This window comes from Camelus bactrianus, chromosome 6 (assembly GCF_048773025.1).
Source record: "Camelus bactrianus isolate YW-2024 breed Bactrian camel chromosome 6, ASM4877302v1, whole genome shotgun sequence".
Classification (NCBI taxonomy): domain Eukaryota; kingdom Metazoa; phylum Chordata; class Mammalia; order Artiodactyla; family Camelidae; genus Camelus; species Camelus bactrianus.
This window is the reverse complement of record NC_133544.1, coordinates 111,753,128-111,897,306: the sequence shown is the minus strand read 5'-3', so window position 1 is coordinate 111,897,306 and position 144,179 is coordinate 111,753,128. Positions and strand designations below refer to the sequence as shown.

At 41.2% G+C, this 144,179-nt stretch overlaps 1 long non-coding RNA gene across 6 annotated transcripts; it reads right to left on the bottom strand.

Moving 5' to 3' along the window:
* Positions 1-75,188: 75,188 nt before the first annotated feature.
* On the bottom strand, positions 75,189-143,184 carry LOC141578017 (uncharacterized). Of its 6 annotated transcripts, none has more exons than XR_012507912.1 (7): positions 142,809-142,934; positions 120,749-120,821; positions 118,731-119,376; positions 115,460-115,531; positions 102,893-103,539; positions 87,105-87,672; positions 75,189-78,351 (listed from the first exon to the last, which is right to left on the bottom strand). It is a non-coding gene; the product is annotated as an uncharacterized LOC141578017 (long non-coding RNA). The 6 variants fall into 6 exon arrangements; XR_012507911.1 differs by lacking the exon at positions 75,189-78,351 and adding an exon at positions 141,952-142,059 and having other exon boundaries at positions 87,009-87,672; positions 142,809-143,184; XR_012507914.1 differs by lacking the exons at positions 75,189-78,351; positions 87,105-87,672 and adding exons at positions 97,358-97,899; positions 97,973-98,031 and having other exon boundaries at positions 142,809-142,939.
* Between the last annotated feature and the right edge of the window lie 995 nt (positions 143,185-144,179).

The window sequence follows — 144,179 nt, the reverse complement described above, 5'->3', positions numbered from 1 at the left end:
GGAGACTGGCATTTGACTGGCCAATGAGACATCCCCTGCTGTGGTATAGTTTACAGGCAATTGAAGGGATTTTGACAGGTAATTTTAATCCAATAATTGTCACTTTCTCTGTGGGAGATCAGGTCCAAAGTCATGGGGAATCTGGCAGTGATCCTGCCTGAACTCCAGCCTGGGACAGTGGAGGACCCACCCAGGAATCATCATGTTAGCTCTCACCAAAAGTCACTGTAATAGAGAAGAACAAATCTGACTCCATATTGGATCTGTTCATTTTCCTTTAACCCTCTGCCGTGTTCTCTAGGCTTAGTCTAGCTAGCTCTGCTCCTTTTGTAAAACAATGTTGCCTTTAGCCTAAAATAAAGAGAAGAGCCTATTCTCAGGGCTCTGAACTTTAAGGATATTAACACTTTTGCACTCCTATAAAGATAACAATTTGCAGAATAGAAAAAGTTTGTTTTGTTGCAGGTTTTACAGGAACACCATGATCTGACCCACGTGGACAGCTGCAAAGGATTCCAAAAACAAAGAAATCCTACACCAACAAGTTTGCAACAACCAACCACAGCCCCTCCCCTTTTTAGTAGAAAAGGAGCCTGAAGTCTGACTTGGGGAAGATGGTTCTCCAAGTCTGCCATTATCTTGGTCTGCAGCTGTCTACATAGACCAGGTCATAGTGCCTCTGTAAATCCTCTAACAAAACAAAAGTTATTTTCTTTTCTGCAACTTGTTGTCTTCATATAAGTGCAAAAGTGTTAATATCATTAAAGATCAGAGCCTTGAAAATAAGCTCTCCTGTATATTTCCGGCTAAAGGCAACATTGTTTTACAAAATGTGCAGAGCTAGTAAGATTAAGCCTAGAAAAGAGGGCACAGGGTTAAAGCCAAAAGAAAAGATCGTCTATGGAGTCAGATTTTTTTCTTTTCTATTATACTATATTCTATATTTGTTTTAAGTTTATAAGAATAATGTTTAGCCTTTTCCCATTTTAAATTGTGCAGTTTTCAGGAGCATGAAGTGCATTCACAATGCTGTGAGACCAACACCACTGGTTTCAGACTATTTCCTTCCTCAAAGTGAAAGCTTGTATACAAAGTGAACCCCACATCCTACCTCCCCCAGCCCTTGACAAGCCCTAATCCCCTTTCTCTCTCTATGTCTTTACCTATCCTGGAGGTTCCCTATCAATGAAATCATATAAAAGGTGGCTTTTTTAATATTTTTTGTGTGCCCACATATCTTAATTAGGGAAGGGTGAATTTTTGTTTGTTTGTTTTCACGTGAATTAGCATTTTTGTATTTGGAGAGGAAAACCAGCTGGATTAAAGATGAGACGTACCAAATGAATCCTTTTTTGTAACTGGCATAATCTCGGGGTAGGCACTGCTGTTCTAACTGTGAAACCAGAGCCAGAAGGGAGATGCTTAGCTCTTCTTGTGGCAAAATAAAAGCATACAAAAACAGAAAACAAAGGCCAAGAAAGACAGATTGAAAGGCAAACCACAACCTGGAAAAACCTTTCCTCATGACCCAAGGTCGGAGAAAAGCTTCACATCCCTGTGGTCCAAAAACCTCTTGAAGCCCAGTGTTCTGAAAAGAAACAAAACACACACAGGCATTTCCAACGAGAGGCAGTGCAGGTGGCCAGTGTCTGCTAGAGATGTTCGACCTCTCAGGTGAGGACACAGGCAGACGGACAGACTGCAGAGACAGCTTTGGCCACCATCATACTGGTAGGACTTTAGCCCGGTGACAACCAACCCTGGTGACAACGTGAGCAGGCAGAGGCCCCAGGAGGTCCCCTGGAGGGAAAAGCAAATGGACGCTCCCCTCTGGCAAAACAAGGTGCAGGATACATCAAGGCGCCAAAGGTGCATCCCTTCCCCAGCAGTGCTGGTCCTTAGAGGAGAACCCACCAAAGTTCTTGCACAATTTTCAAAGATAATTTTTCTTCAGTAACATGAATTCAAAATAATCAATATGTCATCAAAGGATTTTCAGAAGTGACCTGCCGTGGGCCAGAAAAATACATACATAAATACACACATATGCACATAAATATATGTACACATACATACAGGAAAAGAGACAGACTGAAACACAGAAATGCAGGGGGAGACAGAGAAACAGAGAGCGAGACAAGACAGAGAGAGAGGCACTGAGAGGCAGAGACAGAGAGAAGGAACACTGGAGCTGGTAATGAGTGGAACTCACGCACATTTTCACAAGTCAGTCTACATGTCAGAACCTGGTCCCAAAGTCCATCCACCTTCCAGGGGAGGGTGTGGGGATCACACAATGGCGTGGGAACAGAAGGCAAAAAATAGGAAACCATTGTGGGGCAGCCCACCACAGAGGCCGAGATGAGACACTGGACCTGTATGTCAACATGACAGAATGACCTAGGTGGCTGTATGCCAGAGCGGACGATGCCAGAGTTGTATTTAATTTCAGTCTCACGACTGGGAGCTGGGAAGCATGTAGCAAGGAAAGTGACTTTCTCCAGACCCCAGGGCAGACCCCGGCCGGTGTGGCATATTCTCTGCGCTCCGCCAGCCCTCTGTGGGGTCCTTCCTTTGCTGAGTCTGTGCAAGAGCTCCCTGTGATGCCAGCCCATGGGGGTGACAGATGCAGTAGGTGTTTCTAGGTCTAGAGACAGGATGGCTTCACTAGGAATCAGGGGCCAGAATGATCCCCACTGTGCCGATGGGGGTTTGGGGAGACCCTGAGAGGCACATGGCTTGTCCAGGGTGACAGCACTGCTGAGTGGGGGGAGCCAGGTCTGACCCCACGTGTCTTCAGAGCTGCGGCACTGGCTGCATCCAGGCCTCCCCAGGGCTATGGGGGAGGCTGAATTGGTATCACTGTGTGTGAACATGGCAAAAAGTGAGAAATGAGAGATCGGCAGCCCAGAAAGGCCCTTGGGGAGCTTTGTGTCAGGAGGAAGCTTGGATAAGTGGACCCCAGTAAGTGACCTCAATTCCCTGGCAATAGAGCCCAACAGAACTTGGAACTGAAGTCACCAGGCACCCACTCTGTACAGAAGTCCCTACTCAGCTCACCTGGTTGGAGACAGAGGCATGTTCTGCTGCATCCCATTATCCCGAGGCCGCAGCTCCCGGAAAACCCGCAGCGAGGGGCTGTACCAACGCTACTGGCGCTGGGTCAGGTCTCACTCAAGGTTCCTCTGGCCTTTTGGCGAGAGACACCCAAAGGTAAAACAGGGAGGCCCAGGGCAGACCTGCCCAGGCCGGTCCACCACTCAGATCCCACCCAGGTAGAACCATGGCCCTTTCCTGGCTGGTGGAGGTGGAGCAGTCATGTTGGGGATGGGTTTCTGCCTCAAGCAAGAGCAGGTCAGAGGCCTAGGGGGCCGGTCACATCCCCAGCCCAGGTCAAAGCTGGCTGGCTGGGATGTGGAGAGCCGGGGAACGGTCCTGCTGCCCGAGGTGGAGCCCACGCTCTCTGGGTATGTCTTTTCCCTCCTGGGTGTCTGAGCTGAACAAGGTCCCAGTCTGACCTGGCAGCAGAGGGTCGAGTGGACAGAATCAGGAGTGTTCCTGGCCGGGCAGGGCTCTGAGACTTCCAGGCCGAGTCAGCCGCTGGTCACTGTCATTGCAGAGCCAGATACCACATACTGAACAGAAGCTGATGAATAAGAACACCAACGCTCCCTCCCCAAGTGAAGGGCTGGTGTGCCACTATTCTGAGGGCCAGCACAGGCACCATGTGGGTCTGGATATTGAGGGGTACCCACCACCATGGCCCAGAAATCAGTGGGGCAGGCCTCCGACCCATACATCACCCAGGGCTCTCCCCAGGGACCTGTCCAGGGCTGACGGGTAGCTCAGCACACCCGGCTCTGACCTGGAGCACCGTGCCCACCTCGCTGCAAGTCAGGTGGAGGACCAGGGGCCGCCGAAGCAGAGCCCAAAGGTCAGAAAGGCAGGTGTGTTGCATGTGTGTAGGTGAGGGAGGGGCAAGGGCTGGGCCACACAGGGAGGTGTCCCCAGAGGCTACTGTTGGGACCAGAGCAAAGAATGGCCTCAGACCACCTGTCTGGAAAAATTCTGTCACAGAACACATCCTGTGGGCACTTTCTGGGTGGGAGCTGTCTGGAAAGCTCTGGGAAGGTTTCTGTCCTTGAAGAGGCACATGGAAAGGGAGGCAGGTGGGTCAATTTTTCCTCTCTCACAGCATGAGCACTTCCACAAGACTTAAAACTCTCTCCACATCCAATAGTTACACAGGAGGCAGGGGCAGAGGAAGATGTCAGAGACCAAAAAAGGATGATCTGGATCCAGCAGTAGACCCCGAGCTCCCTCCTGCATCTCCTGCAGCTCCTCCTGAACCTGCATCTGCAGCTGGACTGCTGGGCAATGGAGAACCAGTTCAGGCATCACCACCCCCTGGGGCAGAGCCCCCTCTGCACCCACCCACAACTTCTTCTCCAAAATGTTCTCCAAATTCCCACCGTCAGTCCCCTCCCCCTCCCAAACTTGACTTCCCTTCCGCTGGAGATGTTTTTGTTTGGTTTTCTTTAGTTTCCTTTGTTTCTTTCTCATCATTTATGGCATCCTTTATTTTTCTTTTTAGAGTTTCATGTAATAAAATATAGACATTTCCTCTTTTAAATTGTGCAATTCAGGAGCATTAGGGGCATTCAAAATGTTGTGCGACCATCACTACCATCTAGTTTCACACTATTTCTTTCCTCAAAGTGAAACCATGGATCCAGAGCGTGCACTCCCCTCCCTCCTCACCCAGCCCCTGACAACCCCAAGTCCTCTTTCTCTCTGTGTGTCTTTACCTCTCCTGGGTGTTCCCTGTCAATGAAACTTTAAAAAAAAAAAAGGTGTTTTTTTTTGTCCCTGCCCACATGTTTTAAGCTGGGGCTGGTGATTTTTTTTTGTTTTCACTTGAAACAGCATTTTTATTATTTTAAGGGGATATCCAGAGTTATCACATTAAAGATGTGATGTACAAAATGAAGCCGTTTTAGTAACTCTGTGCATAATCTCAGGGTAGACACTGCTGTTCCCCCTGAGACACAACAGCCAGAAGACATAAGGGAGATGCTTAGCTCTTCCTGTGGCAAAAACAAAACCAAACAAATAAAAAAAATTAGCAAAAGCCCAGAAAAACAGCTGGAAAGACAAACCACAACCTGGAAAAAGCATTCTTCATAACCCAAGGTTGGCGAAGGGTTTCCCACCCCTGTAGTCCAAAAATCTTTCCAAACCCAGTGTTCTAAACAGAAATAGAACAGAAATGGGCAGTTCCAATGAGAGGCAATGCAGGTGGCCAGTGTGTGTTAGAGAGGCTTGACCACTCAGGTGAGAACTCAGGCAGACGGAAACACTGCAGAGACAGCACCGGTCACCATCACACTGGTGGGTCTTTAGTCAGGTGACAACCAGCCCTGGCGACAATGTAAGCAGGCAGAGGTTCCAGCTGATCCCCTGGAGGGAAGAGTGAAGGGACGCTCCTCTTCAGGAGAACAGGGTGCAGGACGCATCAAAGGGCCACAGATGCATCTCTTCCCCAGAACTTCTGATCCTTACATTTCATCCCACTAAAATCCTTACACACCTATTCAAAGATGCCTTTTCAAGGGTGTTCATCACAGCACTGGCTGAAACAGTCGGAATTAAGGCAACACTAATGTTGATGGAGAGGGGATGGGGTCCATTCGTTCTGGTTGATGTGAATTAATGAATGCTGTGCAGTTGGAAAAGTGGGTGCCTGGTCTCAATCCAATGTCAAGGGAGGCCTCAGGGTGGAAGTATGCAGACCCACTGTCTGCATCCAGGGTCCCATCTGCACTACCACATATGTGTGAAATCAATATAGTTGTAAATTGATCTGATTGTGAGTGTGTGAGAGGCAGAGATGGAAATAGACATACTGAGAGACACAGAGACTGAGACCTAAGCAACAAATCATTCATGACAGTCACCTCTGTGGGTGGGAATTACAAATCTCTTCTCTTTTAGGCAATATTTCAATTTTTTGTAATGTGTCTGTATTACTCTACTAATTCTAAAAGGATTAAAATCCTATGTTAATGTGACCCATTCATTATTCATCTATGGAGTAATTAAAGTACACTAATCCTGTTTTTGAAAGAATTTAAAGCCTTTTCAGGACTCAGCTCCATGTCAGCTCCGTGGCAGCAGAGGTTCTCCAGGAGGTCGTGTCTTTTCTGAATCAGCGTCCAATAGAGGTGAGGAAGAAGTATCAAACTTGGGCACTGAAGACTACAATAGATGAGAGATTCTGTTGAGAGAAATTAAGACCTACATTCACAGAAAATAATCCCATATTCATGGAGCAGAAGGCTTCATTCTACTAAGATGACAATAGTCCACAAATAGATCTAAGGATTCAAAGAATGCCTACCCAAATCCCAGGTTCTGTTTTGCAGGAACTGACAATCAATCTAAAATTCAAGTGGAAAATCCAGGGGCTCAGAATACATGAGTGAATCTTGAAAAAGAACAAAGTTCGAGGAATGGAAAGTCAGATGGAACCCACGGTTAATACAAAAGCACTTTAAGCTGAAGATACCTGAGATTCAATAGATGTAGAAGAAAACCTGTCATGGAAGCCAATTCTCTCCTCTCCCTTTGCCCTATTAAGTTAGGTTGATAAAAAGCCTTTAACTTTCACCATTTAACATGGTAGTTACTTTTCTGGTTGGCTCCTGCATGTGTATAAATAAACCTTTTCTCTCGTTCGTCTCCTCTTTACTTCTGTGGGCCCTTTGGAAGGGATTCTGAATGATGGGGACCTGCTCTTTTCACACCTTCTTTAGTGACATCTTTTGTCCATGGTGAAGTGCTTAAAAAAAGAAAAGACTCATTGGTTTTGGGTCAGATTTGGAACATATATAAATTTGGAGACCCCCTGAAGGAACAAGGGGGTTCAATACTGCTGGCAGAATTTACTGGTTGTCTTGCCCAAATGCCTAACAAGATGCTATTTGCAAGGATTTTTTTTTTTTTTTAAAGATACTTACCCTAAAACAAAAACCCTATCTCAACCTCTTGGATGATCAAATAGAAGAAATTAGAATCATGTCTGGCCTAAGAAAACTTCCTTAACAAAACAGAAGGACAGAATCAGATTCAGAGCAAAAATTAAAATCCATTTATACCATCAACCCTTCCATTCTTTGGACACTTTCCTTATGTAATCTGCCAGATGGCGTCCTGAAGAAGGCCCTTTGCCCGGAACTCGTGCTCATTTTCAGAGCTCGGCCAAGCGGGAAGTTGGTCCCCAGGGCCTGAGAGGGTCTATTTTTGAAATCTCTGCTGAGACCCACCGGACTGAAGGGAACTGTGTGCTCTGAGGGAGAGAGAGCACACTGAGCATCTGTGGAGGCATCTCTGAAATCATCCCAAAGGCACACAGCTCTAACTCTGGACACGGGGATTTTTGATTGGCATCTTATTTTGAAATCTCCTCCTGGATAGAAAGAGGCAGATTGAAGATGTTGCAATTGGATGGGCACGTCGGCCTCTCGAAATTGTCCATGAGGAAGACACGCAATTCTCTGCAGAAATAGGAACACCCATCCCTGCTCTGCTGACTTCATCTACCGAGAAACAGAGATGCGGCTCTAGGGGGAATTCAACACCCACCAACTCTTCTTACCAACGTTAACGTCCCCACTTTATTCTCCTGTCAGGTCTCTGCAGAAAAACTGTGAATCAGCCCCAAATATCACATACCCATCACCCTGAACCACTCTGTGTCTGTGTGCAACTTGAGCATTAATGCCTGTGACTGTTACTGTCAAATCGTATCCCCCTTTCAGCCTGTCTCCCGCCATCATCCCAGCCCAACCTCGGTGTCTCTCTCCAGGTCAGCAGCACTCTTCCCATTGGCTTCCCATCAGCTTACCTTGCCCTGCTTCCATTGTTTATTCCCTATATGTTACCCACAATGGTCTTATTAAAGTATGAATCAGATCAAGTTGTTCCGCTTTGCAAAATACTCTCGTGATCTTCCATTGTATTCAGAGGGATATCCAGAGTCCCTACCAAGGCCCTGTGTGATCTGGTCCCTCACCCGTCTCTGAAGCCTCTGTTCTCACCGTTCTGCTCCAGCCCATCTTCACTGCCCAGATGATCCCCACCAGGACAGCTGTGTTTGTAACTCCAAGTCTTGTACTTACACTTCTGCTGGCCTGGGAGGATTTTCTTGTCTGTTACCTACGTGGCTTATTCTTTTGCTTCATTCAGGACATTGTTCAAATTATTTTACCCTCAGAGAGGACTTATCTGACCACATTATTTAAAATAGCACGCACATATTTCCTATTCAATCATTTTCTCTCCTAATATGCTTTATCTTTCTTTGTGGCAATTATTAGTACCTGGCAGTACATCATATATTTATTTGCTTACTTGTTTATTGTCTATTTTTCTTACTATACCTATATTCATGGAACCACAAATAACTGTTTAACCAGTAACTTTCAAACTGCCTTTAAATGAATTCTTTCATAAAATGAGAATTTCAGTGGCTTCCACGGGTTGCTTAGGGGAAAAAAGAGAAAGGATTCAGGTTGAACTAGGTAATTAAGGACCTGGGAGTTGGTTATTTATTTAATACATAGTAGTTTGTATCTGTTAATCCCAAACTCCTAATCTAGCAAAAGACCGAGCTGATTACTATTATTAAAAGACTTTAATTTTTTCTTTTTAAACTTGGGTTGTTTGAGATCTCTTTTCTTCTTTGTTCTTTTTCTTTTTTTTGAAGATTTTTTCTTATTTTTTTTTTACATTGAGGTACTGAGAATTGAACTCAGCATGTACTCTACCCCTTGAACTATACCATCCCCTCCAAAGACAGTTATTTTTATACTTTGACAATACCATATTGAATTAAGATTTTTTGTTCCATTTTCCCTTCATAGAGTTTATAACTGAGGGAGAGAGTCAGAGGAAGCCCTGGGCCATCCCTTCCTTCTCAGCAGGTTACTGCACAGCAGAGGAGCTTGGCTGTCACCAGGTCCAGCTCACCTTTCTGCTCTGAGGGCCGACTCAGGCCACTTCTCTAAACAGAGGCGTGTTAGAAGCAGCAGAAAGCCAACTAGCGAGCAGCAATGACAAAACTGACCCACCTGCAGTTGGACATAATCTGCTCTGAAATGAACATCTTAAAACTCTTTTTCCTATTAGTGGATGGTTTTCAAAAATATTCCCAAGGAGATGAATCTCAATCTATTTTTCTGGATTTTTTGGGCCTTCTATGACTTTAACTGCAGGCTTGATTGTCTGCAGAACGTCTTCAGGGAAGCCAGGCAGAACACGTGAACAGATCCTGCAGGCCACGGCTGAGGCCTCTGGTCAAAGCATCCTTGTGCAGAGCCTACATTCATGGGACCATTTTCATGACTGCTGTAATTAGTTCTCATCCAACTGTCCCACTGAAAATGTTTCTAGATGGAAGGTGGTCTGACACAGTTGAGCAGTGGGGATGTGGGGTGCAGATGGCAGACAGACTGGAAGGAGAGAAGGGAAATGTTTCCTCAGGCTTCAGTTTGGAAGACTTATGATATTTATATGAACATTAAACTAGGTCAGGCTGAAGAGCCTTTTGCTCTAAGATGGGGTGATGTACGCGTATCCCTACAACTTCTAAAAAATATGTTGAAGCTGGACGTGACAGCCTTGGGGACACACAGCTTAGAGTGACACCTTCGTTCCAAGATGCCTATGATCTCAGGCTCACAAAGAGGAAAGGAATACACATATTTTGCCTGTGTAGTTCTATGTGAAATTATTTTGACCCTTGCCGGATGGTGTAAGATCAGAAATCATGTAGTCTTTCTTGCATCGCAAAGACAACAATCCTTGATGAGTCAGCAGACTGTTTCCGATGGCCCAAGGTCTGCGCCAGACATTAGCTGTCTAGAAAATACCACACAGCCCCCTATCCCTCAAGGAGATCACAGTGTATCGTGGAAGAGACAAATTTAAATAGATTTTCAAAACAATGTGGTAAGAGTCACTTGGCATCATGTATATTGTATGTTCAGAGGGGCTCTTGCACTGCCTGGGGAAGGGTTCTAGAAGGTAGGGAAGGTGTCAGAGAGGAAATGCTTTCTGCACTGACATCTGAAGGATTCCAGCAAATCTCTAGACCAGGAGAGTGCGTGCTGGGCACGGGATTCTCGCCAGCTTGCGTGTCTAGTGCAGAGGTCTGGTCGTGTCTAAGAGCACTTTGCACTTAGGGAAGGAAGGTCAGTGAGGTTAAAGGCTGTGAGGAACTAATGGAAGCTGAGGCTGAAAAAAAGCAGCAACTAGCTGATGAGAAGGTGTAACTTTAAATCAGGGAGCGTGGACTTCCTCACATATGCAGCGGGGAATTCTTTGGGGTTTTAAGGAGGAGAGTGACACAAATTTGTCATTAAAAGTGAGCAAAGTGGATTGTTCACTCTAAAGAACAGCACTGGGGATACTAGCAAGGGGTGTGAGTTAATGCAGTGGGGAGCGAGGGGCAGGGACTTAGCTGGGGGACATTAAGGAATAGAATTGTAATACTGACGGGAGTGAGGGAGTGGAAAAGTAAAGGAAAACTCCCAGATATATAGCACGGAAAACAGATGGGATAGTGATGCCATTGTTTGAAGATGTAAACCTAGTTCTGAGCAAGTGTAAATTCAAACATACAGAGCTTGAGATTTTTATGGGCTAATCAAGTGGGAATGTCTACTTTTCAATTACAAGTATATTTCTGGGACTGAAAACATTTGACGGTTAATCAGTGGACAGAGAGCAGTTGAAGCCACAGGAATAAATGCCACCCACTGACAGTTTATCAAAGAGAAGGGAAGGAGGGCACTTCTGGTTCAGAAAATATGGCAGACCAGAAACTTGAAGACCCACTCACTGAAGACACATAAAAACGTAGGACACAATGCCGAGAATCTTTTCTTTTCTTTTTTTTACAGGCACATTTATTGTGGTATGATTCCTTTAAAGTAAATTACACATATTTCACATGTACTATTTGATGAATTTGATAGATGTCTACACCCAGAAAACCATCACCACAATCAAGATATCTATCATTCCCATCACTCCCCAAGAGGGACACTTTTTGAATTCCCGTATTTATCCCTTCCCATCCCCTTCTCTCCCTGGTAACCGTAAGATTTTTTCTCTATGTCTGTGGGTCTGTTTCTCTTTTGTAGTTAAGTTCATTTATGTCTTTTTTTAGATTCCACGTATAAGTGATATTATATGGCATTTTTCACTTTTTCTGGCTTACTTCACTTAGAATGACTATCTTTACGTCCATCCATGTTGCTACAAATGGCATTATTTTGTTCTTTTTAATAGCTGAGTAGTATTCCTTTGTATAAATATACTACTAATTCTTTATCCAGTCAGCTGTCGATGGACACTTGGGTTGTTGCCATGTCCTATCTATTATAAATAGTGCTGCTGTGAGCATTGAGGTGCATGTGACTTTTTGAATTAGAGTTTTCTCTTGATATATGCCTGGGAGTGGGAGGGCTGGATCATGAGTTAAGTCCATTTTCAGTTTTTAAAGCAACGTCCACACTGTCCTCTCTAGTGACAATGCAGCCCGTTTTATTAAAGCAGAGCCATGCTCAGAAAGTAACGTGTATTTCTAGGGGCCAGACATGAAGTGCAGTGAGTGTGGCCTGTTGAAGAATCAGAGGGCAGTCTGGCAGGGCTGGAGGAGAGTGACAGGGAGAGTGTGGTACAGGCAGCATTCAGACCATGTGGGGACCTGATAGGCTGGGACAAGGAGCCTGGACTTCCAGTCATCCCTTGGTAACCATGGGGCACTGGTTCCAGGACTCCCCCAGACGTCAACATCCATGGATGCTGACACCTCTTGTATAAAATGGCATAGGACTTGCATGGAACTTATGTGCTCCCTCCCATGTACATTTTCTATATATATATACAAACTTTTGTTTTATGGAGTTATAGTCACTTTACAATGTTGCATCAAATTCCAGTGTAGAGCACAGTTTTTCAGTTATACATGAATATTCACGTACATTCGTTGTCATATTCTCTTTTGCTGTGTCCTCCTGTGTACTTTAAGTCATCTCTAGATTATTCATTGTATCTAATACAACATGAATGCTATGTAAGTAGTTGCCAGTGTATGGCAAATTGAAGTGTTGCTTTTTGAAACTTTCTGTTTTTTCCCGAACATTTTCAATCCACAGTTAGTTGAATCTGCTGGATAGGGAGCCTCTAGATATGGAGAACCCCCAAGCTCTTCCTTTCCACCTAAATTTCCACTGCAAGCACTGAAGGGTTCCAAATATAGAAGAGCGCCATCTACCTGCTATAAACGCTGAAGAACTCCTTCAGCGTATGTAGAGCAGGAGAGAAGGTTTAGGGCCAACTAGTGGGAAAGGAGGGCCTGCCTGGAGAGGAAGGAGGAAGGACCGCAGTGGAAGCCAGCTTGTACCCTGACTGGAGCTAGTTGATAGCAGTGAGGGACGCCGAGGAACTGGGGACAAGCCACTTGGGGGGCGATCCTGGCCGCCTGGTGCAGGGTTCACATAGCTGGGACCCAGTTTGCAAGATCAAAATAACAAGGGAGGAGAGGACCTGCCTCAGCCCCGGGATCCTGACAATGGCCACAGCGCCGTGACCCCAGCTAATGCGGCTCCCCTAGTAAGCCAGAAAAAGGAAACTCTGAGCCAAGATATTGCAAATTCCACCACAGCCACACGGATAACTAGATCTCTAAGCTGACAAAATGTAACCACCAGAAACAGGAATCTTTCCTTTTCTCTTCCTTTGGACCTTTGGACAAAGAGCCACATATCTCTGACGGGAACCACCTTTAATCCGATAGAGACCTCACTTATTCAGGAATAAGCATAGATAAAAAGAGTGGGGTGATGGTTTAAAGTGGAAGTCAAAGCGGAAGCCCAACTGAGAAATGGTGAAAACATGCATGTCATTGAATCCGAGTTATGGCGAAAAGATGGAGGAAGTTTAAGGAAATCTTTATTCACCAGACATGACTAGGCAGTCATAAAAAGACAGCACTTTAAATCAATAAAACATTTTTTGTTGATGAAAAACAATGCCATATTTTAAAACATGGCTTGGGCCATCAATAACACGCTGAGAGTTGTTGATGAGGAGAACATAAAGCTGCATATAGACATGTAAGTGTTCCAAGCCCACTGCTCAAAAAAACTTAGCTAATCATGTGTCCAGTGATTTGAAAATCCCTATAAGTAAATTACTCAAAAGTGGGAAAGACATGGGATTAAATAGTGGTAGTGAGCAATGAAATCCAAGAAGTTTATACCTATAATTTCATTGTTAATGTAACAAACTGAAAGTAACTGTCTAAGAAATAGTAACTGGAGGACAAACACACACACACACACACACACACACACACACACACACACACACACACACACACAATCTGGAACAGCAGAGAGGTAAAATATGCTAAATTTATCATTATTGAGGAAGGATCTAATAGATTATTTCATTTTTGAGACTGTTATAGAAATACTGGTCCAATTACATATAAAGTTATGAAATTAGAGATGATTTATAAAAATTTAGAGAGAATTTTCATTAAAAGGCAATATAGCTTCCAAATCATTGAAGAGAAAATTAACAATAAAAAAGTAATCAATCCAGCTAATATGGAGTAACAGATACAACATATACCATCCTAAAATAAACCACAAATTGGATGCAATATATGAAGCAATGATTTTTAAACCACGTGAAAAATATCCTCCACAAGGACCCTGTCCTGACACCTCCATAATAAGGCTGCTAGGCCTCCTACTGACATCACCAAGAATGTCCACCAGGAGGCGACATTTCCTTCCTCTGCTCCTACTGCAGAGCCAGTCCTGCGTAGTCCTTTTCCAGGTTTTGGCAGGCAGCTCCCAGAAGTGCTCTTCTGGGCCTTGGTCCCTTTTAGCCACCAGCAAAGGGATAAAGGATGAGTAGTAAGCCTCCTTACTCATTGAAGACCTAGGAAACTATCTGATTTCTGAGCAGCCCTTCACTCATGTCTGCTGTCTGTTACTCCCCGCCCGGCTTCCCGAGTCCCCGGCTTGGGCAGTCTGCACGCTGGCCACAGCCCATCATAATCTGTTCCCCCGCCAAGAGGCCATGCGTGATCGTGAGCAGGGCTCCAGGACTCTGGAACAGCATGGCTTGGACTGCGTATTGGCCCTGGGCTTGTGAGCTCCATGCCCTTGGTTGAGTCATTTAACATCTCTAAGCTACAGTTTCCTCATCAGTAAAATGAAGACATAATCAATATGGAAAAAAAAAATCAGAATCTGTTGGGGAATAAATTTCTGGTGATTGAATATTATTTTAATTTTGAATTATACAGCAAAGGACATCACACAATTTTTACTACTTCAGAATTCTAAAGGACAGCTTCTACAAAACTAATGCATGCACGTACACACAAACACATGTGCAGACACACTGGCTCTGCTTCACATACATCCCCACGCGCACACACACATGGACTCATGTACCACACACGCACATACCATACAAAAAACCACACACGTCCTCAGGCTCAAACACACACATAACATACACACAACCACATACATCCCCAGGCGCGAGCGCACACACACACACACAGTCACAGTCATGTACCACACACATCCCCAGGTGCGCGCGTGCACACACACACATCATACACACCTTTGGCGTTATTCTAAATCAATTTACAATTGAGGGTCTCAGTGTCCATTGTTTTATCCGCTCAGAAGATCCTGACTTCGGAGCGTGAAGCAGGAGCCCCTCCTCTCTGGAGATGGTCTTTGCCACTTACAGTCTCAGCAGAGCCAACATAACTGCCCTGGACCTTTGGAAGTGCAGGGCCAGAACATACCTGGGAGCTCACATCCTATATATCTAAACATTTTAAGTGCAGTAGGTTCTAAAGTCCTGCCTTTACAAATATACATTCATTATAAGGGGGAAGGCCAGGTTCAAATTTAGAATTCCCAGATTCAGGAGAGTCCTGCAAAGAAAGTGAGTGTGTGGGGAGAGCTGATTCCAAGTCTCTGATCACTAGCCTGACCCTTTTCTTCCAAATGCTGGGTCCATCCCTTGTCACAAGGGGCCTTGGATGTGCAAAGGGGGACACTCAGAATTCACGTCTGTGCTCGGCCTATACCCTCCATGCAAACAGCTGCCCTTTGGCCTCTCTATGAGTCCTGGGAATCTGAAATCTGGGGAGAGCCGGTGCATGACCTAGAAATGGGTCAGGGTCTGCAGAGGCAAGGCATTCGGGGTCCTGGGTTTCCAGATCACGGGATGGAGCCAATGACCGTGTCCCCTTGGCCCTGCTGACTCCACCCCATGGAGGGCGTGGCCAGAGGAAGTGTCAGGGCCAGGGGGACCTTCTGTAGTGCAGGACCCAGGGCAGCGGGCCCCCTTGCCGGGGACTAAGGGCAGAATCCCTAAGGCAAGGCCTGAGGAGACTGTAAGGTATCTTCATTCCCATTAATTAAAAAAACAAAAGCTCACCACAGATGTGAGTGGGAAGGGTTTTGTTATAACAAGGGAGGGCACTTGCCAATTTCTGGCCATAGAGGGCTGGTGGGTTTGCCAGGATGATGAGGAACTGAGAGGCCGTTAGCCTCCCCTGGGTCTAAACACCGCCTGAATTCCTCCAGGTGACACTGAATTGCAGTGAGACATGGAACCCTCTCAAGTTGTTAAAATATTCATGGTGAGCCATGCAACTCTCTCCTCATTCTTGGCTATGAAAACAGGATAAACACAGGCGGGAAACTCATCTGCCTGTTGGTTGGTTCACTGTCCATCTGGTGCCCCTTCTTGTAGGAGCCTTTATCATATCACCCAGGGATGACCCGGCTCAGGATTACAGCTGATTTTCAGCAGGTGGCATCACTTGCTGGTGACACGAAGGAGGCATGTGAACCACCTCCCAAACACTGAGGCTCCTCCTGGGAGGAGCCTGCAGGCCCCCAGTCCAGCCTCTGCACCATGATGCTCCTTAGTGCCACTCCCTGCTTGCTGTCCTGGCCTCTAGCTCTGGACAGAACATCACTGGGTTGTCGATAAATGTCACCCATGCACCACGTCTAAGCTTGGTGTCCAGATGTGACCATGGTTCTTATTTTCTTCCCATCGATTGATTGTTTGATCTTCGTGTAATCGTGTTGGCAGGAAGGCCAGTACCGCCCTCTTGAGGCCTCTCCAAGCTGCCTCTGCCTATAACTGCCCTAGCACCCCAGGGGATAGGTTCTGAATCCTGGCAATCAGACACGAGGATGAGAGCTGGAGAGACAGGAGTCCACTCCTGCTGTGGTTTCTGCTGAGGCTCGATGTGGCCATAAAAATGGATCCCACAGGCCCTGACATCAATTGACTCGCTGCAGAGATGCTCCCTCACTGCCCCATTCACCTCACAGACCGAGGGCTTTTTGCTTGTTCCAGAAGGCCCCACCCCGGAGGGGGCACTGGGTCCAGTGGAGTGCCCAGCCTGGTTCCCCGCCAGCCCTTAGGGCCTTGGTGGGGACAGGAACATCAAGTACCCTCCCCTTAGGGGCCCGTTTGTCCATTCCAGCCAACAGACCGGGGTCATAAGCACTTTAACTCACCTGAGGGTGTTTGCCTCACTTCAGGGGTAGTGAGGAACGGGCTTCTTCACACCCCAAGTGCCCCAGGTCTGGATTCAGACAGCCTGGCTCTCCCCTCAGTCCTGCAGGTCCCCGCCACACCTGCTGCTGGTCACTGAGTCTGTGCTGTGTTCTCTTCCAGGACAAGAGGTGCACTCTGCCCCCACCCCACCCCCACCAGCGGTGGCAGTGGTGGCCGACAGGCAGGTGAGCTGGGGCCCGAGACCATGCCTGGAAATCAGTGCCCCAGAGGCCGCTGGTGACTAGAGGGACCACGGGGCACAAGGCAGCATGGGATGGGAGGAGGAGGAGGAAGCTTCAGGATAAGGAGATGAAAGGGGGAACGGATAGCACTGTGAGGACCTCGACCATGAAAGGAAAGAGAAAAGACAGTGACAGCTAGAGTGGTGTTGGCGTTAAAAGCTGTGGGCGTTTTTATTTAATTTTATTAATTACCATTATATATAGTGACAGATTTCTTATTTTATTAAAGATTATGTGCCATGTCATATAACAGGATATAGTATGTTATTATTTATTAAATAATACAGAATAGTAGATATACTAGCATATTTTGTTCTGTTTATTTATTAGCAGATATTATATAATATATATGTAGGTGTTTATATACATAGTATATAATTCATGCATCTATATAATATATAACACATAACACATAATGTAAGATTATGATTAATATATTTTATAACAAGATTACATAACAATAATGATGTAATATTACCCATTGTATGTCTTGGTTCATGACACATTCTCACCTTAGGTGCCTGTCAGAGGTATTTATGTATTAAAATTAATATTATAAGAAACAGTTGTGAACGTATCACCCAGCATCAGAACAGGACTATTGACAGTGACATACTGTGTCCTCTTTCCCTATCCTGCTCTTGGCCTCTTCTCACAGGAAGTAACCAGCATCCTGAATCCTGGTTTACCCTTGTCTTGTGTTACTTTCACACACACAACATTTAAGATCAGTTAAAACAAATGAGCTGCAGGTACATGCAGCGAAGTGGATGAATCATACACTCAATTTTAAATGAATAAAGTAAGCCCTAGAAGGTAGCCTATAGTGTGCTATGCTTTTAAATGTGTATATATATGTCAACTAAACTCACCAAATTATGAACAACTACAGCTAGAGTCCAGGTGGGTGAGGGACAGAGAAAAGGTGAGGTGAGCAGATCTGCTGCAGGTGAGCGAGTTCCTTTCCAGTAACATGCCATTCTCTCTGAAGCAGGAGGCAAGGCCATCCGCTGGGAGTCAGGGAAGAGACAGAGGGAAGGATAGAGGTGTGCAGAGAGCAGAGAATGTTGACACCACTGAGTGATAAGTGGGGAAATGTGCTCACTAGAGAAACCCTGGAGGATTACCTGGCAGTGGCAACATGGTGGGCATTGATTTGTAGTCTTAGAAATCTGTGCTGGGAGAGCCTTCTGCTTGCAGGCTCAGAACAAATAGAGCTGGGTGAACCGAGATGGAAGTCGGCCTGGTGAGGAACTGAAAAGATCAAGGGTCAAGGGAGTTTTGTTTGTCATAAAGAGAGTGCTGACTGTGGATGCAGAGCTAGAAGGTGGGGAAATGGAAGTAAGAGGAACGTGGACAGGCAGGAAAGCAGAGGAGTCAGCCCATGATGCCCCAGTGAGGGTGAAGGAGGGCCAGGGAGGCCAGTGGTGAAGTAGCTGGATGGCTAGATGTGGGCACTTAAAGGAGAGAGCATGGACCTGGGGTGGAGTCAGGCCCGGGTATGAGCCCATGGGTAGGGTGAATGGGGGGTGGCTGGCTCAGGCTGATGGAGAAGACCCTAAAATGACCATACTGGGTGGTGGAGGGAGAATCAGCTTTGACGTCTTGATGGTAGGAGGCGAGGCAATACAGAGGTGGTGGTCCAGGTGCTCCTGACTGAGGCAGATGAGCACGGAGGACAGGGTGGCAGGCACTGCTAGGAAAGGATCTGGGTTTTCCAGGTGCTCCCAAGAGAGGAGGAGCAATGATCTGAAGGTGGAAAGTGAGCACAAGGAGGTCAACCCAGGCTCCTGATCAAACAGGGGTTGTGAGGGGGCAAAGCTTCAACTCCAGAGATGGTTGCCCAGGAAGCAGGGACCAAGGGTGAAATGATGGGACACTCAGAGAAGAGAGGGAGGAGAGTCTTCTGGGTATAGGGGGAAGAGAGGCCCCAGGACAAAGGTGCACAGGGGCACAGTGATGAGGATGTACTGGCTCCACGGTGACACTGGCGGGATGGCTGGATCTTTGTCCTGAGGGCTTAGGTTGGGGGACTACTGGCCTCATGAGGATCCCCCTTTCTGAAGTCTGGACAGAGGCTCCCGCTCCTGAGAGCTGTGTGGCCACCACTGTTCCCGGAGGAACTCTGCCTCCATCATCTCCTATCAGGCTTTCCTGCCCAGACCCCAACTGCCAGTGAGGGAGCCTGGGCCTCGCAGCTGTTTCCCATGGAGGGACACAGGCTCCTGGGAGAAGCAGGCTGATCTTAGTTTGCTCCGTAACCCAGGGCCTAGCAAAGCGCCAGCCCATGAGTGGGCCATAAAGGGGCTTGAATACTTACTAAATTAACCCAAAGCAGTAGAATATCAGAGCTGGAGGAAATGACAACTGAGCTCACAGAGTTCACTGCCCACACCCCCATTCTACAGATTAGGAAATAGAGACCAAGCGGTGAAGCAAACTTGGCCAAGGACACACAACTCTTAAATGCTGCCCTGTGTCGGGCATGCCAAGTGATGAGCTGCAGTGAAGGGGCTGAAAGGGGGCTCTGGGGCCAGACAGCTTGGGTTCAAGTCCCAGCTCTGCCATTTATTAGCCGTGTGATTAGTGAATATCCTTACCTTTAAAGTGGAACTCACAGTGGTGCCAACTCATTGGATTGTCGTGAACACAGCGTTCCTGGAACAGCAGGACAGAGTTCTGTAAGTGTTTGCTATTACTTTGGTTACTATTATTATCACCAAGTGAACCCTGAAGTGAAGAACAAAGGCAGCAAGAATTTTTATTTTAAAGGATTTTAAAATCCTCTGATGAATGTTTCATTTCATCTATTCAAGTCTGCATTTGACCCTTATTAACAACTACACAATGGATGACTTTTGAGGCAATCTTGCTTCATGTCTTTAATTCTCACTAACGACAGAGGCTATTAAACAGGCAGCAGTTTCTTTTCCAGGAAGAGGGACAAAAAGTTAAAAATAACTCAGTGCCTCTTGGTCCCCAGTGAGTTGGTTGTGACCTGTCAACCCAGCTTTGGGGAAGTGCCCGCTCCCTCAGGGCTCACTGCGCTGCCCCGCTGCCTCCAGGGGGCGCTGTACCCCCACACGATTCCAGTCTCTTTGTTCCTATCTTTGCTTCAGATCCCTCAAGGACTGCCCATGCCCCATGGCCCCATCTGCCCCGCCAGCCTCGCCTGCTGGACTCCAAGACACCATCCTGGGTCTCAACCATCCTCTATTCCTACGCCCGCCCCACTACTCTTCACTTTGTCCTTCAAGTGAGGGCTCCTGTGGCTCGCCACCCAGCAGGGGTCTCCCGTCCTCCACCTCGGGTAACTGCATCGTCCTGCACGGTGCCTCAGGAACCCGTGTGGAGGCAGGAAGAATACAGAACAGGTGCTCAGAGGGGCTGCCTTTCCCACTACAGGGGCCCTGGAGAGCTTTCTCCCAGCTGGTTATTCACAGGTGCTGAAGCTGTGGAATCTCGATCTCACCAATATAAAGGGCATTATCATTAATTACAAAATCAATCATTTCTTCAGGAGCAAAAGGAGAAAAGACTTTGTGTTCCCCGCCTCCAACTTTTTTTCTCCACCTTCAGAAGTTTCTCATCTATGGGCAAGGGTAGAAAACAACACACAGAATATTATTTTTCAATTTTTTTCCCAATCTGAAGATTGCTTTCCCAGAACTGATGAAGGCTAAAATGGTTTGGCTTTCCTGAACTGAGGATTCAGAGGCGTGGGGGTGGGAGGGGAGATAACTCAGCAATATTGAACCTAACAGAGACATTAAAAGGTTCTATTCTAAACAGAAAGGAAGTAGGATGCTATAGAAACAGGAAAACCATAGCTGGAAATGCAATAACGTGTTACAAGAGAATAAACATGAAGATGTGAAAAAGAAAAAGGACATCAAAATAAAAAAAGGTGGGAATGGTAGAGGGGAGCAAGAAAATATAATTTTTTTTCTTTCTTTTTTTTCTAAATTATTCTTAGGATGTGTTGGAGCCTACGTGATTATCAGTCTAAAGGAAATAGATATAGTAATGGGTTGATAGAGTTGAAAAATAAGGTAACCAGTAATCAAAAGCGTACAATAGAGTCACAAAAAAAAAAAAAAAACCCAAAAGAAACAAACTCAAAATGGCTTAAAGACTTAAGCATTAGACAGGACACTATAAACTTCTTACAAGAAAACATAGGCAAAACATTATTTGACATATATCACAGCAATGTTTTCCTAGGGTAATCTACCCTAGCGACAGAATTGAAAGCCAAAATAAACAAATGAGACCTAATTAAACGTATAAGCTTTTGCACAGCAATAGAAACCATAAGCAAAACTAAAAGACAACCTATGGAATGGGAGGAAATATTCGCAAAAATGAGAATGACCATGGCTTAATTTCTAGACTATATAAATATTTCATACAACTTAATAAGAAAAAAATAAACAACCAAATCCAAAAATGGGCAGAACAACTAAACAAGCAATTCTCCAATGAAGACACACAAATGGCCAATAGGCATATTAAAAAAATGCTCAATGTTGCTCTATTATGAGAGAAATGCAAAGCAAAACTAGAGTAAGTTATCATCTAACACCAGTCAGAATGGCCAGTATTCAAAAATCCACAAACCATAAATGCCGGAGAGGCTGTGGAAAAAAGGGAACCCTCCTACATTGTTGATGGGAATGTAGTTTGGTGCAGCCACTGTGGAAAACAGTATGGAGATTCCTCAAAAGACAAAAAAATAAATAAATAAATAAAAAAGACTTATCACTTGATCCAGCAATTCCACTCCTGGTCATATATCCAGAGGGAACCTTAATTCCAAAAGATACCTGCACCACAATGTTCAATGCAGCACTGTTTGCAATGGCCAAGACATAGAAGCAACATAAACATCCACTGACAGATGACTGGATAAAGATGTGGTATTTAGATATAACAGAATATTTCTCAGTCGTAACAAGAAGGAAATAATGCCACTTACAGCAACATAGATGGACCTGGAGATTATCACACTAAGTGAAATAAGTCAGACAAAGACAAGTATCTTGTGATATCACTTATATGTGGAATTTTCAAAAATGATACAAATGAAATTATTTTTCAAACAAAAACAGACTCACAGACTTAGAAAACAAACAGGAGTTTGGGATTAACAGATACAAATTACTATATGTAAAACAGACAAACAACAAGGATTCACTGTAGAACACAGGGAACAATATTCAGTATCTTGAAACCTATAATGGAAAAGAACCTGAAAAAGAATAGACTATGTATATGTACAACTGAATCACTATGCTTTATACCTGAAACTAACAAAACAGCTGTATATCTGAAACTCACAAAACATTGTAAATCAACCACATTTCAATTAAAAATTAAAAAAGAATGATAAGTTCTAAATACCTTTATTCAAAGAAAATCTTCAACCCTTACCTCTTACAAAAATTAAAATGGGAATCTTGAGCAGGACCAAATTATACTGGATGGGCAGTTACATGTCTTCTGCAGCATGTGGCCCATGCTACACACACATCGTGTTTTCCTACAGGAAAGAATGGCCCTGGCTGCACAGGGAGCGAGTCCTGCTGGGACAAGGCCTCTGTGGCAGTGGCCTCTTTGTCACGCTCCATCTCACCAGGAGGCCAGGATTTTCAGAGGGGAGGGGACATAGAGCTCATAAAATTCAAATCGATATCCCGAGAAAAACTATGGGAACAGCAAATTTACCTGCAGTGTGGGAAACATGAGCAGGGCCCCTAAGCAGACCAACAAGCCCAAAGCAAGATGGCCGGATGTTCAGATCGGAACCAGAACAATGACCACCTGTCTCCAGTTAAATGACCACCACCTCACCTGCAATGAACTACTCATACTCAATGTCAGGGATGTTTCTCTTGAGACTTGGGAGATCAAAGAAGTCGGACCAGAGAATCTGGACCTGGTTGATGTTGGGGCTCTTCCATTGGTAGAGGTGGCCCCAAGGGGGGAGCACCAGTACCGACTCCTCCATCTTCAGCAGGGTTTTCAGAAGGAAGGCAATGTGGATGCAGACATTCCTATGGTGGCTAAAGCCCTCTGGAGGGTTGATATCACACAGAAGTTACCTGGCAGGGAGCAAAGGAGATTGGGTCTTCAGGGCCAGGCCTCTGCACAGGAATCCCAGCTTCGATATAACAGATAGAACAGGAATCCCTGCACAGCACATGGCCTAGACTCCAGACACGTTCAGCAGCTTCTGGTTTTTAAAGTGGAGGCACTGCCCACCCATCTCCATGTGGCCAATTACTTCGAGTCCAGGAGCAGCTGCGGAAGATATCTTGGCATCCGTCTAACACTGCTAAGCACCTGACTAGCACCTGAGCACCCGTTCTCCAGGGGCTTTCAAACTTCTTGGTCTACAGAACCATATACACTCTTAACAATTACTGAGAACTCCAAAAGGCTGCTATTTATGTGAGCTAAATCTATCAAAATATTGTGTGTTAGAAGTTAAATAAGAACTTAAAAAAGTGTATGAATTCACTTAAAAATATTAACAACCTACTACATGTTACGATTAATACTCCTAAACAAAAAATAAGTCTATTTTTCAAAACAAAAATCATTAGTGGGAAGAATAGCAGTGATTTTAATTTCTGCAAATCTCTTTTGGACTGTTGAGAGCTGAATTCTCCTATCTGCCTCTGCATTCCTGTTTTGTGATATCACAGGCCAGGTTTTCCCTGGAAAACTCCACAAGAACTCAGAAGAGCAAGAGTGTGCAAAAGACATTTGACATCCCGGGGTTTCTACGAAAATAGTCTTGCACCTCAGGGGCCTCGGACACACTTTGATAACTGCTGCCTTACCCTAGGCGAAACTCTTCTACACAAGAGCCAGGCAAGGGTCCTAGCTTCTGTAATGAGTTACAGCCACCACATCCCTCCCTTCTCAGTGTGTTTCCCACAACCTCCATTACTGCAGATGAGGATGTAATCCTCATCTGAGGCCTCTAGTCCTAGAAGACTGCTAACTTCGAGAGGGAGGGTCCCATCTACCAACCCTACACCGCGCACAGTCTATTTTGAGTCAAGCCCTAGATAACTGCTAATCAGCACTGACCCTTGTGACTTATTCCTGAGTTTTACTGAAGGAATCAACATCTGGATGGAGCTCAAATTTCCCTGCAGATAAACAAGGCTGATAAACCACCCCATTCCAACATCTGATTCTGGGGCTCTTCAAAACCTGGGTAAGGCCCCTCTTCATCTAAGAGGGGTCCTCTGCCTGCCCTTCCCGGGGGGTTCGGGAGGCCGTGGCCACCCAGTGTGATCCAGACTCGCGGCCCCAGACCCAGGGCCTGAGGGGGAGGAAAGCCTGAGGCTGTGCCCCAGCCCTGTCCCCCCCACACCAACCCGCTCCCCGGCACCACAGCCCCTCACCGGCCACCACCACAACCCCGATCCCACCGTGGTTCATGTCCACCCGCCCCGCCGACGGCACAGCCATAAGTTTACCATCTGTGGGATGCCGCCCCAGACAGGATGTCGGCGGCCGACTGACCAGGCCAAAACTAGTCTCCCGGCCAAGCAAGCCGCCATCCCCAGCAGCAAGCACCGCCATGGTCCCTGGCAGCTACACACTTCCAGAGCCCGCTCCCTGCCCCAGAAGCTCATGCCGGCCCCCCGCGGAGCATGGCGCCTGTAGCCATGGCAACGCCGCTGGGCCCTCCCTTAGCTCTTGAGTCGTGCATCCTCCCGAGGCTAGATGTGCGAGGGCAGAACTTGAGGAGCCAATGGGAGCCGGGGCACGGCCAGGACTGGGGTCGGTGGGAGGCTTATGGGGCAGCTGAGCGAGACTGTGATGGGTGGGGCCGCACGGAAGTTCTCACTTGCACGTGGCGCCGGCCGAAGTCTGGGGCATTGCTGCCAACAGTGGTCGTGTCAGCGGGGCAGGTGCACCCTCACCCGTCCGTATGCGGGGCTCAGCCTGGGCTCCGTGGCCTCCACTTGCACTGGACGTGGACCCGGGCTGCGGGTGGGCAAGATAGAGGACTGAGCCCAGGCACGCAGGGCTGGCCAGGTTAGGGCACCTGAAGTGCAGATCTGCCAGGCCCGCTGCCGGCCTTGAATTCGCGCTGCTGGGCAGTTTCGAAGAAGACAGGGTCTGTCCCAACAGGGGAGGTAGGGCAGGGGTGCCAGATGCCGGGTTGGGTGCGGTCTCTCAGGAGAGCCATGGTGAGAGGGCGCAGAGTGGCCCCTGTGTTGGCGGGGCTAGGAGTTTGGGGTATAGGGTGGGGATGGTGTGTACCATGCTCTGTGGTCTCCCCAAGAACCCTCACTCCAGAGCAAGGGGCTCTGCTCCCAGCACCCTTCACTGCACTCCCTGCCTTCCCCAGCACCACTGCCCCTGCCCCCAGAGTGTCCCATGACCTTTCCCCACACCGGGTATGTCTCTGTTAGAGGTACTGAGCTCCTGGTGGCTCCAGCCCGAGGGTGAGGGGCTGTATCTGACCAGTTAGGACGCCTGAATCCTTTACATGAAACCTCAGACCATGATTCAGGCATGCATAGAGGGCCCTCTAACAGGATTCCCTGCATGGCCCTCACCACCACGCACCCACAGCGCAGCTGCCACACCGGGCCAAGCCTGCCAGAGAACCGCTGGTCCCTCTCCTCCTGTCCCTGATCAAGAGTGCACCGCCCACACTGCTGGGTATTTAGGGGGCCTTAGAAGAGCAGCTGGCATTTTCACGGGCAAATACTTGCTCTTTGGGGAAGATTTGAGTGCAAAGGGATGTAGGGTATGCTTTTTCTGTTGCCCTGGAACTGGTGACTGGGATACAAATGTAAGTCAAAGCAGTTTTTAGAGAGAGCCGCAAAACATCTCACAACCAAAGATCACTGTTCCCCAGCAAAGGCAACACCACCTGGCAGGTGGGGGGCCTGGCCTCTCTTTCTGGAGGTTGCGGATTGCACCCTCCAGCTGGGACAGAGCCAAAAACAGCTCTGAACACACTGGGAGTCGCTTCTCACAAGACCTGTGGTCTCCATTGCAGGTCCGGCTCCAGAGCCCAGAGCCAGTATGGTGACTCTGCTCCCGCTGTCCATTCTGGGAGGTCTAGGTGTCCTCCACGGCCCTTCCACCATTGTTTCTTTTGGAAACAGCCTCCGGGTGAAATGGGTCTGAGAACAGGAGTGCTGGATGCCAGCAGCCACTGCCCAGTTTGTGGCCCCAGGGAGGGGCATCTCCTATCCTTGGGCTCTGATCTCTCCTCTTCTCTCCCCATATCCTCACCCCTCTTCTCCTTCATTTCTTGATTGATCCCTGGATAATGGTCCTTACCAGGAATGACCTGGGAGAAGTTTTATGAGTCCTTAAGGAAAAAAAACAAGAAATCTATAGACGTATTACTGAAAGCAACTTCCGTCTTTCCCAGGAAAGTCTTCTTTCCAATGTTTAAGGCTAGTTGACAGGGTGTCAAGTGGCCTGACCAGTCACATCTGAGCAATTGTTAACTCTCCCTCCAGCCACCAGCAGCATCCGTCTGTGGCAACTTAGCCACAAGAACGCAATAAAGCTCTTTCCCCATGCCAGTGACAGCGTGGCTTTGGAGGCAGTGGAGGCCGAGAGAAAGGGCCCCGCCCTGAGGCTTGGGGGATCTCCAGCCACAGCCAGAGGAACTGGAGGTTTTCAGAGCTGGCCCAGCAGGGAAACCAGGCAAGGCCGCCTGACCCAAGTCTTTCCTGCCCAGAGAGCCCCATGAACTGCCCTGGGCCCCACTCCCCAGTCGGCCTCCCTGCAAAAAGTTACCACGGGATCCACACCTGAGAAGGGAGGAGGACGGCCCTTTGGCCTGGGGTCCCAGCAGATTTGTCCTGTGAGATCCATGGCCACATATCTTCCTTGTCTCCCCAGGTCTCTGATGGGTCCATGCTGGACATTCTGGTGGTCAGGGACACTGGAACAACTCTAAACTCTGAAGAAGGACAGAGAGACCCTTCTGGAAACAAGGATTCCAGGGAGATGCCTTGCCCAGAACGGGGGACTGTGTGCTGAGTAGACCCCTGGGAGGCACTGTGGAGCTGTGGGGTCCTCTTCAGAGAAGGGAGCAGTTGTGATTCCCAGTGAGGGGCCCTGCTTTGTTCAGTCATGTCCTCGTGTGAGACTCACTTACAAACACCTCCCAGTCCATCTAGGGGTGGACCCATGGGTGGGGGCAGAGGAGGAGAATGAAGGGGGCAGCCTTAGGACCCCTGACCCACACAGGGAGCCAAGGGTCAGTGGGAACATCTTGGGAATCAGACGCAGGAGAGGAAGACGGGCACTAAGAACATGCCAAGTCATGCAATAAAGTGACCCGTGACCACAAGACACAGGCGGCCTTCCACCAAAGCAGGGAGATAGAAATTTAGACCCAGGCTCTGAGAAACTTGAGTGGGGCTGGAGGGCCACAGGAGCCCTGAGGAGCAGCTCTCCTAGGGGCAAAGACATTCCAATACACACATTTCTCATGGATGCTTTTTGGGGTGCAGAGTGAGTTACCAGAATCCTGAACTTAGTATGGAATCCCATCCCCTTGTTCATCAAGGTTCCTGGCAATAAATTGCTGTCATTTTTCCCTGGACATGCACAGGGGAGCTGACTGTTGTGGGGGTCACTGCAGGACTGGAAGCTTCTGGTGTGGGCTCTGTGACCACAGAAACCCAGGGGGATTTCTTAACGGGAGCAGCTGGAGACCATGCCTGCCAGGACCACCCTCATGGGATGGTCAAGGAGCCCATGGTACCAGGCCACCAAGTGACCAATTTGTAAGGCTGCCTGGGGTTTCCTGGGAGCGTGTAGATTCCTCTGGTCAGCACGTGGGCCCAGGACAGCAAGACGGTCTGCCCAAAGAGGGGCCTGCCCTTCTGATGATGGCTCCTAACACCTGCAGGGAAACTGCTCCCAGGTCTCCTGGAGGTCCATAGTGAGAGTGGCCTGCCTGCCACGTGGGGTCACCTTCCCCTGATGCAGAGGCACACGTCTCCCCCTTGAGGCCCAGGGGACACCTGGCTCAGGTCCCACCTGTGTGCCCTGGACAAGCAGAGCCCCAGAGCTCTGGCACAGCCTGGGGTGTGGTCGTGTTGGGGCAGGGAAGGCCCAGGGAAGGGGCTCATTCAGGGTCAGGGTCCACTCTGCAGGGATGCTGTACCTGGCAGCGATGTGGTGCTTCAGAACTCCCCTGGGTTGGGTTTCCAAGCTGTGGGATGGAAGGGTCTCTCCTTCCTGCGGTGCAGTGGGGGGAACTAGATCCATCATGAATGTCAGCCCTGAAAATGGAGGCTGCGCTACATCCATTCCTGGAAAGAAAAATCAGGCCCCTCCATCCCAGGTGACTCAGAAAGTCATTCAGTCCCCAGTTTAGGCTTTGAATTAGAGCTGAGTGGCTCAGGAGGCCAGATCCCCGTCCGTGGCTCCAGGAGTAGGCTTTCTTCTGGGAGACAGGATCCTCACAAACACCTGTGTCTTTGTGGGACACTCCCCTCTGACCAGCTGGGAGGCAGGGTGCAGTTGTGGGAAATCTTGTTTCCATGAGCAGAGGGCCACCAAGTGGTGGGGGCACAGGAGACAGTGAGAATGAGTCCCGTAGCCTTTCTGGAATAAAAAAACTGGCAAAGGTGAAAAACTGCATAATTTGTTTTATTGAACAGGCTGCTTATGTACGTTTGGAGGGCCAGGATCAAGGACTGCATCCCTCCAGGACAATAGCCTCAAGAGAAGAACAGACAGACCAGGAGGAGATCTGGGGTTTCTCCCAGGAATGAGGCAGAACTGGGATTTCTGCACATTTGCAAGGAGTCCCTGCCCACTGAGCACAGGGTTACCATCCACGTGACCCCTGTCGTGTTTGGCTTGGGCTCTGGGTCTGGCCTGACCTTGTATTCTTCCAGCTGAGTTCCAGAAGCTCAGAGGGTGGGCTTAGAGGGGCTGCGTTTGGAACCCGGTGAGGAGTTGGAGGGTCCTTTATCCTGAGTCCCCTCAGCCTAATCACTGTAGCTGAGGCCCAACACCCCTCAGGCCCCCAGGGTGGCCGTGGAGGGAGAGCAAGCCTGGAAGGAGACCTGGGGGTCCCACTGCTGTGTCCCTCCCTTGTCTGTGTTCCCTTTCACCCCGGAAGGTGTGATTGTCTCATGTCACGGCAATATATTCTCTGTCAGGTGGGGTCCCCACCCCCGCTCAGCCTTCTCTCTGCATGGATGCTGAAGGACCAGGCCCACCTAAGTTCTGAGCTTGAGCAGTAAGGTGGAAACAAAGAAACCAATGGAAACAAAGAAACAAGTGATTGTGGCAAAGCTCCCCACCACAGAGAAGCTGCCCTGAGTGGAAGGGAGGGTGTGGGCATGCCCATTTGCTTCCTGTCTCCCAGTGCTCTTAGCTTTCTTATTGCAGACCTGCATGGTTATAACAAAATGATCTGCCAAACTGAAAATATTTACTCTCTGGCTTTTACGGAAATGGCTGGCCAGTCTCTGGTTCCCATACCGGGCAAGTGACTGGAGTACCTTTCCAGTATGGAAACATCTGGGCAGGCCCAGGTTTGCACATGTCTTTAAGAGTAGTTACGGGGTTTTGCTTCTAAAATTTTTTTGACGGCTGTATACTTCTGAGCTGAGGTTTTGCTGTGTAAATCTGAGCTGGGATTTTCTCACACTGTTTCTCACTTCTTATACCGGACATCCCTAAATTCCAAGGGGAACTGGATATTAAGGAAGCCATGGAGTTTAGGAAAAGGATACAGATCTCATTTCCTTTTAAGCATCGGTGTACCTCCATCCTAGGCCGTATCGGTTATGTGTTATTGCTATGGGAAATAAATAGTAACCAAATTTATAGAAAACAGTGGGTCTTTAGGTATACAAGTTCATCTTTTCAACATTTTTTGTAATGTTTTCAGTTTAAGATGACCATTCCTGAGAAACCATTCTAACAGGCATCCTGTTAGAATGAAGTAGCATTTTCCCTGAGCCATACTTAATTTTTATTTCGTAGACAGCAGGAAGGGCAATCACACATCACACATTTGTGGACCTCAAAGATAAAATGTGACTTTCTGGGAGCACACTCACCCCATCTCCCCCTGCTCTTTTCACTGTCCCATTCTCCCTGAAGGCTCTTTCGTATCATCTGCTCATGACTCCAGTAACTCTTTCTTCCTCCTCGTTCCTCAGCTGGTGAGTTTACTTTTTTACTTCTCTTCTGAAGCCAACAGAAGAGAACTTTCACCAGCAACTCCCAGCACATCTGCTCGCTTTCAGATGTCTGTGACCTCACTCTCACTGCCCCACCTCTTATTACAGGTGACATCAAAAGCCAGTTTCTCCAAAAGTCCCCGGGGCCCTGTTCCTCCTATCTTCTCCAGGCTATCACTCCCAAAACTATCCTCTCTCTCACTACCTCATCTATTTTGTTCTTCTGCTTGTTGGCTCCTATCAGTATATAAACGTCCATCCTCTTAAAATAAACAAACAGCACTCCTTGACCCTAATTCACCCCCACTAATTGCCACCCCATGTCTTTGCAGAAAATCTTTAAGGAGTTGTTTAAATTCACTGTCTGCATCTTCTCTTGAGCCATCCCTTTTTACACCCACTCTGGCTTTTCCCCTGATCCCTCGCTCTATGGAAACTGCTCTGTCAAGGCCATCAGTGACCCCACGTTGCTAAATATAGTGGTCAGTTTTCAGTCCTCATCATGCGTGGCCCCTCGGCAGCATTTGTCCCAGCTCTTCCATCACTCCTCCCCCATGTTTCTGCTTTACTTGGCCTCCAGCCCATCGCTCTGTCTGCTTTCTGCTTTTGGTCCACTGGCTGGTCCTTTGCCAATGTCTCCTCTTTCTTCCAAACATTTACTGTGGGTGTACCCCAGAGTTGGGTCCTGGGTCTCTCCTCTCTCTCTCTGCTATATCTTAGGTGGAAGAAACCAGCCTTGAAAATTGACATGCCATCAATTTGTCGATTTGTCAAAAACTCCCTGATTTGTCCTTTCCATTTGGACCCCTCTCCCTAAGACACATACTCTTTTTCTTTCATTCATCTTGCTTTCACATTCATACATATGTTCTACTATGTAAGTTACTTTTCCAAATTTTGAACCAGTCCATATATATCATGTAAAATGCTCAAATCTCTATTATTTCCACTAAGATGCTTATTCTACCTTAAAATATTTCTGCATTTCTGTATTTATGTGAATAAAGCAAATAGTATTTCTACAAGCCTCATAGTTAAACAGTGTGTTTGTTTGGGGCTCTTATGTAACATGAAATAATGATACATCAAGATAGTCTTTTTTCATTTATTTTTATGTAACACCAAGATGAGGTTTTTGCACTGAGGACTGGTTTTATTGAAATTTTACCCACGTTATGGACAGTCAGTTTATGTGAAAGCCCTCATTTCTCCCCTTTTCTGATATATTTTCCATTTGGCTATGTATAACATATACCTTGGCATGATATAAAATTCCAAAATCATTCACATAATACAATTAATATATATAAATTATAGTTTTTAAATGTTAAAAAGAAAAAAAAAACCAGACTCCTCTACCTATTAGGCATTTCTGTGGCAATATCTAATAGACCCCTTAACCATGACATTGAAGAACTGAGCTGATTCCAGCCTCTTTCCACCTGCTCAGACTCACCTTGTCCCATCCCCTGTGGATGGAGAGGACATCCCTCCCATTGTCCAGGTCCAGATGTTCAAACCATGTTCTTTCTCTCTCTTTCTCTTACACACACACACAGCAAATCCAGCTTGTTAGAAAATTCTGGCTACTCTGTCTTAATTAACCATCTGCTCCCTGCTCCCTGCCCTCATAAGAGCCACCTTCAGCCCCTTCTTGGACACCAAATAGCCTCTTTCTTCCATCTTTGCTTTTATACAATCTCTCATCCAGAGTCAGAGGGAGCCTTTAAAAGCATACATTGAGGAGGTGAGTGTAGCTCAGTGGTATAGCGCATGCTTAGCATGCATGAGATCCAGGGTTCAATCCCCAGCACCTTCATTAAAATAAATAAATTACCATCCCCCCAAAAAAAAACAAAACCAAAGCATAAATTGGACATGACCCATCCCATCAAAACTCACTAAAAGGTTCACCATTTCATTAAGAGCCAAAGTTGTCACAAAGGCTTCCAGGACCTGGAGTGCTGTGCCCCTCTGCCCACACTCTCTCCCTCAATTTGGGGGCCTCTGGCCCCTGCTCTTCCTTCTTCTTCTGGAACTATTCTGCTTCAAGTTCATTACTCCGTGAGATCTGCCAGGACTGCCTTATTCCCTCCAGCCTGCCTCCCACCCCACCACCATCACCTGAGTTTGCACATATCACTCTTTTTTTCCCAAGCTCTTGTTACCTCCAACATGCTGCCTGTTTCCTCTACTAAAACTCTGAGCCCCCAGTGATGGGGAGTCTTGTCTATTTTGTTGACTAATAAAGCCCAAGAGCCTTGGGAACGGGTTTAGTTACTAGATTCCCATACATAGTAGGAGCTTATACAGATTTGCTGAATGAATGCAGAGGCCCGGGTCCAATCGGATGGAGCACTTCTGTGTCCTGCTCAAAGAATAACTCTCCTTTCCTCCTGAGATGGGGTGACCACTTCCTTGCTGATCAAAGGCAAGATCTTTTAGCTTTATGCTGTTAACCTTAGGCGGGGGACTGGGGAATCTTCATATATATTTTAAAATTTGATTCACTTTGCAGTTTGTCTTCGGTCTATGTATCCTTTTGAGAAACGGTTTATGAGTGATCATTCTTCCATCAGATTGAATAGGGTCCAGGGGGGAGGACCAAGCCTGTTCCATCGGCCATCCTGTGTGTCATGTCCTGTGACCCAGTGGATGCTCAGCACGTAAATGAACAGAGAGGAGTGAGTGAAGAGATGGGAGCATCTCCTTATTGTGGTGGTTGCTCTCTGCCCGATGCCTTGATATTTGGTGAAGGGCTTACAAGTGCAGAGGGGTGAAGACAGGGCCTCTGTGATCTTCCTAACTGCCCTGGCCTTACCCATTCCCCCAGCCCCCTCTGGGCAGCCAAGCCGAGGAGCTGGGCCACCGGGGGTTGTGCTGATCACTTCACCCAAAGTCCGGGGGTAGGAGCGTCTAGCACACATGGTTGTAGACACTGGAGTCAGGTCCTTGGAGGAATTCCTCACTGAATGATGTTTTGGACCTTTTATTTTTCTCTATAGCCTCCAGCTGAAGAAGCAGATTGCCTTAGATACATGAAAGTTGAGGACGCCTACTATCCCCATGAAGCCCAGTTGGGGCTGTGAGTCTGCTGTTTGTACAGCCGGTGGGCTCGTGTTGCTTCGGGCATTCCTGTGCCTGAATTCCTGCAGTACACTCGGTGGTAAGGATGGGGGTGCCTGGCAGGGAGGGAAGCGGGTCGGGAGTCTGCACAGCTGGGGATACGTTAACCTGGGGTGAGCGGGAGCCAGCTGATGCATGGCATCTCGGTGCAGGGAACTCTCCACACTCAGAGGGGTTCCCACTCCCACAGAGGCCCTTTGATCAGGGTGCTGGGCTGTCAGCACAGCAGGGTCCCTTTGAGGATCATGGTGCCTTCAGGCAATGGGAATTGAGGGGTCCAGTGGCACTTAAATTAACTGCATCTGAAGCCAACCCCCATCTCTTTCAGCCTGTTTCCTAGTCTGCAAAACTGGAATGATGTTAACCATCCCGCAGGGTCGTTGATGGGCTGGGACACACTAGACAGTCAGGAGCTGGAATTCCTCTATCCCCTGATTGTTTTCCTTCCTTCTCACTATTTGCTCTCAGTCTCTCTGCCTCTCTCTCTCTCATTCACTTGTAACTTCCTCTCCTACTCTGTTTCATTTGATTTCCACCCTCCTCCCAATTCCCAGATGAGTGAACTTGATTTCTGTGTGTCAGTTCCAAATTCCCAGGAAACATGCTCTGTCTCCCTCTGGATCTGTTGTCCAACCCATCAGTTACAGCTAGAGGAGCGATTCCCTCTGGGACCAGCGGAAGGGCTCTGCCCAGCACCCAGCCACCACTGTGGGAGCACATAGGTCTCCGAGGAGGAGGTACTGGCTGTGACTTGGTGTCACTAAGTGTGAATTTATGTCTCCTCTTGCCTCACCTTCATCCTCCTAAACAAAGATGAAAAACACTCCCAGGATTTGTGTCACGGAACACTCAGGATGGGGGCTCAGGAGGCTGGATTCCCTGCTGCATTTTAGGGGCTACAGTGACTCCCAAACGAGAGCCTGCAAAGGGAACAGCACTGGCCCCACCCGGCACTTAGGGTGCTGAGTCTGCGTGACATTGAGCCAGGCTTCTGACCACAGCTCAGTGGTCTGGTCCGACCGGTTAGCCTTTGAAACCAACCAGCTTTGGATTCCTCAATCCCTCCCTGAGATTTTACCTGAACCACCAGCTTCTGTATCTCTGAAGACAGATGATGTGGACCCTTCACGTAAGCCGTTCACACAGCCCTGTGCGGGAATTTTTGCTGCTCGGTCTGCCCCACGAGCTGACCGAGGTTGGTATTTTACTGATCTTAGAAATAGTCTGGTTTCCCGATGCACTGTTTCACTGAACAAGCAACAGAAGCCACCTCTGGCTGATAAAAGCAAAACAGGGACTTAATGAAAAGATACTGGGAGAGTACATGGAGTGGCCTGGACCAAAGCTGACCCGGGGGCCGTGGGAGGTTTTGGGGAGCCCCAGGCACCAGGCCGGGCAGGGTACTGCTGGGTCCCCTGCTGCCCGAGCAGGGACTCCCCTCCTCCTGACCCTCCACCTCACTCACTGCAGGTTCATGTCCCAGCAGGGCCAGGTCACACTGAATCCACCAGCACACACCTCAATGGGGGAGTTGGCCCCGTCTCAGCTGAGGGCGTGCCTGGTGTGGAGAGATGCCCAGTTAAAGGAAGGCGGTTCTCCTACTGTTCCGAGTTAATGTGCAAGTCAGTGCCCGTCACTCAGGAGAGCCAGGCTGGTTGGAACTCATTGTGGTGACTAGGCCGTCTGAGTTCACTTATTGCTTTTTATGTTCGAAGGCCCTGGAGGGAGCAAAACTGGAGGTTCTAGTACTTATTTTATATTTCCCATGTACCAGGTATGGTAAGCGAGCCACTTCAGACAAGGCCCAGAACAACCACGTAAATAAGCCATGGAGCAAATCATGCAGTCAGGCCTCTGCAGCCCCGAAACCCATGTCCCCATCAGCTCCGTAGTTACCAGTGGAAATTGTAGGGATTTATGGGACTGTGTGCTCCTGTGGGGGCTGGGATGTGTGTGTTTAAATCCACAGCTTCAGAAACTCGGCTAAAACCACAGCCACTGATTGTCTGCATGGAGGGAGAGGAGGGGAGGCTTCCAGCTTCTGGTCCAGCTTGTGAGGAGCTCAGAAATTGCTCCTTCTTTCCTGAAAACAACACCAGAGCTGAGGGAGCTGCAAACCCACAGCTCTTCTTAGATCCACCAGAAAACTGAGGGGAAAAGCTACTCCTAACCCAGAAAGGCAGCCAGGCAGGCTTGGAGAGTCACATCTCCCAGGGCAGAACACACTGCTGTAAGACCCGCTGGGGCAGGCAGATTTCAAAGCTCCCTGTGACCATCAGGAGGCTCAGCGTGGGGAAGTCTGAGTGTGACAACTCCAGGAGGCCAGTCAGAGGGGCCCTCTGCTCTTTTACATGCATTTTACCTCCAGGACCATGCACTGTTCTCAGAGTGAAGATCAGAGAAGAACCCCTCATGCTTCCTGCCAGTAAAGGAGAAAATATCTCTATTGAAATACACCCAGAACATTCTGTTCCATTGTGGGGGGTTGTGTTTGTTTTTTAATGAGAAATTATTTTACCAGAGCCTAACCAACCTAGGGGAAGGGAAATATCTTCTGTGTCACCCAAATTGGGGTGGGGGGAAAGAGACACACTTGTGGAGGTCACAGCTCAGGGCACAGGCTCAATGAGAACTAATCACAGGAGTATAGATGCTCTGCTCTGTCCTGCTACCCCAACACCTTACCTCCATGTCATTAGGGCCCCTGTGTGATAACAGGAATAAAACTAAAAGAAGTAAATGTCTCAGTAGTGCTAGGGAAAACCCAAAGACTGTGGGGAGATGAAAACAAGGACACAGGTGGCTTTAGCCTCTCACACCAATAGCTGCAGCAAACTACACACAGCCCAGCCCCAGTAGATTAACAGAAAACCTCACAGAAGAAACTATAAATTTTGGTTCTCTTACCCAGTGCATTCCATGGTGCATCCCCGCCTAGAATTGAGTGGAAGCAAATCCATCTCAGAAGAGACCTAACTGAAAAGGGATGGCTTTCCAGACTCTGACTGGCAGAGAAAGCACCAGCCTGGGTGAGAGCAAGGTGAGGGCTGGGGTAGGGGGTAGGCTGCCCCCTTCCCCAAATAAACTTCCTGAGGCCAGCACCATGGGAGGGAGGGCCATGGGGTGGAAGCAGCCAGACTTCTTCCTGAGAACTGATGGGATGCCTCCAAGGGACCATTCAGGTGCCCAAACTTGGCCTTGAGGCTGGGAGCCAGTCTGTCTGCCTCAGAGACAGGACTGAGGTGGGTGAACAGCAGGTCTTACTTGGCCGGGGCCATTTCACTTCCCCAAAGCCCTGTGTAAAACATGAAGCATGGAAGGCCAGGGGAGCACAGCTCTGCCCTCAAGACCATTTTCAAGTTCTCTCTTCCCAGAGTGTTATGGAAACGACCGGCCAGTCAAGAAACAAGCACCACTCGAAGGGTTGGAGCACTCAGATGTATTACGCCAGCGGGCTCAGAGGGGTTTCTGCTCCGAAGCTCTGAGCACCTCCAAGACGTGCGCATGAGGTCTTATAGGGTAAAGTGCAAGCTTGGGGTATTCGGCCAATAGGCATGGAATAGCTTTAGCAGCATTATCATCACAAAAGTGGAGGCGGGGAGGCAGCAAACCACCATTCCAAAGCCAGATATGTATCTTCGAAAACCCAGCTGGCTAGCAAAACAAAAAACATGAACAACAAACCAACACTAATTAACTTAGATTTACAAGTTAGTCCAGCAGAACTCAGATCAGTATACTGATACATAGATTTGTGACTTATCTTTTTAGACCAGCCCGGCTTTTCCTTCACACTAGTAGATCTTTTGCATTCTGATTGGATCACCAAACTTGCATCAAAATGCTTGATCTTAGTTTAGACTTCAAACAATTTATGGTTGAAAATGCAGATTCACAGGACTAAGTTTGCCAAAGAAACATACTTTTCAATATCTGAATTAAGTGCCAAAGTTTTTTCTTTTAGTGTTTTTATCTAATTTGATAAAACTCTTTCATTTTTTTAGAATTTAAAGCAAAAGTTTAACAGTTTCAAATCTGTGCTACTTAAATTAAGCAAATTCACTAATTCTTGTGTCAACTTAGCGTTATTAACATCATTTCCTAAGGATATTGCATAAATTGAACACCAACTTTAAATTCGGTCAAAACAACAAACTGTTCAACTATTTCTGATTATTTTTGCAGCCAATTTTTACAACACTCTGCATTGTAAATAAAATATTCTGTATATTGTTTCATGTTAGAGAAAAATGTAAAATCTTTATTATCAATTCATATTATTGTGGGTTCGTCACCAGTCGTGGGTTCTGGCCAGCAGAAGCCCAACCGAGACGGAATTAATTACTCAAGACTGTGGGAAAGTCAAGTGAGCAAGAGGGAGTTGGGAACCTGGAGCCTCTCAAATCTCCCATATTTGTTGAGTACAGTCAAAGGAGGAATGCAGGAATTTAGGAAAGGATAGGTTCGGATCACAATGAACACAAAGGCTTTGTTTATAGTTGGTGTTTGGCTCAAGGTCAGAAGAGTCTTTTTGGTGAATCATGTTTGTGTTGAGCCTTTCAGCTTATCTGGGCGGAACGTATGAGAATCAGCTGTTTAACAATTTGGACTCAGGCGGCCGTGCCTGTCTTAGGTTGCCCCCCTCAGGGTACCTTTCCGGTCATTGGCTAACCAGCCTTCTCACCTCTGAGTCTACAGCTTTTTACCATTCCAGCCCAAGGCTGTTTTGGGGATAGAAGACTAACAGCAGGCACGCCCAGCGTTTATAGCCAGGGGCCTTTCTCATTGCTAAAACCTCAAGGCAGTTACTAAGCACATCTCCTTTAAGGAGATAAGCGGCTGGGATCTGTTACAATTTGTTAACCCATCATGGGCTCCCACAATTATGAGAACTTTCAATTTCAACATAAATGTCTGTACCTGTGTAACTAGGTCGTAGGTACAATTTTTCTTTCTTTGGTACTTCAAGCCATGCTTGTTTACCTGTACTGAGATACCAGTGAAAAAACATAAGCACTACCATTTTTGTCTTTGATTATTGAATATTGAAAAAAATACTTTCTTGATCAGTGTTAATAATACAGTAAATCTTTGTGAACTTCTTCCTCTTCTCAACTGAGCAAGATACACAAGATTCTTAAATGTATTGTTTTCTATTTTTCCAATAGTTTTGCAAGCTGGTTAGGATTCTTATTATTTTCATGTACATACTTATCAGTTTTAACAACTTAATACATGCTACTTTTCATAGCTTTAGAATGCTGAGCACAAACATTTTTTCATTCTATTTTTTTAGGGGGAAGTAATTAGGTTTATTTGTATGTTTGTTTGTTTTTGATGATGGCACTGGGGATTGAATCCAGGACCTTGTGCATGCTAGACACACACTTTATCGCTGAGTTATACTCGCCGCCTCACAAATCTACGCTATGTATATCATATATTGGAGCAGAGCCATAAGAGGAATATCAGTTTCTTTTTTAAAAAATCCAATAAGTGTAGCTTTTTAACCTAACATGGCTGGAGCTCTCTATTGAGACAGAGACTAATATTTTAATATATAGCTGAAATTCTTTGGCCGTGTAAAAGATGAAAAATTATCCATGCTACAATTTTGATTTTTTTTAAGGTATATATTGACATTTATTCTTAAGTTTGGAAGTTCTTTCAAACAAAATGTGTCTAAAGTTGTACTTTGGTAGTGTCTCTTGTATCACATGGCTTATCTAAAGCTAAAAGAAAAGTAATTTCTCATATTTTGAATCTACTGATTTTTGATAATGTTAGACATGTCTTCCATATGATGGAGAGTTGTTTCGTGGCTTAATTGAAGGCCTTCTACTTTTTCTATAATATCTGTTTTAGTATTCCTCATAATTTTCTAATAAAATATCTATAATTGAAATAATTTATTTACCATCTCTCTACTTAAATGTTGTTTCTTCCCTCTTCCCTTCCTTCCATCCTTCCTTTCTTTCTTTCATATCTCTCTCCCTCCCTCTCTTTCTTTTTGCAAGAATCCACACCATTTTATAGCTCACTAGATTAAAAAGCCCAGATCCTTTATAAATCTTTTAAAAATGTTTGTTGGACATTTAATTCTGATCTCAGGTGAATAAGTTTGTTGCTTCTCTTTTGAATTAGGAAACTTCTTATGAAAATTTACTATGTATTTCCTGAAAATGTCTCTTAATACTGTCTACTTTTTTTGTTTAAAATATTTTTATATAAGTAATAGTTTCTAAATTTTGCTTTACCAGAGATAATTGTGATTATTATTCATGTTAACATTGGTTCATTGTTTTCTTCTAGTCTCACTTCACTGTGCCGGTGGCAGCGCTATCACAGCATCTGCTCACTTTATGTCTTTGTGTTACATTTTAGCAATTCTTGCAATATTTCAAAATTTTTCATTATTATTATACTTGTTGTGGTAATCTGTGATCAGTAATCCTTGATGTTACTATGGCAATTGTTTTGGGGTGCCAAAAACCACACCCATTTAAGATGGCAAGCATAATTGGTAAATGCTGTGTGTTCTGGCTGCTCCACAAATTGTTCATTCTCCCATCTGTCTCCCTCTCTTCAGACCTCCCTATTCCTTAATACACAACAATATTCTAATCAGGGTAATTAATAACCCTACAGTGGTCCCAGTGTTCGAGTGAAAGTAAGAGTTGCATATTTCTCACTTTAAATCAAAAGCTAGAAACAATTAAGTGCAGTGAGGAAGATATGCTGAAGCTGAGATAGACTGAAAACTAGGCCTCTTGTGCAAATGAGCCAAATTGTGAGCAAAGGAAATTTCTTGAAGGAAATTTACAGTGCTACTCCAGTGAATACACAAATAAGAAGAAAGTGAAACAGGCTAATTGTTGATACGGAGAAGGCTTTATTGTTCTAGATAAAAAATCTAAGCCACAGCATTCCCTTAATCCAAAACCTAATCTAGAGCAAGGCCCTAATTCTCTTTAATTCTTTGAAAGCTGAGAGAGGTGAGGAAGCTGCAGAAGAAAAGTCTGAAGCTAGCAGAGGTTCGCTGATGAGGTTTAAGGAAAGACACAATCTCCTTAACAAAAAAGTACAAGGAGAAACAATAAAGGCTGATGGAGAAAGTGCAGCAAGTCAGCCTCAAGACCTCAATAAGAGAATTCATTTTGGGGTTCACACTAAATGACAGATTTTCAGTGTTGATGGAACAGCCTTATATTGGAAGATGCCATCTAGGACATTCATTCGGGTCTAACATTGCTGGTGACTTTAAGTTGAAGCCAGTACTTATCCAGCATTCTGAAAACCATCAGGCCCTGAAGAATTATGTTCAGTCTGCTCTCCTGTGTTCTATGAATGGAACAACAAAGCCTAGATGAGAACACATCTATTGACAACATGGCTTATTGAATATTTTAAGCTCACAGTTGAGACCTCAGAAAAAAACAAAAAGATTCCTTTCAAAATATTTTTGCTCATTGGCAATGCAAATGATTACCCAAAAGCTCTGATGGAGATTAATGTTATGTGCCTACTAAAAAAAACTTATGTTCTGCAGCCCATGGATAGAGTGACTACAACTCTCAAGTCTTATTATTTAAGATATGTTTTGCAAGGCTACAGCTGCCATAGGTAGAATTTCCTCTGATAAATCTGTGCCAAGTAAAGTGAAAACCTTCTGGAAATTATTCCCCATTCTAGATGACATTAAGAACATTTGTGACTTGCGGGAAGAAGTCAAAGTATCAACATTAACAGGAGTTTGAAAGACATTGATTCCAATCCTCCTGGATGACTTTTTGAGGAGTTCAAACCTTCAGTGGAGGAATGAACTACAGATGTGGTGGAAATAGCAAGAGAATGAGAATCAGAATTGGAGCATGGAGATGTGACTGAATTAGCTGCAATCTCAGGATAAAATGTGAATGAGTGAAGAGATGCTCCTTATGGATGAACAAAGACAGTTATTCTTGAGATGAAATCTACTCTTGGTGAAGATGTTATGAAGATTGTTGAAATGACCAAAAAGGATTTAGAATATTACATAAACTTGATAAAGTGGCAGTAGGGTTTGAGAGAATTGAGTCCAGAATTGAAAGAAGTTTTACTGTGGATAGAGTGCTATCAAACAGCATTACACATTAGAGGGAAAACACTTGTAAAAGGAAGAACCAATTGATGCAGCAAGCTTCACTGCTTAATTTTTAGAAATTACCACTGCCACCCCAGCTTCCAGCAAACACAGCCCTGGTCAGTCAGCCGCCACCAACATGGAGGCAAGATCCTCCACCAGCAGAAAGATTACAGCTCACTGTCAGCTCAGTGGGTGATTAGCAATTTTTAACAATAAAGTATTTTTTGATCAAGGTATGTATAATTTTTGACATAAAGTTATTGTGCACTTAATAGGCTATATTATATTGTAACTATAACTTTATATGTACTAGGAAACCCCAAAACTCCTGTGACTTGCATTGTTGCAACATTGACTTCATTGTAGTAGACTGGAATTGAGCCTGCAGTGTTTCCAAGGTATGCCTGTACTTGCATTGTCTTTGTGGCATGCCTCATAGTCATGCCAAATTAAAAAGAAAAAAAATTCAAACACTGTTTATGGATAAAGGCTATTTAGGAATCAAATATTTGGACACATGTATTATATTTGAAATCATGGCTCATCCCCCATTATTCTCCAAGTATTCTGCAGGAGTACTTGGGGAGTGGGGGGCATGTCTATATTCTAAAGCTGATTTCATCATTTCAGTGAAAGACCAAATGACAACAAAAGAGGGGAGTAATTTTGTTTAAGCACTCTCTCACAAGTTAAAATTTAAGAACATCTCATCTATAGAGATCTATAGATATCTCATCAGGCATACAACAGATGTTTAAATTAGGAAGTTTAATTTCAGCTGACATGGACTGTGGAAAGAGGTTAATGGAGTTCAAGTATTTAATATTCTGAGTTTGGGTAAGAATGAAAATGTTTTTTTATGCACACCTCAACTGCTTTGTGATTTTTAAAGCTAGGGCTCTCTCAACTAGTTATAGTACCAGCCTTTCTCTCACTCTTTCTTTCTTTCTTGCTTTTCCTTTTGCCTTCTTTTCTTTCTTTCACTGTTCTCCTTTGAGCAAGCCAAGCGTAAGTTCTCCATGTTTCTGATTTCCACAAAATAAATGAGTGTAAATACATATTGAATTCTCAGCCATGATCTGTGAATAGAGGGGGATGTGTAAAGACCTATTTTAAAAATCAGAGGAGCAACTCTATGAATAAAAAAAGGAATTGAAACTTGTCAATTAGAGAATTTGTCTACTAGATTGTTTCCAAATGCATTCTGTAGTAGTCACTAGAGATGGCCCTTGAAGAAAGGTTTCTGTGATTAAGTTTGAAGAAACACTGTGTACCATAATAGTGGCCTATTGATGATTTGTAAAGCACAATGGTATGTTAAAGATTCTGAGACATCTTACAAGAAAGAAACTTGTAAAAGCTTATTTATCTTTTGTCTCTTAAAATTCTTGGACAGTGGAATTCTTTTATATTTTTCATACTTGTATGAGAAATGCTGCCCTCTAGAGGCATAATTTTTTTGTTCTTTTGGTTGGGGGAGAAAATTTTCTTATATCTTATATGTCTAACATGAGAAAAATGACAAATCTCATGGACTAAATTCCATAAATTTAATGTAATTGTATGTTTTTCATTTTTTAAAGTTGTATTTTAAAAAATCTGAGACAAGAAAAACATATAAAACAACGGTGAGAAGAGAAAACAGTAAGACCTACTGGTAATGTCTAAGTAAGAGCTGGTTAATATTTTCAAATCAGAAGTTCTTAGAAAAAATAAATAGAGCTCTATCTCTCATGTCCAAATGCCTTTAGATGATTCTCCCAATTTTCGAGAAATACATTATTTTTCTACACATATTTTCCTTTTCTGCAATTTTACCTAAATGGTTTTTTATAAGGCTAATACTACACAGATGACAAAATTGGAGAGACGGTACTCACACAAACTTCACACTTTTATTTTATTTTACAAACACATAGAGGTTACATACCACAGTGTTATAATAGCACAGAATAGAGGTAGAAATTGACAAAACAGAACATTGTCTAGGAAAGGATCCATATAAAATGCAGTTTTGCATGTAACACATTTGGCAATTGAAATGGTGAGGAATGGCAGATTATGCAATATATTTTGGGATAAATGATTAGGAAAAGCCCATAAAAATGAAAATATTAATTTAAAACAAGTACAATTTCTAAAATAAAAGAATTACAAGACAAAAGAGAGCAAGATGATGAACACATGACTGTAAAGAAATGGAAATAGTGTAAGCATAAAAATATGCTCAGTTGCAGTCACCAGAGACACTGCAAATTAACCCAACCAGATACCAGCATCCTATCAAATTAGCAAAGAAAAAAATTTAAAGTGATAATCAACGCTCAGAAAGTTGAAAATAAACAGGTAATTTAATCTCTGCTGCAGGGACTACAGGTACAGCTTTACAGGAGGACAATCTATTAATATACAAATAAACATATACTACAAACTGGTGATTCCATTTCTCAGTGTCTACCCTAGAGAAATAGGTTTTATCTTTTACAAATTGCACTGCAGCAATTTGTAAGGGAAAAATTGAAAAATCTAAATATATATCACCAAGAAATACATATATATATATATATATATATATATATATATATATATATATATATATATATATACACATATATAAACTTGGATATATATCCCTACACTGTGGAATATTTTGCAATGATTCAAAGGAGACATACATGCATAATATATATAGAGAGAGACAAGGAAACACAATCAAGACATTAAGTGGGAAAAAATAAGTTCAAGAACATATATTCTTCCAATAACTCATGTAAAAGTGGAAAAGAAAATTATTCCTACATATTCCACATAGACCCATATATACACACACACATACAGACATATACAGACAGACGTACATAATCGTGTTGGAAAAGCACTGGTAGAAAAACTGACAAGCAATCATTATCTGCAGGAAAGAATCCGTGACTGGTAGAAGGCAGTCAAGGAAAAAATCAATATATACATTTATTATTTTTTCTGCAACATTTAATTAGGAATATTTGCAAATACATAGAAAGGTTAGAAGAAATGTAAGTGAACATCCATAAACCCACCTAGATTCTACAGTAGTCTACTATATTTATCTTATATCTATTCACCATCTGTTTTTAATGCATTTCATGTTGCAGATGTCCATACACTTTACCCTTGAACACTCCATGCATATTAACTAAAATTGAGAAAGCAAATTATATTCAGTGAAATGCACAAACCTCCAATGTACCATTACTTGAGTTCAGCCTATATGACCCAAGCCACTATCAAGATAGAGAACATTACTATCACCCTATGAATGTCTCTCATGTCCCTACCCAGTCAACACCCACACCCACCATCCTAGAGGCAGACATAATTTTGAGTTTTTTTCAAGCACAGATACGTATTGCTTGTTTTATAATTTCATAAAAATGAAACTATATAGTAATGTTCTCATAAATAAAATACTGAAACGCTAGTTTACATATTGTTTATGGCCACTTTCAAGCTACTAATAGCAGAGTCGAGGAGCTGCAACAGTCTATGGCTAGCAAGGCCTAAAATATTATCTGGTCCTTTAAAGGAAAAGTTTGCAGCCTCCCGTTCAAAATCACTTATATAGGCTTTTTCATTCCAAACTGATACCTGAAACTATCTTATGCAACTTTTCCCTTATAGAGGAAACTAAGACCAAGAGATTTTAAATGACTTATCTAAGCTTAGGTAGAAATGTAGAACTCAAATTTAGGTCTGTATTCTGAGTCCTAGTCTGATCATCTTCTCAATATACCAGTAAATGTCTACACTTATCAAGTAAAAATATATATGCCCACAGGCTCACTTTGACTCTCATGCCCTAACTGTAAACTTCGAAATGAGTTAGAAGTTTAGAGGAACAGAATCATGGTAAGCTAAGGGAAATTTCACCTTTATGAACAAGTTTTTCCACAAAGAAGACTTTCATAGTGTGGAGCTAAACCAATGAATCCACAGTACTCTCAACTTACAAACAGGTGGATCACAGGTGGCAACTGATTAAGTGACAATTTTTTCATCAAAAAAATAGCAAGTGCTTATTATGTGCTGGATGCTGTAGGGATATAAAGTCCTGCTGTGAGAACATCCAGTGAGTAGGAGCAGTGCACAGAAAAAACTATCATTCCATTGTACAAAGTTTTAGGTGTTAGAGGTGATAAATGTGGTATTATTTTCATCTGGGCATGCCAGAGAAGGCTTAGGATGGAGCTGGAACTGAAGAGTTTATGACGTAGAGGATGAAGGGTGTGGGGGAGGGAATGAACAGGGCACCCCAGACCAGCGGGCCTCAGATACACATATCTGGCTGTGTCAGGAGGTATACCAGGAATATGGTGTAAAATAGCAGGTTATGAGGTTGGAAACGTAGTTCTAAGCCAATATGTAATACACTCAGAATGCCAGGCTATCTGGAACTTACGTAAACATTCTGAAAGCAGCGGGAATCCAAATAGTTTTGGGGTACAGGGAAGTAGCATGTGCAAAACTACAGTCTTAGAAATAATGAGAAATACTGGTTTAGGTTTGTCAGCCGTGGGAGGCTGGAGAGGGGATGCAAAGAGGTGAGCTTCCCAACTGGAAAAAAATGCACAAGGAGCTGACATAATGCGTGAGGAGCTAACATGGAGCAAAACAGCAGCTTATTGCATTACAAGCGGGTGAAGCGCGTCCTCGGGCGTATGTACTTGTCCTTTTATTATGCCCGCGCATGCGTATTGTTCATAATAATTTCTCATGCTATTGGCACATGCATACATTTACTTCCCACCTCACACACATGTAAGTTATTGTGAACTTTGACCTTGGTCCCATGGCCTACTCACTTAAGACTATCGACAAGGTCACAACAATTCCAAATGATTCTTGGATATTTCTAGAGGGGCCCCAGTATTTAAGAGACCATGCTCCCCTGTCAAAAAACACTGCACTGCTTTTAAACAGCAGATAAAAGCTAAAAGCCAAGGGTCTATTTAAACTTGGAACAATTTTGAAAGAAAGTTACAAAAAATCTTCATCTGGTGCTTAAGTTTTACAATCAGAGAATTCACATGAAAAGGCACTGCCAGGTCCTGATAAAGAGGGGCAGAACTGATAGGAATGTTAAGGGCTATGCAATTTGCAACAGGTGGTTAGCATTGCAGAGCTAGGAAAGACAAGCACCCGAGGCTCCCTGTGAATGTGCACCTTCACAAGACATTGGAGGATGAGGCCAGATGGAAGAGTGGTGAGCAGGTCAGAGAAAATTCATTCCTGAACTGACCGTGGTAGGGTGTGCATCATAGAGGTATTCAGGAGGTGTTACGGGAAATAGAACTGGCATGATCTGGCCAGGTTTAAAGCCCAGTTGACAGCAGTGATAGTGACAGTCTTCAAAAACTACAAATACAGGAGCAGCTCAGAACTTCAGTGAAGGAAGGGGAAAGAGCCCCGCTTAATCAGTTGACGTATAAGGTACATGAGTTATCTAAGCCTCACTCTCAGGTTTACGGGATATGCAAGAAGCAACTGCAAACTGACATGATAACCAAGAAGTAAAATTTGTCAATAATCTTTGCAATTGTTTTAAGATGAAGATGAAGAGAAGACAAGGCCCAAAAGAGCACCTGGGAAATACATATTCAGGAAACAAGAGAACCAGGAAAGGAATGGCTAGAGAAGTGTGGAGTGGGGGTAAGGGCCGCTTTTTATGGGCCACATACTGCCAGCCGGTCAGAAACCATCAAAAAAAAGTACCTCATTCTGTACACAAGGGCCAGTTCTTTACCATGGTATTAGCAAAATACTAAGAGGAAATCATAAATAAGAGCCAGCTCCACAAATGTCTCAACAACAAAGTTTAAACAGGTATGGGGAGGCTGTTAGGTTAGAGAACTCTTTCCAAACATATTATTAGCTAACAGCACCATATAGGGAGAGGATGAGACTTAAATTAACCTCCACTGAGTCTGAGGGCAGGTAAGTTAAAAAATAATCAGAAGCCTCTATGAAGTTCTCGTAAGAGCCGTATAAGCAGCTGAATAGGGCAATAAAGCCAGACACAGCAGAGCTGGGTAATAGCTCTGGTTCTGTTATCCTAATCAGGTGCACCACCCAGGAGTGTTAAGCTCAGCTGAGTCTCCCATGAGAAAGTAAAGGGGAGGCTTCTTCTGAACACTGAACTATGAAAACCCATTCGTGCTCTACTCAAAAGAAAAAAAAGAAAGGAAAATGCCCAAACACTGGGTGAACCTTAGTGCTATTAAATGCCAATACCATCAAAGACATTAAAAATAATGTAGAAGACTAATTACAGCTAATTAGACTGGGGACACTTCATAATACTGCTCACTTATCCAAACAATTTTTATTACGTCCCTATTAAGTGCCAGGCCCCAGACTATATGTTAGGAAATTGTGAATAAGAAGTTTATGTCTAGTAAACAGGCAACAATAATACTATATGAAGTGACAAATGCTATGGTGGAAAAAGGTATCAGAGGGTACATTGAAGCACTTGACCCAGTCTTAAGGAGGTCAAAGAGGAGTTCAAAAACATTTCCCAGAGATCAGGCTCTGAAACCTGATGTCTGAGTAGCCAGGCCAAGTTGAAGGAAGGAGATGCTAAGAAGCTAGGAAACCAGCCCAGAAGGGGTGGGAGAGAACTAAGTAGAACAGTAAGGCGACAGGAGAGAAATATACCAAAGTGATTGCAAAAAGTTTGTAGGTCATGCTAAGAGCCCCAGGGGAGAGTAAATATTTACATGAAGAGGTGACTATAAAACATCCAGTTGAAAATTTCTGGCAGGTAGTTAGAAGAATATAAAAAAGCCTTAGGGACTAGAGATGCAGATTTGAATCCCAACATAGAGACAGTAACTAAAGCCACAAGAACACCAAAGTTTTAGCAGGAACTGTGGACAGTCTCCACACTGAGAGGTGATGGAGAGGCCCAGGGAGACTCCCAACGCATCAACTTGTAAGAAGGTGGCAGAGGGAAAAAATCATTCCCATTACACGTTAAGTGATACGACTAAGAATCTAGCTGAATATACATATATATATTTTTTTTCTTCTCCTTGACTTTTTATTTGGTCAATTAAGCTTTTCTAAAATTATACTGTTACAATTTGTCAATTTCTAGTGATCAGCATAATGTTTCAGTCATACATATACACAAATATATTCATTTTCACATTTTTTATTATAGATTACTACAAGATATTGAGTATATTTCCCTGTGCTATACAGAAGAAATGTGTTTTTTAATCTATTTTTTATATAGTAGTTGTTTGCATATCTCAAACTATCAATTTATCCCTCCCCATCCCCTTTCCCCCAGTATCCATAAGATTGTTTACTATGTCTGCAAGTCTCTTTCTGTCTTGTAGATGAGTTAATAAATGTCTTTTTTCTTTTTTTAGATTCCACACATGAGTGATAGTATATGGTATTTTTCTTTCTCAGTCTGACTGCCTTTATTTAGACTGATGATCTCCAAGTCCATCCATGTTGCTGCAAATGATATTATTTTATTCTTTTATAGGGCTGAGTAGTGTTTCATTATATAAATATACCACAGCTTGTTTATCCAGTTATCTATTGATGGACATTTTAGGTTGGTTATAGTAAATAGTGCTGCTATGAACATTGGGGTCCATGTGACTTTTTGAATTAGAGTTCCCTCCAGATGTATGTACAGGAGTGGTATTCCTGGATCATATGTTAGGTCTGTTTTTAGTTTTTTAAGGAATCTCCATACTGCTTTTCATAATAGCTGCAACAAACTACATTCCCACCAGCACTCTAGGAGAGTTCTCTTTTTTCCACACTCTCTCCAGCATTTATCATTTGTGGACTTTTGGGTGATGACCATTCTGACTGGTGAGGTGATATCTCATTGTAGTTTTAATTTGCATTTCTCTGATAATTAGCGATACTGAGTATTTTTTCATGTGCCTATTGGCCATTTGTTTGACTTCATGGGAGAATTACTTGTTTAGGTCTTCTGCCCATTTTTGGATAGGAATTCTTTTTTTTGTTATAATGTATCTGCTGACTTTTATAATATTCTGGGAATTAAGCAGTTGTCAGTTTCATCATTTGCAAATATTTTCTCCCACTCTATATGTTGTCGTTTTGTTTTGTGTATTGTTTTCTTTTCTGTGCAAAGATTATAAGTTCAATTAGGTCTCATTTGTTTATTTTTGCTTTTATTTCTATTGCCTGGGTTTACTGCCCTAGGAGAACATTGCTAAGATTTATTTCAGAGAATGTTTTGCCTATGTTTTCTTCTAGGAGATTTTTTTTTTAATTGAAATAAAGTTAGTTTACAATGTTGTGACAATTTCTGGTATACAGCATATTGCTTCTGTCTAGCTGTATATTTAAAAAATTTATTTATACATTAAAAATTGCACATAGAAAAATGTTAACAGTGATTATTCAAAGTGATTAAAGATTACAGGTTTTACTTCAAAATAAATGTAATAAATGCATAATTAGAAAATAATAAATTTATTTTTGAAAGTTAAAATGTTTTTTCTTCTATTACAAACACAATGTTAAATGGTCCTTAAACAAACATGAAGACAAGTCATGGTAAAGTTGTTACTAAAGATAGGGTTTTTAAACTTCTTTGAATGCAACTAATTTAATTCTGTAAATCTTTATTCAAAAATCAACTTCAAAGAAATTAAATTATTTCAAGAGTGAAGGGAGGAGCTCTTTAACATAGTAAAGCACATACTACAGTTATTGCAAAGGTACTGGAAGGCCACAGAGACACACACACACACTCTCTCCCTCCCTTCCACTAGCAGTAAAGGAAGTGCTGCCCCCTGCTGGAGGACGGCTCAGTAAGCCTATGCGGCTGCCACTGCCAAGCCCACGACTGACCTTCATTTCCAGCCTGAGCACAGGGTAAGGCAAGTCCTGTTACTTTCCCAACAGCACACATTTATGTAAAGTATCTCCAATATGTCACCTCACAGGACAAAGAGCATCCTAGAAAACTGGGAGAATACACACATTTGCCTTCTCCTCTACAGTCAGACACCCAAGATAGGATGGAGTCTGATCTCCGAGGCAGACAGCATTATCTGAGGTATGACCTAGAAAGGGAAAAAGTGACTGAAAAAAAATGGCACTTCATGGACCTACAATAAAACAGATGCACATGAACAAAGTGGAGATTTTAATAGTTTTGATCCAGAAATCTGACCTTGCTTGGAACCAGTAACTTGAGTTTTCAGTTAATATTAACATAAAGTGTCTATTGACAGATAACCTTAAGATAATGACAAGTGGTCGTCGTCACTAAATGACACCATGTCACGACATAATTTGAAGAGTAAAGAAAAGTTCTGTCCATAGAGGGAATTGAAAGGCCAAGGATTCTATTACTGAGTGAGTGAATTTTGATAGATCAGATCTGTGGGTTCAATGTTCACATCTATGAAATGAAGGCACAAGATTAGTTTAGTAACTTTCAAGCTTTTTTTTTTTTAACTGTGGGTCATAGTAAGATGTACATTTTACAGCAGGGTATCTGAATACACAAAACACAGGCAAGTTTCATGAAACAACATTATCTCTTAAACTTAGGAAGAATAATGTTCATGGAAAGAGAGACAAATGAGATTAAAGCAATTGAACTTTTAAGCAGGAGGGAGATGATTAAAAGAACAAGTTTCTGGAGGAGATATGGGGTAGACAAAATCAAAAGGACTGATATCAGTCTTGGGAATGATAGGGATCACCCTTTTCTTCACAGACAGGAAGGAAGGAAAGAGGAATCAAGAAACAAAAGCCTTCTAGATTGAGAGGTAGCAAATTGACAGAAGCCTAGCTCTGAAATCTTCAATTATCTCGATGAGGAGAGTAAAACACTTACTGAGCAGTGTAAGCTCTAGTTGTTAAATAAACATTTTATTTTATGTAGGACTGTTCAATTTTGATTCTTATTTTGTTTTATCACAGTGGAAATTTAATAACTTTCAATATTGATATCTTTTAGTAACTTACTTTACCAGAGTTAAAATTTGATTAGGGTTTGACATTCTTAAAGTATTAGTGATGTCTTAGACACGTTACAGAGAGAGATTTAAATGAAGAAGCCAACTTAGTAATGTGTATTTTCTGTGACCAGTATTGGTAAATATTGTTTTCTCCTTAATAATTTGACATTTTCATAAGGAAAATAATCTCAAGTATAATGTCTGTAGACTAATTCTAAGGAAAAAAGCTATATTATTATTGTAACGAATGTCATCTTCCTTGTGGAATTAAAAAAGTTTTTTAACTGACTCAAAATATTTTTAATACATAGTATATATTAGAATTTACATTTAATTTAGCATAATTTTGAGATCATGTATTCTACTTCTGTTAATATAATCTGTATTTTAAAACATTATCTTCTATTTTTGTTTATTTCAAATATTTCACTCCAACTCTTTTTATTTCTTAAAGTAAAAATAAAAATGGGCAATGATTTGGTTTGACAAAGTAATTCTTAAGTGTTTAGCAGCAATAAAGTTTATTTAACCTCTCAGTGTAGATTGGTTTTACTCTGTAAGAGCAAATACTGAAGAACTTAGACTAGGTCTGAATAAAGCTGGTGGTGAAACTAGGATTTCTTCAATACCATAATACAGGCAGTTCTCTTGTAAAGCAATATATGTGTCTCTGGAAAAAAATTAAAGTTCTGCAAAATTATACCCTAAAAATATGGACAAGCAACTCAGAACTATGCAGCCTTGTAATCTCTGTACTAGCAAAACTGGTAACAGTTCTCATAAAATGCTAGTATAGCTGAACATTTGCACCCAATATCAGTTAGTCTTCTTTGAAATGTAGTTCCATGAGGGCATTCAATTCTGTTAAAGATAAATTGTCAAAATTAAAAATTCTGATCCAGGATATAGACTTTCTTCTTTAGATACTCCCCTCTTATTTTTCTTTTAAGTAAACATGTGAAAATATTTTCATGGCTTATTTGTATTCACAGCTCAGCCAGATAGTCTAACATTGTAGAAATCCTAGCAGTTCTTGAAGCCATTAACTGGCCTCTGTTCACCCTCTTCCACAGGATGGTCATGTGTTTTCCTTAAGGTCATCATATATTGCTAAGACTCTGTGAGAAAGCTCATCCCTCAAGGGTTTAAAACATTACTCTGCTGGAAATAATTCTTTCTGGACCAATGTGACTCACATTATACTGACCTCATCACTTAATGATGAATAATTGAACTAATTCTCCATGCAGAAGTGTGTTATGTAGAAAAAATTAGACAGTAGTCTCTAGCTGTCCCATTGTTATGTCATGATTCATGTAGTGGAATGTATTTGTGCACATTCATGTTTATATATACATAGTACCATGTAGTAAAGGAAAAGGGCTTTGGAGTTTGGCTGACTTGGCCAATGGAATCAAATTTAGGTGACTGAGTTTTGGTTATGTGAAGTAAATTCTAATTATCTGGTAGGATTCTTTTGGAGATTGAGATAATTTACATAAAACATCTAGCACAGTGATTGGCATATTGCAGAAACTCAACAAGTGCTATTTCATTTTCTAGTGATGAATCTTAAGGCTAAAAATACTGTGACTAGTTACCCCTGTACATAGCAAAAGTCAGATTCATTATGTAATTCTTATGAGAAATTCCTATACAGGCATACATACCTGTAGGTGCATAGATAAATGCAGATTCTCCTACAGATTTAAGGTTTATTCTTCCCTTAATTGATTAATGTTTCACTAGTTCATATCCTTTTCTATTCAGATATTGAGGCTGATAATGATAAAAAAAAAATTGGTAGGGAAGCTCTTTCCTTGACGTAACTTCCTATACTAATTAGACTAGGATGCTGTACTAAGGTTTTGTCAGCAGTTTAATTCATGCCTGTTTGCACTTTTCCAGTAGACTATAAAATGTTTCCCTAGCTGCCTGATAATAGTCAGACATTGGCAAATTCATTGCTTCCTTTTTTAAAAAAAATGGCATCTCCCCCAGTCAAAATAAAATATAGCAGGTTGCTTGTTTTATGTGACTGCATTATGTTGATTGTGTGAGTTTTCCTTTAGAGTAATTTATAAATGAATATGAAATTCATTAATATGAAGTTAACACCTTTCTATTTCTTTTTCAGTAAAACTTCTACATGTTAAGATGGTCAGTATTTTATTCTTTTATTTATAGGTAAAATTATAGCAACAAAATTTATTTTCTTTTCCCCAGCTTTCCAACTTTTAGTGTAAAATGGGAAGAATATCTTCCGTATTTCTATAACAGGTTTGTTTACAGTATCTGCAGTTATTTACCTCACAGCACCGTTTGCAGTAACATTGCAGATTCTGAATGCTCTAGATTTTAAGATGTGCTGTATGAGTTTGTAGTGGTTGTAATTTTGTTGTTTTATGCTTTGAATCTTTAAGAATTAGATCTCACAGGATTTGACATCACAATTTTTCATTGGCTTTCGTTAAGTTTTTGAGCTGTTATGTATAATAAAAGTTATAATAAGCTATATAAATTTACATGTGTTAAGTGATTAATTTTGAAATCATATTACATACAATAACATTTTTTAGAGTCAATCAATATGTTTGATCAAATTTAAGATGCTTGAGATACACATTTATTTTAACTATTAGAAAGAAAAAATGCTACTCTTTAAATTATGGCATCTCATCAATTTCTGAGAAGCTGAGACATGAAAACAGATATGTGCCTTTAGACTCAATGAAATATTTCAGGTGTGTATTTAGACTTGAGGGCTTTTCTTTGGCGAGGAGCAGATTTTGTGTTGCTGGTTGTTGAAAACCCTGCTCAAGCCTATGTATCTGCACAGCTATGCTGGTTTTACTTGTTCATTCATTTGTTCCCTCATTTATTATTTACTGAATGTCCTTCAGGTGCAAAGCTATGTCATGTTTCAAGTCACACAAGATTTCTTCTCTTGGTACTTCCTTTATATATCTGGAATATAACACTAAACTAAGTAATTGTTTGATGGCACAGCATAGTACTTATGTCTCCAGCTAGATTCCAAACTATCATAAAGATTGCTCTTTTTCACATGTTTTGTATCTGCTTCATGTCCTAGGACATAATTTGTAATTCATTGTAACTTCTTGATTAATTGAACTTTGTTTATAATGATAAGAAAAAAGTGTATTCTGTACACCTGACAAGTGTGTCTGTATGATTATGCATTAATATAATCAGAAGTTTTGAATTTTAGAAAAATGGAATAAAAAATTTTAACTGTAAAATGAGATACCAAAGATTTCTGCAAATAGCAAATGACTTTTCTGGATTTCTTTGACATTACAAGAAATCTAGAAAAGCCCAGTGGTCTGGCAGCTGGCAGCTGTGGCTTATTACCCAGCTGCACAAGTGAATTACTGTTTTGAACACTGTGGAATCATGGAATGAAGAGGTGTCTAGGTGTTCTATTGCTTGGGTAGACTGCCCTACAAGGACATTGCTAAGATTTATGTCAGAGAATGTTTTGCCTATGTTTTCTTCTAGGAGATTTACAGTGTCTTGCCTTATATTTAATTCTTTAAGCCATTTTGAGTTTATTTTTGTGTATGGCGTGTGGGAGTTGTTCTAACTTCTTTGATTTACATGCTGCTGTCTGGTGTTCCCAACACCATTTGCTGAAGAGACTGTCTTTAATCACTGTATTTTCTTGCCTATCTTTGTCAAAGACTAATTGACTGTAGGTCTGTGGGTTTATTTTTGGGCTTTCTAGTCTGTTCCATTGATCCATATGCCTGTGTTTATGTCAATAACATTCTGTTCTGATGACTGTAGTTCTGTAGTGTTGTCTGAAGTCTGGGAGGGTTATTTCTCCAGCTTCATTCTTTTTCTTCATTATTGCTTTGGCAATTCTGGGTCTTTTGTGGTTCCATATAAATTTAAGATTATTTGTTCAAATTCTATAAAAAAAAAAAAAAAAACGTCCTGTGTAATCTGATAGAGATCACATTAAATCTGTAGATTGCTTTGGGCAGTATGACCATTTCAACAATATTGATTCTTCCAATCCAGGAGCATGGGGTATCTTTCCATTTTTTAGAAACTTCTTTAATTTCCTTCATCAATGTTTTATAGTTCCCCGTTGAATTTTATTAAGTGTGTTTTCTGCATCTATTGAGATTATGATGTGGTTTTAGTCCTTTCTCTTGTTGTTGTGAATTATTACTTTGATTTGTATGTGTTAAACCACACTTGTGTCCCTGGGATGAACCCAACTTGATCATAATGTATGATCTTTTTTATGTGCTGTTGCATTCTATTTGGTAGTATTTCCTTGAGGATTTTTTGCATCTATGTTCTTCTGTGATATTGGTCTTTAATTCTCTTTCTTGGTGGTGTCTTTTCCTGTTTTTGGTATCAGAATGATGGTGGCTGCATAGAATGAGTTAAGGAGTACTCCCTCATGCTTGTTTTCTTTCTATCAACTTTATAATGTTCTGGAAAGCACAAGAAGAAAATATGGTAAAGTGGCATAAGGCTGTGACTATGGTAAGTCCACCTAACGAGTAGTTTTCCCAACAACATAAATTCTTTTGTAACAAAAAGGGAGGGAAAATGACTGCTTTAAGTTGTAAGATGTGAAAGGCTATTCTACCACACACATTTCTTGTCAGTCACACAGAAGTTGTCAAATAATTATCCTCTGCAACTCAGAAAAAGGTAATACTGTGAGAACACACTGTTCACAGAACCCCCCGTCCACTTCAGCATAGGCATCAATTTTTCTGCCCTGCTCAATGAGGACACACAGCCGTGGCTACAGGAAAGTGTCCTGATGCCCAAGCACCATCACATCCCATGACAGGAGCAATTCCCTTCCCCTGGGGGGGGCAGACAAACTCAGAAAGCCCCCAAAGCCTGGGCGGATGGCCTTAGTAATGTTCTTTTTTCAAGGCTCCGAGCCCCAACCTATGTTGTTTGCATTCAAAAAGAGGCCATATTAACAGATACACACCATTATATATAAAATAGATAAGCACAAGGACCTACTGTATATCACAAGGAACTATATTCAATTTCTTGTAATAACCTACAGTGGAAAAGTAACTGAAAAAGAAAAAATATATATATATATACTGAATCACCCTGCTGTACACCTGAAACTAACACAACATTGTAAATCAAATATACATCAATAAAATGTTTTGAAAATGCAGCTCCAAAGAGCAATACAGTCATGGTTTGAGCTGCCAGGCCCAGTGAAGGAATTTTGAGAGGTGAATGTTTTAAAAATTAATTCCTAATTCCCTGAGATAACTATTTCCAGGATGGTGCAATTTTACCTTTAAAAAGGGAAAGAAAAAAAAAAAACAAAATACAAAAAACTCAGACATCACCATCCTGGAATTAACCAGCACACAATTAAATTTTGGAAAAGAAAACACAAAACAGTAATGCAGTCATTCATCAAATTCAGAAAGTAAAACCAAAAATACTAGCTCCTTACTGCTTGATTTCAAACAGAAGTCTGGTATAGGTTACAGCATGAAAATGTAATTCTAATAATTAAACAAAACTTCATAAAATGAACAGGACTGGCAAAAGTATGATTCTGATAATTCAACTCAGGGGATGTCCAAATATAATGCAAACAACTCATGCAGTTTTAAATTTTCCAGAAGCACCCCCAACATTTTTAAATAAGTAAAAAAAAAAAAAAAAGGAATTGATTTTAGCAATATATTTATATTTAATCCAATAGAGCCAAAATATTATCATTGCTGCATATAATCAACAGAAAAATACATGAGATATTTCACATGCTTTTATTCATACTAGACCTTCAAAATCTGAGTCTATTTTACATGTACCACGCATCTCAACTTCAGCTGGCTATGTATCAAGCAAGCAATAGTTACATGTGGCTAGCGGCTGCCACTTTGTTTTTCTGTGCTTTGTTTTGGTTTTATTGTTTGTTTTGTTTTGTTTGTTTGGGAGGGTAATTAGGTTTTTATTGATTTATATTTAATGGAGGTACTGGGGAGTGAACCCAGGACTTCGTGCATGCTGAGCACATGTTCTATCACATAGCTATACCCTCCCCCCTAGCAGCTGCCACTTTGGACAGGGCAGGTCTCAATGGATAATTTGCACTTATTTGTAAGTCCAAGTCTTCTCAAAAAAGAATCCCAATGGCAACCACTTAAATGGATGCCTTCAGAAAATATAATTTCAAATAAAATTTTTAAGTTTTTCCACTTCACCAAGGATGCTCTCTACTGTGATAATCAAGCAGATGGCTTCCCTATCCCTCATGGAGTCCCTGAAAGCAACTGGTAATGGGAGCAGAATGGGAGACTTCTGAACTCTGTGCCTTTGAGGATCCCTTTGGAGAAAAGAGACATTTTACTTCTGTTCCAGTCTCTTCACCTCCCCAGAAAAGTGTCTTCACTTCATCACCATGTCCTTTCTTTCCTCGAATCCACCTCTCATTCCACTGCTGTCGGTTTTAGCCTCCCCAAACAGAAAACCAGGGGTACTCCCCCATTTTTAACAAATCACCAAGCCTCAGTGTGTCCTTCTACAAAAATACCCCACTACTTTTCCTCACCCTGACTGGCTTCTCCACACCCAGTCTCTTGTAGTCTACATGTGAACTAAGATTTAAGAATTACCCCACCTCCCAGCCCCAACACATACACCCTCACTGCTGTTCATGGCCTGTTCCCACTTTCTCAGACAGTGGCCTTCATCTCCCCCACACCTGTGGTCCTGGTTGTTCATGGACCTGGGAATCTACTTTTGTGGGACTGTGGAATTCTGTTCATGCTAGTTCCATTCCAGGCCATCTGGTTCTAGACACATGTCCCAGGAAACCATTTCCAGTGATTCTGGAATCCCTGACCCCACCTTTCCTTGGAGCACGTGCTCATCAACAGCACCCCACCAACCCTAACCTCAGCAGGTCCACAGTGGAATCTGCACTCGGTTCCTCTCCACTCCCCACAAGCATGACTCACTCTGCTCTTCTACACATTCAGGGAAGAGGTAAGGTCCTTCCTATAGTTACATTGTGTCTCCTACCACCATTCATCCCTACCTTCCTCCAGGGTGTTTCCAAATTTGGAATAAATGACACATGTAAAAATCATCTGAACTTTGGAGAAGCTAGTGTGTGAATCAACCTATCTATCTTGCTATGGTGGCTTCAGAGATCTTTTAAAAGAACTAGATTAAACTGCATCCTGATTTTTCTTTATTGTACGTGAAAGTGTAAATAAGAAGACAATGGAAGACCTTCCTAATGTCTAATATAAACCAGGCTATAGCAAGTTGCCCGTTTTTATTATGTTTTGAAGATTTTTATGGATTTTATTTATTTTTTAAGTGAAAGGTCTTTATTTTAGAAAACAAATCAATATGATTAAATTTAAGTTTGACAGAATCTACTGTTAATGACAAATTAATAGCAAGTAATTCATGCCAAGAACTTGAGCTACACATTTCCATCTTGCGTCGGCCAGGTACCAGTGATCAGTACAGAGACCGAGCTTGGTTTGATATTTATACTTGTAGCTGTGCTTCTTTAACTTTTTCTCAATGGAGGCAGCTAGCCCACCAAAATAATGTTTTCGATTTCTTTAAATTTTAAAGACAGAAGAAAAACTCATTATGTTATTTGTCAGATCTTGTAAACTCTTGTAATTCTAGTACCCTCAGAGACCATAGTGATGGCTTCATAAGCAGTACATACAAGTGAATATTTTGATGATGCTGATTGGTAGACATATATCTCAAAACGTTTTGAGAAACTATTTCTTTGTGCTGTGGATGTATTTGAGGTCCCCCACTGGCCTTGGTGCTGTGTTCTTCCACTTGGAGTGAGACACTCGCTCTCCTGTCACAGCTAAGATGGCTGATCAGAGAACATGGAGTGAGCATCAGCTAGCCTGAAGTCCCTAACACTTCCCTTCCATGTCAGATTTCCATGAGAATGAAGCCCACAGGGAAAAACAAAGAGTGGAAGATAGTAAATTTGGTTTGGGCTCATTGCCAGTTTTTCTCAAAATCAGTGCAAGTTTCCTCCTAACCCACTGTGATTTCATTTTGACAGTGACAGTGGGTTCATCTGTATGTGCTCTCTGAGCATTTTTGCTAGTTTAATGACAACTTTTTTTTTTACTTTTTAAAATTGAGTTATAATAAGTTTACAATGCCTCAATTTCTGGTGCACAGCACAAATCTTCAGTGATACATAAATATACATTTATTAATTTTCATATTCTTTTTAAAAAATTGACTACCACAAGATATTGAATATAATTCCCTGTGCTATACAGTAAAACTTATTTATCTATTTTATATATGTCACTCAGTATCTGCAAAACTCAAATTCCCAGTTTATCCTTTCAAAATCCCCTCTCCCCTGGCAACCACAAGTTTGTATTATATGTCTGTGAGTCTGTTTTTGTTTTACATATAAGTTCATTTGTCTTATTTTTTAGAGCCCACATATAAGTGTTATGTGGTATATTTCTTTTTCTGGGTTAATTCACTTAGAATGACATTCTCCAGGGACATCCACGTGGCTACAAATGGCAATATGTTCTCAATTTTCATGGCCGAGTAGTATTCCATTGTATAAATATACCACAACTTCTTTATCCAGTCATCTGTCAATGAACATTTAGGTTGCTTCCATGTCTTGGCTATTGTAAATAGTGCTGCTATGAACATTAGGGTGCAGGTGTCTTTCGGAATTAGGGATTCTTCTGTATATATGCCCAGGAGTGGGGACACTGCATCATATGTTAAGTCTACTTTTGGTCTTTTCAGGAATCTTCGTACTGTTTTCCACAATGGCTACACCAAACAACATTCCCACCAACAGTGTAGGGGGGTCTCTTTTCAACAACACGCTTTCCAGCATTTGTCATTTATAGAATTTTGAATGATGGTCATTCTGACTGGTGTGAGGTGAAGCCTCATTGTAGTTTTAATTTGCATTTCTCTGATAATTAGAGGTATTGAGCATTTTCTCATGTGCCTTTGGCCATTTGTATGTCTTCATGGGAGAATTGTTTGTTTAGGTGTTTTGCCCATTTTTGGATTGGGTTTTTTTCTTTTCCTTATTAAGTCATATGAGATGTTTATATATTCTGGAGATTAAGCATTGTCAGTTTCATCTTTTGCACATATTTTCTCCTAATCTGTAGGTTGCCATTTTGTTTTGCCTATGGTTTCCTTTGTTGTGCAAAAGCTTTTAAGTTTAATTAGGTCCCATTTGTTTATTTCTACTTTTATATCTATTTCTTTGGTAGACTGCCCTGGGGAACATTGCTGAGATGTATGTGAGATTATGTTCTGCTTGTGTTTTCTTCTAAGAGGTTTATTGTGACTTGTCTTATGTTTAAGTCTTTAATCCATTTCGAGTTTATTTTTGTTTATGGTGAGAGGGAGTATTTTAACTTCATTGATTTACATGCTGCTGTCCAATTTTCCCAACACCATTTGCTGAAGAGACTGTCTTTTTTCCATTGTATGTTCTTGCCTCCTTTGTTGAAGATTAATTGACCAAAACATTGTGGGTTCATTGCTGGGCAATTTTGTTCCATTGGTCCATATGTCTGTTTTGTATCAATACCATGCTGTTTTGATTAATGTAGCTCTGCAGTATGGTCTGAAGTCTGGGAGGGTTGTTCCTCCAGCTCATTCTTTTCCTTCAGTTATGTTTTGGCAATTCTGGGTCTTTTGTGATTCCATATAAGTTTTATAATAATTTGTTCCACTCTGTGAAATATGCCTTTAGTAATTTGATAGGGATTGCATTAAATCTGTAGATTGCCTTGGGAAATGTGACCATTTTAACAATACTAATTCTTCCAATCCAGGAGCATGGGATATCTTTCCATTTTTTAAAGTCTCCTTTAATTTCCTTGTAGTTATCCATGTATAAGTCTTCTGCTTCCTTGGTTAGATTTACTCCTAGATATTTTATTACTTTACATGTAATTTTAAAAGGGATTGTTTCTTTATTTCTTTTTTCTGTTGATTCATCATTAGTGTAAAGAAATGCAACTGATTTTTGTACATTAATCTTGTATTGCTTTGTACATTAATCTTGTGATCTTGTATCCTTGTATTTTGCCAAATTCTTTCATTAGTTCGTGTAGTTTTTGCCTGGGCCTTTTAGGGTTTTCTATATATAGTATCATGTCATCTGCATATAGTGACAATTTTTTAGCTTCTTTTCCAATTTGGATCTCTTGTATTTCTTTTTCTTTCCTGATTGCAGTGGCTAGGACTTCCAAGATTATGTTGAATAAAAATGGTGAGAGTGGAGAACCTTGCCTTTTGCCAGATTTTAGTAGGAAGGTTTTCCGCTTTTCACCATTGAGTTCTATGCTGGCTGTAGGTTTGTCATAAACAGCTTTAATTATGTTGAGATATGTCCCCTCTATACCTACTTTGGTGAGGATTTTTATCATAATGGGCATTGAATCTTATCAAATGCTTTTTCTGCATCTATTAAGATGATCATGTGGGTTTTGTCCTTTCTCTTGTTGTTGGGGTATATTATTGATTGATTTGCATATGTTGAACCATCCTTGTGGACCTGGGATAAACCCGACTTGATCATGCTGTATGAACTTTTCTATGTGCTGTTGGATTCTGTTTGCTAATATTATGTTGAGAATATTTGTATCTATGTTTCCTCAGTGATATTGATCTGTGAGTTTCTTTTTTAGTAGTGTCTTTGTCTGGTTTTGGTATCAGGGTGATGGTGACTTCATAGAATGAGTTTGTGAGTACCCCCTCCTTTTCAAACTTCTGGAAGATTTTGAGAAAGGCCGGTATGAGTTCTTCATTGTATGTATGATAGAATTCCCCAGGGAAGCCATGCAGTCCTTGACATTTGTTCATTGGGAGTTTTTTTTTTTTTTTATGCTTATTCAATTTCATTTCTAGTGATTGGTTTGTTCTGGTGGTCAATTTCTTCTTGATTCAGTCATGTGGACTGTGTGTTTCCAGAAACTTGTCCGTTTCTTCAAGGTTATTCATTTATTTTCCATAAAGTTGTTCACAGTATTCTCATATAATATTTTGAATTTCTGTGGTATTGGTTGTAATTTCTCTTTTCCTTTCTTATTTTGATTGTGCTCTGACTTTTCTCTTCTTTGTGAGCTAGGCCCGAGGTTTGTCAATTTTATTTACTGTTTCAAAAAAAAAAAAAACAGCTCTTTGTTTGATTGACTTTTTCTATTGTTTTTTAAATCTCTATTTTATTTATTTCCTCCTTGATCTTTACTGTTTTCTTCCTTCTGCTGACTTTAGGTTTTGTTTGCTCTTCTTTCTCTAATTCTTTTAGTTGGTTAGTTGTTTATTTCAGAGTTTTCATCTTTTTTGAGGAAGACCTTTATTGCAATGAACTTTCTTCTTAGGAATGTTTTCGCTGCATCCTATAGATTTTGTGTGGTTTTGATTTTTGTCATTTGTCTCAAAGTAGTTTTTAATTTCTTCTTTGATTTTATCATTGACCCATTGGTTTCTTAGTATCATGTTGTTTAATTATCATGCTGTCATTTCTTTCTCCTTTGTTTTTCTGTAGTTGATTTCTAGTTTCATGCATTGTGTTCAGAAAAAAATGCTTAAAATAATTACTATCGTCTTAAAATTGTTGTCTTCTTTTGTGCCCAAGTACATGATCCACCCTAGAAAATGTTCCATGTGCACTTATGAAGAATGTATATTGTATTTTTTTTAGAATGTAATGTTCTGAAATATCAACCATGTCTAATTTGTATATTGTATCATTTAATTTCTGTTGCGTTATTAAATTTGCATCTGGAAGGTCTTCCAGTGAGGATAATGGGATGCTTTAATTTCCTACCATTATTTTATTCCCAGCAATTTCTCTTTTTATATCTGTTAGTATTTGCTTTATGTATTTAGTTGCTCCTACATTGGGTGTAGTTATGTTAATGGATGTAATATCTTCATCTTGTATTGCTCCTTAAATCATAAAACGTTCTTCATCTTTCTTTATGGTCTTTGTTTTAAAGTTCATGTTGCATGAAATCAGTATTGCTACCCCTGCTTTCTTTTCATTTCTATTTGTGTGTAATATCTTGTTCAATTTTCTCACTCACAGTCTATTTTTGTCCTTTTCCCAAAGGTGGGTCTCTTGTATGTGGCATATTGTAGGTTCTTGTTTTATTATCCAGTCTGTCATTCTAGGTCTTTTCATTGGAACATTTAACCTATTGAAATTTAAAGTAATTTCTGATAAACTTTAGTTTATTGCGATTTTGAACTTAATTTTGCAGGTGATTTGGCATTTTTTCCCTTGTTCCTTTCTTTTTCTTATTGTGTGTTGTTTTTTCTTAAGTTTTCCTTCCTATTATCTTGGTTAATTTTTAGTTTTTGTGACTCTCTTGTAAGTTTTTCCCTTATGGTTACCCAATTTTGTACATATATTAACCCATTACTGTATCTGTTTGTTTTAAACATATAGAAATATAAGCTCAAACCCATCCTACCGAGAATGATTTAGATGTCTTCTTTTACTATTCCATGTTTATTCTGTTGTAATTCATGGTATTTATCACCTTTCCAATTATGGTTTTCTCCTTTCAAAAGCAACCTACTTCTTTTTGATTTAGAGTATACCATTCAATATTTCTTTTAGCATAGATTTAGTGTTGCTAAATTCTTTTATTTTTGCTTGTCTGTGAAGATATTTATTTCTCTTTCTATTCTAAAGAATAGACTTGCTGGATAAATTATCCTAGGCTGAATCTTTTTTGTTTGTTTGTTTTTCATTCAGGACTTTGAATATATCTTGCCACTACCTTCTGGCTTGTAGTGTTTGTGTTTCTGTAGAGAAATCAGCTGAAAGCCTTATGAGGTTTCCTTTGTAACTAACACTGTTTTTCTCCTTATGCTTTTAGAATCATTTCTTTATCTTTAACCCAGGCCATGCTGATTATTATATATCTCAGTGTGTGTCTGTTTGGTTTCTTCTTGTTTGGGTCCCTTTGTACTTCCTGTATTGGTATATCTGATTGCTTCTTTATGTTTCAGAAGTTCTTAATTAAGATTTCTTCAAATACCTTTTCAATCCCTTTTGATTTTTCTTCTCCTTCTGAGACCCCTGTTATGCATAGGTTTTGGCAAGTTTTATATTATCCCATAGGATAATTGTTTTCATTGAATTTTGTTCTTTCATTGGTTTTTGTTTTCCTCTCTTCTGTTCTGATTAGTTGATTTCTGTTGTCCTGTATTCTAAACCACTTATTAATTCCTCTGCATTAAGTAGCCTACTTTTTTTTTTTTTTACAACTTTTAACTCAGGTCTTATCTCAGCAAATGTGTTTTCCTATTTTAATTCACACTTCTTTATAAAGTTTCAATTTCCTATTTGACATAGTCTTTGCCTCTATACACAATCACCTTTTGTGTCTTTAGTACTTTTATCTCTCCTTCTTTGAAATCATGATTTAATAGATTACCAAGGTCTATTTCATTGATCTCTCTTTCAGGGGATTTTACCTGCTCTTTTAAATGGGAGTTGTTCCTCTACTTCTTTATTTTACTTACATCTGTCCTGCACTATTGATTATGGAGCATCAGTTATCTTTTCTGTTTCTAAAGGTTTTCTTTTTGCTTATTTACCTAAAACAGATGCAGAAATAAAGCTAAAAAATAAATTTAAAAGAAAAGAATAAGATTTGAAAACAGATTATGAACAATAAAAGAAGTCAAAGAGAAATAAAAATTGAGTTGAGACAAATTTTAAAAGCCTTAAAATTAGAAAATAATATCTGAAAACTGATTATAATAAATAAGAGAACAAAACAAAGAGATAAACAGCAAATTGTGAGAAATTAAAAATCTTAAAAAAGAAAAAAATTTGAGAACAGAGTCTAATCAATAATAGAAGATTAAAGCAAAGAGAAATAAAAATGAAATTGAGACAAACTAAAAACAACTTAAAATATTTTAATGTCCAATTTTAAAAAGGGTAAACAGAAACATAAAAAATCTTTTAAAAGTAAAAATTTAAAAATTAATAGAAAAAAGTGAAAATATGTGGATGTGTTCTTGTGGGCACTATGTGCTCTTAATAATTTTGTCGATAGCTCTGTCTGAAGTATGGGTGGTTACTATGTCTTCCTGTCTTTTGCCTGTTATCCTTTTTGTTGGGGATTTTGCCTGTGATCTGGTAGTAAGAGTCTTCCCTGACTATTAAATGAGATCTCCTTTTTATTTTGTGGTTGTTGCTGCTCCTGTTCTCACCCTGCTACATGAACTCCAGTCACTGGTTCCAGAGGCCCTCCAGTTGTGCTCCTGATGTGTGCTTCTCCTAGTGCCATGTGTCATGTCTCCTCCAAATGCTTCATTGTGGTGGTGCACTTGTGCATGATAGGTGGTTGGGTCACTCTGTCTTTCAGTGCCTCTCTCAACTTCACTTCAGTTCCATGCTCTCTAGGTGGACTTGGATAAAATTGTCATACCAGCCATCACCCCTGCTCTGTGCCAGAACTCTGCTCCTTGTTCATTTGTCTTAGAAGCATTAGTTCACAGAGGTACTGCAGCAGAACTTTCCTATTTTCCTGGGGCTGCAAACAAATCTGACTCCCCTCTATGAGGTTGCAGAGCCCCTAGGTAGGGATTGAGATTTCAACCCTGCCTCCACCTAGGTGCACATTAGAGTATATGGTGGGTGTGGTGGAGTCCCACCTCTCTTCTCCAGAAAATGCACCAGAAATGATGCCACAAGACTTCAAAGACAAAAGCTATGGCACCCCTCCCCCAAGGGCACACCAGCAGTGTTGCTTTGCCTTTATTTTTTCATATTATATGTGGGACTCATGATGTTTTGCTCTGTATACCTTCCCAGCCATGGCACACAGCACATTGAAATCTCCTGAGGTTGTCTCTCTACAGTTGGCCCAAGTCCTACATCAGGCTCAGGCAGTCTGTTTCATCGCACACCTGCTGGTTCGTGTCTAAGCTTGGGGATCATGAGGACCCTTTTTGCCCACTTAACTTTGTTCTGTCAGTCAAGGGCTATTCTACACAATTTCAAGCCTCAGAGGTTCCCCCTCCATCCAGCTGACATCTTCATTGGAGTGGGAGAGACCCAACAAATGAGCACTATACCACCTTTGCTGCTCCCTCCCCATGGGACTAGACTGCACTATTTCCCTTTTTCTTCCTTTTATTTTCCTTTTCTCCTACCAGATTAATGGCAAGTTTTGTCTTTTGATGAAGGTGAAGTTCTGTCAAAGTTCATCAGACTTTCTGATTGGATATGTGGGTAAGTGGATGTCAGTCTTGGTGCATTTGTGGGAGAGGGTGAGCTAAGAGTGTTGTTCTACTCTACCACCTTGGTCCTTCTTGATTTTTTTCTTTTTTTAAGTGTACAGTAGTCTAGTGTCTGTATAAGTGTCAATTGTAGTGGGATTTTGTTCAGTAAGCCTGAAATCTCTACTTTGAAATAAATTACTGGGTTTATAAAAAAGAACTAAGTTAACAGCTGCAAGCCAGCATCATCCATTCAAGGGTGTTTTAAAGAAGGATGGAGGGGAGGAAGGGGAGAGGGGGAAGAGACACAAAGGGTGAGAGAGTGGAGAAGGGGGAAGTCCTACCTGCTAAAAAGGGGATGCTTGCTGCCTTTCAACAAAGGTCAGTTCAGGGGCACCCTACTTTATGCAGGAAGGGCTAGCTGTCTGGACTCTGATCTACAGACACTGCTCTCAGTTTCTACTCTGGAGTTGAGCTGGTGCTGCTGGAGGAGAGGGTGGAGTCAGGGCAATGGTGGTTGGATGGAAGCCTCTGATGTGAACAAGGAGCTGTGAGTTCAGACTTGCTGCTTAAGCCCCTAAAGGACAATGAGCAAGTGAGTCCTTCTAGAGAGACAAGGAGGGAGAGGGCCCTGTGGTGCTCCCACTGACTCTCCAAGCATCCAACTTGGAATTCTGCCTCAGGCTGACATCTTTGATCAAGAAACAACACAGGTTGCTTTTATTTCCTAATTTAATAAAAGCCTTTTGTTCACATCCATGGGAAGCATAATAACAAATCTGAGCTACTTTAAGAAGAAGGAAAATCCTCACTGAGCACCTACCCTGCACCAGACATGGTATAAGGACCTTCCTGGCTGTGATCTCAGTGACATCTGACAAGTCACTAAGAACTGGGATGAAAGGACATGATCAGAAACCAGAAGACAAAGGCAAGCTGAAGGCAAATATCATACAGACAATTCCACAAGAATGAATAGCAGAAGCAGAAAGTGGAGCTTGTGTGGGACCACATGGGCAAATTCCTAGGTTTGAATTCCAATGAACTAGGCAGGGAGGTAATCCTGGACTTAAAGCATAAAGATCATTGGTTTCACAGTTTCTCTGCATGACCAATTATTTTTGTTTGTTTGTTTCTTTTTGCTGTCCTAGATTTTCCGAAATGGCAATTTTTATACTTCTTCATCAACCATTCCCTTGACTGCTTCTCTTTCAACTCATATGCATAAAATACTTCACCACAGGACCAGATAACAAATCAGTTAATAACAGGAAGGATAAGCCTTCAGAACTTGCCAAGCAAAATGAGAGATTGGTATGCACAATGGTAAATATGTAAGATGATGAATAATTGAAATTTAAATGAGTGGCTCAGAGTAGTGCTCAAAAAATTCAAAGAGGAAAGGAAGGCAGGTGGAAGTAGTCCTGTTTGTGTGTGTTTGTGTGTGTGAGCATGCATGCTGGGAAAGGAATTGGGTAATGGATGAAGACATCATGCAAGATGGTTGAAGTGTCAGTAACAGTCTTTGGAATATGAGTTGAGAAAGGGAAATAAAAAGTTGAATTTGGAAATGATGCTTGAGGCCAGAATGTAAAAGGCCTTGAAGGTCAAACTAAGATGTGCTATCATATTTTATAAGTCTTGTCTTTCACACCAATATGTGTTGACCCTCTTAGAAATGGTGAATTAGAGAGGAGATGAAGGGTTCCTTTAAAGAAGAAATCTAGGCAAACAACAGCACACTGAGGCAATGGTACCCAGCAGTTGCATTCCACAAGATTAAGTACATTAGCATTTCTAAAGAAAAATAATAATTTATAGTAGAGTATGTTTCCTACTACCTACAGAGTTAGAAAATAGCTCAGTAACATTAAATTTGAAATACTCAAAGGGTGAGCTAGACAGACACCAAGTAATCTTTCGTGTGGTTCAGTGTGTGTTTCAAAATATTTCAGTTTTTCCTGACAGTGGCCACTTTTATTAGGTATTTACCTAGAAGCAGATTTGCTGGAATAGATTTATCTATATGTTCAGGTTAAAGTGGATACTGACAGATATTTGCTTCTCAGGTGATTGTACCAATTTACATGCTCATCAGCAATGTAGCATTCTTTATGTGCTCCTGAAAGTTAGGAAGTTCTGAGCCTCAATTCAGTTCTACAAAGGGTAAAATTTTAAGCAATCTCCTTTGTAGTTCTCATGCATACCAAATTTTTAGAGTTATTATCAGTGGTATAATAAATAAATTGTCTGTCCTTTATTTCTGGTACCATACACAGAACTTCAAAACTCTTGGAATTTCTTGAGTGAGAAGACCGTCTATTATGCTAATGAGGTGACTCATGGTAGTGGGCCCCAAGTTAACTTCAGCATGAGCACTAATCCCAGAAAGACCAGCCACATAATTAGAGGGTTGAAAATTAGGGACATGCTGGACTCTGGGAAGATGGGAGTAGATGGTGCTGGAGATGGAGATTAGTCATGTGTCCAATGATTTAATAAATTATAAAGCCCAAGTAAAACCTCTGGACTTCAAACTCAGTGATGCTTTCTGGTTTGTGAATACCCTGAATCCACTTGCAGCCAGTGTCTGAGTTTGGCATATACTAAGTCTGTGTAATTTATTTGTTGAACAACTTAATGCACTGATTCTAACCTAAGTCTTACATCCAACTCTTGTATCATTCTGGAAGTATAAAGTCTACGAGCTTGTTTCTCTCATGGTGAAGCTTGACATTTCTGTCCATGTAGGGAGATTCAGGAAAGGTATGAATAAACAGTGGGAATATTATGGTGTGGAAAAAGGTATCATCATAGGAAATGAAATCCTCTAATGCAACAATTTTCAGTTCAAAGCAAGCCAAAACAAATTGACTAATCCACTTGTGACCTAGGCAGTGAGCATTGCTCTCTCCAGTAAGATTTGGCCTCTCCAGTAAGATTAACAAGAGGACAGATGACTGGATAAAAAGTTGTATATTTATACAATGGAATAATGCACATCCATAAAAAAATAATAATATAATGCCATTTAAAGCAACATGAATGGACCTGGGAAATATCATTCTAAGTGAACTCAGAAAGAGAAAGAAAAATGCCATATGATATCACTTATATGTAGTATCTAAAAAATAGATGAAATTATTTTAAAAAAAAAGACTCACAGACATAGAAAACAAACTTATGTGTTCCACAGGGAGAAGAGAGTGGGAAGGGCTAAATTGAGAGCTTGAGATTTGCAGATAATAATATATATATAATATATAAAAAACAATTCCATATTGTATAACAGAGAACTATATTCAATATCTTATGGTAACTTATGATGAAAAGGAATATAAAAAAGAATATATGTATGTAAATGTATGACTGAAGCATTATCCTGTACACCAGAAATTGACATAACATTGTAAATTGACTATACTTCAATAAATAAATATAAATAAATATATATAGATATATTTTAATTATGCATTAAAATTCAACCATAAACTTTTATTCTCTAAAAGAAAGAGGAGAAGTGAGTGGAGAAGCAATTTGAAATGTATTTTGTATTTCATTATCTCATAATATAAGGATGATTCTAGTCTATAATTAATAAATAACTTGTAAGACTTAAACCCAGCAGAGAAAATACTTAAATATTTACTTTTGGGAAATTAGATTTTGCCCAAGAGGAAAAAAATCTAAAACTGATATTAGACATCCACCAATAGACATTCAAAAGAAGTGCAGTGTCTTCCAGTATTAGACTGACATGTTCACCTTTATTTCCTAGAATTATACGGATTGTGGGGGAATGGATTTAAGATAAAACTATGTTGGACTTTGGATGTCTGGCTAAGACATTTTAGTTTTAATTTTTGTTCACAGTGGAGAGTGGAGAAGTTTTGAAAGGCAGCTATGCTAACCACTATACCACCAATGGCATCGAATGGAGAAGTTTTGATCAGTAGAGGGAAGAGAAGGAATTAGTACCACAGAAAAAGGCATTATCAAGGAAGGTAGAACAAAGATAACTGATATTGACTGTACATGGCTACCAGACTTTCCATTAGTTAATCCTTTTATTGAAAATTCATAGGATTACACTTATATTTACTTCTTCCCTGCAGAATGTGCTGTCAGTTTCTTTTAAAAATAAGAAATGTCATGTTAATTTTCAGACAGGTATACAATATCTGTCTGAATAGATCATGGAAACATTGTTTGAGAATTCTGGCCAATTATTAGTAATTTCATTATCAAATCTAAGAAAGAGGAGTCAGGAGCAGCCAAGATGGTGGAGTAGAAAGAAATTAGTAGCTCACCCTTTCCCACAAATACACCAAGAGAAACACCCCAGGACCCACCCATTCACTCAGAACACCTACTGAACATTGACAGAACATCACCTTCTTCAAAATACAAAATTCACCACAAATCTGGTAGGAAAAAAGTAGAAGGAAAATAGCGTGGGATGGATTCCACAGTGTGGGAGTGACAAATAAGGATTCACACTCTTAAACTGGGGGGAACGGAGGACTCCAAGTCTTGTATCTGTGCAAAGTAGCCCTTGACCCACAAAACAATAAGTAAAATGAACACTAAATTTCCCTGTGACCTCAGCCCTAGACACAAACCAGCAGGGGGTGGGCTGGGGATGGCTGCCAAAGCCACATGGTGGACTGGGGCCAACTGCACAGAGGCAACCTCAGGGGGCTGGAGTATGCTATGAACTATGTCTGGGAGGATATAGAGAACAGAACAACCTGAGTTCTCCATAAAATTAAAAAAAGAATACAATACTGCTGGTGTGCATTGTAGGGAGGAGCACAATGCAGCTGGGCCATAGCCTTTGTCTACACAGGCCTGTGGCACCATTGCTGATGTGTTCTTAGAAGAGAGGCAGGGCTCCAGCACAACCACCATATCCCTTAGTGTTCAGCTCCCAGGCAGAGGTGGAATTGAAACACGAATTCATACCCAGAGGGTGCACAACTTCACAGGCTGGACTGAAATTTGTTTACAACACCAAGCAAAGGGGACCATTTTGCTATGCAGGTGCCTTTGTGGACCCACACCTCTAAGACAAATGGGCAAGGACTAGAGTTCTGGCACAGAGTGAGGGTGAGTGCTGGTGTGGCCATTTTCTGTGAGCCCACCTACCCTGAGTGGATGCAGCACTGAGAGTAGTTCTGACCAAGTAGCATGGCCTGTGGGCCTCTGGAAGAGTGAGCAGAATTTGCAAAGTGGGGTGATTGAAGGGGCAGCATTTGGCACTTTGCATGGTGCTGATCTGCTAGCATGAATACAGTCACTGAGTGCTGGAAGCCCTACTGGTGTAGGCATCTAAGGCAGTTGAGCAGAGTTTGTGTATCAGGGCAAGTGCAAGTGCAGTGTTTGCTTCTGGTGATGTCACTGACCTGATAGTGCATCACAAACCAAGTGTGTGACACTGACATTCCTGTAACTAAAGCTAGGACAAGGGCAGAGTCAAGAAAAAGTACTTAAACTGCTCCAACCCCACCTACTATGCACCAGAGCTCAGAATCAGGTCTGGAAGCCTCACTCCCAACAAAAAGGAAACAGACCCAGTCCCTGACAGAGCTGTGACAACCACAGAACAAAAATGAGACCACACTAAAAAACCAGAGAAGGCTCTGGTCACTACAACACCAGCCACATCCCTAATCAAAAGGATAACAGATAACACACATAGAAGAAAAACGTGGCTACCATCCATACTAAAAACAGACATAGCGAAAAAATTATTAGGTGCGCACAGTCTACACAGGAACACATCCTCTTCAAAACAAAAATCCCTTGAAGGCCAGAGAAGATAACTGATACTTCATAATCCATAGTGCCAGAGAGATATAAGTAAAATGAAGAAGGAGGGGAATGATTCTCAATTAAAAGAACAATAGAAATCCCCAGAAAGAACAGTCAATGAAATACATATCAATAGTCTACTAGATCATTACTTCAAAACTGGAGTGATGAAAGCACTGAAAGAAATAAAAGAGACTATAAATAGAGAGAACATTATGAAAAGGAAATTGAAACTATAAAGAGGAGATAATTAAAAACATAATACTCAATGGCTATGAAAAGAGCCAAGCGATAGAGAGTCAAAAACAGACTAGACAATGCAGAAGAATGAATAAGTGACTTAGAAGATATGATAAGAGAATTCACCCAATCAGAACAGCAGACAGAAAAGCAAGAGAAAAAAAGAAGAAAAAAAAAAAAACAATGAAAGCAGTATAAGGGATCTATGGGATAATATATTACATTCCAATCTATGCATAATAGGGGTCACAGAAGGAGAATAAAAAGCAAAAGGGATTGAAAAGGTATTTGAAGAAATCATGACTGAAAATATCCCAAACCTAAAGAAGCAATCAAATATCCAAGTACAGGAAGCACAGAGAGTACTCAAGAAGAAGAACCCAAATAGACCTACACCAAGACATATTAAAATTAAGATGGTGAAGTTTAAAGATAAAGAAATTATACTAAAGGCAGCAAGAGAAAAATGAATTGTTAGTTATAAGGAAAACCCCATAAGGCAATCTGTTGGTTTCTCTTCACCAACACTGCCAGCCAGAAGGGGGTGGCAATATATATTAAAACTTCTGAATGAGAGAAAGCTGCAACCTAGGAAAATTTATGCAGTAAGGCTGTACTTTAGAATAGAAAGAGAAAGAATTTCACAGATAAGCAAAAACTAAAAGAATTCAGCAATACTAAACCTATGCTAAAGGAAATAATGAAAGGTTTACTCTAAATAGAAAATAAGCAGAGGACAAGGGCAAAGATGGTGGAGTAGAAGGACACTTGTAGCTCACCCTCTCCCACAAATACACCAAGACTGATATCCATGAACCCACCCATCCAATCAGAACAATTGCTGAACTTTGACAGAACATTGCCTTCTTCAAAAGACAAAATACATTGCAAATTGAGTAGGAGAAAAGAAAAAAAAAAAGGAAGAGAAAGTAAAATAGTGGGGAACCGGTCCTGCAGGGAGAGAGTGACAAAAGAGAAATAGCATTCATTTGCTAGGTCTCCTTCACTCCAAAGGAGAGGTCAGTGGGAGGGAGGGGGAACTTCCAAGGTTTGGATCTGGATGGAATGGCCTTTGACTGACAGAACTAAGTTAAGTGGGCACAAAGGATCCCTGTAATCCCCAGGCATAGACATCAACCAGCAGGGTTGGGACAGGACAGGCTGCCCGAGCCAGGAAAAGGACATGGGCCAACTCTACAGAGGCAAGCTTGCGGGACTTCAGTGAGCTATGTCCCATAGCTAGGGGGATATACAGATCAGAAAAGCCTGGGTCCCTCATAAAATACACAGACACACACACACACACACACACACACACACACAAAGCAACACTGCACACACACACACACAAAGCAACACAACAGTGCCCTAGGGAGAGGGGCACTGTAGCATTTGTCTCTGCAGACCCATGGCACCATTATTGGTGTATCCTTGGGAGAAGAGAGGCAGGGCTTAATGACAACCACCATATTCTCCAGTGTGCAGCTCCCAAGTGAAAGTGGGGTTGAAACCTGAAGCTATACCTAGGGTTCGGCAACCTCATAGGTGAGAGTGAGATTTGTTTACAGCCCCAGACAGAGGGAAACTTTCTGCAAATGTGCCTCTGTGGACTCATGCTTCTAAGAGAAATGAATAAAAAGCAGAGATTTGGCACAGAGCAAGGGCAAGGGCTAGTGAGGCCATTTTCCCTGATCCAGGGACATGACTGGTGGGCCTCTAGAACCAGTGAGTGGAATTCAGGCAGCAGGGTGAGGATAGGGTCGGTGACAACAACAGAACAAAAAGGAGGCCCCACTAAATAGCCAGGGCATGCTCTTGCCACCAGAACGCTGGCCACACCCCCAACCAAAGTAATAACAGGCAAAAGGGAATGAAGGAAGACTTGGCAACTACCCGTAAGTAAGAAAGAACTCTCAACAAAATTATAAGGGCACACAGTCTATTGAGAAATATATCCATATTTTCTTTAATTTTTACTTTAATTTTTTTATATTTTATTCATTAACAAAATTTTTCTTTAAAATATTTTTATTAATTTTTAAAATTGATTTCAATTTGATTTTTATTTGTTTTGTTCTTCTGTTATTGATTATACAGTTTTCAATTTTTTTTATTTTGCATTTCTTTTTCATAGATTTATTTCTGCATCCACTTCAGATAAGTAAATGAATAAATAAAACCTTTCAGGGCCAGAGTAGATAACTGATACTTCATAATCCATAGTTCCAAAGAAAGATGAGCAAGATAAAAACCAAATAATCACTCCCAATTAAAAGAACAAGAGAAATTCCCTGAAAGAATAATCAATAAAACAGACTTTGATAGTCTGCTACATCATTATTTCAAAAAATGACTGATCACAGTACTGAAGGAACTAAAACAAATTGTGCATAGAGATAGAGAATATGTCAAAAAAAATAAATTAACACTATAAAAAAGAGCCACATAAAATTGGAAAACCCATTTATTGAAATGAGAGCTAGTGGGCTAGATAATACAGAGGAACAAATAAGTGACTTAGAAGACAGGAAAACAAAATCACCTAATCAGAACAGCAGAGAGAGAGAAAAAAACAATGTAAACGATATAAGTGACCTATGGTATAATATAAAGTGTGTCAATCTATGCATAATTGGGGTCCCAGAAGGAGAAGAAAGAGCAAAAGGGATTGAAAAGGCATTTAAAGAAAAAATAACTGAAAACTCCCCAAACCTAAAGAAGTAATCAGATATCCAAGTACAGGAAGCACAGAGGGTCCAAAACAAGAAGAAACCAAACATAACCACACCAAGACATATTATAATCAGGATGACCAGTTTTCTACTGAAAGGGAAAAAAAAGTAATTGGAAAGGTGATAACTACAATGAATAACAACAGGATAAACATGAAATTGTAAGAGAGACGTCTAAATCATTAAGAATGGGAGAGGGAAGCAAGTAAATTAAGAGTATTTTTCTTTTTTTCTTTTTCTTTTTCTTTTTGGCAGGATGGTTTGAACTTATATCACTATCTGTTTAAAACAAACAGACATAGTAATGGGTTAGTATATGTAAAAACCAGAGTAACCACATGACCAAAACTTACAACGGAGACACACACAAAATAAAACAGAGATAATACAAGGAAAATTATCAAACCACAAAAAGAAAAAAGAAAGAAACAAAGAGGAAATAACAAATCAACTGCAAAACCAAGTTCAAAATGGCAATAAATAGAAGTCTATCAATGATTACTGTAAATGTCAATGGAATAAATGCTCCAATAAAAAGACAGAGTGGTATATTGGAAAATAAAACAACAGCATACCATATGCTGTATACAAGAGACACACTTTAGGGAGAAGAAGAGACTTAGAGTGAGAATGAGAGGATTGAAAATGATATTCCATGCAAATGGAAAAAAAAGAAAAAAAGGTAGGAGTAGCAATACTGATTATAGACAAAATAACTTAAAAACTAAAGCCATAAATAAAGATAAACAGGGCACTATATAATGATTGAAGGCAAAATGCAAGATGAGGATAGTATACATGTTAACATACAAGAACAAAACATAAGAGAACCTAAATACATAAAGTGAATACTAACAAATATAAAGAGAGAAATCTATGGGAACACAATCATGGTAGGAGATTATAACACCCCATTCACATCACTTGACAGGTTCTTCTGACAGAAAGATAAAGGCAACACAGCAACTAAATGATACAATGGAACAATTAGACTTGGTTGATATTTTCAGAATATTACATCCCCCCAAATTACAATATACATTCTTTCCAGTGCACATGGAACACTTTCTAGGATGGACCATGCACTTGGGCACAAAATAAGACTCAACAATTTTAAGAAGATAGTAATTATTTTAAGCATTTTTTTCTGAACACAATGCCATGAAACTAGAAATCAACTACAGCAAAACAAAGGAGAAAAAAACAACAGCATGATGATTAAACAACATGATACTAAGAAACCAATAAGTCAATGATAAAATCAAAGAAGAAATTAAAAAATACTTTGAGACAAATGACAAAAATCACAACCACACAAAATCTATGGGATGCAGCAAAAGCAGTCCTAAGAAGAAAGTTCATTGCAATAAAGGCCTTCTTCAAAAAAGATAAACAATCTGAAATAAGCAACCTAACCAACCAACTAAAAGAATTAGAAAAAGAAGAGCAAACAAAACCTAAAGTCAGCAGAAGGAAGAAAACAATAAAGATCAGGGAGGAAATAAATAAAATAGAGATTTAAAAAATAGAAAAAGTCAATCAAACGAAGAGATGGTTTTTTGAAAGTGTAAATAAAATTGACAAACCTCAGGCTTAGCTCACAAAGAAGAGAAAAGACAGAGCACAAATTATCAAAATAAGAAAGGAAAATGGAGAAATTACAACCAATACCACAGAAATTCAAAATATCATATGAGAATACTGTGAACAACTTTATGGAAAATAAATGAATAACCTTGAAGAAATGGACAAGTTTCTGGAAACATACAGTCCACATGACTGAATCAAGAAGAAATTGACCACTAGAACAAACCGATCACTAGAAATGAAATTGAATAAGTATTAAAAAAAAACAGAATATTTACATAAACTCAGAATATTTACATAATCTAAAATTAATAGATGCTTAAAAATAGTGGGTGAAATTTTGATGAAGAACAGAATATTTACATAATCTCAAGTTACTGGTTAGTCAGAAAGGAAAAAAGAACTTTATAGGGAAGAAACCTAGTAGACACCACCTAATGCAGTGATGAACTTAACATCACCCATAAGTGGAAAAACTGACATCTTGTGCCATCTAAAGTAACACTTTGGGAAGAACATAGCATCACTGATGCCTGTTGTGCTCCTGCTAACAATACATGACATGGAACTAGTCATGAGGCAATACCAAAAACTATAAAATGGACACTATAAAATTAATGACATGTGTTCTTCAAAAATCATAAGATCATGAAAGAAAAGAAATGTTGAAAATTGTTCCATACTAAAGGAGAATAAAAGTACAAATCAAATGAATACTATTTTTCAATATCTGAGCACAGATATTAGATATTATAGATATAATATTAGACATTATAACTCCTATAAGAACAAAAAGTCATGATTAAAATTTTAAAGGAAGATATGCAAAAGTCTCATCCAATAGAAAATAATAAGAAAGAACTTACTTTAAAAAAAAAGGAATGGAAAACCTGAAGTTGAAAAGTATAACTGAATTTAAAAATTTGCCAGAAAAATGATAATGTCAAGAGAATGACAGAGAAGACATTTGGAGAAAATCTTTTCAAAAGGCACATATGATAAAGGACTGTTATCTTCAATATACACAAAACACTTAAAACTCAACAGTGAAACAAAAATACCTGATTAAATGTAGCCAAAAGTCATTAACAGACATCTCAACAAAGAAAATACACAGAAGGCAAATAAACATATCAAAAAATTTTCCGCATCATATGTCATTAGGCAAATGGAAACAAACCTGTTAGAACACCCGAAATTCAGGACACTGACAGCACCAAATCCTGGTGAGGATGTGGATCTATAGCAATTCTTATTCACTGCTGATGGGAATGCAAGATGGTAGGGAATCTGTGGAAGACAGTTTGGCATCTTCTTAAAAAGCTAAACACTCATGCACAATATAATCCAGCAGTTGCACTCCTTGGTATTTACCAGAAGGAGTTGAAAACTTATGTCCACACAAAAAACAATATATAGATGTTTAGAGCAGCTTTATCCATCATATCCAAATCTTGGAAGCAACCAAGATGCTCTTCATTAGGTAATGGGTAAACAAACTGTGGTACAGCTGGACAACAGAACAATATTCTATGCTAAAAACAGATGAGCCATCAAGGTATGAAAAGACATGGAAGAAATTTGAATGCCTTTTTTTTTTTTTGAATGGCTATTACTAAGTGAAAGAAGCCAATTGGAAAAGGCTACATATTGTATGATTTCAACTATGTGATATCTTAGAAAAGGCAAAACCATATGGACAGTAAAAAGACTGATGGTTGCCAGGGATTTTGGATGGGAGAGCTGAATCGGCAAGCAATGAAGATTTTGAAGCTGGTGAAAATACACCATTTGATACTATAATAATGCATGTATGTCATTACACATTTGTCCAATTCCACAGAATGCACACCAAGAGTGAAACTTAATAAAAACCATGAGCTTCAGGTGATAAAGATGTGTCATTATTGGTTCATCAACAGTAACAGATAGAAAAGTCCCCCACCAGAGTGGCCTAATAGGGAAGTTTGTGCAAGTATGGGGACAGAGCATATGGACAATCTCTGTACCTTCCTCTCAGTTTTGATGTGAATGTAAAACTGCTCTTGGAAAACATCTATTTAAAGTTTTACTAGTCATAACCACAGAGAATATATGCTTTGCAGGAAAAGCAGCCCTAGGAGGGAAGCTCATAGTAATACAGGACTTCCTCAAAAAAGAAGAACAATCTCAAATAAACATTCTAACCTACTAGCTAAAAGAATCAGAAAAACGAAGAGCAAACAAAAGCAAGTCAGCAGAAGAAAGAAAATAAGAAAGATCATGGAGGAAATAAATAAAGATTAAAAAACAATGGAAAAAATCAATATACCAAGAGCTGGTTTTCTGAAAGAGTAAACAAAATTGACACATCTCTGGCCAAGCTCATGAAGAAGAGAAAAGAGGGAGCAGAAATAAACAAAATAAGAGAGGAAAATGGAGAAATTACAAATACCAAAAAATACAAAATGTCATATGAGAATACTATGAACAAATATGAGGAAATAAAATGGATAACCTAGAAGAAATGGACAAGTTTCTGGAAACATAGTGTCCACCAAGACTGAATGAAGAAGAAATTGACCACTTGAACAAAACAATCAGGAGAAATCAAATTGAATTAGAAATAAAGGCTTACCTAGAAACAAAAGTCCAGGAACAGAAGGCTTCACTGAGGAATTTGACCAAACATACAGAGAACTCATAACAGTCCTTCTTGAACACTTGCAGTAGACTGAAAAAGAGAGAGTACCTCCAAACTCATTCTATGAAACCACCATTAGCCTGATACCAAAAACAAAGGTACTACCAAAAAACAACATTATGTACTAATATCACTGGTGATCATAGATGCAAAACTCCTCAACAAAATATTAGCAGAGTCCAACCGCACATAAAAGAGATCATACACCATGATCAATTTGGATTCATCCCAGGAACACAAGGATGCTGCAACATACATGAATCAATCAATGTAATGCATCTCAACAAGAGAAAGAAAAAAAAACACACACACAATCATCTCAATAGATGCAGAAAAATCATTTGATAAAATTCAACACTAATTTATGATAAAACACATTACCAAAGTGGTTATAGAGGGAACACATCTCAACATAATAAAAGCTTTTTTAAAACTTTTTAAAATTGTTATAGTCATTTTACAATGTTGTGTCACATTCCAGTTTAGAGCACAATTTTTCAGTTGTACATGAACATACATATATTCATTGTCACATTGTTTTTTGCTGTGAGCTTCCACAAGGTCTTGTATATATTTTCCTGTGCTATATAGTATAATCTTCATAAAGGACAAGGTTGTCACTCTCACCACTTGTATTCAATATAGTCTTGGAAGCCCTAGCCACAGCAATCAGGTAAGAAGAAAGAAATAAAAGGGATCCAAATAGGAAAAGGAAGAGGTAAAATTGTAACTATATGCAGATGACATGATACTGTATACAGAAAAATTTGAAAGTTTCACACAAAACTTCTAAAACTAATAAAAGAATTTGGCAAGGTAACAGATACAACGTTAATGGACAAGAATTGGTTGCATTTCTTTATACTAATAATGAATAATCAGGAAAAGAATTTAAAGAAACACTCCCTTTTAAAATAGCACTCAAAGTAATAAAATATCTAATAATTAATTTAATCAAGGAGGTGAAAATTTTATAAATGAAGGACAATGAAACATTGATTAAGGAGATTAAAGAAAACCTGAAAAAATGGAAAGATATCCCATGCACCTGGATTGGAAGAAAAATATTGTTAAAATGCTCATACTGCCCAAGGCAATTTACAGATTTAATGCAACCTGTATTAAATTAACTATGACATTCTGCACAGAAATAGAACAAATAATATTAAATTTTATATGGAATCACAAAAGACACAAAATTGCCAAAGCATAGCTGAAGAAAAAGAATAAGGCTGGAGAAATAACCCTCCCAGGTTTCAGAAAAGACTACAAGCTACACTAATCAAAACAGCATAGTATTAGTACAAAAACAGAAATATGGATCAATGGAACAGGATAGAAAGCCTAGAAATAAACCCAGAAAACTTTGGTCAATTAATCTTCAACAAAGGTGGCAAGAACATACAATGGAATAAACAGAGTCTCTTCAGCAAATGGTGTTGGAGAAACTGGAGAGCAGCATGTAAATCAATGAAGTTAGAATACTCCCTTACACCATACACAAAAATAAATGCAAAATGGATTAAAGACTAAAACATAAGACAAGATGCAATACACATCCTAGAAGTAATCATAGGCAAAACATTATCTCGCATGCATCTCAACAATGTTCTACTAGGGCAGTCTACCCAAACAATAGAAATAAAAGCAAAACTAAGCAAGTGGGATATAATTAAACTTACAAGCTTTTGCACAGCAAAGAAAACCATAAACAAAACAAATCGGCAACTTATGGAATGGGAGAAAATATTTGCAAAAGATGAATCTGACAATGGCTTGGTCTCCAGAATATATAAACAGCTCATATGACTTAATAAGGAAAACAAACAACTCAATCCCAAAATGAGCAGAAGACCTAAACAAGCAATTCTCCAATGAAGACATATAAATGCCCAATAGGCTCATGAAAAAATGCTTAAAATAACTAATTATCAGAGAAATGTAAATCAAAACTACAATGAGATATTATCTCACACTAGTCAGAATGGCCATCATTCTAAAGTCTACAAATGAAAAATGCTGGAAGGGGTGTGGAGAAAAGGGCACCCTAATACACTGTTGGTGTCAATGCAGTTTGGTGCAGCCATTGTGGAAAACAGAATGGAGATTCCTAAAAAGACTAAAAATACAAATAACTTATGATGCAACAATCCCACTCCTGGGCAATTGTACAAAGGGAATGCTAAATCAAAAATACGTCTACACATCCTACAGCCAGCATAGTACTCAATGGTGAAAAACTCAAAATCTTCCCACGAAAATCTGGTACAAGACACGATTACCCACTATCACCACTCCTATTCAACATAGTCTTGAAAGTCCTAGCCACAGCAATCAGGCAAGAGAGAGAAATAAAATGGATCCAAATTGGAAAAGAAGAGGTAAAATTGTCTCTATAGGCAGATGACATGATATTATATATAGAAAACCCAAAAACTACTAGAAATAATCGCAGAAATCAGCAAGGTAGCAGGTTACAAGATTAGCATTCAAAAATAAATTTCATTTCTTTACACTAATGATGAATCAACAGAAAAAGAATGTAAATAATAAATCCCCTTTAAAATAGCCCCAAAGTAATAAAATACCTAGGAGTAAATCTAACCAAGGCAGTGAAAGACTTCTACACAGAAAACTATAAAAAGCTGATGAAGGAAATTAAAGAAGACTTTAAAAAAATGGAAAGATATCCCATGCTCCTGGATTGGAAGAATCAATATTGTTGAAATGGTCATATGCCCAAGGCAATCTACAGATTTAAGGTGATCCTTATCAATTTACCCAGGACATATTTCACAGAAGTAGAACAAATCATAATAAAATTTACATAACCATGTTTAATAAAAGCTATTTTTGACAAACCTACAGCCAGCACAATACTCAATGGTGAAAAACTGAAAACCTTCCCACAAATATCTGGATTGCAGTTGGACCAAAAAAAAAATTATTAAGAAGAACATGATTAGAACAGCTGGTACAATTTGAATATGAACTGTAGCATACATAATAATACTGAATAAGTATTAAGTATCCTGATTTTGATAAATATATTGTGATTGCATAAGAGAAAACCTATATCTTAAAAAATAGTCACTGAATTTGAGACACGATTTCTATAAATTATACTCAGATCATTCAGAAATAGATATGCCCAGGAGTGGATCATGTGGTAAGTCTATTTTTAGTTTTTTCAGACATATCCATACTGTTTTCCATAATGGCTGCACCAAGCATATGATCTAGCAATCCCACTCCTGGATATATATAAAGAGGGAACTCTAAATTGAAAAGATATATGCACCCCAATGTCCATAGCAGCACAATATACAATAGCCAAGATGTGGAAACATCCTAAATGTCCATTGATATATGACACTATAAAGAAGCGGTGTTATATTTATACAATGGAATACTATTCAGCCATAAAAAAGAATACTATCATAACATGAATGGATATAGAGATCATCATTCTTAAGTGAAGGAAGCCAGAAAGAGAAAGAATATATATGGTATCACTTATATGTGAAATCTAAGAAATGAAAGAAAAGGAACACAGTAATGAACTCATCTACAAAGTAGAAACAGACTTGCAAGCAAAGTAAATATTCTTATGGTTACTGGGGGAAAGCGAGTAGGAAGGGATAAATTTGGGAGTTTGTGATTTGCAAATGTGGGCCACAATATATAAAAACTGGATTAAAAAAACAAATTTCTTCTGTATAGCACAGGGACCTTTATCTCCTTCTGCTTCTTTTCCAATTTGGATCTCTTTTATTTCTTTTTCTTGCCTGAGTGCAGTGGCTAGGCCTTCCAAGATTATGTTGAATACAAATGGGGAGAGTGGACAACTTTGCCTTTTCCCAGATTTTAGTAGGAAGGTTTTCAGCATTTCACTATTGAGTTCTAGGCTGGCTGTAGGTTTGTCATAAATAGCTTTTATCATGTTGAGATATGCTCCCAATAAGCCCACTTTGGTGAGAATTTTTATCATAAATTGGCATTGAATTTTATCAAATGCTTTTTCTGCATCTATTAAATTCAAATAAGAAATTATATGGAACCACAAAAGACCTAGAATTGCCAAAGCATTGCTGAAGAAAAAGAAAAGAGGCTGGAGGAATAACTCTCCGAGACTTCAGGCAATACTACAGAGCTACACTAATCAAGATAGTATGGTATTGGTACAAAAACAGACATATGGAACATTGGAACAGAATAGAGAGCCCTGAAACGAACCCACAAAATTTTGGTCTACTAATCTTCAACAAAGGAGGCAAGAATATTCAGTGGAATCAAGAGAGTCTCTTCAGCAAAAGGGGTTGTTAAAACTGGACAGCAGCATGTAAAGCAATGAAGCTAGAACACTCCCTTACATCATACAAAAAAATAAACTCAAAATGAATCAAAGACTTAAACATATGACACGATACAATAAACCTCCTAGAGGAAAATATAGGCAAAACATTATCTGACATACATCTCAAAAATATTCTCCTAGAAGAGTCAACCCAAGCAATAGACATAAATGAAAAATAAACAAATGGGACCTAATAAAATTTACAAGCTTCTGCACAGCAAAATAAACCATAAGTAAAACAAAATGACAACCTAGTGAATGGGAAAAAATTTTTGCAAATGAAATTGACAAATGCTTGATCTCCAGAATATATCAGCATCTCACACAATTTAATAAGAATAAAAACAAACAACACAATCCAAAATGGATAGGAGACCCAAATAAGCAATTCTCCAAGGAAGGCATGCAAATGGTCAGTAGGCACATGAAAAAAAGCTCAATATCACAAATTATCAGAGAAATGCAAATCAAAACTAAAATGAGGTATCACCCCAAACAAGTCGGAATGGCCATCATTCAAAAGTTCACAAATGACAAATGCTGGAAAGGCTGTGGATAAAAGGGAACCCTCCTACACTGCTGGAGAGAATGCAGTTTGGTGCAGCCACTGTGGAAAACAGTATGGAGATTCCTAAAAAGATTAGGATTAGACAACATATGACCCAGGGTACCACACGGGCATATATACAGAAGGAACCCTACTTCAAAATGACACTTGCACCCCAATGTTCATAGCAGAACTATTTACAATAGCCAAGACACAGGAAGAGCATAAACGTCCAACAACAGATGACTGGATAAAGCAGATGTGGTATATTTATAAAATGGAAAACTATTCAGACATAAAATCTGACAAAATAATACCAATTGAAGCAACATGGATGTTACTGGAGAATACTGTTCTGAGCGGATTAAGCCAGAAAGAAAAAGAAAAATACAATATGAGATCACTTATATGTGTAAATATATATATATATAACAGAGACAGACTCATAGACATAGAATAAAAACTTCTGATCAAAGGGGAATGGGGGTGGGAAAGGACTGGGATATCAAAATATAGAAAATATACACAAGACTGTACTGTGTAGCACAGGGAAATATATACAAGATTTTGTGTTGGCTAAAAAAGAAGAGAAATGTCAATGAATGTATATATGCACATGCATAAGAGAAAAATGGTGCTCTACACTGGAATTTGAGACAAAATTGTAAAATGATTATGAATCAATAAACAGTTAAAAACAAAAAGAAAATTTAGTGGATGAGATAATAGCATGGCTAAAGACAGGAATTTGCAGACTAGATAATGAAGAGGGACTTAAAAGTGTTTGAGAAGACATGAGAACACAAAACTGTCAGTAAAAAGATGACATACAAATTCAAGTGTAAACCAATGCAAACATTGCTGTTGAAACATGGGAAAAGACAAAGAATGCAAGGTTAGGACATATAGGATTCCCAGATGAAAAAGAAAGATTATAAAAGAATAAGAAAAAAACAAAAAAAGGGCTGGAAATGTATTCGAAAAATATCAGACTGGAATTTGCTGAAAGCCAAGAAACAATCATCTATACGAAATCAGGAAGCAAACAGCTTCCAAAGAAGGCGGAATCCCAATAGACTTACAAGCAGCTGTATTATCATTGAAATCATCAAAGTTCATGTTCAACCCAATGATTTTAAATACACCTAGAGTAAAGCAACTTAGTCACAACAGAACCTCCAGAGGGGTTTCAGCTGATATCCCGACAGAAATATTGAAGGACAGGAAGGAGTGCCAAGAAATAGACCAAATCCTGAATGAGAAAAAGCTGCAAACTAGCGTAGCCTATGCCACAAGACCGCCCTTTAAAATAATGGCAGAAGTAGAGAAATTCACAGACCAGCAAAACTTAAAACAATTCAGCAGTTCTAACCTTATCCTAAATGAAAGATTGAGATTTCTACCCTGAATAGAAAAGAAGCAAGACGAAATCGAAATAAGAAAACCGTCATTGGAAATGTAAGAAGAGCTATGACTTGCAGAGAATAAACAAAAAGAAGGCAAGGAGGACATCAAAACCCTAAAGATGGGATAGGGTAGCAGGAAAACATTGGTGAGTTTCAGCACTATACTAAGTGAATCAGCTTATATGACCCTCTGTTTGAAGCAAATGGAGAGATGCATGGCCTAATGTGTTTGTAAAACAAAGAACAAGCAAACACACAATCAAACAAACAAACACCAAAACAGTACGGTTGGATGATATATATCCAAAGAACCATGATAATTCAAAAGAAAATACTCAAAGGGATGTCAAAGAGCTTTCAGCACGCATCGACACAGTATTGCTGCTTTCATGTACACAACAGACTTGTATTCAGAAAACAGATGCGTGCAATAATATTCAAAAATATTGATTCATAAGAGGAAATCGTGACCTAAACCAAATGCCTATTTTGAATAAAATCGATTCGTATTCCATGATATAGATTTACTAGTCTTCCAATAGGAAGAATGAATGGCCTATTCGACCCTACATAGAGAATAAATGGCATATGCCTTTAACAAAGACAAGTAGCTCTACAAAACTGCACTAAGAACAAAAGAGACCGACAGTAAATTGCACATTGTGATTGGATTAATTTCTAGGAATTTCAGCCCCCATGAATCAAATGGATCCATTTTCTGGGAGTGTGGGTGTTTCAGCCGAAAAGCAACAGACGGATATGTATTCTGGGTGAAAGGCTATTACACAAACATAAGATTCCTATAGTGGGGTCTTTTTGTACTTTTAACTGTGAGAAAAGTTAAAGATGTGTGGAACCATAAAATTAACATGAACACACTTCCCTATTTTGTACTGTGTATAGAGTTCTGAACTAAAGGAAAGAGGGTAGGAAATAAAGGACCATGGGACGCTATTGGAGAGAATCACTTTTATCTTAGGAATCTCTCGTCTGATGCAGCCCCTCCCCCAACACTGGAAAGATGCAGCAAATATTGGGGATGGCAGTTACCGGTTGCATTCCAGATGGAATATTGGTGTGTTCAACCAGGCTTGTTGTGGCTGGTGGATCCAAGTTAACTGGACAGAGCTCTGTGGGTGGATCAGTGTCATGAAGGGACTGCCACCCTCTGTGGAGCTTGGCTTAGGTCTAATTTTCGGAAAGATTTGTAAGTTCGAGATACTGCTGCTTCCCAATGGACTGAGATCACGGGTCAGTTTCAAGAAACTGAAAAGACAGACTGTGGAAGATCTGCCTGTCATCAGCATACTGGTGAGGCTGTGAGGTAATTTCAGACTTGCCCAGTGCTGTAGAAGTCGACTTTATTGAAGACACGAAGAGAAGCTGGCAGAAAACCTGGCTGCACAGATTGAGGAGAGATGCGAACACATTGATGAGAGTTGTTCTGCTACAATGGAGAATACTGGCATGGAGACTTCTTTAGAGAATACCAGGCTTGAAAGACTCACGAGTCATGTTGAGCCTCACTGATACCAGCAGAAACATGTGGAGGGTCAACGTTTACTTGAGGAAGGTACTCAATTCTCTGCTCCAAGAAGTGGTCCAAGATTCCTGACGTCTAAAAGAGAAGAAATGGCAGGGATGATAAAACCGTTCATGTTCTTGGAAGGGTTTGTGAGAATCCACACGTCCCAAGGGGCATTTAAAAATCACACAGACCACAGAGCATGAGGCCCTGGTAAGCTTTCCCCGGGGTTGGGCCTAGATATCAAGAAATTGCTCTTTCCTCCCCTCCACTCAGGCATCCATTTCAAAGGATCAGCACTTGAGCTGCAATGAAGCCAGTAGGAGAAAAGCAAGCCACTCCTATGTACAGTGTTCCTCCAACTTCACACTTTGTGCACAACACTTAAATCCTCAAAGATCAAATACTGTCGGTTATAATAGATAGGAATAGAATAGATAGCTCACACAAAGAAATGATGAACTTAGCCTAGTTTCAGCAAATGCTGGGGTTACATCTAACTTGGTGTGAAGGGAGTGTGGTAAGTGAGGGGAATCTCTGACTGAACTTGATATATATTAGGCCTCAGTTTTTCTAGACAGTATAGGTAACAGTTATAAGTCAGTTAGTGAAGTGAACTGTAAAAGTCGCCATAGACATGTAAGGACACATGATATGTGGACCATCTTTTCACTTCATTGAAGCCCCAGGTGCAGTATATCATGTTGTTGCATAATTTGTTGGGTTAAACTACTTTACCCAACATGATCAACCGATTGTTCCCATGGTTGATAGAAGAGCACCTGGTTCTCAAAAGCAGAGCAAAACTGCAGCAGTTTTCTCATAGCTATAATGCCTCTAGGAGTTTTGGAACCAAGAATACATATAAATATGGTGTTTTAGTTTAATTGGGTTTCCCTAGAGAGAAATGTTTCCCCTTGAAATGACCACATTGGCCAGTATGTGTCATTGGGCGGAAAGTGCCGCACATGCAGAAGGGAAACCCAGGATGGGGGTTATTTCATGGTTCCAATAGTTATTCCATGGTTCCTGTTGGTGTTGTAGGTATCAACAGTAAAGATTTGACCTGTCCCCTTCATCATTTTGGACTGCTACTGTACATTCTATCTGTCTATTTTTCCTTTAGACCTGACAAAATTGTAAAAGAACTTCACAAGTCTGGCTTGTAATTAGATTTAGTATGTTTCAAAATCTAACTTCATTTTCATATAAATCCCAAAATATGTAAATCAATTCTATTAACCTTTTGAAAGACTGCAACTGAGGTATTAACACAATGTCAAAACTGTAGTCTTCGAAAAAACCCTCCCACCATGGCTGTATAGAAAACAGAGATAAGCAAGAATCACATTTCTGTGAGTTATATATGGAATGTGTTGATTTCTTGATGCCCAGTTGGCAGGGTACCAGTGCCAACTATGCTCACTCGTTCCCATGTACACAGCAAGATAAACATCCACTCACAAAGCCCTTGGTTCAGGACACATGCTGAAGAGTGGTCCCTTAGTTCCAAGAGAGAATGAGGCATCAGAAAACCTGGGAGGAGGAGAAGGCAAAGTAGAGAATGGAAATCAGTGCAGTACCTGACGTCTGGTGATGGAGCAGCAAAGGTGAAACTCTGTTTTACTTGGACACACAATCTCAAGCAGAAAGGACACATGGGATTGAAAGCGATGTGCTGAGTGTTAGAAGCATGCCCAGCAAATACTTGGCTGACAGAACTCAAAGAAATCAGCACAAAATATCCCCACAATTGATTCTGATACCAAGATCCGAGCTGCCAAATTTGAGCTAGCATTGGCTGCGGAAAATGAGGTATAGGGCTATCCATAATGTCACACGCTGTGTCTCAGGGATCCGGAGTGTGTTGTGGATTGTGGTTTGCCCTACCAAGAGAGGAAACTGACCTTGGACCCCAATGTGAAAGCAACGACCCTGTGCGCAAAGTTGAGTTTATCGAAATGTCCTATGGCCACATTCACTGCATCTGCAGGCCAAGGGAACAATTTGATATTTTGCCAATAGAGCACAAGTGGGGCTCATTTAGAGAAATAATGCATCTGGTCTGAGGGATCCAGGGGTCCTTGGGGTTGAAATCAGATTGCAAAGTGTTAGGATCAGCTAATTTCCTAGCTTGGACTGGGATTAAGTTTTGGTATGAGGCAGAGGATGCGGGACATCGCTGTGTTTGCCTTCGTGGTCCCAAGCCACAAGGATGAGAGAACAAAGATTAGTTGTCTAGGTCCGCAGCGTGAGAAGATGAAGCATTTCATTCACCATTACCTCCCAAATGCAGATGCTACATTTTGGATAGTACTGAAATTGTATGGCACCGAGGACAACTTGGTGGGGTTGTGGGATAATGGCAGCAGGCCCTGATGCATGACATCCTTAGATATGTTTCCACAGGTTTTTCTGTAGACAGAGAAGCTCTGGGAAGAACTGGTAAAATTGGGACATTCCCACAGAACTAGAAAGGACAAGTGCACTAACAATATTCTGTTTTGAAAACACTCCAAAATGACATACAACGGCCTACAGAGCTGAAAACATTTAGATGCTCCATTTCCACAAGAGGAAGGGTCCTGTGCACTTTCAGAAAAGTGACATAAGCATAATAAAAAGGAGATTATTCTAAATGACGCGCGTATGGTGTGTTCATCACAACAAAGGTATCACCAGTAAATAGAGGTATACCAGACAACACACACAGGAAAACGAAATGGCTTCGATGTCAAGGAAAATTTGTCTTCAGGGAAATATCATGGGATTGGGTACACCAAATAGACTAAAAGCTTCACTTAACCAAGCCTTACAAGTCTGCATTAGATACCTGATAGTACTTGACTAATAGAGATAAAGATATAGTAAAAGAAACAGGAAGTAACAATTTCAGTTCCAAAGAGATTGAAGGCCAAAAATAAAGCTTTCAAACAACTAGATTTTGAAACATTACTAGAGAAATTATTGTAAATGGAAGTGAGAGAAACAATAAAGAACAACAGTGTCTCAGAATCACAAAAGGCAGAATATCAGAAAAGGGGAAGAGAACCTCTAAGATGAGCCAAATAAAATAAGTAAACTCAATGTATAAGATAATAGCAGGTTAAAAGTCAGTCCTGAGCAGTCTAGATAATGCAGAGCGACTCGTGAATGTCTGTGATCAAAGGGGAACAGAAATCCCTCTGTCAGAAGATGACACAGAAAAGCTAGTGTAAACCAATGCAAATATTGCTGTTGAATCCTGGGGTAAGACAAAGCATGAAAGACTAGGATTCATAAGAGTCTCAGAAGGAAAAGCTGGGTATAAAAAAAGAAAAAACCTCAGAAAAGATATTTGGAGAAAAATCTGACTGAAATTTGCTGAAAGCCAAGAAACAATCATCTATATGAAACCAGGAGCAAACAGCATCCAAATTATGTGGAATCCCTATAGACCTACAAGCAGCTGTATTATTCAAATCATCAAATTTCATGATCAACCCAGTGATTTTAAATGCACCTAGAGGAAATCAACTTAGTTACAACAGAAAGACCAGAGGGGTTTCAGCTTATACCTCGACAGAAATATTGCAGGACAGGAAGGAGTGCCAGGACATAGACCAAAACCTGAATGAGGAAAATCTGCATTCTAGGGTAGCCTATGCCACAAGACTGCCATTTCTGATAATGGCAGATCTAGAAAATTTCATAGACCGGGAAAACGTAAAACAATTCAGCAGCTCGAACCTTATCATTAAGCAAAGATTGAGAATTTTACCCTTAATAGAAAAGTAGCAAAATGAAATTGAAATAAGAAAACCATCATTGGAAATGCAAGAAGAGCAAAGAGTTGCAGAGAATAAACAAGAAGAAGGGAAGGAGGACATTAAAACCCTAAAGATGGGAGAGGGAAGTAGGTAAACATAGGTGATTTTCAGCACTATATAAAGTTAATCAGCTTATATGACTCTCTGCTGCAAACGGAGAGATGCATGGCCTAATGTGTTTGCAAAACAAAGAACAAGCAAACAAACAAAAAATCAAACAAACAAACACCAAATAGTATGGTTGGCTGACATATACCCAAAGAAACCATGATAATTCAAAAGAAAATACTCAAACGGGTGTGAAGAATCATTCAGCACGCATCGATACATTATCGCTGCTGGCATGTACTCAAAACACTTGTATTCAGAAAACAGATGCGTGCATTAATATTCAAAAATGTTGATTCATTAGAGCATATCGTGTCCTAAACCACATGCCTATTTTGAATAACATTGTTTCGTATTCCATTATATAGATTTACTAGACTTCCAACAGAATGAATGAATGGCCTATTCAAACCTACGTAAGAATAAATGGCATACGCCTATAACAAAGAAAAGTAGCTATACAAAACTGTACTAAGAACAAAAGAGACAAACATTAAAGTGTACATTAGGATGGGCTTCATTTCTAGGAATTTCAGCCCCCATGAATCAAATGAATCCATGATCTGAGAGTGTGGGTGTTTCAGCCAAAAAGCAAGAGACAGATATGTATTCTGGGTGAATGGCTATTACACAAACTTAAGATTCCTATAGTGGGGTCTTTGTGAACTGTTAACTTTTAGAAAGGTTAAAGACGGGTGAAATAATATACTTACAATGGACGCACTTCCCTCCGTTTGTACTGTGTTTAGAGATCTGAACTAAAGGAAAGAGGGTAGGAAAAACGGGACCATGGGATGCTAATGGAGAGAATCACATTTACCTTAGGAAACTCTCTTCTGATGCAGTCCCTCCCGCAACACTGACAAGATGCAACAACCTTTGGGGATGGCAGTTACCTGTTGGATTCCAGGTGGAATGTCAGTGTGTTCCGCGAGTCTTGGTGTAGCTGTTGGATCCAAGTTAACTGGGCAGAGCTCTGTGGGTGGATCAGTGTCATGGAGGGGCTGCCGCCCTATGTGGAGCTTGGCTTAGGTCTATTTTTCAGGAAGCTGTGTAATTTCGAGATACTGATGCTGCCCAATGACCTGAGATCACGGGTCAGTTTCTAGAAACTGAAACGGCAGACAGTGAAGATCTGCCTGTCATCAGCTTACTGGTGAGGCTCCGAGGGACTTTCAGACTTGCCCAGTCCTGCAGAAGTCGACTTTATGGGAGACACGAAGAAAAGCTGGCAGAAGGATTAGTGCACGGATTGAGGAGAGATGTGAACACATTGATGAGTGTTCTTCTGCTACAATGGAGAATACTGGCATGGAGACTTCTGTAGAGAATACCAGGCTTGAAAGACATTCATGAGACATATTGAGCCTCGCTGATACTGGCAGAAACCTGTGGAGGATCAACGTGCACTTGTGGAAGATACTCAATTCTCTGCTACAAGAACTGGTCCAAGAATCCTGACGTCTAATAGAGAAGAGATGGCAGAGTTGATAAAACGCCTCTTGTTCTTTTAAGAGGTCATGAGAATCCATACATCCCAAGGGGCATTTACAAATCACTCAGACCTCAGAGCATGAATCCCTGGTAAGCCTTTTCCCAGGGTTGGGCCTAGCTATCAAGCACTTGCTCTTCCCTCCCCTACACTCAGGCATCCACTTCAAAGGATCAGCACCTGAGTTGCTTTGAAGCCAGTAGGAGTATAGCAAGCCCCTCCTAGAATCAGTGTTCCTACAACTTTACTCTCTGTGCACAACACTGTACACCTCAATGTTCAAATACTCCCGACTAAAATAGATAGGAATTGAATATTAACTCACACAAAGAAATGATGACCTTCCCCTAGATTCAGCAAATGTTGGGTTACATCTTCTTTTTGGTGAAGTGAGTGTGGTAAGTGAGGGGAATCTTTGACTGAACTTGTATATGTATGTGTCCTCAGTTTTTCAATACAGTTTATGTATTATTATAAGTCAGTTTGTGAACTGAAGTGTAAAATTCGCCATAGACATGTAAGGACACATGATATGTGGACGGTCTTTTCCTTCATTGAAGCCCCTGGTGCAGTATATCACGTGGGTGCAGACATGGTTGTGTTTAATTACTTTACCCAACATGATCGGAAGCTTAAGCATTCTCATCGTTGATAATAGGGGACCTGGTTCTCAATAGCCTATCAAAGCTGCAGCAGTTTTCTCATAGCTATAATGCCTCTAGGTTCTTTTGGATCCAAGCCTATATATAAATATGTGGTTTGGGTCACCTTCTGTCTTCCTACAGAGAAATGTTACCACTTGAAATGACAACATTGGCCAGTGTGAGTCACTGGGAGGAAAGGGCAATACATGCAAATGGGAAACATTTTGTGGGGGTTATTTCATGGGACCAAAATTTATTTCATGCTTCCTGTTTGTGTTGGAGGCATCAAAATTTAACCATTGACCTGTCACCTTCATTATTTTGGACTGCTTTTTTCATTCTATCTGTCTTCTTTTCCCTTAGTGCTGAAAAAATGATACCTTAACTTGACAAGTCTGACTTGTAGGCAGATTTAGTATGTTTCAAAATCTATCTTTATACTCATGTAATTCCCCAAGTATGTAAATCAATTCTACTAAATTTTTGAAAGACCACAATTGAGGTATCAACACATTGTCAAAACTGGAGTCTTCGGACAAACCCTCCCACCATGGCCATATAGCAGAAAGAGATAACAAGAATAACATTTCTGTGAGTTATATATGGAAAGTGTTGATTTATCGATGCCCAGTTGTCAGGGTACCAGTGCAACATACGCTCACTCGCTCCCATCTACACAGCAAGATAAACATCCACTCACCCAGTCCATGGTCCAGGACACTTGCCAAAGAGTGATCTCTTACATCCAAAGACAGAATGAGGCCTCAGAATACATGGAAGTGGGAGAAGTCAAATTAGACAATGGAAATCAGTGCAGGACCTGATCTCTGTTGATGGAGAAGCAAAGGTGAAACCCTGTTTTACTTGGAAGCACACTCTCAAGCGAACAGAATGCATGGGATTGAAAGTGATGTGCTGAGTGCTAGAAGAGTGCACAGCAGATGCTTGGCTGACAGAACTCAAAGAAATCAGCAAAAAACATCGCCACAATTGATTCTGAGACCAAGATCGGTGCTGCCAAATGTGGGTTCACAGTGGCTGCGAACAATGAGGAATAGGGAAATGGATGATGGCACACGCTGAACCTCAGGGATCTGGAGTGTGTTGTGGATTGTGGTTGGCGCTATCCAGAATGGAAACTAACTTGGGACCCCAATGAATATGCTACAATCCTGGTGCATGAGGTTGAGTTTCTCGAAATGTCCCATGGCCACATACACTGCATCTGCAAGCCTAGGGACCAATTTGGTGTTTTGCCAATAGAGCACATGTGGGGCTTAATCAGAGGTATCATGCATATGGTCTGAGTGATCCAGGGGGCCTTGTGGTTGAAATCATTTTCCAAAGGCTTAGGATCTGCTACATTTATAGCCTGGACTGGGATTACGTTTGGTATGAGGCAGATTATGCAGGAAAGCTCTGTGTTTGCCTTCGTGGTCCCTAGCCACAAGGATGAGAGAACAAAGAACACTGGTCTAGGTACACAGCATGAGAAGATGAAGAATTTCCTTCATCATTATCTCCCAAAAGCAGATGCTACATTTTGAATGGCACTGAAAGGTTACGGCACCGAGGACACCTAGCTGGGGCTGCGTGAAAATGGCAGCAGGCCCTGATGCATGACATCCTTAGATATGTTTCCACAGTTTTTTCTGTAGATAGAGAATCTCTGGAAAGAACTCGTTACATTGGGAAATTCCCATGGAAATAGAAAGGACAAGCTCACTGTCACGATGTTGTTTTTGAAACACAAAAAAATGACATTAAAGAGCCTGCAAAGCTCAAAACCTTTACATGCTTCATTTCCACAGGAGGAAGGGTCCTGTGCACTTTCAGATCAGTGACATAAGTGTAGTAAAAATGACGTTATACTAAACGAGAAGAGTATGTTTTGTTCATCACAACAAAGGCATCACCAGGAAATAGAGATATACATGACAACACACACAGGAAAACGACATGGCATCAATGTGTAGGAAAAATTGTCCTCACACAAATATCATGGAATTGCGTACAGAACAGACTAAACTTACACTTAAAAAGCCCTATAATTCTACATTATATATCTGATATTACTTGACCAATAGGGATAAAGTAGTATAGTAAAAGAAACAGGAAGTACCATTTTCAGTTCCAAAGGGATTGAAGGCCCAAAGAAAAGCTTTCAAACAACTAGACCATGAAACACTATCAGAGCAGGTATTGAAAATGGAGGGGAGAGAAACACTGAAGAAGAAGAGTGTCTCAGAATCACAAAAGGCAGATCTCTAGAAAAGGGGAAGAGAACCTCTAAGGACGAGAAAATAAAATCAGAAATCTCAATGGATGAGATATTACCAGGGCTAAATTCTGTCCTAATCAGACTAGATAATGCAGAGGGACTCGTGGATGACTGTGAAAACAGGGGAACTGAAATCCCTCTATCAGAAGATGACATAGAAATGCAAGGCATAACCAATGCATATACTGCTGTTGAATCCTGGGGTAAGACAAAGCATGAAAAAATAAGTTTCATAAGAGTCCCAGAGGGAACAGCATCATATAAAACAAAAGACAGATAAGATATTTGGAGAATAATCAGACTGAAATTTGCTGAAAGCTAAGAAACAATCATCCATACAGAAAAAGGAAGCAAATAGTGTCCAAATTATGTGGAATCCCCATAGACTTACAAGCAGCTGTATTATCATTCTAATCATCAAAGTTCATGATCAACCCAGTGATTTTCATTGCACCTAGAGGAAAGCAACTAAGTCACAGCAGAACCGTAAGAGTGGTTCCAGCTTATATCTCGGCAGAAATTTTGCAGGACATGAACGACTGCCAGGACTTGGACGAAATCCTGAAAGATAAAAATCTGCAATCTAGGGTAGCCTATGCCACAAGACCACCATTTCTAATAACGGCAGAACTAGAGAATTTCACAGACTGGAAAATCTTAAAAGAATTCAGCATTTCGATACTTATCTTAAAGAAATATTGTGAATTATACTCTGTAGAGGAAAGAAGCAAGAATAAATGGAAATAAGAAAACCATCATTGGAAATGCAAGAAGAGCAATAAGTTGCAGAGAATTAACTAGAAGAAGGCAAGGAGGACATCAATAACCTAAAGATGGGAGAGGGAAGCAGGAAACATAGGGGATATTCAGCAAAATACTAAGTAAATCAACTTATATGACTCTCTGTTTGAAGCAAACAGAGAGATGCATGACCGAATGTGTTTGCAAAGCAAAGAAAAAGCAAACAAACAAATAATCAAACAAACAACAAACACCAAAAGAGTACGGTTGGCTGATATATGTCCACAGGGTCATGATAATTCAAAAGAAAATATGCAAAGTGATGTCAAGGATCATTCAGCACGCATCGACGAAATATCGCTGCTTGCATGTACTCAACACACTTGTATTCAGAAAACAGATGCGTGGATTAATATTCATAAATATTGATTCATAAGAGCACATCGTGACCTAACCCAAATGCATATTTTGAATAAAATTGATTCATAGTCCGTGATACAGCCATACAAGTCTTCCAAAAGGATGAATGAATGGCATATTCAACCCTACGAAGAGAATAAATGGCATACACTTATAACAAAGAAAAGTAGCTCTACAAAAGTGTAGTAACAGTAAGAGAGACAGACAGTAAATTGCAGTTTGGGATTGGTTTCATTTCTAGGAATTTCAGCCCCCATGAAACAAATGGATCCATGTCCTGAGATTGTGGGTCTTTCAGCGGAAAATCAACAGACAGATATGTATTATGGGTGAATGGATATTACACAAACATATTTTTCCTATAGTGGGCCTTTTTGTACTGTTTACTGTTAGAAAGTTTAAAGACGGGTGAAACCATAAACTTATCATGGACAAACTTCCCTTCATTTGTATTGTGTTTAGAGTTCTGAACTAAAGGAAACAGGGTAGGAAATAAAGGACAATGGGACGCTAATGTAGAGAATCACATTTACTTTAGGAACCTCTCATCTGATGCAGCCCCTCCAACAACACTGTTAAGATGCAGCAACCATTGTGGATGGCAGTTACCGGTTTGAATCCAGGTGGAATTGTTGTGTGTTCCACGAGGCTTGTTGAGGCTGGTGGATCCAAGGTAACTGGGCAGAGCTCTGTGGGTGAATCAGTGTCATGGAGGGGCTGCTGCCCTCTGTGGAGCTTGGCTTAGGTGTATTCTTCAGGAAGATGTGTTATTTCGATATACTGATGCTGCCCAATGGCCTGAGATCACGGGTCATTTCCTAGAAACTAAAAGGCAGGCAGTGGAAGATCTGCTTGTCATCAGCTTACTGGTGAGGCTCTGATGTACTTTCAGACTTACCCAGTCCTGTAGAAGTCGACTTTATGGGAGACACGAAGAGAAGCTGGCAGAAAGGCTGGCTGCACGGATTGAGGAGAGATGTGAACACATTGATGAGAGTTGTTCTGCTACAATTGAGTATACTCTCATGGAGACTACTTTAGAGAATACCAGGTTCGAAAGTCATTCATAAGACATATTGAGACTCGCTGATACTAGCATAAAACTGTGGAGAGTCAACGTGTATTTGAGGAATGTACTAAATTCTCTGCTCTAAGAAGTGGCCCAAGGCTCCTGACGTCTAAAAGAGAAGAGATGGCAAAGATGATAAAACTGTTCATGTTCCTGGAAGAGGTCATGAGAATCCACACATCCCAAGGGGCATTTACAAATCTCAAAGACCACAGAGCATGAAGCCCTGATAAACGTTTTCCCAAGTTTGGGCTTAGCTATCAAGCAATTGCTCTTCCCTCCCCTCCACTCAGGCATCCATTTCAAAGGATCAGACCCTGAGCTGCAATGCAGCCAGAAGGAGAATAGCAAGCCCCTCCTAGAACCAGAGTTCCTCCAACTTCACACTCTGTGCACAACACTGAACTCCTCAAAGGTCAAATACTCTCTAACAAAATATATAGGGTTTCAATATATAGCTCACACAAAGAAATGATTATCTACCCCTTGATTTAGCAAGTGCTGGGGTTACGTCTTATTTGGGTGAAGAGAGTTTGGTAAGCGAGGGGATTACTTGACTGAACTTGAATACGTATTTCTCCTCAGCTTTTCAAGACAGTATAGGTAAGTATTATAAGTCAGTTAGTGAACAGAAGTGTAAAAGTCGCCATATACATATAAGGACAGAAGTTATGTGGACCGTCTTTTCCCTTCGTTCAAGTCCCGGGTGCAGTATATCAGGGGGTGCCCACTTAGTTGGCTTAAATTGCTTTACCCAACACGGTCAGATGATTTACCTTTCTCATCGTTGATAAAAGAGAACCTGTTTCTCAATAGTCTAGCAAAGCTGCAGCAGTTTTCTCATAGCTATAATGCCTCTAGGTGTTTTGGAACCAAACCTATATTTAAATAAGTGGTTTGGGTTGCCTTGTGTCTTCCTAGAGAGAAATGTTACCCATTGAAATGACAACATTGGCCAGTATGAGTCACTGGGAGAAAGGGCACCACATGCAAAATGGAAACACTGGGTTGGGGTTATTTCATGGTTCTAATATTTATTTCATGGTTCCTGTTTGTATTGCAGACATCAACAGTAAACAGTTGACATGAAACCTTCATCATTTTGGACTGCTATTTTACATTCTATCTGTCTATGTTTCTCTTAGAGCTGACAAAATGTTACCTGAATTTGACAAGTCTGGCTTGTAGGTAGATTTAGTATGTTTCAAAAACTAACTTCATTTTCATATAAATCCCCAATTTGTACATCAATTCTATTAACATTTTGAAAGACCGCAACTGAGGTATCAACACAATGTCAAAACTGGATTCTTTGGAGAATCCCTCCCACCATGGCTTTATAGAAAAAGAGATAAACAAGAATCACATTTCTGTGTGTTATATATGGAAAGTGTTGATTTATTCATAGCCAATTGGCAGAGTACCTGTGCAAACAACGCCCACTCGCTCCCATGTACACAGCAAGATAAACATCCACTCACACACCCCGTGGTCCAGTACACTTGACAAAGAGTGGTCTCTTACTTCCAAAGACAGAATGAGGCCTCAGAAAAACTGGAAAGTGAAAAAGGCTTTGTAGAGAATGGAAATCAGTGCAGGACCTGACCTTTGCTGATGGAGCAGCAAAGGTGAAACCCTGTTTTAGTTGGACGCACACTCTCAAGCAGACAGGATGCATGGGATTGAAAGAGATGCGCTGAGTGTTAGTAGAGTGCACAGCAGATGCTTGGCTGACAGAACTCAAAGAAATCAGCACAAAATATCCCCACAATTGATTCTGAGACCAACATCAGTGCTGCCAAATTTGGGCTCGGTTTGGCTACGAACAATGAGGGATAGGGCTATGGGTGATGGCACACGCTGAGTATCAGGGAACTGGAGTGTCTTGTGGATTGTGGTTGGCCTTATCCAGAGAGGAAACAGACCTGGGACCTCAATGAAAAAGCAACAAACCAGGTGCATGAGGTTGAGTTTCTCGAAAGGTCCCATGGCCACATCCACTGCATCTGCAGGCCCAGGGTCCAATTTGGAATTTTGCCAATAGAGCATGTGTGGTGTCTAACTAGAGACATCAAGCATCAGGTCTGAGGGATCCAGGGGGCCTTGGTGTAGAAATCAGTTTCCAAAGCCTCAGGATCTGCTACACTGATAGACTGGACTGGGATTACGGTTTGTTATGAGGCAAAGGATGCGGGACAGCACTGTGGTTGCCTTCATGGTCCAAAGCCACAAGGATGAGAGAACAAAGAACAGTGGTCTAGGTTCACAACGTGAGAAGATGAAGCATTTCATTCACCATTATCTACCAAATGTTAATGCTACATTTTGAATGGTACTGACAGTGTACTTCAGGGAGGATATCTAGCTGGGGCACTGTGATAATGACTGCAGGTCCTGATGCATGACATCTTTAGATATGTTTCCACAGGTTTTTCTGTAGACAGAGAAGCTCTGGAACGAACTCATAACATTGGTACATTCCCATAGAAATAGAAAGGACAAGCTCACAGTCATGATGCTGTTTTTGAAACACTCCAAATTGACATTCAACAGCTTGCAGAGCTGAAAAGCCTTACATGCTTCATTTCCACAAGAGAAACAGTCCTGTGAACTTTCAGTACAGTGACATAAGTGTAGTAAATTGAGGTTATACGAAACGAAAAGGGTATGCTGTGTTCATCACAGCAAAGGCATCACCAGCATTTAGATATATACAAGACAACACACATAGGAAAATGACATGGCATCAATGTGTAGGAAAAATTGTCCTCACACAAATATCATGGAACTTTGTACACACAAGAGACTTAAACTTTCACTTAAAAAGCCCTACAAGTCTACATTAGATACTTGAAATTAACTGACCAGTAGAGATAAAGAAGTATAGTAAAAGAAACAGGAAGTAACATTTTTAGTTCCAAAGAGGTTGAAGGCTCAAAAAAAAGCTTTCAAACAACTAGACTGTGAAACACTATCAGACATTTATTTAAAATGGAGGTGATAGAAACACTGAAGAACAACAGTGTCTCAGAATCACAAAAGTCAGAATTCCAGAAAAGGGGAAGAGACCCTCTAAAGACGAGCAAAATAAAATCAGCAAACTCAATGGATGAGATAATAGCAGGGCTAAAGTCAGTCCTAAGCAGACTAGATAATGCAGAGGGACTCGTGAATGACTGTGAACACAGGGGAACTGAAATCCCTCGATCAGAAAATGACATAGAAATGCAAAGGAAAACCAACGCAAACATTGCTGTTGAATCCTGGGTTAAGACAAAGCATGAAAGAATAGGATTCATAAAAGTTCCAGAGTTAAAAGCAAGAAAAGGTTATTCAGTCTGAAAAGATATTTGGAAAAAAATCAGACAGAAAATTGCTGAAAATGAAGAAGCAATCATCTATACAAAAAAAGTAAGCAAACAGCATCCAAATTATGTGGAATCCCAATAGACCTACAAGCAGCTGTATTATCATTCAAATCAACAAAGTTCATGATCAACACAGTGATTACCAATGCACCTAGAAGGAAGCAACTAAGTCACAACAGAACCTCCAGAGGGGTTTCCGCTTATATCTCGGGAGAAATATTGCAGGATAAGAAGGAGTGCCAGGACTTAGATGAAATCGTGAATGAGAAACAGCTGCAATCTAGGGTAGCTTATGCAACAAGACCGCCATTTCTAATAACGGCAGAGCTAGAGAATTTCAGATACCTGGAAACTTTAAAGAATTCGGCAGTTTGAAACTTTTCCTAAAAGAAAGATTCAGAATACTACCCTGAATAGAAAAGAAGCTAGACGAAATGGAAATAAGAAAACCATCATTGGAAATGCAAGAAGAGCCATGAGTTGCAGACAATTAACAAGAAGAAGGCAAGGAGGACATCAAAACCCTAAAGATGGGAGAGGGAAGCAGGAAAACATAGGGGATTTTCAGCCCTATAATAAGTGAATCATCTTATATGACTCTCTGTTTAAAGCAAACAGAGAGATGCAAGGCAGAATGTGTTTGCAAATCTAAGAACAAGCAATCAAACAAACAAACAAACACCAAAAGAGTATGGTTGGCTGATAATATCCACAGGAACCGTGATAATTCAAAAGATAATATGCAAAGTGATATCAAGGATCATTCAGCACGCATCGACCCAGTATCAGTGCTTGCATGTACTCAACATACCTGTATTCAGAAAACAGATGCGTGCATTAATATTCATAAATATTGATTCATAAGAGCACATAGTGACCTAACCCAAATGCCTATATTGAATATAATGGATTCATACTCCGTGATATATTCTTAAAAGTCTTCCAAGATGAAGATTGAATGGCATATTCCACACTACGAAGAGATTAAATGGCATACGTCTATAACAAAGAAAATCAGCTCTACAAAACTGTTCTAAGAGTAAGACAGACAGACAGTGAAGTGTACTTTGGGAATGTTTTCATTTCTTGGATATTCAGCCCCCATGAAATAAATGGATCCATGTTCTGAGACTGTGGGTCTTTCAGCAGAAAATCAACAGACAGATATATATTATGGGTGAATGGATATTACACAAACATATGTTTCCTTTAGTAGGTCTTTTTGTACTGTTAACTGTTAGAAAGTTTTAAGATGGATGAAACCATAAACTTATCATGGACACACTTCCCTCCATTTGTACTGTGTTTAGAGAACTGAACTAAAGGAAAGAGGGTAGGAAAAAAAGGATCATGGGACGCTAATGGAGAGAATCACTTTTACCTTAAGTACCTGTCGTCTGATGCAGCCCCTTCACCAACACTGCAAAAATGCAGCAACAATTGAGGATGACAGTTACTGGTTAGATTCCAGGTGGAATGTTGGTTTGTTCTATGAGGCTTGTTATGAGCTGGTGGATCCAAGGTAACTTGGCAGAGCTCGGTAGGTGGATCAGTGTCATGGTGGGGTTGCCACACTCTGTGGAGCTTGGCTTAAGTCTATTGTTTAGGAAGCATTGTAAGTTCGAGATACTGTTGCTGCCCAGTGGCCTGAGATCATGGGTCAGTTTCTAGAAATTGAAAAGTCAGACAGTGGAAGATCTGCCTGTCATCAGCTTACTGGTGAGGCTCTGAGGTACTTTTAGACATGCCCAGTCCTGTAGAAGTCGACTTTATGGGAGACACGAAGAGAAGCTGGCAGAAAATTTGGCTGCACGGATTGAAGAGAGATGCGAACACATTGATGATGGTTGTTCTCCTACAATTGAGAATACTGGCATGGAGACTTCTGCAGAGAATCCAAGGCAAGAAAGACAATCACGAGATATATTGAGCCTCGCTGATAATGGCAGAAACCTGTGGAACACCTACGTGCACTTGAGGAAGGTACTCAATTCTCTGCTCCAAGAACGGGTCCAAGATTCCTGACGTCTAAAAGAGAAGAGAAGGCAGAGATGGTAAAATCGCTCATGTTGGTGGAATAAGTCGTGAGAATCCACATGTCCGAAGGGGAATTTACAAACCATTCAGACCACAATGCACCAAGCCCAGGTAAGCCTTTTCCCAGGGTTGGGCCTAGCTATGAAGCACTTTCTCTTCCCTCCCCTCCACTCAGGCATCCATTTCAAAGGATCACCACATGAGCTGCAATGAAGCCAGTAGGAGAAGAGCAAGCCCCTCCCAGAATCAGAGTTCCTCCATATTCACACTCTGTGCACAACAGTGAACTCCTCAAAGGTCAAATACTCTCGAATAAAATAGGTAGGAATTGAATAATTAGCTCACAGGAAGGAATGATGACCTTCCCCTACATTCAGCAAATGCTTGGGTTATGTCTTCTTTGGGGTGATGGAGTGTGGTAAGTGAGGGGAATCTTTGACTGAACTTGAAATGTATTAGGCCTCAGATTTTCAAGACCGTATAGGTAAATATTATAAGTCATTTAGTGAACTGAACTGTAAAATTCGCCATAGACATTAAAGGACACACGTTATGTGAACGGTTTTTTCCCATCAGTCAAGCACTATATCATGGGGGTGCAGACTTGGTTTTGATAATTGCTTTACCCAACATGATCGGACAATTAAGCATTCTCACCACTGATAGAAGAACACCTAGCTCCCAATAGCCTAGCAAAGCTGCAACAGTTTTCTCATAGCTATAATGCCTCTAGGTTCTTTTGGAACCAAGCATGCATGTATATATTTTGTTTGGTTTGTCTTGTGTTTTACTAGAGAGGAATGTTACCCCTTGAAATGCCAACTTTGGGCAGTATGTGTCATTGGGAGGAAAGGGCACCACATGCAACAGGGAAACCCAGGTTTGGGGTTATATCATTTTTTCAATAGTTATTTCATGTTTCCTCCTAGTGTTGGAGGTATCAACAGTAAAGAGTTGACATGTCCCCTTAATCATTTTGGACTGCTATTTTACATTCTATCTGTATATTTTTTCCTTAGGGATGACAAAATTTTACAAGAATTTCACAAGTCTGGCTTCAAGGTAGATTTTGTATGTTTCAAAAACTAACTTCATTTTCACATAAATCCCAAAATATGTAAATCAATTCTATTAACCTTTGAAAGACTGCCACTGAGTTATCAACACAATGTCAAAATTGGAGTCTTCGGACATACCCTCCCACCATGTCTGCATAGAAAAAAGAGCTAAACAAGGATCACATTTATGTGAGTTATCTCTGGAAAATTTTGATTTATCGATGCCCAGTTGGCAGGGTACCAGTGCAAACTACGCTCGTTCGCTCCCATGTACACAGCAAGGTAAACATCCACTCACAAAGCCCTTGGCTCAGGACACAAGCCTAAGCTTGGTCTCTTACTTCCAAAGACAGATTGAGGCCTCAGAAAACCTGGAAGGAGGAGAAGGCAAAGTAGAGAATGGAAATCAGTGCAGGACCTGACCTCTGGTAATGGAGCAGCAAAGGTGAAATTCTGTTTTCCTTGGATGCACACTCTCAAGTGGACAGGATACATGGGATGGAAAGTGATGTGCTGAGTGTTAGAAGAGTGCACAGCAGATGCTTAGCTGACAGAACTCAAATAAATCAGCACAAAATATTCCCAGAATTGATTCTGAGACCAAGACCTGAGCTGCCAAATTTGAGCTGGCAGAGGCTGCAGAAAATGAGGGATAGGGCTATGGATGATGGCACACGCTGAGTCTCAGGGATCTGGAGTGCGTTGTGGATTTTGTTGGGTCCTATCAAGAGAGCAAACCGACCTGTGACACCAATGAGAATGCAACCAGACTGGGGCACGAGGTTTAGTTTATCAAAATGTCCCATGGCCACATCCACTGCAGCTGCAGTACCAGGGACCAATTTGGCATATTGCCAATAGAGCACGTGTAGGGCTCAATCAGAGATATCATGCATCTGGTCTGAGTGATCCAGGGGGTCTGGGGTTTGAAATAAGTATCAAAAGCTTTAAGATCTGCTACATTCATAGCCTGCACTGGGATTATTGTTTGGTTTGAGGCAGAGGAGGTGAAACAGCCCTGACGTTGCCTTCATGGTCCCTTGCCACAAGGATGAGAGAACAAAGAAGACTGATCAAAGCCTACAGCATGAGAAGATGAAGCATTTCCTTCCTAATTATCTCCCAAATGCAGATGCTACATTTTAGAAGTCACTGACATGGTACGGCACTGAGGACACATAGGTGGGGCTGTGGGATCATTACAGCAGACCCTGATGCATGACATCCTTAGATATCTTTCCAATGTGTTTCTGTAGACAGAGAAGCTCTGGGAAGAACTAGTAATATTGGGACATTCCCATGGCAATATAAAGCATAAGCGCACTGTCGTTATGCTGTTTTGGAAACACTCCAAAATGACATAGAGCAGCCTGCAAAGCTGAAAACCTTTAGAAGCCTCGTTTCCACAAGAGGAAGTGACCCGTATACTTTCAGAACTGTGATTTAAGCGTAATAAAACTGAGGTTATACTGATGGAAAAAAATAAGTGGTGTTCAAAACATCAAAGGCAACACCAGCAATTAGAGATATACCAGACAACACACACAGCAAAAGGACATGGCATCAAAGTCTATAAAAAATTGTTCTTACAGAATTATCATGGTTTTGTGTACAGAGAAGTGTCTAAACATTTCACTTAATAAAGCCCAATAAGTCTACATTTGATACCTGAGAGTACCTGTCCAATAGAGATAAAGAAGTAGAGTAAAAGAAACAGGAAGTACAATTTTCAGTTTCAAAGAGATTGAAGGCCCAAAAAATAAGCTTTCAGAGAACTAGACTGCAAAACACCACCAGAGTAGGTGTTGGAAACTGAGGTGAGGAAAACACTGAAGAAAAACAGTGTCTCAGAATCACAAAAGGCAAAATACCAGAAAAGGGGAAGAGAAACTCTCAAAACTGGCCAAATAATATCAGAAAACTCAATTGATGATATAGAACCAGGGCTAAACTCAGTCCTAAACAGACTAGATACTGCATAGGGACTCCTGAATGACTGTGAAGACAGGGAAACTGAAATCCCTCAATCAGAGAATGACAAAGAGATGCAAGTAAAAACAAATGCAAACATTGCTGGTGAATCCCGTGGTAAGCCAAACATGAAAGAGTAGGATTCATGAGAGTCCCAGATGTAAAAACAAGTGTTAAAAAAAAAAAGTCTCAAAACTTATTTGTAGAAAAATTAGACAGAACCTTGCTGAAAGCCAAGAAACAATCATCTATAAGATTCACGTTTTAAAAAGCATCCAAAGGAGGTGGAATCCCAATACACCTACAAGCAGCTGTATAATTCAAATCAACAAAGTTCATGATCAACCCACTGATTTAAAATGCACCTAGAGGAAAGCAACTTAATCACAACAGAAATTCCAGATGGGTTTCAGCTGATATCTGGACAGAAATATTGCAGGACAGGAAGGAGTGCCAGGACTTAGACCAAATCCTGAATGAGTAAAAACTGCAATCTAGGGTAGCCTATGGCACAAGACTACCATTTCTAATAACTGCAGAGCTAGAGAATTTCACAGACCAGCAAAACTTAAAAGACTACAGCAGTTCAAAACTTATATTAAAATAAGGAATGAGAATTCTAAACAGAAGAGAAAAGTAGCAAGATGAATTGGATATAAGAATATCATTATTGGAAATGCAATTAGAGCAATGAATTTCAAAGAATAAACAAGAAGAAGGCAAGGAGGACATCAAAATCCTAAAGATGGGAGAGAGAAGCAGGAAAACATAGGTGATTTTCAGCACTATACTAAGTTAATCAGCATATATGACTCTATTTGAAGCAAACGGAGAAATGCATGGCCTAATGAGTTTGCAAAACAAAGAACAAGCAAACAAACAATCAAACAAGGAAACAAACATCAAAAGAGTACGGTTGGCAGACATTTATCCAAAGGAACCATGATAAATCAAATCAAAATACTCAAAGTAATGTCAAGGATCATTCATTACGCATCGAACAAGTGTTGTGGCATGAATGTACTCAAAAGACTTGTATTCAGAAAACAGATGCGTGCATTAATATTCATAAATTTTGATTCATAATAGCACATTGTGACCTAACCCAAATCTCTATTTTGATTAAAATGGATTCCTAGTCCGTGGTATAGATTTAGAAGTCTTTCAACATGATGAATGAATGGCATATACTACCCTACATACAGAAGAAATGGCATAAGCATAAAACAAAGGAAAATAGCTCTGCAGAACTGTACTAAGAGCAAAAGAGTCAGACAGTAAAGTGCACATTGGGATTGTTTCATTGCTAGGAATTTCAGCCCCCATGAAAAAAATGGATACATGTTCTGAGAGTGTGGGAGTTTCAGCAGAAAAGCAACAGATGAATATGTATTCTGGGTGAATGGATATTACAAAAACAAAAGATTCCTTTAGTGGGTCTTTTTGTACTGTTAACAGTTAGAAAGTTTAAAGACGTGTGAAACCATAAACTACAAATGGACACACTTCCATCCATTTGTACTGTGTATAGGGATGACAACAAAAGGAACGAAGGAAGAAAAAAGGACCATGGGATGCTACTGGAGAGATTCACATTTACCTTAGGAACCTCTCGTCTGATGCAGCCCCTCCCAAACACTGACAAGTTGCAGCAACCATTGGGGATGGCAGGTACCTGTTCGAATCCAGGTGGAATGTTGGTGTGTACCGTGCAGCTTGTTGTGGCTGGTGGGCCCAAGGTAACTGGGCAGAATTCTGTGGGTGGATCAGAGTGATGTAGGGGCTGCCGCCCTCTGTGGAGGTTGTCTTAGGTCTTTAGTTCGGGAAGCTGGGTAAGTTCGAGATACTGCTGCTGCCCAAAGGCCTGAGTTCATGGGTCAGTTTCCAGAAACTGAAAGGGCTGACAGTGGAACATCTGCCAGTCATCAGCATACTGGTTAGGTTCCAAGGAACTTTCAGACATGCCCAGTCCTGTAGAATTCGACTTTATGGGAGACACCAAGAGAAGCATGCAGAAAAGCTGGCTGCAAGGATTGAGGAGAGATGTGAACACATTGATGAGAGTTGTTCTGCTACAATGAAGGACACAGGCATGGATACTTCTGTAGAGAATACCAGGCTCAAAAGACATTCATGAGACATACTGAGCCTCGTTGATACTGGCAGAACTTATGGAGGATCAACATGCACTTGAGGAAGTTACTTAGTTCTCTGCTCCAGGAATGGATAAAAGATTCCTGACGTCTAAAGAGAAGAGATGGCAGAGATGATAAAATCGCTCATGTTGGTGGAATAATTTGTGAGAATCCCCATGTCCCAAGGGGCATTTACAAACCATTCAGACCAAAATGCACCAAGCCCAGGTAAGAATTTTCCCAGGTATGGGCCTAGTTATCAAGCAGTTGCTCTACCCTCCCCTCCACTCAGTAATCCATTTTAAAGGATCAGCACCTGAGCTGAAATGAACCCGTATGAGAAGAGCAAGCCCCTCCTAGAATCAGAGTTCCTACAACTTCACACTCTGTGAACAACAGTGAAATTCTCAAAGGTCAACTACTCTCGTCTAAAATAGCTAGGATTTGAATATTTAGCTAACTCAAAGAAATGATGACCTTCCCCTAGATTCAGCAAATGCTCTGGTTATGTCTTTTTGGGGTGAAGGGAGTGTGGTAAGTGAGGGGAATCTTTGACTGAACTTGAATAGGTATTATGCCTCAGTTTTTCCAGACAGTATAGGTAAATATTATGTCAGTTAGTGAACTGAACTGTAAAAGTCGCCAAGGACATTAAAGGACAAAATTTATGTGTACCGTCTTTTCCCTTCAGCCAAGCTTCGGGTGCACTATATCATGGGATGCAGACAATGTTATGTTAAATTGCATTACCCAACATGATCAGACGATTAATCTTTGTCATCACTGATAGAAGAACAACTGGTTCTCAATAGCCTGGCATAGCTACAGCAGGAATCTCATAGATATAATGCCTCTAGGTGCTTTTGAAATGAAGCCCAAATGTACATATTTTGTTTGGTTTTTCTTGTGTTTTCCTCTAGAAGAATGATACCCCTTGAAATGAAAACATTGCCCAGTATGTGCCATTGGGAAGAAAGGGCACCACATGCACAAAGGAATCCCAGGTTGGGGGTTATTTCTTGGTTCAATAGTTATTTCATTATTTCTGTCAGTGTTGGAGGATTCAACATTAAAGGGATGACATGCCCCTTCAATATTTTGGACTGCTATTTTACATTCTATCTGTCTATTTTTTCCTTAGAGCTGACAAAATGTAACAAAAATTGACAAGTCTGGTTTCTAGGCAGATTTAGTATGTTTTGAAAACTAACTTCATATTCGTATAAATTCCAAACATGTAAATCAATTCTTCTAACCTTTTTAAAGACTGCAACTGAGTTATCAACACAATGTCAAAACTGGTGTATTTGAACAAACCCTTCCACCATGGCTGTATAGAAAATAGAGCTAAGTAAATATCATATTTCTGTGAATTATATCTGGAAAGTGTTGATCTATCACTGCCCAGTTGGCAGAGAACAAGTGTAACATGTGCTCACTCGCTCCTATGTACACAGCAATGTAAACATCCACTCAACACACCCTTGGCAAAGGACACTTGCAGAAGAGTGGTCTGTTAATTCCAAAGACAGGATGAGGCCTCAGAAACCTGGAAGGAGGAGAAGGCAGTGTAGAGAATGGAAACCACTACAGGATCTGACCTCCGGTAAAGGAGCAGCAAAGGTGAAACTCTGCTTTACTTGGATGCACACTCTCTAGCAGACAGCACACATGGGATTGAGGGTGATGCGTGGAGTGTTAGAAGAGTGCACAGCAGATGCTTGGCTGACAGGACTCAAAGAAATCAGCACAAAATATCCCACAATTGATTCTGAGACCAAGACCCGAGCTGCCAAATTTGAGCTAGCAGAGGCAGCAGAAAATGAGGGATAAGGCTACGGATGATGTCACACGCTGAGTCTCAGGGATCTGGATTGCGTTGTGGGTTGTGGTGGGTCCTATCAAGAGAGCAAACTGACCTGTGACCCCAGTGAGAAAGCAACCACACTAGCGTGCGAGTTTGAGTTTATCGATATGTCCCATGGCGACATCCACTGCATCTGCAGGACGAGGGACCAATTTGGAATTTGCCAAGAGAGCACATGTGGGGCTCAATCAGAGATACTGTGCATCAGGCCAGAGGGATCCAGGGGGCCTCGTGTTTGAAATCAGAATTAAAAGCATTAGGATCTGCTACATTCATAACCTGGAGTGGGATTACGGTTTGGTTTGAGGCAGAGGATGCAGAACAGCTCAGTTCTTCCCTTCGTGCACACATGACACAAAGATGAGAGAACAAGGAAGAGTGGTCAAAGTCCACAGGGTGAGAAGATGAAGAATTTCATTGAGCATTTTCCCAAATGCAGATGCTACATTTTCGATGGCACTGAAATGTTACTGCACCGAGAACACATACGTCAGTCTGTGGGATCATTTCAGCAGGCCATGTTGTATGACATCCATAGATATGTTTCCACTGTTGTTTCTGTAGACAGAGAAGATCTGGGAAGAACTGGTAATATTGGGACATTCCCATGGCAATAGAAAGCACAAGCTCACTGTCAGTTTCCTGTTTTGGAAACACTCCAAAATGACATACAGCAAAATGCAGAGCTGAAAATCTTTAGAAGCTTCATTTCCACAAGAGGAAGTATCCTGTGCACTACCAGAATTCTGAGATAAGCGTAATAAAACTGAGGATATAATAATCGAAATATTATAGTGTGTTCATCACAAGAAAGGAAACACCAGCAATTAGAGATATACCAGACAACACACACAGGAACAGGACTTGGCATCAATGTCTAGGAAAAATTGTCCTCACAGAAATATCATGGAATTGTGTACACACAAGAGTCTATAATATTCACTTAACAAAGCCCTATAAGTCTAAAATAGATACCTGATAGTACTTGAAAAGTAGAGATAAAGAAGCATAGGAAAAGAAACAGGAAGTACCATTTTCAGTTCCAAAGTGATTGAAGGCCCAAAAAATAAGCTTCCAAACAACTAGAATGCAAAATGCTACCAGAGCAAGTATTGAAAGCGGAGGTGAGGAAAACACTGAGTAACAACAGTGTCTCAGAATCACATAAGACAGAATGCCAGAAAAGGTGAAGAGAAACTCTAAAGACAAGCCAAATACTATCAGTAAACTCAATGGATGTGATAATAACAGGGCTAAAGTCAGTCCTAAGCAGACTAGATAATGCAGAGGGACTCTTGAATGATTGTGTAAACAGGGGAACTGAAATCCCCCGATCAGAGGAAGACATAGAAAAGCAAGTGTAAACCAATGCAAACATTGCTGTTGAATCCCGGGGTAAGACAAAGCATGAAAGTTTATGGTTCAAAAGAGTCCCAGATGGGAATGCAAGAGATAAAAAAAAAAAAAGTCTGAAAAATTATTTTTAGAAAAATCAGAGTGAAACTTTCTGAAATCCAAGAAAGAATCATCTATACGATTTCAGGAGTACACAGGGTCCAAAGAGGTGGAATCCCAATAGACCTACAAGCAGCTGTAGAATTCAAATAAACAAAGTTCATGATCATCCCAGGGATCTAAAATGCACCTCGAGGAAAACAACTTAGTCACAACAGAACCTCCAGAGGGGTTTCAGCTCGTATCTCTGCAGAAATATTGCAGGACAGGGAGGAGTGTCAGGACATAGACCATACCCTGAATGAGAAAAAGCTGCAATCTAGGGTAGCCAATGCCAAATGACCGCCATTTCTAAGAACGGAAGAGCTAGGGAATTTCACTGACCGGCAAATCTTAAAAGAATTCAGCAGTTTGAAACTGATCCTAAAACACAAGTTGAGAATCCTTCCCTGAAGAGAAAAGTAGCAAGATGAAATGGAAATAAGAAAACCATTATTGGAAATGCAAGAAGAGCATGAGTTGCAAAGAAGAAACAAGAAGAAGGCAAGGAGGACTTCAAAATCCTAAAGATGGGAGTGGGTAGCAGGAAATCATAGGTGATTTTAAGCACTATCTTAAGTGAATCAGCTTATATGACTGTCTGAAGCAAAAGGAGAGATGCATGGCCTAATGTGTTTGCAAAACAAACAAACAATCAAACAAACAAACAAACACCAAAAGGTTACACTTGGATGACATATAAAAAAGAAACATGTTTATTCAATACAAAATACTCAAAGTAATGTCAAGGATCATTCAACACGCATCAACCCAGTATGGAGGCTAGCATGTACTCAACACACTTGTATTCAGAAAACAGATGCGTGCATTAATATTCATAAATATTGATTCAAAAGTGCATATCGTGACCCAAACCAAATGACGGTTTTGAAAAATATTCAGTCATACAACGTTATATAGACTTACAAGTCTTCCAACAGGATGTACGAATGCCATATTCTACCCGATGTAGTGAAGAAACGGCATAAGACTATAGCAAAGACAAGCAGCTCTGCAAAACTATACTAAGAGCAAAAAAGACAGACAGGAAACAGCACATAGGGATTGGATTCACTTCTAGGAATTTCACCCCCATGAAACAAATGGATCCTTATTCTGAGAGTGTGGGTGTTTCAGCAGAAAGCAACAGACGGATATGTATTCTGGGTGAATGGATATTACACAAACATGAGTTTCCTTTAGTGGCTCTCTGTGTACTGCGAAGTGTTAGAAAATTTCAAGACGTGAGAAACCATAAACTAAAAATGGACACACTTCCATCCGTTTCTACAGTGTATTCAGATCTGGAACAAAGGAAAGAGGGAAGATAAAAGGACCATGGGACGCTAGTGGATTGAATCACATTTAACTAAGGAACCTCTAGTATAATGCAGCTCCTACCCCAACGTTGAGAAAATGCAGCAAACATTGGGGATGGCTGTTACCGGATGGAATTCCAGAAGGAATGTTGGTGTGTACCGCGAGGCTTGTTGTGGCTGGTGCATCCAAGGTAACTGGGCAGAATTCTGAGGGTGGATCAGTGTGATGGAAGGGCTGTCGCCCTCTGTGGAAATTGGCTTTTATCTTTTGCTGAGGAATCTGTGTAAGTTCGAGTTACTGCTGCTACCCAATGACCTGAGTTCATGGGTAAGTTTCCAAAATCTGAAAGGGCAGACACTGGAATATCTGCCTGTCATCAGCTTACTGGTGAAGCTCCGAGGTACATTCAGATTTGCCCAGTCCTGTTGAAGTCGACTTTATGGGAGACAAGAAGAGAACCTGGCAGAAAAGCTGGCTGCACAGTTTGAGCAGAGATGCGAACATATGGATGAGAGTTGTTTTGCTACAATGGAGAATACTGGCATGGAGACATCTCTAGAGAATAGCAGGCTCGAAAGTCTTTCATGAGACCTACTGGACATCGGTGATGCTGGTAGAAATATACGGACTTTGAATGTGCACTAGAGAAAGTTACTCAATTCCCTGCTCCAAGAACAGGTCCAAGATTCCTGACGTCTAAAAGAGAAGAGATGGCAGAGATGAAAAAAGCGCTCGTGTTCTTGGAAGAGGTCGTTAGAATCCACACGTCCCATTGGGCATTTACAAACAATTCAGACCAAAGTGCACCAAGACCAGGTAAGACTTTTCCCATTATCGCCCTAGCTATCAAGACCCTGCTCTACCCTCCACTCCACTCATGCATCCATTTTAAAGATCAGCACCTGAAGTGAAATGAAGCCAGTAGGAGAAGAGAAATCCCCTCCAAGAATAAGAGTTCCCCCAACTTCACACTCTGTGAACAACTGTGAACTCCTTAAAGGTCAAAATCTCTCGACTATAATAGATAGGAATTGAATACTCAGCTCACACAAAGAAATGATGACCTTCCCCTGGATTCAGCAAATGCTGGGATTATGTCTTCTTTGGGGTGAAGGGAGTGTGGTAAGTGAGGGGAATCTTTGACTGAACTTGAATATGTATTAGGCCTCAGTTTTTCAAGATAGAATTGTCAAATATTATAAGTCAGATAGTGAACTTAACTCTAAAATCATGAAAGACATTAAAGATACTGGTTATGTGGAGCGACTTTCCCTTCAGTCAAGCCTCGGGTGCACGATATCATGGGGGTGCACACTTGGTTGTGTGAAATTGCTTTACCCAATATGTTAGGATGATTAAGCATTCTCATCAATGATAGGAGAACACCTAGTTCACAATTGCCTAGCATCGCTGCATCAGGTTTCTCATAGAAAAATTCCTCTACGTGCTTTTGGAATCAAGCATAAATGTATATATTTTGTTTGGTTTTTCTTGTATGTTCCTAAAGAGAAATGTTACACCTTGAAATGCCAACAATGGCCAGTATGTGTCATTGTGAGTATAGGGAACAACATGCACAATGGAAACCCAGGTTCTCGGTTATTTCATGGTTCCAATAGGTGTTTCACGGTTCATGTTGGTGTTGGAGGTTTCAAAAGTAAAGAGTTGACATATTCCCTTCAAAATATTGGACAGCGATTTTACTTTCTAACTGTATGTATTTTTCTTAGAGGTGACATAATGTTACAAAATTGGCAAGGCTGGCATTTCGGTGGATTTAGTATGTTTCAAAAACTAAATTCATTTTCCTATAAATACCAAAAAATGTAAATCAATTCTGTTAACCTTCTTAAAAACTGCAACTGAGTTATCAACACAATGTCAAAACTGGAGTCTACGGACAAACCCTCCCACCATGGCTGTATAGAAAATAGATCAAAACAATCTTCACATTTCTGTGAATTATATCTGGAAAGTGTTGATTTATCAATGCTCAGTTGGCAGAGAACCAGTGTAACCTGTGCTCCCTCCCTCCCATGTACATAGCAATGTATACATCCACTCACCCAGCCCTTGGCACAGGAAAGATGCCGAAGAGTGGTCTGTTATTCCAAAGACAGGACGAGGCCTCAGAAAACCTGGAAGTAGAAGAAGACAAAGTAGAGAATGGAAACCAGTGCAGGATCTGACCTCTGGTAATGGAGCATCAAAGGTGAAACTCGGTCTAACTTGGATGCACACTCTCAAGCGGGGAGCACACATGGGATTGAAGTTGATGTGCTGAGTGTTAGAAGAGTGCACAGCAGATGCTTGGCTGACAGAACTAAAAGAAACCACAGAAAATATCCCAACAATTTAATCTGAGACTAAGATCCAAGCTGCCAAATTTGAGCTAGCAGAGGCAGCGGAAAAAGAGGGATAGGGCTACGGATGATGGCACACGCAGATCTCAGGGATCTAGAGTGCATTGTAAGATATGTTGAGTCCTATAAAGAGAGCAAACAGAACTGTGACCTCAGTGAGAAAGCAACCACACTGGCGTGTGTAGTTGAGTTTATCGATATGTCCTATGGCCACATCCACTGCATCTGCAGTACCAGGGACCAGTTTGGCATTTTGCCAGCAGAGCACATGTGGGGCTAAATCAGAGATATCATGCACCTTGTCTGAGCGTTTCAGGGTGCATCAGGTTTGAAATCAGTATTAAAAGTTTTGGATATGCTACATTCGTAACCTGGACTGGAATTATGGTCTGCTTTGAGGCAGAGGATGCGGAACAGCTCTGTGGTTGCCTTTGTGAACACATGACACAAGGATGAGAGAACAAGGAAGAGTGGTCAAAGTCCACAGCGTGAGAAGTTGAAGCATTTCCTTCAGCATTATCTCCCAAATGCAGACGCTGCATTTTGGATGGCATTGACATGGTAATGCACCGAGGACACATAGGTCGGTCTGCGGGATCATTCCAGCAGGCCCTGAAGTATGACATCCATACATATGTTTCCACTGGTGTTTCTGTAGACAGAGAAGCTCTGAGAAGAACTGGTAACATTGGGATATTCCCATGGCAAAAGAAAGTACAAGCACACTGTCTGTTGGCTGTGTTGGAAACAGTCCAAAATGACATACAGAAAAATGCAGAGCTGAAAACCTTTAGAAGCTTCATTTCCAATAGGAGAAGGGCCCTGTGCACTTTCAGAATTGTGAGATTAGCATAATAAAAGTGAGGTTATACTAATTCAAATAGTATGGTGGTTTCATCACAACAAATGCAACACCAGCAATTAGAGATATAACAGACAATACACGCAGGAACAGGACATGGCATCAATGTCTAGGGAAAATTGTCCTCACAGAAATATCATGGAATTGCGTACACCAAAGAGTCTAAAGTTTTCACTTAACCAAGCCTTATAAATCTATATTAGATACCTGATAGTACTTGACCCTCAGAGGAAAAGAAGTATAGTAAAAGAAACAGGAAGTACCATTTAAGTTCCAAAGAGATTGAAGGCCCAAACAATAAGCTTTTAGCAACTAGACGGAAAAATGCTACCAGAGCAAGCATTGAAATCGGAGGTGAGGAAACCACTGTAGAACAACAGTGTCTCAGAATCACAAAAGGCAGAATACCAGAAAAGGGGAAGAGAAACTATAAAGAAGAACAAATAATATCAGGAAACTCAATGGATGAGATAATAACTGGGCTAAAGTCAGTCCTAAGCAGACTAGATAATGCAGAGGGACTCGTGAATGACCGTGAAGACAGGTGAACAGAAATCCCTCGATCAGAAGAAGACATAGAAAAGCAAGTGCAAACCAACGTAAACATCGCTGTTGAATCTTGGGGTAAGAAAAAGCATGAAAGAATAGGATCCATAAGAGTCCCAAATGGAAAAGCAAGAAATAAAATAAAAAATTCTGAAAAGCTATTTGAAGAAAAATCACAAAGAAACATGCTGAAAGCTAAGAAACTATCATCTATACGAATTCAGGCAGTACACAGTGTCCAAAGTAGGTGGAATCCCAATAGACCTACTTGCAGCTGTATAATTCAAATCAACAAAGATCATGATCATCCCAGTGATTTAAAATGCATGTAGAGGAAAGCAATTTAGTCACAACAGAACCTGCAGAGGGGTTTCAGCTCATATCTCGGCAGAAATACTGCAGAACAGGGAGGAGTGCAAGGACATAGGCCATATCCTGAATGAGAAAAAGCTGTGATCATGGGTAGCCTATGCCACATGACTGCCATTTATAATAACGGCAGAGCTAGGGATATTCACAGACCAGCAAAGCCTAAAAGAATTCAGCAGTTCGAAACTTATCCTAAAAGAAAGATTGAGAATTCTACCCTGAATAGAAAAGTAGCAAGATGAAACGGAAATAAGAAAAACCATTATTGGAAATGCAAGAAGAGCGTGAGTTGCAAACAAGAAACAAGAAGCAGGCAAGGAGGGCATCCAAGCCATAAGATGGGAGAGGGTAGCAGGAAATCATAGGTGATTCTAAGCACTATCTTAAGTGATTCACTTATATGACTTTCTGATTGAAGCAAACGGAGTGATGCATGTCCTAATGTGTTTGCACAACCAACAACAAGCAAACAAACAAACAATCAAACAAACAAACAGACACCAAAAGGGTACGGTTGGCTGACATATACCAAAGAAACCATGAGTATTCAAAACAAAATACTCAAATTGATGTCAAGGATCATTCAGCACGCATCAACCCAGTATCGCGGCTTAAATGTACTCAACACACTTGTATTCAAAACACAGACGTGTGCATTAATATTCATAAATATTGATTCAAAAGAGCATATCGTGACCTAACCCAAATGCCGATTTTGAATAAGATTTGGTCATAGCCTGTGATAAAGACTTACAATTCTTCCAACAGCAAGAATGAATGCCATATTCTACCCTACGTAGAGAAGAAATGGCATAAGCCTACAACAAAGACAAGTAGCTCTGCAAAACTGTATTAAGAGCAAACGACACAGACACGAAAGTGCACGTTGGGATTGGTTTCATTTCTAGGAATTTCAGCCCCCATGAAACAAATGGATCCATTTTCTGAGAGCGTGGGTGTTTCAGCAGAAAGCAACAGACGGATATGTATTCTGGGTGAATGGATATTACACAAACATGAGTTTCCTTTAGTGGGTCTCTGTGCACTGTGAACTGTTAGAAAGTTTCAAGACGTGAGAAACCATAAACTAAAAATGGACACACTTCCCTCCGTTTGTACTGTATATACAGATCTGAACCAAAGGAAAGAGGGAAGAAAAAAGGACCATGGCCCGCTATTGGATAGAATCAAATTTACCTTAGGAACCTCTCGTCTGATGCAGCCACTCCTCCAACACTGTCAATATTCAGCAACCATTGGGGATGGCAGTTACCGGTTGGATTCCAGGTGGAATCTCGGTGTGCCCCACCAGGATTCTTGTGGCTGGTGGATCCAAGGTAACTGGGCAGAATTCTGTGGGTGGATCAGTGTGATGGAGGGGCTGCTACCCTTTGTGGAGATTGGCTTAGGTCTTTTGTCCGGGAAGCTGTGTAAGTTCGAGATACTGCTGCTGCCCAAAGACCTAAGTTCACGGGTAAGTTTCCAGAACCTGAAAGGGCAGAGAGTGGAAGATCTGCCTGTCGTCAGCTTATTGGTGAGGCTCCGAGGTACTTTCAGACTTGCCCAGTCCTGTTGAAGTCTACCTTATGGGAGACACGAAGAGAAGCTGGCAGAAAAGCTGGCTGCACGGATTGAGGAGAGATGCGAACATATTGATGAGAGTTGTTCTGCTACAATGGAGAATACCGGCATGGAGACATCTCTAGAGAATACCAGGCTCGAAAGACATTCATGAGACATATTGAGCTTCGCTGATACTGGCAGAAATATTAGGAGTGTCAACGTGCTCTTGAGAAAGTTACTCAATTCTCTGCTCCAAGAACGGGTCCAAGATTCCTGACGTCTAAAAGAGAAGAGATGGCAGAGATGATAAAAGCGCTCATGTTCTTGGAAGAGGTCATGAGAATCCACAGGCCCCAGGGGGCATTTACATCCATTCAGAACAAAATGCACCAAGCCCAGGTAAGCCTTTTCCCAGGTTTGGGCCTTGATATCAAGCACTTGCTCTTCCCTCCCCTCCACTCAGGCATCCATTTTAAAGGATCAGAAACTGAGCTGCAATGAAGCCAGTAGGAGAAGAGCAAGCCCCTCCTAGAATCAGAGTTCCTCTGTCTTCACAATCTGTGAACAACAGTGAACTCCTTAAAGGTCAAATACTCTCGACTAAAATAGTTAGGAATTGAATATTTAGCTCACACAAAGAAATGATGACCTTCCCCTAGATTCAACAAATGCTGGCTTTATGTCTTGTCTGGGGTGAAGGGAGTGTGGTAAGTGAGAGGAATCTTTGACTGAACTTGAATATGTACTAGGCCTCAGTTTTTCAAGACAATATAGGTAAATATTATGTCAGATAGCGACCTGAACTGTAAAAGTCGTGAAAGAATTTAAAGACACAGGTTTTGTGGACCGTCTTTCTCTTCAGTCAAGCACCGGGTGCACGATATATAGCGGGTGCAGACTTGGTTGTGTTAAATTGCTTTACCGAACATGATCAGATGATTAAGCGTTATCATCACTGATAGAAGAACACCTGCTTTTCAATAGCCTAGCATAGCTGCATCAGGGTTCTCATAACTAAAATTCCTGTATGTGCTTTTGGAATCAAGCCTAAATGTATATATTTTCTTTGGTTTTTCTTGTACTTTCCTAGAGAGGAATGTTACCCCTTGAAATGCCAACATTGGCCAGTATGTGTCATTGGGACTATAGGGCAACCCATGCACAAGGGAAACCCAGATTCTCAGTTATTTCATTGTTTCAATTGTTTCTTCATTGTTCCTGTTGGTGTTGGAGGCTTCAACAGTAAAGGGTTGACATGTCTCCTTCAACATTTTGGACTGTGATTTTAGTTTCTATCTGTCTATATTTTTCTTGGAGCTGACATAATGTTACAAAAATTGACAAGTCTGACTTCTAGGTAAATTTAGTATGTTTCAAACACTAACTTCATTTTCATATAAATCCCAAAACATGTAAATCAATTCTATTAACCTTCTTAAAACCTGCAACTGTGTTATCAACACAATGTCAAAATTGGAGTCTTCGGACAATCCCTCCAACCATGCCTTTATAGGAAACAGAGCTAAACAAACATCACATTTCTGTGAATTATATCTGGAAAGTGTTGATTTATCGATGCCCAGTTGGCAGAGAACCAGTGCAACTTGCGCTCACTCCCTCCCATGTACAAAGCAATGTAAACTTCCACTCACCCAGCCCTTGGCACAGGACACATTCCGAAGAGTGGTCTGTTACTTCCAAAGACAGGATGCAGCCTCAGAAAACCTGGAAGCAGGAGAAGGCAAAGTAGAGAATGGAAATCTGTGCAGGATCTGACCTCTGCTGATGGAGCAGCAAAGGTGAAACTCTGTTTTACTTGGACGCACACTCTCAAGTGGACAGCGCACATGGGATTGTAGGTAATGTGCTGAGTGTTAGAAGGGTGCACAGCAGATGCTTGGCTGACATAACTCATAGAAATCAGCACAACATATCCCCAAAATTGATTCTGAGACCAAGATCCGATCTCCCAAATTTAAGCTAGCAGAGGCAGCGGAAAATGAGGTATAGAGCTACAGATAATGGCACACGCTGAGTCTCAGGGATCTGGAGTGCGTTGTGGGTTGTGGTGGGTTCTATCAAGAGAGCAAACCGACCTGTAACCCCAGTAAGAAAGCAACCACATTGGCGTGTGAGGTTGAGTTTTTCGATATGTGCCATGGCCACATCCACTGCATCTTGCAGGCCCAGGATCAATTTGGCATTTTGCCAATAGAGCACGTGTGGGGCTCAATCAGAGATGTCGTGCATCTGGTCTGAGGGATTCAGTGTCCCTTGGGCTTGAAATCAGAATTAAAAGCTTTAGGATTTGCTACAGTCATAACCTGGACAGGGATTACGGATTGGTTTGAGGAAGAGAATTCGGTACAGCTTTGTGGTTGCATTCGTGCACCCATGACCCAAGGATGAGTGATCAAGGAAGAGTGGTCAAAGTCCACAACGTGAGAAGCTGAAGCATTTCCTTCAGCATTATCTCCCAAATGCAGATGCTACATTTTGGATGGCACTGAAATGGTACTGCCCAGAGGACACAAAGATCGGTCTGCGGGATCATTCCAGCAGGCCCTGATGTTTGACATCCATACATATGTTTCCACTGGTGTTTCTGTAGACAGAGAAGCTCTGGGAAAAACTGGTAACATTCGGACATTCCCATGGCAATAGAAAGCACAAGTGCACTCTCAGTTTGCTGTTTTGGAAAGACTCCAATATGACATAAAGCAGAATGCCGAGCTGAAAACCTTTAAGCTTCATTTCCAGAAGAGGAAGTGTACTCTGCACTTTCAGAATTGTGAGGTAAGTGCAATAAAACGAAGTTTTACTAATTGAAATAATATGGTGTGTTCATCACAACAAAGGCAACACCAGCAATTAGAAGTATACCAGACAACACACACAGGAACAGGACATGGCATCAATGCCTTGGGAAAATTGTCCTCACAGAAATATCATGGAACTTTGTACACCCAATGGTCTAAAATTTTCACTTAACAAAGCCCTATAAATCTATATTAGATACCTGATATTACTTGACCAGTAGAGATAAAGAAGTATAGTAAAAAGGAACAGGAAGTACCATTTTCAGTTCCAAAGACTTTGAAGGCCCAAAAAATAAGCTTTCAACCCTCTAGACTGCAAAATGCTACCAGAGCTAGTATTGAAAACTGAGGTGAGGAAAACATGAAGTACAACAGTGTCTCAGAATCACAAAAGGCAATATACCAGGAAAGGGGAAGAGAAACTCTAAAAACGATCCAAATAATATCAGAAAACTCAAGGATGTGATAATACCAGGGCTAAAGTCAGTCCAAAGCAGACTTGATAATGCAGACGGACTCGTGAAAGACTGTGAAGACAGGGGAACAGAAATCCCTCGATCAGAAGAAGACATACAAAAAGAAGTGCAAACCAATGCAAACACTGCTGTTGAAGCCTGGGTGTAAGACAAAGCATGAAAGAGTATGATTCGTAAGAGTCCCAGATGGAAAAGCAAGATTAACAAAAAAAGTCTGAAAAGATATTTGTAGAAAAATCAGACTGAAACTTGCTGAAAAACAAGAAAGAATCATCTATACGAATTCAGGAACTACACAGCTTCCAAAGGAGGTGGAATCCCAATACACGTACTTGCAGCTGTACAATTCAAATCAACAAAGATCATGATCATCCCAGTGATTTAAAATGCATGTAGAGGAAAGCAATTTAGTCACAAAAGAACCTCCAGAGGGGTTTCAGCTCATATCTCGGCAGAAGTATTGCAGAACAGGGAGGAGTGCCAGGACATAGACCATATCCCGAATGAGAAAAAGCTGCAATATATGGGTAGCCTATTCTACAAGACTGCTATTCCTATTAAAGACCGAGCTAGATAATTTCACAGACCAGCAAATCCTAAAAGAATTCAGCAGTTAGGAACTTATCCTAAAAGAAAGATTGAGAATTCCACCCTGAATCGAAAAGTAGCACGTAGAAATGTAAATAAGAAAGACATTTTTGGAAATGCAAGAAGAGCAGTGAGTTGCAAAGAATAAACAAGAAGGCAATTAGGAAATCAAAATCCTGAAGATGGGAGTGGGGAGCAGGAAATCATAGGTGATTTTCAACACTATACTAAGTAAATCATCTTACATGACTCTCTGAAGCAAACGGAGAGATGCATGGCCTAAGGTGTTTGCAAAACCAACAACAAGCAAACAAACAATCAAACAAATAAACACTAAAAGTGTACGGTTGGCTGACATCTATCCAAAGGAAACATGATAATTCAAAATAAATTACTCAACGTGATGTCAAGGATCATTCAGCCTGCATTGACCCAGTATCGCAGCTTAAATGTACTCAACACGCTTGTATTCAGAACACAGATGCGTGCATTAATATTCATAAATATTGATTCAAAAGAGCATATCGTGACCTAGCCCAAATGCCGATTTTGAATAAGATGCAGTCATAGTCCATGATATAGTATTACAAGTCTTCCAACAGGATCAATGAATGGCATATTCAACCCTACGTAGAAAATAAATGGCATACACCTATAACAAAGACAAGTAGCTCTGCAAAACTGTACTAAGAGCAAAAGAGACAGACAGAAAAGTGCACATTGGGATTGGTTTCACTTCTAGGAATTTCAGCCCCCATGAAACAAATGGATCCATTTTCTGAGAGTGTGTGTATTTCAGCAGAAAAGCAACAGACGGATATGTATTCTGGGTGAATGGATATTACACAAACAAAAGATTCTTATAGTGGGTCTTTGTGTAATGTTAACTGTTAGAAAGTTTAAAGACGTGTGAAATCATAAACTAAAAATGGACACACTTCCCTCCGTTTGTACTGTGTATACAGATCTGTACAAAAGGATAAAGGGAAGAAAAAATGAATCATGGGACGCTAATGGAGAGAATCACATTTACCTTTGGAACCTCTCGTCTGATGCAGCCCCTCCTTCAACACTGACAAGATGCAGCAACCATTGGGGATGGCAGTTACCTGTTGGATTCCAGGTGGAATCTCGGTGTGCCCCACCAGGATTCTTGTGGCTGGTGGATCCAAGGTAACTGGGCAGAATTCTGTGGGTGGATCAGTGTGATGGAGGGGCTGCCGCCCTTTGTGGAGATTGGCTTAGGTCTTTTGTTCGGGAAGCTGTGTAAGTTCGAGATACTGCTGCTGCCCAAAGACCTAAGTTCACGGGTAAGTTTCCAGAACCTGAAAGGGCAGAGAGTGGAAGATCTGCCTGTCGTCAGCTTACTGGTGAGGCTCCGAGGTACTTTCAGACTTGCCCTGTCCTTTAGAATTTGACTTTATAGGAGATATGTAGGAAGCTGGCAGAATAGCTGGGTGCATGAATTGAGGTGAGATGCGAACATATTGATGAGAGTTGTTCTGCTACAATGGAGAATACTGGCATGGAGACTTCTGTTGAGAATACCAGGCTCGAAAGGCATTCATGAGACATACTGTACCTCGCTGAAACTGGCAGAAACATATGGAGTGTCAACGTGCACTTGAGAAAGTTATTCAATTCTCTGCTCCAAGAACGGGTCCAAGATTCCTGACATGTAATAGAGAAGAGATGGCAGAGATGATAAAAGCGCTCATGTTCTTGGAAGAGGTCGTGAGAATCCACACGTCCCAAGGGGCATTTATAAACCACTCAGACGACCAAGCACGAAGCACAGGTAAGCCTTTTCCCAGGGTTGGCCCTTGGTATCAAGCACTTGCTCTTCCCTCCCCTCCCCTCATGTATCCATTTCAAAGAATCAGCACTTGAGTTGCAATGAAGCCAGTAGGAGCTGAGCAAGCCCCTCCTAGTATCAGAGTTCCTCCTCCTTCACATTCTGTGCACAACAGTGGACTCCTCCATTGTCAACTACTCTCGACTAAAATAGATTGGTATTGAATTCTTCGCTCACACCTTGAAATGATGATCTTCCCCTAGATTCATCAAATGCTGGGCTTATGTCTACTTTGGTGTGAAGGGAGTTTTGTAAGTGAGTGAATTTTTTGCCTGAATTTGGATATTTATTTATCCTCATTTATTCAAAACAGTATTTGTAACTATTATAAATCTGTTATTGAAATGAAGTGTAATTGTTGGGATAGATATGTAATGACACTTTTTTGTGGACCATCTTTTCCCTTTTGTCAAGTCCCAAGAGCCGGATATAATGTGATTGCTGTATTTTTGGGGTTAAATTGCTTTTCTCAACATAATTAGTCGATTAAACATTCTCATCTTTGATAGAAGAGCACATGATTCTCAATAGCCTAGCAAAGCTGCAGCAGAGTTTTCATATCTTTAATATCTCTAAGTGCTATTGAAACCAAGCCTATGTAAAAATACATTGTTTGGGTTTCTTTGTGGTTTCCTAAATAATAATTTTTCCCCTTGAATCGCCAACATTGACCAGTATGTGTCATTATTAGGAAAGGGCACCACATGCACAATGGAAACCTAGGTTTGTGGTTGTTAATGGTTCTAAGAATTATTTCATTGTTTCTGTTACTGCTGGAGGCACCAAGAGAAAACTGTTGAACTGCCTCCTTCGTGACTCTTGGCTGCTAATTTATATTTTCTGTGCATTTTTCTAATTTGGATATTTCAAGCTGGTACCTAAATTTGGCAACACTGTCTTATAGTTAGATTTAGTATGTTTCTAAAACTGTCTTTATTTTGATACATTTCCCATGTATGTAATTCAATTCTGTTTATTATTTGAAAGTCTGCAACTGAGGTATGAACACATTGTCAGACCTGGAGTTTCCGGACACATCCTCCCACAATTGATATACAGAAAAATAGCTAAACAAGAATCAAGTGTCTGTGAGTTATGACTAAATTGTGCTAATTTATCCATGCCAATGTGGAAGAGTACCAGTGCAAACTTCGCTCACTCTCTCCCATGTATACAGCAAGATAAACATACTCTCTCCCAGCCCTTGGCTCAGGTACCCTGCTGAAAAATGCCCAAACATCTCTTACTTCAAAAGTCAGAAAGAATTCTCACATAACCTGGAAAGAGTAGAAGGCAAATTAGAGAATGGTAATCAGTGCAGGACCTGACCTTTGGTGAGGGAGCAGTAAAGGGGAAACTGTGTTTTACTGGAATGCACACTCTAAAATGGACAGGTCATTTGAGATGGAAGAAAATGTGCTGAGGGTTAAAAGAGTGCATAGTGGACGTTTGGCTGACATATCTGAAAGCAATAATCACAAAATTTCTCTGCAATTCATTCCCAGACCAATACTCCACCTGTTAATTTTGAGCTAGGAGTGCCTGTGGAATCTGTGTGTTAGGGCTGTGGCTGATGTCACAAATTTATTCCCAGGGATTTGGAGATTGTTTTGGGCTGTGGTTGGTACTATCTAGAGAACAGATCTGCCTGGGTCCTCTCTTAATATTAAATCTGCTGGCATATGTGTTGTGGATTAGCTTAGTAACCCAGGGCCTTAGTCACAGTCTTTCCACATCCATGGTATAATTGCTCACTTTCTCCATAAAGGAGAAATGGGTCTCATTCAGAGCCATCTTCATCTAGTTTCTAGAATCCAGGGCAATTTATTGTTGAAATCAGATTCTATAGCCCAAGGATCTGCAACTTTCATAGGCAGGATTGAAATTTCTTATTGTCCAAAGCAGAGGTTTTTGAAATGCCCCATTCTTGCCTTTGAGTTCCAATGCCTTATTGCAAGAGTTCTTGGAGCAGAGATCTGCTGAACAATAGGTGAATTTGAAGCCTTTCCATCAGCCTTGACTACCACATGCTAATGCAACAATAGTTGTGGTGCTGACCCAGTACTACACTAAGGACCCAACTGTGGCACTGCACGCTTCAACAGGTTCTAATGTGTGACATCAATAGATTTGTTTCCACTTTTGTTTTTGTTTGCAGAGAACCTGAGGGAACCCATTATAAAATTTTGACTTTTCCGTGGCAATAGTAAGGACGAATGCACTTTCATGAGAGTGTATTGGAACCATTCCCTATCCACATATCCAGCCGGCAGCCCAGAAACCATTTGGAAGCCTGTATTCCAGCAAAAATTACTAGTCCTAGCACTGTCAGAGCTATGATAAGCATTTAACCAAAATGACACTGCTAACTTTACTAGAATAGGTTGTATTCACCACAACAAAAACCATAATAGCAATCATAGATATAACAGGCAACAGACACAGAAGGAATGCATGGCATCATTACATACCAATAACAATCCTCACAGCATTAATAATAAATGTGCACAGAAATGATTTCACCTACAAAAGCTGTTCAAGTCTATAATAGATAAATGATAATCCTTAACCCATAGCGATAGAGAGATATAATAAAGTTAAAAGAACCATTCCAAATTTTCAAAAGACAGGAGTCTCCTGAAAGAACATCCAATGTATTAGACCACCAAAATTTACTAGAACATGACTTGAAAAGGGAGGACATAAAAACACTGAAGGAAATCTTGAGTCTATGAATACAAATGCAGGCTAGTATAAATGGAAAGAGAAACACTTTAGATGAGCCAAATAGTATCAGAAAACTCAATGGTGAGAATAGCTAAGCTAAAGACAGTCCAAATCGGACTAGATAATGCAGAGGAACAAATAAGTGACTTCGAAAGCAGGATAAACGCAATCACTCAGTCAGAACACGACATAGAAAAGCAAGTGAAAACCAATGTAAGCAATGCAACTGAAACCTGGGATAAGGGAAAACATACCAGTCTATGACTCATAGGGATCCCACATGGAAAAGAAGAAAGACAAATGGTTTGAAGAGATATTTGAAGAAATCAGACTGAAATTTTCTTAAACCAAAGATAGAACCAGCTATCTCAACACAGGAAGCACAGAGGGTCCAAGCATAATGAACCCCAGTAGGCCTACAACAATATATATCCTAATTTAAATGGCCAAAGTTGATAATAAAGAAATGATTCTAAATGCACCAAAATAGAAACAAGTGCATTGCAAGAGAACTTTCTAATGTCTTCAGCTGATTTCTCAATAGATAGATTGGTAATTTTTTCTTCCCTCTTTCATTTTGTGTTGATCTCTATTCCAAGAACTGATGAAAGGCAGATTCCTTCAGTCTAAACAAGATGAGTTGGCAGAGATTCTAAAAGTGTTCAAGTTCTTGGAAGAGGTCATCATAATCAACACATCTCAAGGGGCTTTTTCAGACAATACAAGAGACCATGCACCAAGCCCTGTTTATACTTTTCCCAGGAGTGGGCCAATGTATTAAGACTTGCTGTTCCTTCACACTAAGCCAGCCATGCAGGTATACCCTCAGTCTGCTACTGCACTCGAATTAGAGCCAGGTCCAATTTTACCAACACTGTAGGGAGAAACTGAGCCTGCTACTGCAGGAGACACAGCACTGTGTCCCATTTCACCAATCTTTCAAGGAGGCTCTGAGCCTAATCCTGCAGGAGACTCAGAGCCAAATCACATTCCACCAGCTTTGTAGGAAGACCCCCAAGCCTTCACTTGCAATGGATCCAGGAATGTGTCCAATTCCACTAGCCTTGTAGGGAGACTTTGAGCCTATTCCTGCAGGAGAACCAGATCTCTGTCATATTCCATCATCCCTCCAGGAAGATGCAGGGCCTCCACCTGCAGGAGACTCAGGAATGGGTCCAATTTCACCAGTCCTGCAGGGAGACTCTGAGCCAATTCCTGCAGGAGACCCAGGACTGGGTCCCATTCCATCAACTCTGCACTAAGACCTTGAAGTGGGTCCAATTCCACTAGCCTTGCTGGGTGACCTACAAGCCTGATCCTGCAGGAAAATTAGAGATATGTCATATTCCAGAAGCCCTGCAGGAAGACTGAAAACCTGCTCCTGCAGGAGACCCAGGAATAGGTCCAAATCCACCAGCCTTGCTGGGAGAGCACAAACCTGATCCTGCAGATGATACAGAGCGAGGTACAATTCCAACAGCCCTGCAGGGATATCCTGAGGCCACTTCAGCAGGAAACACATGACTGGGTCACATTCCAATATCCCAGAAGGGAGACTGTGAGCCTACTACTCCAGGAAACCCAGGACTTCGTCCCATTCCACCAAACCTGCAGTCAAACACTGAGACTGCATCTGCAGAAAACACAGAGCGGGTCACATAACACCAGCCCTGTAGTGAGACTACAAACCTGCTCCTGGGGGAGAACAACCCCTTCCCAGAGAACATGAGCCAGCTCCTGCAGAAGAACAAGAGTTGTGTGATATTCTACCAGCTCTGTAGGTAATCCCTAGGCTTGCTCCTGCAGGAGACAGACATCCCAGTCCAATTTCATCAGTCTTTCCAGGGAGAACCCCAGCTTCCTCCTGTAGGAGAGCCAGAACTAGATCTCATTCCACCAACCCTGCATGGAAACACTGAGCTTGCTCCTGCAGGATACCCACAGCCAAGTCATATTCCACAAACCCTGCAGGGAGACACTGAGCCTGCAATTGCAAGAGACCGAGGACTGGGATGAATTCCACCAGCTCTGCAGGGAATCCCTCAACTGCTCCCATAGGAGACTAAGAGCCATCAGTTCTGGTGGGGTCCCTAAGCCTGCATCTGCAAAAAATGCTACAGAGTGGAGTCACATTCCACCAGCCTTGCAAAGAGAACAGAACCTGCTGCTGCAGGAGACAAAGAACTAGGTCCCATTCCACCAAACTTGCAGGGATACCCTGAGCCTTGGACCAAGGAATGGGACAAATTCTGCTAAACTTCTAGGGAGACCATGAGCCTCTCCTGCAAGAGAACCAGAGATGGGTCATATTACAGTATTCTTCCAGGAAGACCCAAGGCCTGTTCCTGCAGGAAATGCAGGAACAGGCCCAATCCCTCCAGACTGAAGGTAGAGTCCAAATCTGTTCTGGCAGGTGACCCAGAGATGGGTCCCATTCCACCAGCCCTGCAGGGAGACTCTGAGCCTACTTCTACAGGAGACCCAGGAATGGGTCCCATTAAACCAACCCTGAAGGGAAACACAGAACCTACAGTTGCAGGAACCACAGAGCCAGGTCACATTCCATCAGCACTGTAGTGACCCCTGAGCTGGGTCCAATTACACTATCCTTGCAAGGAGATCCTGTGCCTATTCCTGAAGCAGAACCAGTGATGGGGTCATGTTCCAACAGCCCTGCAGGAAGACCTGGAGCCTGCTTCTGCAGAAGACCCAGGACAGGGTCTGATTCCACCACCCCAGCAGGGAGAAAACTAGCCTGCTCCTGCAAGTGACCAAGGTCTGAGTCATATTCCACTAGCCCTGTAGAAAGAACATAAGACTGCTGTTACAGGAAACTCAGAGCCATGTGCCATTCCAGCAACACTGCAAGGAAACTCTGAGCCTGCCCCTGCAGGGAACAGAAACCCAGTCACATTCCACAAGCCCTGCAGGGATACCTGAGCCTGCACATGCAGGAGACCCAGGCCTGGGGCCAATTCTACCAGCCCTGTGGAAAGACCCTGAATCAGCTCTGGCAGGAGACTAAGAGCCATGTTACATTCCACCAGCCCTACAGGTAATTTATCAGCCTGCTCCTGCAGAAGACCCACAGCCAGGTCACATTCTATGAGCAATGCAGGGAAACTTAGAACCTACAACTTCAAAAGACCCAAGAATTGGACCAATTCCAATGGCACTGCAGGGAGACCATGAGCTGTGTCCAATTCCACTAGCCCTGCAGGAAGGCCCCGAGCCTACTCCTGCAGGAGAACCTGAGATTGGTCATATTGCAACAGCTCTAAAATGACCCAGAGCCTGCTCCTCCAGGAAACCCAGGACTATGTCCCATCCACCAGCCCTGCAGGGAAACCCTGAGACTGTTCCTTCAGGAGAACCACAACTGGCTTACATTTCACCAGCAATGCAGGGAGACTTAGAGCCTGCACCTTCAAGACACCCAAGAATTGGACCAATTCCAACAGCACTGCAGGGAGACCATTAGCCAGGTCCAATTCCACTAGCCCTGCATAGAGACCCCGAGCATGCTCCTGTTGGAGACCCAGCACTGGGTCTCATTCCACAAGGCTTGCAGGGAGAAACTCTGCCTGTTTCTGCAGGAGACCAACAGCTGAGTCACATTTCACCAGCCGTGAAGGAAGACCCCAATCCTGCACCTGCAAGGGACCAAGGACTGGAATAAAATTGACTAGCCCTGTAGAGGTACCCTGAGCCTGCTTCTGCAAGAGAATCAGAGTTGGGTCATATTCCAACAACCCAGCAGGGACAGTCTGAGCCTGCTCCTGCAGGTGATACAGAGTAGGGTGAAATTGCAAAACCTTGCAGGGACACCATGAATCTGCTGCTGCAGGAGAAAAAGGATGGGGTCTCATTCCACAAGCCTTACAAAGAGACCCTGAGCCTGGTCTTGCATGAGATCCTGAGCTGGATCCTGCAGGAGACACAGGACTGGGTCCCATTCTACCAACCCTGCAGGGGAACCCGAACCTGCACCTGCAAAAAACACAGAACCGTGTCACATCCCACCAGCTCTGCAGGGAGACTGTAAGACTAGCCCTACAGGAGACCTAGAGCCAGGTTACATTACCAGTCCTGCAGGGAGACCCTGAGCCTGATCTTGTAGCTCCTCCTGCACCTACACACACACTTCTATGAGACCCAGAGCCAATTCAGGCATCACCACCCCTAAGGGATGAGATGCCTCTGCAAACACCAACACTGTCATCTAATTCTCAGAATCAACCCACTCCCAGACCCGAACTTTACTTCCCTTCTCGTGGCATCATTTTTGTTTGTTTTTTCTGTAATTTCCTTGTTTACTTTCATGTCATTTAGAGTATCATCTATTTTTATGTTTTAAGTTTACAATAATAAAATTTAGATATTTTCCCATTTTAAATTGTGCAATTCAGGAGCATTAAGTGCATTCACAATGCTGTGTAAGCATCATCACTGTCTAGTTTCAGACTGTTTCTTTCCTCATAATAAAACCCTGTATCCAAAGCACACATTCTTTTTTCTCCCTCCCCCAGCCCCTGACAAGCCCTAATCCTCTTTCTTTCTGTGTGTCTTTCCCTACCCTGTATGTTCCCTATCAATGAAATCATACAAAAGGTGGCTGTTTGTGTCTGCTCTCATATTTTAAAAAGGGAGTGTTGTTTTAGGTTTTTTTTTTTTACTTGAAGTAGCATTTTGGTTATTTGAAAGGGAAACCCAGGTGGATTAAACATGAGATGTACAAAATGAAAATTTTTAGTAACTATGTGCATAATCTCGAGATAGGCACTGCTATTCTATGTGTGAAACCAGAGCCAGAAGGGAGATGCTTAGCTCTTCCTGTGGCAAAACATAACCTACAAAATAAAAAATAAAAATATTCAAAAGCCATGAAAGTCAAACCACAAACTGGAAAAATCATTTTTCATAACCTAAAGTCAGAGAAAGTTTTCACATACCTGTGGTCCAAAAACTTCTTGAAACACTGTGTTCTAAACAGAAACAGAACAAACACATGCAATTCCAACAAGAGGAAATGCAGGTGGCCAGTGTATATTAGAGGTGCTTGAACTCTCAAGTGAGGATGCACACAGATGTACACACTTTGGAGACAGCATTGGTCACCATCACACTGGCAGGGCTTTAGCCTGGTGACAACCAGCTCTGGTGACAACATGAGGAGGCAGAGGCCACAGTACATCCCCTGGAGGGAAGAGTGAGCAGACACTCCTCTCTGGGAGAAGAGTATGCAGGATGAATTACAGTTCCACAAGTTCACCCCTTTCCGAGTAGTGCTGATGCTTAGTGTTGATCATACTAAAATTCTTGCACAATTTTTCAAAGATGTCTTTTCAAGGATGTTCATCACAGTTCTGGTTTAACTGGTAGGAGATTGGAAGCAACACTAATGTTCATGGAGAGGGGGTGGGATTCATCAGTTCTGGTTCACATGGAGGAATGATTGTTGTGCAGCTGGAAAAATGACTGCTAGGTCTTTACCTGATGTCAAGGAAGCCCTCAGTTTGGATGCTTGTTAATCCATCATCTACATCCCAGATGCCATCTATGACCACATATGTGTCAAAACATCATAGATGTAAATGAATCTTGTGGTGTGTGAGAGACAGAGGCAGAGAGAATAAGAGAGATAGAGACTGAGAGATGTTCACCAAGCCATTCATGACGGTCACTTCTGGGGGTGGGATTTGCAAATCTCTGCACTTTTCCTTTAGGCAACATTTCAAGTGTTCATAATGTATCTATATTGCTTTACTAATTCTAAGGTATTTAAAGCATATGTTACTTGAGATTCATTCATATTGAATCCACAGCATAAAGTTTATTATTTTGAAGTATTTGTTACAAGTACAATCAGCATTTATGAGAGTAAAATGATAAATTCTAAAGAATTAAGAATCAGATAAAGAACAGAACCTTTTGGTGACTCAGACACAGCCAGCTAGTTGGCAGCAAATGGCAGGGTGGGACAGGTTTCTCTAGAAGGTTGTGTATGTTCTGAATCAGCATCCAATAGAGGCAAGGAAAAATTACAAGACATGTATGCTGGAAACTACAACAGCTTGTTGAGAGTAATTAAGAAAGACCTAGCCCTATTTTAAAATTTGAAGGAGCCAAAGTGACAGAGTAGACAGACTCACAGCTTGACCTGTCCCACAAATACACAAAGAATTACATCTACAAAAACATTGAATTGCACAGAAACCTCCTGAACTCTGGCAGAGTGTCTCTCATTTTGAAATACAGGAAGATTCTCACAAAATATGGTAAGGAATAAAAAGAAAAAACACAAATTCAGTGCAGGACTGATCCTGCAGGGAAAAAGTAGCATAGGAAGAAAGGCACCCTCACACTGGGACACAACCTCTCTAGCTGGGAGATCAGCTAGGAAAGAAGCAGAGCTTCCAAGGTTTGGAGGAGACAGTGGCAACTGCATGGCAGGCAGAACTGGGGAATACTGACACAGAGGGTCCCTGTGATGACCAGCCCTAGACATGAACTAGCAGGGATGAGCCAGGACTGGCTACTGGAGTCAGTGAAGAGCCCAGGCAGAGGGCTGGGTCACACTGCAGAGAGGTAGCATCAGGAAACTAGAGGGCAGTGTGAGCTCTGGCTGTGTGCGTGTGTGTGTGTGTGGAACAGAACAGACTGAAACTCTCATAAAAAAGCACCAATGTTGGTATAATGGGGGAGGAATGATGCATGGCTGTGCCAAAGTCACTTTCTCCACTTGGCTCCATTGTTGGTGTGTTCTCATGAGAAGAGAAATGGGGCTTGGTCATAGCCAACACTGCTGCACAAAGGCAGAGCTGAATGTTGAATCCATATCCTGTGCCATTGCAACTTCACAGGCGGGACTGAGATTTGTTTACAGCCCCAGGCAGAGAGGGTGGATTTGCTCTCTCTGGTCACTTTGTGAATCCACACCTCTGGGACTTACAGGCAGTTAGTGGAGTTCTGACTCAAGAAGGGTGGCCAGTGAGGGTATTTAGAACAGGGTGGTGTATGGTTCCATATGTGGATGCGGGATTGGGGTTTGAGCTGAACCTGTAGTGGACCACAAATTCATGTGTGTGACTACACACTTGCTAAGGCAGGTCCAAGGGACTGACACTGCTGGATCTGCACTGATGTTTCCTGGGGCTCAGAACCTGAGGGGCACCAGAGTAGGTGGCTGACATTCCCATAGCTAAGGCAGGGATAAAGCCAACATCAACAAATAGTACTTTGTAAGTCTGCATAACAAGTGACAGACAACACCACAGAGGGAAATCCCCAGTGGACACCTCCTGCCTATTTTTCTTCAAAACTGAAGTGCTCCCACACTGCCTACTACACACCACAGCTCAGAAACGGGTCTAGAAGAAATACATAGAGCCAGAGAAATATAAGTAAATAAAGAAGCCGAGGAACCACTTTCAATTAAAAGAACAAGAGAAATCCCCTGAAAGAACAATCAGTAAAATAGACTGATAGTCTACAAGACTTCAAAAAGGGAATGATCTACGCACTGAAAGAAATAAAAGAGACTATCAAAAGAGACAGAAAACTTTGAAAAGAAAATTTAAACTATAAAGAAGAGCTAGTTAAAAATAGAAAATTCAACTACAGGCAATCAAAAGCAGACTAGATAATGCAGAGGAATGAATAAATGAGTTAGGAGACAAGATAAAAGAAATAACCCAATACAGCAGACAGAAAAGCCAATAAAAACCAATTAAAGCAAGATAATATAAAGTGTGCCAGCCTATGCATAATAGTGGGTCCCAGAAGGAGAAGAAAGAGAAAAGGGGATTGAAAAGATAGTTAAAGAAATTATGACTGAAACTTTCCAAACCTTAAGAAGGAAAGAATTATCCAAGTACAGGAGGCACAGAGGGTCCCAAACAAGAAGAAACCAAACAGACCTACACAAAGACATATTATAATTAAAATGGTTAAAGTTAAAGATAAAGAAAATATTCTAAAGACAGTGAAAGAAAAACAAAATGTTAGTTACAAGGGAGCCCCATAAGCATTCAGCAGATTTCTCTACGTAAAAACTTCTGGCCAGAAGGGAGTGGCAAGTTATATTTAAAGTCCTGAATGAGAAAAGGCTGCAAACTATGATATTCTATCTAGAAAGACTCTCCTTTAGAACAGAAAGAGAGAGAAAGAATTTCACAGACAAGCAAAACTAAAAGAATTCAGCAGTACTAAATCTATGCTAAAAAAAAAAAATTGAAAGTTCTAATCTAAATAAAACATAAACAGGGAGCTATAGAAATTAGGAAACCATAATTGGAAATGCAATAAATACAGTGAATTGCAAGGGAAAACAAGAAGATATAAATTAGTCAGCAAGTCAATAAAGACAGCAAGAAAGAAAGAGAGAATAGCAAAATCATAAAAGGTGAAAGAGGAGAGCAAGAGAATATAGATTTTGTTCCCTTTCTTTTTTTTTTTTCTTTCTTTTTGTCTTCTTTCTTTTTAGGATGCACTTTAGCCTACATGACTATCAACTAAAACCAAACAGATGAAGTAAGAGGTTACCATACTTGAAAGACAAGATAACCACAAATCAGAAGTATATAAAGAGTCATAAAACCCAAAAAGAAACCAAGCTTATAGAAAAGAAATATCAAATGACAAAAATAAAAATAATTAAAAGAAAGAAACAAATAAGAAATACCAAATCAACTGGAAAACAAATTTCAAAATGGCAATAAAACCACATCTATAAAATAACTACTATAAATGTCAATGGACTAAGTGTTACAATCAAAAGAAAAAGTGAAGGAGGAGGAAAGATGGTGGAGTAAAAAAGATGCTCAGAGCTCACCGTCTCCCAAAAATTAACCAAGAGTGACATCCACAGACACACCCACCACCCAGAACACCTGCTGAACTTTGACAGAATATTGCCTTCTTCAAAAGATAAAATTTTCCACAAATCTGGTAGGAGAAAAGGAGAAAAGAAGAAAAAGGAAAATAGTTCAGGACCATTCCAATGAGGAGGGAGCTGCAAAGGAGTAATAGCATTAATACACTGGGTCTACCCAACTCCAATGGCGAGTTCAGCAAGATGGAGAGGGAACATCTGCGGCTCAGATCTGTACAGAATAGCCTTTGACTGACAGAACTAAGTTAATTGGGCACAAAGAGCCCCAATGATCCCCAGCCCTAGACTTGAACCAACAGGGGTGGGATGGGACAGGATGTCTGAGTCGAGCAGAGGACTCGGGCTGACTGTACAGAGGAAACATTGGAGGACTGCAATGTTCTGTGTGCCATGGCTGGGAGAGTATACAGATTAGAACAGCCTGGGTCCCCCATAAAATCAAAAAAAAAAAAAAGACAAAGCAACACTGCTGGTGTGCCCTGGGGGGAAGGGGATCTGTAGCCTTTGTGTCCACAGACCCACAGTGCCATTATTGGAGACTTCTTGGGAGAAGAGAGTCAAGGCTCAGCCATAGCCACCATATTTTCTGGTTCATGGATCCCAGGTGAAGGAGGGTTCAAAACCTGAATCCCTACCTAGGGGCTCCACAACCTCATAGGTGGCACTGAGATTTGTTTACAGTCCCAAGCAGAGGGGACCATTACACACCGATGCCTCTCTGAATTGGCTCTTCTAAGACAAATGGACAAGAAGCAGTGTTCTGGAACAGAGCAGGGGTGAGAGCTAGTGCAGCTGTTTTCTCTGAGTCCACCTATGAAGCATGGACCTAATGCGGCAGGGGAGCTACCTGCCAACAACCTTGCATGAGTGTGGTGCTGGGACCAGGCATCTGGTGGGGGTGCAGACCACCCACTTACTGATGCTGGGACACAGACCAGGAGCACGACTGGAGGGCCTCTGGAACCAGCAAGTGGAGTTTTCACAGCAGGATATGGGCAGGAGTGTGACAACCACAGGAAAAAAAGGAGCTCCTGCTCAATAGCCAGGGCAGACTCGGGCCACCAGAACACCAGCCACACGACCAACAAAGGGGATAACAGGCAAAAGGCATGGAAGGAAGACTTGGCAACCACCCATAATTAAAAACAACCTTATGACAAAATTATTAAGAGTGCATATTCTTGGAGAAAGACCAAGTTAGTGGAGTAGAAGGATAATTGTATCTTATCCTCTCCAATAAATACACCAAGATTGACATTCACAGACACACCCATCCACTCAGAACATCTGCTGAACTTTGATAAAACATTGCCATCTTCAAAAGACAAAATGTGCCACCAATCTGGTAGGAGAAACGGAAAAAAGAAGGAAGAAAATGCAAAATGGCTTGGGTTTGGTCCTTTGAAGAGGGAGCAGCAAAGGAGGGATAGTGCTGGTTGACTGGGTCTCCCCTTTCCAACGGAGAGGTCAGCAGGATGGACAGGGAACCTCTGAGGCTCAGATGTGTACAGAACCGCCCTTGACTGACAGAATTAAGTTACATGGGCACAAAGTGTTTCAACAACCCCCAAACCTAGAAGTGAATCAGGGATGGGAAGGGACAGGCTGCTGGATCCAGGCAGACTCTGGTTGACTGTACAGAGGTAAACCTGGGGGACGACAGTGTGCTGTGGACAAATGCTTGGATTGTATACAGAGCAGAACAGCCTGGGCCCCCCATAAAATAAGAAAAAAAATAAAGCAAAGCAACATTGCTGGCTTGCCTGAGGGAAGGGGAATTTTGTCCTTTGTCTCTGCTGACCCACAGCAACATAACTGGTGATTTCTCAGAAGAAGAGAGATGAGGCTCAGCCACAGCCATCATACCCACCCAGGCAGAGGTGGGGTTGAAACCTGAATATGTACCTGGCAGTTCTGCAGCCTCATAGGTGGGACTCAGACTTGTTTACATCCCCAGACATATAGGAAGGTTCTGTACTGGTGCGTCTATGAACTCGCACCTCTAAGAGAAATGAACAAGGAGCAGAGTTCTGGCAAAGAGCAGGGACTAGGGCTGGTGTGGCCATTTGCCTCAAGCCCACCTACAGAGTGTGGAACAGATGTGGAGTGGGGAGTAGCACTGAACAGGGGAGCAACCAACCCAACTACTGTGCAGGACTGCTGCACCTGGACATGGCATTGGGAAGGGGCACACCCTGCCCACCTAACATGCAGGAGAGCAGCACCAAGATGCAGCATTGGGAGGAGATGTGACATGTCTACCTACAGGCACTGGGAGCAGCACAGACCAAGGGTGTGACCAGAGGGTCTCTGGAACCAATGAGCTGAGTTCATGAAGCAAGGCAGGGGCAGGAGCCGTGACAACCACAAAACAAATAGGAGTCCCCATTCAATAGCCAGGGTAGGCTCTGGTTAACAGGTTAATGGCCACATCTGTAACCAAAGGGATAACAGACAAAAGGCACAGAAGTAAGACTTGGCAACCACACTTATTTAAGAAAGACCTCTTGATAAAATTATTAAGGGCACACAATCTCCACGGGAACATCCTCACTTCTTTTTCTGTTCCATTTTCTTTTACTTTTTAAATGTTACTTCTTAAATATTTTTTATATATATATTTATAATCCCTTTTAAAATTTTCTTTTAAAATACTTATATTATCTTTCAATTTGTCCAATTTCATTTTTATCTTTGTTTTGTTCTTCTGTTTTGATTATACTCTGTTCTCAAATATTTTTCTTCCTTTAATATTTTAAAAATTCATCCCAACTCAATTGTTATCTTGTTTCAATATGTTCCTCTGTTATTGATTATACTGCTTTTAAAACTAATTTCTTTGTGCTTAGTTTTATTTCTGCAACCACTTTATATAAATAAATAAACTTCTAAAGGACCACAGTAGATAATTGATACTCCATAAGCCATAGTGCCAGAGAGATATAAGCAAGATGAAGAAGCAGAGCCACCTCTCTCAATTAAAAGAACAAGAAAAATCCCCTGAAAGAACAATCAATGAAATAGATATTGATAGTCTACTAGATGATTTCAAGAAAGGAGTGATCAAAGTACTGAAGAAACTAAGAGATTGTCTATAGAGACAGAGAATATGTCAAAAAACGAAATTGAAACTCTAAAGAGGAGCCAGTGAAAATTGGAAAACTCATTTGCTGGGATGAGAGTTGAGCTAAAGGCTGTAAAATGTAGGCTAGATAATTGAGAGGAATGAATATGTGACTTAGAAGACAGGACAACAGAACAGCTGAGAGAAAACAAATAAAAACCAATGAAAGCAATATAAGAGACCTATGGGATAACATAAAGCATGCCAACCTACTCATAATGGGGGTCCCAGAAGAAGAAGAAAGAACAAAGGGGATTGAAAAGGTATTTGAAGAAATCATGACTGAAAACTTCCCAAACCTAAAGGAGGAATCAGATATCCAAATACAGGAAGCACAGAGCGTCCCAAACAAGGAGGACCCAAACAGACCCATACCAAGACATATTACAATTAGGATGACCAGGGTTGAGAATAGGAAATGATTCTAAAGGCAGCAAGAGAAAAACAAAGAATGAGATACAAGGGAACCCCCATAAGATTTTCAGCTGATTTCTCTACACAAACAGTACAGGCCAGAAGGGAGGGGCAAGGAATATTCAAAGTCCTGAATGAAAAAATGATGCAGCCTACGATACTTTATCCAGCAAGGCTATCCTTTAGAATAGAAGGAGAGATAAAGAACTTCACAGACAAGCAAAAACAAAAAGAATTTAGCAACACTAAACCTATGCTAAAGGAAATATTGAAAGACCTACTCTAAATAGAAAAGAAGCAGGAGGCTACAAAAAGGAGAAAACCATAATTGGAAAGGTGATTGCTACAATGAATTACAACAGAATAAACATGAAATCATAAAAGAGGACATCTAAATCATTAAGGGTGGGGGAGGCGAGCAAGAAAATATACAGGTTTCTCTATCTCTCTCTCTGTCTGTCTGTCTCTCTCTCTTTTTTGTTCTTGGTAGGATGAGTTTGAGCTTATATTACTGTTTGTTTAAAACAAACAGATATAGTAATGGGTTAATATATGTACAAAGTAGGGTAACCACAAGCCAAAAAGTTACAATAGAGTCACAAAACTAAAAAGACACAGAGATAATAAAAAGGAAAATTATCAAACCACAAAAAGAAAAAGAAAGGAACAAAGAGGAAATACAAAATCAACTGCAAAACAAAGTTCAAAATGTAATAAACACATATCTATCAATAATTATTATAAATGTCAATGGACTAAATGCTTTAATCAAAGGACATAGAGTGCAGAGTGGATAATAAAGCAAGTATCTACAATACGCTGTATACAAGAGACCCACGTTAGGGAGAAGGACACACATAGTTTGAAAGTGAGAGGATTGAAAAAGATATTCCACAAAAATGGAAATGACAAGAAAGCAGGAATATCAACAGTGATTTCAAATAAAATAGACTTTAAAACAAAGATTATAAAGAAAGATTAAGAAAGACATTTTATAATGATTAAAGGAGTAATAGATGAATATATTACACTCATTAACATATATGAACCCAACATAGGAGCACCTAAATACATAACAGATAAAAAGAAAATACTAACAGATAAAAAGGGAAAATTTGATCAGAATACAATCATGGTAGAAGACTTTAACTATCCATTAACATCACTGGACAGATCTTCCATACATAAAATTAATAAGACAACATAGAAATTAAGTGATAAAATAGAACAATTTGTCTTGGTTAATAATTTCAGAACATTATATTTCCCTAAAATAGAATATACATTCTTCTCAAGTGCACATACCACATTTTATAGGATAGATCATATACTTTGGCACATGTATTTGGCACAAAGGAAGCATTAACAATTTGAAGACGATAGAAAATATTTGAAGCAATTTTTTCTGACTACAATACCATAAAACTAGAAATTAACTACAGAAAAATAAAGGAGAAATAAATGACAGCATCGAGAATAAACAACATACTACTTTAAAAAAAATGGGTGGATGATAAAATCAAAGAAGAAATAAAAAAACACAGTGAGACAAATGATGATGAAAACACAACCACACAGAACATATGGGATCCAGAAAAGGCAGTGCTTAGGGGGAAGTTTATAGCGAGAGAATCAGGTCTACCTCAAAAAAGAGGAACAACTGCAATAAAAAATCAAACTTACATAAAAGAATTAGAAAAAGAAGAGCAAAAAATAACAAAAGTAAGCAGAAGGAAGGAAATAATAAAGATCAGGGAGGAAATAAATAAAATAGAGATATTAGAAACATTTGAAAAAATCAAGCGAAGAGATGGTTTCTTGAAACAGTAAACACAATTGACAAAATTATGCTCTATGCTGGAAATTGACACAACAATGCAAACTGACTATAACTCAATAAAATAAAAATTAAAAAAAATATATTAACAAAAGAAAAAAGAAAAGGTAGTTTCTACTCACCAGACTGGAGGAGGGGACTGCACCCAATGTGGGGTCACACCCCATGGGAAAGCCTGGGGTCAGGATGGGAAGAGCAGGGTGCTGTGGACAGGATCTGTCACAGGGTTTCTGCAGGAGGGGAGGGTGAGGCATGTGAGCAGGCTGAGGACTGGCCATTTGAGTAAGTTCATGGGCTCTGGGGTGGAGGGGCTCCCCCAAGTGTCTGGACTTGACTCTGGGTGAGTTGGGCAGGTGGACAGTGGCTCAGTGTGAGTCCAAGTCCAGTGGAGGGGGTAGTGCGTTAGATCTAGAAGGACTCCTTCTGGGGTGGGAAGGCCCATAATGGAGGCAGGAGGCCAAGCCCAGGTGACTGAGAACAGGGTGTGTCCTGCATAGGCCTGCAGGGCAGACGAAAGCATCCAGTCTACAGAAGGTGGAAACATGGTCCATACAAGGGCTCAGCTCAGATGTCACCCCCTCAGAGGAGCCATCCTTGCCTGCACAGTCTACAGGGACAGCCTCCCCCACGCACATCTCCAAAGCAGACACCTGCTCCATCTCCAGCATAGCATTCAGGAACCGGGCCCCTGCTCCACGCCCAGCCATGGTTCCGCTGCCCTGAGGAAAAGCCCTCACAGGAGCCATCAAGCCCTGCACGACCTGGGCCCCACCTCTCTGTCTCTTCTGCCACCATTGTCTCCACCTGGACCTCTTCTCCTCCACTCCTGCACTCCCCCAACCCTGTGTGCTCTCCAGAGCACGTGTCCCTCCTAACATGCTGTGTATGCTCACTGTGTCTCATCCACTGCATGCCTCCCACCCAGGTCAGTATCCAGTGCACAGTAGGGCTCAGTAAGTAGAGAATGAATGACTCTTACCATCACTGCTGGGAAGACCTTTGTCTGTGGCCTACAGTGATCACACATCCGTCACATATTCGCTGAGGTCCTACTGTGTGTTGGGCGGGTTCCATATACCGGGCACAGAGGGAGTGAAGCAGGCAGGTCTCCATTCTCATGCAGCAGACAGCCTGGTGGGGGACACAGAGAAAATTAAGTAAAATATACAGAATGTCCGGAGGTGATATGTTCCATGGAGAAAAATAAGGTCAGGGAGGACATTTGAGCACATTCCTGGAGGTGTTCAAGAAGCAGGCGGAGAGAGATCCTGGCTGAAAGAGCAGCCAGCGCAAAGGCCCTGAGGCCACAGTGGGATGCGCGTGGAGGGTCTTAGTTATCCGTGTGAGTTCTTAGTCCTGCCTTGAGTACGTATGTTGCTTTTATTTGTAAACCTTGATTTCACCTTTAAAGCAAATTAAACTGCATCATCTGCATAATTTAGCCAATTCTGTTTCAGGTGTTGTGGGCACAATGGCGGGCTAGTTACTTGGTTTGGTAAAGAATTACCAGCGTCTGAGAAGGGTCTAGGAAAGTTTAATAGGGACACTGCTATAGGCAACATCAGGCCACACAGGCAAGAGGTGCCTACACGAGCGCCAAGGTTGAGTGTGTGGGGTCTGTTATTGGGGGGGTGCTGTTCACACAAGGAGGAGGGGGCTGCATGATCAATTCATGCACAGGTACCTGGTTGGTTGTGAGATCTGTCAGGGGCTTCTCTGAACAACAGGCTTTACCACTTTAATAAGGGCAGGATGTGAGGCCTCTCTTCCTTGGGCAATGAGTTTTCATAGGGTAAACACTCAGCAAGAGAAGATGTTTTATAGCTTGTGGAAATGCAGGTGTGCAAAGGGTCCTGCAGTGTGGAGTGGGAGGTAAGGTGCCACTGGGCTCTAGGCACACAGAGAGCCCAGGGGTGAGGGTGTATGACTCTAAAGAGTGCCACCTGGCTTCACACCAGGGACTTTATGTGAAAACAGGTGAATCTAGGTTGTCAGCACGTGTCTACTCAGTGACCTCCCTAAGCCTAGCTCTGTCAGGCACCAGGTGGCTGTGAAATGAACATGAAGATCCCCACCCTGAGGACCCCAATGAATGAACATCTTGACATCCTAAAGCCCCTTCCCCTGCACCAACACCCCACCTCATCTGGGTCTCAGGCTCTGACCCTGATATCAGTGGCACATTTGTTCCCTATATCCAGCTCCTCTGGACGTCTCTGTGATGAGGTGTTCCATGTCAGTGAGCCCCAAACTGAGCTCTGCCTTTACCCCATGAATGCTTCCTCCCTGTGAAGCCCCTTGTGAAGGAGCCACCACTAGCAGGATCCTTCAGCCCTGAGTCTCTGCCTTC